Genomic DNA, 108,967 nt, shown 5'->3' with positions numbered 1-108,967 from the left:
AACCCCGTAAATTGCCAGAGAAGTGCTAACAGCAGCTTGTTGTGCCAAGGGGCCGTCCTTTGGAAGTGGAGCTTGCCAGATAATTGCACCTGTGGCAGTCTTCTGTGAAAGAGAACATACACTTGCAGACAAGCTAGGCAGGAAAAAAGCCTCAGTGCAGTGAATGTTCAAGCCTTGTGCCACAAGACAGCTCTTCCCATGGAGGGATGGCCACATGCAGACCTCTTCGCTCCATAGCAGAATGATGGTGTTCAGGCTCTTGGCTCTGTCTGGTGCCTGCCATCTTGTATGATTTAAATATGATTTTTAAAAAAAGTCAAACAAGACAAAGCCCATATTCTCTTAGCAGTCTGAAACTGTTCCAGATTTTATTTCAGAGCGTCACTAAGCCTAATGACAAAACCATCTCCTCTAAATGCTCTGTCAATAACAACATCAAATGTAATTCCCAGATGTTAGTTCTATGAATTATATCATCATCCTCACTAATGGCAAGCTGCTCACATGAGAGAGACAATTATGAGATGCAAAACCTTTGATTAGGGATTACATTGCAGTCAAATGGAAGATTTTCTGCACAACACAGAGAAGCATACCAACAGTACTACTACCTGCCAAATATTGATGCCATCAACTATAACTTCAGGCAAGATTTTAAAACATATGAGTCCACATTTATGGATAGTATTGCTGAGATTTTGTGAAACACTCTTCTTTTACGTTAGAACGTGGGCACTGTTTTTTATGCGTTTTCATTGTCGCTTACTCAAAGCTTGGAAACTGTAAAATAATATTTCTAAAAATAACACTGTAAATAACTAAAAATATGAGAACTTTTTGCCATGAATGAAAGATCTGAATGTCACAAAATTGTATCCAATCTGTTTTTCATAGGCCAGCCCCTCTCTATTAAATGGATTTTTGGCTGCTGTTCCATGGAGTATAAGCTTAATATCCAATACATCCTCTATGAGGGAACTGTAGCCTGCCTTTACAAGAGGATGGGCTCAATAATTTGTTAGTTCTTTTTTATCTCTAACTACGATGATCCTGCTTAAAAGCAGATGACTGAGTTTCCATTCTGTAGCTCCTAGTATGTGGGGGAAATCCACTGTAATTAAATCTTATAAAATCCTCTTATTCCCAATATAAATAATTCTCTGACATAGGCGATTCCCCTGAGTCTACATCATAGCCCAAGGAAAACAAAGAACAGGAGCCGTTGCTTACTTCCTCTTAAATATTTGATTATTTTGGACAAACTTCTGCCCTGATTAGAGTAGCTATAAGCCTCACTGAAATTAATTATTTTTGAGAAAGAATTTGGATTACCAATTTTTCTCACTTTTAACGTTACTTTGATTAATGACTAAACTAGCATGTATCTTAAGCTATGTAAACAGGAAGACAATAGTTGTCTGAATTGTTCTACAACATGTAGTGTTGTATTTCTCATTTTGTACTAGAAACAAAAGCACATAAATTCTGCTTGACAGGATTTGAGATTGAAAGCGTACCGGTAAAAGAAGAACTACATGCCTCATTAAGCAAATTTACCAAAACTGAAGGATCCTCTTAGCTTGCAAGTATGAATTATAGAAATATTATTAATAATTTGCAGCGATACAATACTAATTCCAAGCACACTGCAACTTTTTATCCCCATTTAGGGTTAGAGTTAATGGACTGCACAGACAAAAACTCTTGTCCAACAGTACATAATGAACCAGAGAGAGCTTTGGGTATATACCCAGGCCTTTGACCTACTTGCTGCATGATGCTGCTTTCCTTGTACATGAGAATTTTGAAGATACGCCACCAGAGAGCACTGTGTTATTTCTGCACAGTATTTCTTACCTTTCCCTGCATGTTTAAGGACCTATTTTATTTAGTCTTTTTTATTATGCTCCAGGCGAACTCAAATGATTGTTGTGATTATTTTGGAATTCCCAGACATTTCAGTATCATTGCCCTGTGTGTACCACAGCTCTTAGTTGCCCTGACCAGCCTCACCTGGGACCTTTACCCCACTTATGGCTCAGAAACCCCATTTAAGCTCAGTCCTGGGCCTGGGGTCCTTGTCTGAGGTATGTCGTAGGGGTGCTGGCCTGCACTCTTGTCTCCTGGGTGGACCTGAGACCTGTGCTGGAGCTAGCCTGTCTCCTAGATGGACTTTGGACCCACAGTGTAGCTTGTGTCCAGCCCTGTTTCCTTTTGCTCCTGACCAGGCTCCCTGGATAGCCCCTGTGCCTAATTCATCCCCTCACCATGTCTGGGATAATTGATGGACCCTGTCACCAGCACTCAGCTCTGCCTGCCATGCTCAGATGTGGTGGGCTTGTGTGCTGGTTGATGGGGGCACTGTCTGTGTTGGGCGTGCCTGGGGCTCACCCCTCTCGGAGCAGCCAGCTCTCTCTGCACCTTGACATGTCTAACTGGTCCATGATCTGGAACACCTGCTACTGAAAATAGACCATGACATCCAGGTACCAAACTGTCTTGTTTCTGATGCTCCTGACATATTTACCATGAAAGCATCACGTGTTTTACTTAAAAAATAATGTAATTCTGTATTGTGAGAGTCCAAAATCCATGTCAGAAAAGGGGAGGCAATAAATAGCATATTTGGTGGGAAAATATTTTGATTAGTGTCACCTAGTTTTCTCTGAAATTTCCTCTGTCTTGCTGAACTTCTGGCATTCTCTTTGTAGCCTGGGTTCTTGGAATATAGTTAGAATACTTTTCAAACTGGAAATCCATCCCCCTTAATTACAATGCAATTGAAAAAGCTAGATTGATTAAAAATGTTGGAAAACCTAAAGCAACCTTATCTCCAGACAGAGATCAAATACAGAATAAACTAATAGTATAGTAGAATGTGAGAATTTCCCATTTAAATGTCTTTCAATGGTGAAATTTGCATGTATTTATGTAGGCATTAAAAAAGGAAATCGATGGGGGAAATGTATTTTCAACTAATTCATGGATCCATTTTATCCAAAGAAACAAAACAAGTTTCTCTGAGGATTTGTTTTCAACTCAAACTTCAAATACCTTGTAGGAACATGTCAAAAACGACAACCTTTTTCATTTTTGTTGAAATGTTCTTCAGAAGATCAAAGCACCACCTTAATGTTTCTAAGTTTACTCACAGAACTGAGTTATGGATACTTCTTAATCATTTAATAGGGCATATAATAAATGTTCTTTAGCCATTTCAGCAGGAAGGTTAGGAAACTACTTATTCATTACTTCTGCAGCTTGTTATTATTAGCACAATTTTTAAGAGACCTCAGGGTAGCCCTGGCAGTAGCCTTTTGGAGGAGTGTAATAAAGCTAACCTCGTAACTATCCAAACAGAATAAAAATCAAATATATTGTTGCAGGGATTTCTAGCCAAGGAGGAAAAACTCAGTGGAAGCTGTCCCTGTAAATAAGCTGTTTAGCCCTGTTTATAAGAGGAAATGTTTATCTAAAGAAGGGACCAGGACAGATAATTCCAAACCAGTCTCCATGCAGGCTGAGCTAGGGTGTGGTAGTGAAACAGCACTCTTGTATGTTTTATATCAGAGTGCAAATGTTCATGAAACAAGGTATTTCATGTAGAAAAATAGAGTTCTTCATTGGTTTTTCCACAGTGTCTGCCTTTCTTCCTATATGTGTGGCATCAGTAAAACTGTTACAAGAAATGGAATAGACTTTGATGCTGTGCATTTGAGTAAGTAATACACTGTGGCGGGTGTCAAATTATTTCTGTTGTAATGAACAATTTTTCTTTCTTGCTCTGTAACTATGGGCAAGTCATCTCACTTGGGTGTACCTCTGTTCTTTCCTGACCTATTGCCTTCTTGGTCTCTCTGTGTGAAAAAACGCTTAAGCTATCACCTATTTTATACTCTGGAGAACTGGGGGATCTTGGGTGACAGTGAAATACTTTAATGTCTGTTACACTGACAGGATGACTTGTTATTTTATCTCTGATGCTGTTATGATTACCTGTATCATTTCCTCTCAAAGTAATCATTCTTCACCATCAGTTCTGCAGTATTTATCCTAGCCGCCTCGATGTATTACGCGCATCCCCATCAGTCCCCAATCTTTCTTACCATGCTAACAGTCTAGCTGTGAGATTTAAACTTTTGTTATTGCTAATCCCCAAATTGATTCAGCAGCATTTTTTAAAGAGAAAACACAATGGCTTTTTTTCCTCTTGGTGTTTTATTACTTGTTAATATATGACAAAACAGATTTATTATGGAGCAGACAGGCAGCATTTAGCATTGCTAAACAGAAAAACACTTCCTAGTTTTGCCCTTTTATGCCCTGGTGAATAAAAAGCTCCTTTCCCTCAAACTGTTTCTGATATGGATTAACACCACAGCAAAGATAAGTTTAGAACCTGCTAGGAACTTGTCTGGGCTACGGACAAAAGAAAGGAAGGGCTGAGAGAACTAGAGTTGCACTTTTCAGCTCCTCACTATCAACTTGCAAATAGAAAGGGCTGAGAGAAAAAGAAGGCCTCGACGGTGGGGATTTACAGCTCTTCTGTTTCACCACTCCTTGGCACATTGACCTCAATATGGTACTCAGAGGAGTCTCCTGAAGGCATCCAAGGTATTGGGGTTCTGTTGAAGGAGGGTCTGTTGCTGAAATTTTGATTATATATCATGAGAGATTCTGGAAGCAAAGGGCAAATATCAAACTGAGGCACTTTGAAGGTCATCCGTTTGGCTGCTTTCTCATAACCCCCATAAGGCATGGCAGTCCTGGCACAGGGGAATACATGGAGTTAGTGAACAGAGCATAGGTAAACAACGGGATTTAGAAAATAAATAACCAACATTATCGAGACTATAAATGTTACCACTGTTGCAGCTGACTGGCCAACAAACCCTTCCCAAGAACATATATGTATCCATTGCCTATGTACTAAGAAAGATTTAAAAACAAGCCCCCCACACTTCTCCTGTACACTTCCTTCATCCCTGTTGCATCAACCTCCATCAAACCATACACCTTTCACACCTGTTTGTACCCTCTACATGTAGGAGGCAGAGGCTGCATTATTGCAGTGATGAGTGGGATTTGGCTTTGTCCTGGGTACTGATGTCCTGAGGCTATGGAAGTGGGTGGCAAAATTGTATAGAGATGTTAACAGAAAATTGTTGCCGCCCTAGAAATATTTGTAAAACTTTCAGTTCTTTTCAGAAGCAACAGGAAGATCCTGATTCTTATCTGAAGTACTGTGAAGTATATGGCTTCTGATCATAAGTATTTTTCCTGAACTCTTGAACTTTAAATGGCTGCAGCAATAAACAGTGGCAAGCTAAATCTCCCTGGTCAAATGGGGTGAGAAAGAAAGGAAAATAGGATTAAAGTCCTCTTATCCAGCTGTGTAGGTTTTCTGTCCATAAGCTGAATTAAAATCTCTAGCTCTTAATGTAGGCCTCCAAATGTTTCATACCTGGGAGACTGTGTTAAGCAAAATGACATGCAAGTAAAACTTATTTACATTGCACAAGACAGGAGGACTATGGCCAGGATTATTGTGTTTTCTCATGCTAAATAAATGGAACTGAATATCCAAGAAGACTTACCGGTTAAAAGACTTGTAGTGGGGGAAATCAGCTTTGGGACTGTATGACAGTAAGTCAATGGTGAACTGACTTTTGTCCTCAGGGCTGATACCCATTGCTCGTTCCCATGGGGAGATGTAAGTTTTAAATACAGTGATTTTTTTGCCTCCTGACTTTCCATCTGTAAACAGAGGAAGGTAAAACACTCTAGTTAGAAGACACTTATCTACATTGTCTTTCTGTATTCTGACGTTGGAGTTAAGACACCAGCTTTGTTTCCAGATTCTGTAACTCCTAGATCAAGTCTGAGATTTTATGGTTGGATTTCTCTTTCAAAAGACTGAAAAGCAGGTGTACCACAATCTAAGAGCCACTCATCCAGGAATTTGGATTAGAGCATATATTTGAAAGCTAATTTTTCATTCTTCTCTCTGGTCACTCAAATAGAAATCTCTTACCCAAAGAACCAATGTCCTTACCCCATCATCTCTTTCACTACTTCCAGGGAAGATTTAGACAAGGCAAAATGCTATCTAATTTCATAATTTACTTCTCTTCTTTGTCTGATCATAGCAGACATAACCTCTTCACATAAACCTCACCATCATAATCAGATGCAATAAACAAAGCCCTGACTGTAAATTCCAAAATTAGGCTCAAACTTTGAAGTTGGCTCTGACTGACCAAAAACCTTTAACCATCGTATTTCAGGGTCTTGGCAACCCACAACCATCTTTACTAATATTTTCCTCAGTAGTCCATTCTTGAATGTTCTAAAATTGCCATCTCCCTTGTCTCAGTATTTTTATAAGTTGTCATTTTCTTTGTGATTACGTGAACAGATATTCATATTTTCCCCCTCCTGAACCAGAATTTTAGAGACAAGTCTGGCTCAAACACCTCAGGATGGCTAAAAGCAGTCTGAAAATATGATGGTGTATCTTTCTGGAAGTTAAAATCCTGTCAATGACAGAGCTGCACTTTGCTGTTAAGTCAGACATTCAATTGCCAGAAATTTTAGGTTAAATTCTGGCTGCTCCATTAGCAAACGGGCTTAGACAAGGGTTTTAATTGTCTGCCTCTTTTTTTTTTTTTTTTTTTTTTTTTTGCTTTTTTGCTTTTTTTCCTTCCAGTTGTGTATAATACTACCTTGCTAATAAGAGCATTGGTTGTGTATTGATATGTAGCACACTTAAGATTTTCATCCTTCATAAACCTTAAAACTCCTGAGCGATGACTTCTCCTTAGCTTGATTAGGGTAGAAGGGAATAATAGGTTAATGGAGTTAGACATTCTGGTGCTGTCATGGTGCTACAGTTTGTGTAGAAAACATAAATCCTTATGAAGTAAGTGGCAAAGAATGAACACTATTATTCTTATCTGAAACTTTCTTCTTTATCACACCTTCTTCCTTTGTCTTGCTTATTTTCTTCAAACCTTGCCAAATCCTGGGCTTTCCTGGTTTCAGCGAATTGCAGACATGTGCAAGAATCTCATTTTCATTAAAAAAATAAAAGCAACTACCCCCCTCTTTCTGTGTAAAGGCCTCAAACTAAGTAGTTTAGAGGTAAATTGATTGCTAGGTTGAAAATTAAAGGCAGTTGGAATCCATCTCTGCAGTAAAAGCTATGGGATGATATTAATCCTCCCTCTCCCTGCACACAGAACTAAGATAACAATTGAGAAAAATCTCCTATAAGAAGACAGAGAGTCTACACAGATTTCTTTTTCACAGGGATGCCCATAAATGTAAAAGCTGTTTTTGATATAAAATGCACATTCTTCCAGAATGTAAATGAAAAACTTTGGATTTTAAAAGTCACTCATGTGGCCACTTACAACAGCAGTTCCTGGTTCCCAAGCAAATTTGCTTTTTCTTGTAAAATCCCATAGCAACTGTTAAAATAATGACTTCACCTGCTGATTCTCATACAAGAGATTTGGTTCTAGAGGTTTCTGGCCAAACTAAAGAGAGGATAAAATTAAGTAAAGACTAAATTAAATGAAAAATGCTTTTACTTGTAAAGATATTGCTTCAGCAGACCAGTGGTGATTACCAGATAAGTTTTAGAAATATTGCTGTTCCTTCTGAAGATTATCCAAAAATTGCTGTTTATTTAGGTGGAAACTTTGAAATCAGGGCTGATATACTCAGGACTGATGTGTCAGGTCAGACTACTGAGCTAAAGAGCTAATACTACTATCTCCAGTAGTAGTTCAGTGTGAAACCCGTGAAAGGAGAGGGTATGCCATAGTGGCATACTGCTGTATCAACCTCAGGAGTTCAGTAGTCACGTTTCCCATCATTTCTTTGGTCCAGCCAAGGAAGGTATTTCTGCTCCTTGCCTATGATTGAGCAACACAGAAGCATGCAAACAAAACTATCAAGCTAAAGACAGTTCAGCTTTTCTAGAGTTTGCAATGGAACTTAGTTTGGAAGAATTCAGGTTTTAGTCAAATTAATTTACTTGTTTCTAAGAGTAAGGCTGGCACAAGCTCTGATAGCTTTAGCTATTTCTTGTTCTTGCAGAGAGATACTTGCCTTTTCCAGTACCATCACCTCCTTCTCCACCACTTCCAGCCAATTCTCCTGCACGCTCCCCTTCGCTGTCCCTAGGGCCTCCTTTGCTTCCAGGTCTAGGAGGAACAGCGGGATACTGCTGCTTACCGGAGCCATGCTGCCCAGCTGTCACGCCTCCTACCATCCGCCCGTGGGCATAGCCATGAGCATTTTCCCCGTAATGCCCGCCTGGTGGGATGAACTTCTGAAAGTGATCCTAGGGCAGGAGAAAAGAGAGTAGGAATCCTTGTTAGAGGACATGGTCCATTCACATTTGCAGAGTTGGGTCCCAGAACACGAACTCCCGAGTCTTCATGATGTGACCAGTTTTGTGTCTCAGTCACAAAACCAGTGGCAGAACTTTGTATGAGTTACTCTCTATATTCAGTATAGGAGCTGTTGTAGAACAGAAGCAAGGGCAATGGAAGCACACCTTTTAATGGACACCTCATAATCATTTTGTATGATCAGAGTGAGAAGGGAGGGATCTGTGTATTGTGGTCCCAACAGTGATAGGTATGAAATATAGGAGAAAGGGAAAAGAAATACAGCTTTTGCCAAAACAGGTAAAGGTCCAGACAGAGATACATTGGCTAACCTGTGGGAAAGCAAGCTGGACAAGAAATAGGAAGTGGTTTAATGTCAAGGTTAAGATAGCCCAGCAAAGTCAGATTGATTACAGTGTGGGAGCTAAGTGTTACAGGGGCACCAGAACAACAGGGTACCTGTGACAACATAAAAGCCTGGAAGATGACTGCCTATATGTCTGTTTTCCATATATATGAAGGTCTGCATGGGGAGGGGTATTTACATGTTGAGGAAGACTGAAGAGAGAGCAGCCTGGGAAAACATGAAAGACTTCCTGGACACCATGGAAGGAAAATGACAAAAAGGAAGTTTTGTTTGCAGCAATATGTGCATTAACAAACCAAATCTAACTAGCAACAAGGCAAGAAAGAAAGCTGTATCCATAAATAAAATCAAGTTGCTCTTATTTTGCAGGCCATCCACTCTACCCAGTCCAGGCTGGAAGGCACAATCCCTGCAGTACATAGTGAAAGAGCAATCAGTCCGTGCAGGATTTATAGACCCTGTAGTGCCAGCACAAGGTCCTGTCTTTGCACACAGCAATTTAATAAATACTTGTGTGGAACAGAAACTGATATAATATGTTCAGAAAAATGTTTTATGTATTGGTCATAAGTGAGATCAAAGCTTGGCTCCTATCAGATATAAAAAAGTATCTCTTTTGTATTACAGCCCACACAGCTGTATAATACAAGTAACCTGGGTTATACATCACATATGGTCTTTCCTGTCGGACTAGGGGACTGGCTACAGATGTGCAAAGATGTAACAGATACAGCTGAAGTGAATGAATCTGTGGTTCCTCCTGCTGCAATTCTGCTTGTGTAAAATCATCTCAGGCAGTCAATGGGAGACAGAAGTGCCAAACAACCTCAGGGCTGGCTCTCACAGGGTTAAGGGTTTCTCAGGGCTCTTACACCTAGTACAGTTTAGCAAAAAGAAGCTTTCCAGGCTGTAAACAGGCTTCCAAGGCCAGCTGTTCCATCAGCTAAAAATAGATGAGAAGTGAAAACCCCACAAGGCTCAAGGCAGAATTATCTAACCCTCTGCTCCCTGTGTCTCCAGCAACAGTGTCCAGGGTTTCACAGCAGGTCACCAGGCTTCAACGCAGGCAGGCAGCCAGCTGCAGGCTGAAGTGGCAGAGCTGGTGCCCCCAGGGCCTTTAGGGACTGCCTGTCCTTCTCCTAGCTGTAGGGAATTCCCTTTTTAGGAACAGAGGAGATAATGTTTCCCTGAATGTCGGGAAGCACTGAGAGCCGAGAGGATTGTGAGCATTAAGCTGTACACAGGAGCTAGCAGGGCAATCTGTTCAATTATGCATGGGAGCTATATAGCTGTAAAAAGGCAAACTGAAAAAAGGGTATTTTGAGGGCTAGGGGTCAGAATGAGGTTATTCTCAAAATGTGAATATATATGCAAGGTTAATGCTTCTACTGATTTGCTCAGTAATTTCAAAACAGGATTTGCATCTGGTTTCCTTCAAGTTTCACCTGTGCTATATGCCCTTCCTGAGAATTAAATGCTTATTTCTCTTTTCCTCTGGTTACTTACCTGCACTCTTCTGCAAAAAAAATAAAAGTCACAAAACATCAGTATAACATGAACTACAGTAAAAAGAGCTGATTTGATTTTGTGCATAGCAGTATTTGATATGACCAGGAAGGGGCATCATTGTCATCTGGTGTTATTTTAAATTGCAGTATTATCACTAAGCAAGAGTGAAGTTTCTCTGAAACACAAGGTCTGCCTCAGGAAAGCACACCTAAATCTTATTTAGCTGCAAATGGAATTAGTTTGATTGGTCTCAGGCTAGTTCATGATTCTTCATGGACCCACTGGGAAAGCATCCTATGTTCAGCAGACACCTCCATTCAGATAGGAAAGACTTATTTTCCATGCAATACCCCAGTCTACTCACCTGCTAGAATAAAAATGTAATTTTCTTTCATTTTGGCCACCACAATAGATCGTCTTAGCTCAAATTAACAGGAGGCAAAGGCAAATTGATCTTTTTGAAATCTTGAATCTTAGTGGATTCAAATTAGCTCATTCCAAGAGAGCAGAGTTCAGGAATGACAGCCTCAAGCATGAGTCTTGATGTAGTCAAAGCTGGGTAGGTGCAGCTTTGTCCCCAGTACTTACAGCATGCCTCTGGTCAGGGTGTCTGGAGTGAAATACGGCTTATGATTGAGGGGAATGCATGTCTTGGGCCATTGCTAACAGCACGTGGAGCTTTTATATACATGCATATTCACATCACAAAACCAGCCTCTCAGTTAGGGTTGATTGACCCTGTTGGTGGAAGTCCCAGGAGAGAAGCCCAGGAGTGTCAATTGAGAAGGACTATAAATAACCCTCTGTTCCCTCTGGGGGCAGATCACACAGCTTGTCTGTGGTAGCATCTGCACTGCCTGTGTGTTGCTGGAGGTGGTGGATGTTATCAGTCCCTGATCATCCCTAAATCCACTGTAACAAGAGAGCAACTGTGGCAAGTTCATGTGATGTGTAGTCCCCTGGGTTGGCTAAACAAATTTGGCTCATGTCTTTGAAGTCCTTAGTGCTAGCAAGAGCCTGATCCTTCAGGCTGGGTGCCTAGATGGATGAATTCTGAATTCTCTAGAGCTACTGCCTGGGTCTCATGAAAAATAGATAATGAAAGATGATCCAACTAATGGAGCTGAGATCTCTAAGTATCTCAAGGCCCTGACGTCACTGCAGGCAGTCCCCAGGAGGAGACACCGTGTGCTCCCCGTCAGCTCCTTGCTGTGCCCTAAAGAGAATGATTGAGGCCACCAAATGTGTTTCTATTTCCACCTCACTGATAAAGAGCTTCCCAAAGGTTTGATGCCTATGTGGTTACTAACACATCTGAAGTTACTGTGACTGCGTCCTCTCAGTGGCAGCCACTCAAATGCTCCTTAACGGTGGGATGGGAGATTTAAAATTCAGACGCTTGGAGAGTGACATTGACTGCCTGCTGTTTTTGTCAAAGTGTGTGCCTCGGTCCTTAATTTGGAGTTTCATAGCCTTAAACCTATGATTCACTTTAAAAAAAAAAAGATGAAAATAAAAAGTAACATCAGCTGTTAAAGTGTCTTAAGCTATGGTTTTTTAAACATGCTCCCCCAAGAGGAGGGGTTGAGCTTCTGCTTTCTATTTCCAGGTCTACTTCTGACTTGCTGTTTAATCTTAGGCAAATTATTTTTTGCCTCTATGCCTGAATTTAGCCATCTAAATAATGGGAATTTTTATCTCATACTACCCAAAATTATTTATATCTTATTTGTATATTTTATATCTTCCTTGCCGCATTTGCTTTGTGGATGAAAGAAATTGAGTTTCTGAATTTCCATCCAAAGTTTTCTCACAGTGCTCCAACAAACTGCTGTGGAAAATAAAAGGCTCTTCCTCTCTGTCATTCTGCTGTTTCCACACCAGTCACTTGTTGATTAAGAAGGCATCAGATTTCAAGTTCACTCTTACACAGCTTTGGATATAGTTGGGACCTCTAGGTCTTCTGCACCAGACCAACTCCAGCAGAGTAAGGCCCATTTTGTTAGAAAAGTTACATCTCAGCAGGCTCACTCCACTTACGTCGTAACCTGAGACTCTCTGGTATCTCAGCTTGCGGTTATCCTGTAATGTTTGTTCAAGAAGTTTAATATTCCCTGCAGAACAGACTTCCTAGAAAGAATGCTTTTCCTTACATTTTTTGTTTAACCTTACCTCCAATGATCTTGATTGGCATTCTTTTAAGATTGGCATTCTTCTAAGGGGTAAACAGAGCCATCAGTGCACACTTGTGCATTAAACCAAGCAGCTGCATGGTAACATCTCTGTTCCTCTGTCCTTATGCTTTCCTTCACACACTGTATCATGTCTGGCTATTTAACATGTAAGTTCTCTGAGGCAGGTTGGTTGTGTACTTCTGTCTGCTGTGAAGCACCACTTTTGGCACTGTAACATAACCACTTCCATTTTCTTCCTGCCATCTCTGCTTACTCCAAGTTCTTGTTCAGCAGCAAAAGGAATACAAGGTAACTCATGCCGTTATCCAGGAGAACAGTAATCCAATTCTTTAACCCTTTTTCACTTCTTATGTTTTGTTTCACAGTTACTGGCTTGGTTTATCGGAAGAGACCTCTTGACCTGAAGTCCAGCAGAAATTACTTGCCAACACATGTTCAGCTTGTTTTCATACAAGCATTGCCAAGATGTGGAAACTCCATTTATTTTAACTTGTGGGCAGGTCTAAGAAAGTATCAAGATTGGGTTTTTTTGTTTGTGGGCCTGGGGTTTTTTGATGTACTACTGCTGATAATGGTCTACTCAGATATTGGTTTTCCACCTTCTTGATGGTTTTAATTTAAGATCTTGTAGGTAAAGCAGAAAAAGGAAAAAAAAAAAAAAAAAGGCAAATCAAGTCTTTCTATAAACTGTCTCCTGCATGTAACTCAATTAAGGCCACAGGTTTTGACTAGCAGAAAGACTATTTTTAAGGATCCTCACTGGAAGAAAAACAGCACAACATCAACACCCAAAAACCATAACTATGATTTTGTTCTCAGTTTCCACTTGATGACAGCAAGAAGGTCTTACACAGAGGCTCCCAAAGCAGAGGTGGGATCTTGAGAGGAGTTAGGGCAATAATGAGTGGGGCTGTAAGGCTAAGAAATACAGTTTCACATGATCTTGATGGGTTTGAGGCCAAACAAATTTAGCATTATGAAGTGGAAAAAGTCTGTGAACAGCTGATCTATTAATTGCTGAACAGTGAATTGGAATTTAGGACATCCAGAGATAAGACTGAGACCCTCTCTATGATTTTGGGTGATTTGTTAACCTACCTCATGGTTCAGTTTCACCATTAAAAAATAAATGTAGTAATTTCCTTCATGCTATAGTTGGTCAGATGCTATAGTAATAGAGCACATTGCAAGATAGGGTTTCGTCATGTTCTTTAGTCAGTAGTAAACTGCATCTTGCAGCTTCACAGTGAGGTTGATAATATCCTCTGAGACGTGGAGAAAACCACAGTTCCTGCGACAGGATGGTACAGCCTGGTGTGAGAAGAACTCCTTCTGATTTACTAGACAGCTCAGCAGAGCTCAGCTTCTCCAGCACAGCACCAAATGAGGATGTCACATGAACTCTCCCTGTTTGGCAGGGTATCAGCGTGCCAGAAGTGTCAAACTCAGCCCTCCCTAAAAAAATCACCTTGTAATACATATTTGCAAGAGAAGAGGGTCACAATATTAAAAACAGCTATACAGTAGGTAGTGCACTTCATTTTGCTCATGCTGGGAATGGTCAGTCCTTTTGACTGCGGGTTTAGCTATTGTTTGCCTTTAACTGGATGGGTGGAGCCACAGCAGTTGAGAGTGGCAGGTTTTCACTTTTGCATGGAGCTGTCTGACGTTCCTGCACACACAATAGATAATGTTTTCTCCACTGAAAGTAGGGAGAGTGGTCTGATTGTCCAGTGTGGTTGTTTGGCTGTAGAAGAAGGAGAAGAGAAGTAGGAGGGTGGATCAATGACACGTGACTACTGAGATCTTCTCCCTTGTGTGGAAGGTTTATGGCTACAGCACACGCTATTCTGGGTCCCCTCATATAGTTTGGATTTATTTTTAGTAACCTTTCTCTTTGTGTGTTTTTATATTACATTACCCTTCTGTTAAACTTTTTTCTGGGGAAAGAAACAATCTGTACTCCATTCCAGACATTTCTTGCCGTGCTTTGCTAAGTGTGTCCTGAGAATATTCTAAGACAGTTAAGAAATCTATGATATAAAAGCAGAAAACACAGCACCAGCTTTAAATCCCTTCACTGTCCTACAGCCTTAAAGGCACAAGGACTTCTTTGGGATGGGGAGTAAAGGATGTGAAAATTAACTAGGAGGGGGAAGTAACTGGAAGTAACAGTAGGAATTCTTTACTCTGACATTATCTTCCTCCCACAGTTCCCTTTTGTTTAAGCCTTCTTTCCTGCATCTGCCTTTGAGCAGAGCCAGGAGCAAGAAAGGAAAGGAACAGAAGGCTAATCAAATATTGTAATCAAAAGGGCTTTTGATGAAAGTTATTTGGCTCTAAGGTCAGGCACTGTCCTGATAGTTTGGAAGATAACAGGGAGGCCACAGATCTGTTGCCTTTACCTGCCCAAGAGCAACCAGCTCTCCGAGAAGATGGCTCAGTTGCTGCAATCACTCAGCTTTTCTTCTCACTGCTCTGACTGCCAGCAAAGGTGCTAACTCATGCTGGCCGTGGTGATGAGAATAGTTATCTACAGAGGTAGTGGACGCAGCCCGGCAGAGCACACAGGGCAGCCGGCAAATGGTAACAATTATGTTTGCGATCCTGCTGAGCTGGCCCCAAGCGGGCGCTCTAGGGCACACCGAAGTCTTCCTGCACTGACCAATAGAGATTTGTTCTCTGTACCATGAATGTGGAGAAAAGAGCCCTGAAAGTGAATCATGGAGGATTTTAAAGCAGAGTACCAGCTGCTGTTTGGAGACCATGCCATTGTTCTCATATAGCAAAGCCATAAAGAAAATCCTTGGCTTGTTAGGTTCTTGTCTAACCCCGCAGTACATTTCTCCACAGCACAGTATCTTAGTCTTGCTCAAAGAGCTTGGTAGCAGGGGTGTTCTTACAGAATAGAGGGAGAGATTTACTACAGAAAGGGTATGGAGTGAAAGTCAGATGCAGATGAATAAACAAAGTAGGAAAAACATCTAACAAAAAGGAAATTATTGTCATCAGCCTTTGTAATGTCAGTCTTGAAGGGACCCTTAAGGCCTTAAGTGACACGCTTACATTTTTGAAAGGTTGGACTTCACACTTTTTATTCCCTCAGCTTATTATTTTCTCACTCCTCCTCACTGCAACAGATTCTGACATGGATCATGGACAACCTCATATGTTTTAGGAGCTCTGAGATTGCTGAGTATTTACAAAAACAGCTTGTGTTTCTCTAGGATTTTCATCTGAAGAGTCCAAAGTTCAACACACCATTCATTCTCACATCCTTTCTAGGAGATAGCTGACTGAAGAGATGAACTACTTAAAGCACAAAGAGATGAAGAAATGGCCCCAAGTCCAACAACACAACACAAACTAGATATGTTTGCTGTATCTCTGGTCTGTCATTCCTGATCTGTAATCTGACCTACTGTTGTAATTTTAATAACTTTTTTTTTTCAGGCATCTTTCCACATCCTGCTTCCCAAACTGTAATTTTTAGAAGTGAACTACAAAGATTTACTTATTGCTGCTTTTGAAAACATCAGAGGGCTAAAAATTAGCATGTTTTTGTTTGGCAGAACATTTTCTTCAGCTTGAGTTTTATTATTTTGCTTGAGTTTCCTTGGACTGGAAAATAAATTCCATAAAGGGATAAAATGACACCAAATAAATTTTAAAGAACTTCAGAAGACAAGATGCCACATCAAAATGCATATGAACCTGAAACATTTTCTATTTGTTTACTGAACTGCTGACAACCATGTGAAAGAAGAGTTTAATTTGTAAAAGTATATTCAGAAGACTTGACACCAGCAACTAACTGTAGAGAGAAGTACAAAGAATAAACAACAGTACGAACTCATGGGAAAGGGAAAAAAAAAGAATGTCTGAATTATACACCTTATCTGATAGGAAAATACTTTAGAAGAAAACAGATGTAGCTTCCAGCAAATAAACTGAAGATATTCCAGTGCCAGGTTAAAGGTTTCTCTCTGAATTTTTATTTATGGAATTTCTTGCAGAAATGAGCTGAGGACTCTGTCCAGCAGGAAGCATAAAAGTGTATCCTAGGTGGGAGCTGAAGTCAGACCTGGATGGATCATTTCCATCTTGCAAAGAAGAAACGGAATGAGTACAAAAACAATTAGTCCTGCCCTCTGCAGCTCTGAACACCTGCCAAATATGCAGTCCTCCCTCATGACTCAGTACTGAATTTTCTCATGCTTCTGCATGTGTGATACCAACTATTTGCCAAAGGAAACTAATGCTGCTGCCGAAAAGAAATAAAACTTGTGTGTTTATATAATTTTGGCTTTTCCCTGCACTTCTTTGCTTGTAGATCCTTCCCATCCCTTGGCCCCACTTGCCCATGCATATACAGAGAGAGGAGAGCTTGGGCACACTCCATTCCCATTTCCCCTGGGTGTATGGAACAGCTTTTTAGTTTTAATCTCCAACCTACCACAGAATTGTCGGTGAAGGCATCAGGGTTATTCTCATAAATGAACTTCTCCACCCTCAGCTGACGTAATTTGAACATCTTGGATCCTTTGTTAGTGAGGAGAGAAAGCTCTTCTAGCATCACATCTCTGGGGATGCTGATCTTCTTCCCCAGGTTCAGCTTCGACACCTCTTGTGGCATGACTGCAAAACATGAAATGGGATGCTTTAGGAAGTGCTCTGGTCCAAGTCTCTTTTCCATTTCTTCCCAGCATCAGTAGTGGCTTCAAAGCAGCCAAATTTACTCCTAAATTAAGTTTTTAGGAAATAACCTATGCACCAAATTTTTACATTTATGAAACTTTGGATATAGATGGGTGGACTTTACTCTGGATTGCAATCAAGGCAAATCTGCACAGAGATGAGTTGCATAAGGGTGGAGCTAGATGCACATGTCCCACATCTGAAGCATCTCAGTCAGTGCAGCACAATTCCTTAGTACTGCCTCAAAATGCACCACTGCCGTGTCTAGTTACTGCCCTACACTCACCTCCCCTTTGCTGGAATTAGATGAGGCAGTCAGCTCTTTGGATTGGGCTGACATGTAATAAATAAAGCACCCTGGCATGCTTTGGTTTAAACATTATCCTGAAACCATGACAAGATGCAATGTTATTATATCTTTTTATTTGTTTGTTTTAAATAAAATTTTTAAAGGGAAAAGTAGTTGTTCCCTTCAAGTCTTAATATGCTCGTTACTTGATAAGTCCTTTTCCATTTAATTTGGTGGCACCAATTCTCCATCAAGCAATGGATTCAAACATTTTCAGTGTAAAAATCTTGCAGAAATGAAGTAAAAGCTTTTCATTCAGAAACAAGCAACTTTTCCTAGGCTTTCTTTTTTCTGTATTAAGCAAGGTTAAGACCACTTATCCACCTCTACATGTCATTTACAACAGAGAATGAATCTCCATCCTTAAACTGGTATAAAATTGATATAAGCCCATTTTATTAGACATTCTCTGAAGAAATTACTATTTTTTTTATATATAGCACAGGAGAAAATGCCCTTTTAACTGAAAATTGGATTTTTACTTACTTACTTGAATAAAGGATTATGAACAAACAGAAATATATATACCTGTACCCTAGCAAAGAATTTTCTACAGCCCTTTTTGGGGGCTGAAGAAAGGGACAGCACTGAATTATTACTTTTCAAAACTTCTAAAAACCTTCCCCATGGTGTCAAAAGTAAAGAGAAGTATATCACAGTTAATTAAAAGTCACCCTACCTAATACACAGGTATTCTGTAGAAAGAAAAGTATCCCAAGTTATATTCTTCCTGGTGTATTACCCCCTCCAAGAGACTTTGACTTTTTCAACTAATGAGTGCTGGAATCAAAGGAAATCTCTCATATAGAGGAAAAACAAATTAGAGACAAAGGTTGTAAGAGAGAGAACAACACAGAATATAATTAGGCACTGCCATACTGATAGCTGTAAAAGATCATGTTCTCTTTCCATTCACACTGGTGTGCCTCCAAATTAATGCTGCAGGAGAATATGCGTTTATGAAGTGTAATCTAGGTCAACATTTGACCTAAGTGTGTGTGCAATGCTTTTGGACAGTAAATCAGAAAATGTGTGAAAGCTGAGCTTTAGTAACATTTGTGGCTCTGCCTCCTGATATGTTCACTGCATGTCTTGGTCTGGGAATTGAGTCAGACAGAGTGTGAAATTTTAAAGGCTTTGAAATCCAAACAATTCTCACATGTGCAGTTTTGCATATCTTACCTTCGTGTGTCAACTTCCCAATGAGTTTAGTGGACTTTTTCCTTTTAACAGGAGCGGGAGTCCCTGCAAGGGGCATTCCCACAAAGGGTTCTCTGCTTTGCTCTAAACACAAAGGAAATGGAGAATGAAACACTGGAAAGGTATTTCTTGCCACTCTTTTAGTTGTCATCTACAGTTAAGAGATACACAGCCTTCATTTCACACAAAGGTTCTTTTCTATCCCTTCCACATGAAGGAGCTAGCGAATGGTATCATCCCATACAGAATATCATCAGCAAGCCTTTGTGGTGTTCTCTGAAGACTTAGCATTATGACACAAAATATGTCAGCAAATCACAGCAGAAGCATTACCAAGGTGCCATATAGCATTATCATCCAAAACAGGCATTTTGATTGCAACAAGGCAGTCTCCCAGCACCCATGTGTGCCCCAGTGGTACTCTGTTATCATCTTGTGATGCAGTAACAGAATGAAAATTTGCTCTATCATACCATATTATAATACCATGAAGTTATCATTAGATGTTAATATATATTTTTGTATAAAGATTTTGGGTGTGTCCATGAGTTATTTGGGAGCATTTTGAATAATGTGCAAGTTTGGTTTGAATATTTAGACAGACCTATTAAAATTGGAATAGGTATTCAGAAAGCCACTAGACTAAAAGTTCTGAAAAAAAAAAGAAACAAACCAAAACCCTAAGTATTGTCTTTTATGACTGCTACTGTTTTGTTACAGAAGGGCTGGAGGAAGAAGGCACAGGCAAACTTGTTAAAGGAAAAGTTGTTCGCCCAATTTGTTTGAAGTCACTTGCACCTGTATCTTATGCATTGATCTTATTGCCTATTATTTTGGAGGGGGAAGGAGGAGAAGGGGGAGATTTCTTCTGGTACAGTGTTCCCCATCTCTGTCCTCAGATAGGATGAGAGATCTGTACTGAAAAGTCAGGGAAAATTAGGAGAAATCTCAGCAATTCCACTACAGGCAGCTTCTCAGAGCTCTTCTTGGGGGTTATCACACATAATGTAAGTAGGGCAAATGTCTTGCCTTCACTTCAACACTGTCCATGCCCACAAAACAGCATAAGGGGGACAGATCCTCACCTAATGCAGTACAATACAATGAGAAAAGACCCATTGGCTTCAGCAATAGCAATAACTAACCATCTCTGTTCTTGTGCTTCTTTGCACTTTAGTTGCTTAAAATTTCAGAACTGAAGGCATTGAATGTTATATTTTAAAACTAGCAAGCAAATAGCTGGCTCTAGGAGTTTGTACAGTACCCTTGTTGTGACCAAGACATTTTTATCTCCTATGTATTTTGCAGTTTCATTTCACCATTACTCCTTTTGCAACTTGAGTTTCATGCGGTGAGGTGGTAACTGCTAAAAGAAGCCCAGCCACAGCAAATCAGCTCCAATCACATTGGCAGATAGTCTCTTGGATTAGTTTTTCTTTCAGATTTCCAAGCTTTTCTTTTCACTGAGATGTTGCCTGTGTAGTTCACATGATAAAAGAGCCCATCGTGGTGTATTCCCAAAGCAAGCATGAGCAGGTGCAGCCATAAAGCACGCGCTGCACATTCTCCTGGAGCAGCCGGACATCTGCTTGGCTATATAAAAGAAGCAGGCCCGACTTGACAGGAAAGGGGCAATGCTGCCAGGAGGCGGGGGGGGGTGGGAGGTTATGGCCCATCCGATGGGTCACAGGACTGGCGAAACAGAGGGAAATCATCTGTATGCCCCAAACATAGACTCCCTGGGGCAAGGCAGAAAGGGCTGGCCCTGGTGGGGAACTGTGCTCCTCTAGCACACCCCATCCCAAGGAGCAGCGAGGGCAAGTCTGTCCCATTCTGTTGTCCTCTTTTACTAATCCAGCGGGGTTGGGGAGTGGAAAACCTGCTGCATGCAATTGGTCTATCGTAAGGAAAGAGGCAGCAGTCTTTCACTATGGACAAGGTCCAGATCTATGCTGGGGGTATTGCTCTTTCAGCCACCCCACCGCGGGAAGACTGCTGGAGCCTCAGTCCCCATCCTCCCCACTATCCCATACAAGCCAGGGCCACAATTATCCTTTTCTCCTGAGTTCTATCCCTTGGTTCAATTCCTCTGCCTTTTTCTGCATCAGTCTTTGCAGCAGTCATTTCCTTGGTTTTGCTGCAAACCAAACCAGTCTTTACCCTCACCAGCACCTGCTCTAAACTATTTTGCTGCCCGGTCAACTCACCTCAGGCTTGCAGTGCCGGGCTCAGACCAGCTCACGAGCCTGCCCCAGAGCTCGGCAGTGGGCTGCTTCCTCCCAGCCCGTCTTGGGTGCTGCTGGGGAGGCTTGTCCAGCAGCCCTGCTCACCCAGGGTGCCTGGGCGCATGCAAGCTCTGCCCAGCACAAAGTGCTGATGCGAAGTGCTGTGAATTTGACTCCTGAAGGCTGCTCGCACAGGCATCCTGCAGTTATTAATAGCCAATGGCCCAGAGGGCAGAGTCTCGGATAGCACTGCAGCCAGCCCCAAGGAGAGGGGAAAGGAAAAGGTTGCTTTTCAGGCCTCCTGCAGTCACTGCCTCAGTTCCCAGGATGACCAGGCACTCCATAGATGCCTCACTTCTCCCTCCTCTCTGTTCAAATCAACATGCCAATCCCCTTCCTCCTCCTATTGTATTTTAATGCAATTCATAAAACCTTTTCAATATCCTGTTTGCCAGTAGTGCCTCAAAAGCTCTCTTGGGTCTTGCTCTGTTTTACACCTTCCTTCAAATAATACATCAAAAAGCACAGAAGAAGAATTCTAGTCATGAAGCAAAAGGTGGTAGGAAAACCACAAAGTCTAGAAAGCTATTTACAGAGTTTTAGGAAGTAGCTGTGTAATGTGTATGGGGAAACCCAGCAGAATCAAATAGCAAGGAAACTAATTTCTTGATTCACAACAGAAATAGGGTTGATTGCCTGCATGTGGTGCAGCTTTGTAATTGCAAATGACTGCCCTTTTTTAGCTCCTCTTCATTATGAGGCAACTTTCCTTGGTTTTTCCCCCATACCCAGTTGGGTTCTGGTTCTAGGATGACAGGAACATATCTCATTTTACTGGATTACTCAAAGATGCACATACCTTTCACCTGCTATGTAAAGCAGAAATTGTACAGAAAACACTGTCTTCCTATTTCACATTGGATCGGAATCAAGTTGTTCACTGAATAAACCTAGAGTCTAGTGGGGGAAAAATAACCAAAACACAGCTGTGATTGTAGTAGAAAATCATCTGTGCAGAGAATTGCAAGCAAGGTTGAGGCTGATATAAAGGAACATCAGGAGACAGTCACTTTCCCTTTTTCTATAGATTTTTTAGTTGTTTTTGCTTGCACCAAATGTGTATAAAACTTCCCAGTGTGATAAGTGGGTTGACAGCACAATGCGTTAACCCCCAGTACTGTTTGGAAGACCCTGTATGAGTGCTGTAACATACTTATGGGCAATAGTCAGCCTTTATACCCTGCTTGGAATCAGGGCATGTATGGCAGTCTCCTGGCCTAAAGTTTCCCATCTTCCTCTTGCTTGCATCTATATAACCTCTATGTATACCTCACATTGTGCCTATAGGAGAGCTCTTATTCTCCCTCATTCATATCTACTGTAACACCATGTTGTAAGCTTTCCACTATCCAAAGAGTGTTGCATCCTTCACTGAGCCCAGCAGATACACCAGAATGATACACGGGGCCTCGACAGCCTGGATCCTGCCCTCACACTCCCATGCTGGTGATTTGGGAGTAACTCCCCGGAGCTGTGCCAGTGTAAAACAGGTGTAGGGGGTAGCACAGTTGAACTGTAAACACCCACTGTCTGCTCTGGGCATGGTCACAGAGCTTCACGCCTGGTGAAGGCATTTACATCTGCACAAAGCTGGAGGGTGTCAGATGCTACTATCACAACTGACCATCTGTCCACACCACCGCATGTGCAGGTGGCCACAGAGGAGCAGGTCTCTTGGTGTTGGCCAAGCCCTGCTCACTGCAGGTTGTACAAAGAGGAGTATTTTTTCACCACATTTGTTTCTCTTGGATTGGTTTAGCACCATGCTGGGCATTTGCCCAGAATGCCCAGTGCCTGCTGTGAAGTCCAGTTGTGTTTTTTGAGATACCGCTCTCCTATTCCATTCCCTGCATTCTAAACCCTATTTATCAAGGGAGCTATTGCCTGTCACAAGGTGATGGCATGTAGAGGGGGAGCATAGTGAGAACAGACACAATGTGCTGCTATATTGCTTAAAATCAGCAGTCCTTTGCCTCTCTTTTCCCAAAGGCATGAGGTACAGCTACCTCTTAATTTTAATAAGTTTCTAGCTCCATTTTGATAATCATCTAAGAAATGAATGTAATTTATATTATGGGGTGAGAAGCTAAGAAGTGCAGCTAACACTGTGTGGCACCTTCTTGCAGCCACTAGAGTGATGCTAAACTGCCTCCTCTCTACTTGCTTCCAGCAGCTGTTTGGAGACCAGTTTATAGCTGCTGTATTATTTCTCCAGTCATCTCCTTTGCTTTCCTGAGCACAGATTACACCTTAGGGGAACAGTTTGTGGCAGATGGATATCATGTGGAAACCTGCTAGATTTTGGGCCATGGTGTAACTCTGAAATATGATGTAGCAGGGAAGTATGTGGTTCTTCCCTGCCACGAGCATGAACTGCTGCTCATCTGCCTCCTACTACCCCAGGGGTTCGCAGCTGCTCCAGCAGGCAGCTGCAGGGAGAGAGCTGACTGGAAGGGAGAAGAGTACCCCATGGCTAGCTGGTAATTGGAGGTGAGCAGGAAACAGATGTGAGCCCTCTTAGAAAACTCAAGAGGGACTAGGGAAAAGCAATAGCAAGCAGATGAAGGAAAGGCATGTCTAGCATGGTGTATGAGGATCAGGATATGAGCAGGTGTATCCAGTGATTAGGACAAGCAACAAGGCACTGACAACAATTCAGGGTGAGCCAGTTCCAGGAGACAAGACTCCTCTGTGGATACCCAGTCCAAAGGACAAGAGACAAGCAGGGCTAGGGGCAAGGCCATGATCTTGAAGTCCGGCTTCAAGGACTGATAAGAACTATGGTCTCATGGGAACAAAGTATTTGTATGCCAAGTCAAGGTCTCATGTAAGAAGTAGGCAGAGCAGTGAGGAACTGGAAATGAGACAGGTTGAGCAGGCATATGAAGGAAAGTAAGCTAGGAGTAGAGAGTACAGGGTAGGATCTTTATCCAGGGCTCAGAAATAGTATCTGGAAGCTCAAATGATCAAATGGGGAGATTCCTTTATTCCCTAGATGCTGGTGGGTAGTATTTAGGTGCTGGTGGGTAGTATTTAGGTTCCTAGACCAATTACCGGACTCCTCAGAAACTCCAGTAGCAAAATCCAAGGTTTAGACGCACCTCTTGTCCAGGTTTTTCAGTGCTGTTGGCCTGTGGCTGTTGCCAGGCTTAAATTCTGAAGAGAGCTTGGCCACCTCCACTTTGAAAGACGATCCGTAGTCCTCATTCAGTGCTATGTGAAGTCCTGTCCTTGCAAACCTGATCCTCCAGAGGTTATTTTCATCTGCATGTGCATATATACATATAGTGAGTGAGACACAGGACCTGAGTGCAGCTGGAGTGTACTGCACAGAGCCTGAGCCTTGAACCCAGAAGGAATGTAAGAGAGGGTTTATCCTATTAGTATGGCACCAGGATTTATAGGATGATTTGGATAAAGCAGTCTTGAGTCTGACACTTATGCACCAAGGCACATCTTTAACTGAGATTCTCACCTCCTACTCTACCTTCAAATAAAATTATATGTCTCCATTTTCAGTTACCATGCTGCAAACTAAATCCTGCTCCTTTCTCCTCTCTATGCACAGTTTCTCCTGAGAGATAGAAATGTCTAGTTCACTCATCTAGACATGTCAATGGTGGGTCTAGCAGAGACTTCACATATGCCCAGACATAGTGTCAGGTTCAGCAGCTCAGTGGCTTTTTCCACCAGGAATATTGTACCAATCTGATATCTCTGCCATAAGTAATACAATGAGCTCAGCATAGACAAGAACTCATGTAGGGCTCTTACTGTTGTTACCCACTCATGCTACTCAGTGTTCAAGGTTTTAAATCATTACAGGCCTTGCTTGATAAGCTGTTTTAGTTTTGGTTTGGCGGGGGAATTTACCTGGAGTGTGGTGAGGTTTGGTGGCTAAATTCAATCTTTGCTTGAGTACATGGAGTTTCCACTTAGGTCAGTGGGGTAGTACATGTGCTGCCTTATAGGACATTTCAGCACTTCAGGGAGGAGTTTTTAATCATACATGGAACTGTCTGTATCTCCCTGTGACCACCTCCCTCTTTCCAAATATACCCTTTGCTTAAATGGCTTTAGGAGCAGCCTGCATAAAGCTTTGCTTTCTCATACTTGTATCTTCAAAATTAATTCATTTTTGCACTGCATTCTTGTGCACCTAATTTAAAATGGTCTAACTTCGAATTGTTGATGTCTGCAAAATCATTTCAAGAGCAGCAAATGAGATCTGCCTCATTACACAGTGCTAGATGAACATAAGCAGTAGCTAAGATAGGCACTGTCAGCAGAGCCATCTCCTGAGCACATTTTGATCGTGTGGAAGTCTGGCAAACAGCATCAGTCTGGCAAATAGCCTTCACCATTTTAATTTTCCAAAGACAGAGAATTAAACCTTGACCCTGCTTCCCTTTTTCCCTGCAGCCCAGGACTGACCTGTGCTGAAAGTATTCATAAGCAGTGGATTTCAGCATGATTCAATCTGTTCTGAAAAACTTGCAAAACTTTTGATTTGGTGCTTTTTTTTTCCTGGTTGTTTTTTACTTTTAAATACATCATATATAATATTTGTTTTTTTAAAATATTTCAGATATGCTTAATCTTGTCCACTTTTACACAGACATCAGGAAGACTTGTCAGTAGTTTGCAGCACCACAGTAAGAGAAACAGTTAATGCCAGGCTCCCTCTAAGTGGGCTTAATGCACGATGAAATGTGGGAACAGAAATATGTAGGATTTGATCTCAGAGCTGGAGTGTGTGTTGAAATAGCTGGTATGCCCATGGTGTGTTACTTGCTGGGCAGCATGTTTGTCATGCTACCACCCAGGAATCTCCTCCAAGCTGCAGCAAGCCTCTCACTGCCAAAAGTCCCTGGTATGAGGCTGGCCTTCTCTGGTATGTGGAACTGAGCAACACTGTATGTGAACGCCAAAAGAGGATAGATTAGGAAGAAAGGATTTCCTAAGATTTTAAACCCTCCAGACTTAACACCACATTAGGCGAATGCCAAAACCCCAGGTAACTCGGAGCACAGTGGCAACATCTAGTGGCTGTTGAAGCTATAGGTCTGTACTGCCTGGGAATACCCTTATTCAGGACACATACTTGCCCAGCTGTGCTCTTTGCTGGACACTTCTTTTTCCATCGGGTATGATTGTTTGGGATAGATATGCCCACTAGGCACCTTACTATTTTCTGGTTTTAAACTACTCTCTGAGTAGCAGACTGAAGCCCAAATTAATCCCTAGCCTACTGCATAGCTGTTCAGTAATCCTTCAGCTTTGCTTTGGGCCAGTAACCTCAGGGCTGGCTCCCGGTCCACCTTTGAAAGTCTGTTTGTCAGGCTCCTTCTGACATGATCTGCTGTGAGAAGAAATGACTCTCACTTGAGAAGGTTGTAGAGGTTAACAGGGATTTAATCAGAGCCCTGGACACAGCAACCATCCTGCAATGTGTCAAACCATCTGGAGTAGCTCATAATCCTACTGTGTCAGCTTTATTAAGCACAACAAGATGCAGTCCTAATCTGCAGCCTGTGCATCTGAAGACTTATTTCTTTGGGAGCTGTGCTTCTGGTTGGAGAGAAGCTCAAGTTTGGCATCAGCAAACATCGCTGCCCCTTTGTGAGTTTCCTGTCTGGAAATCAATCAGAAATATGCTGGATAGTCCCAAAACCAACCTCTAGATCACTGCATAAGGAACCCCTCCTTGTAATTAATCCGAAAACATCCACAAAATCATACCTGGACACGTGTCCAGAGTCTGCAGTGTAATCCTACAGCTGACCCCAGCATCTCTTGCAGTGCTCGGGAATTGCTGTCTGTGAGTGACATGCATCTTGGGAAAGGTGACCTGCTAACGCTTGTCCTAAACTGAGCACAATGAACCTCTCAGGACCCAGAAATTGAGTAGACTTTAACATGAATTGGGTTAGGGTTAGAGTTAGGATTAGGCTTAGTGCCTGAGAATACAATGGGATATATTTGATTTTCTGATCTCTTGGTTAATATCAGGAATAAGTTGAATCATTCAATGTGAGTTTATATTTGGATTTACCAGAGCTGACAAACTTCCACTGATAGCAGGTTTACAAGCAGAGGGTGGGGTTTAGGTTAGAGCAGGGTGAGGGGCAGGGCTGGGGCAGGCCAGCTGGGGCTGGCCCATAAATTTCTTCACCCTGTCAGTAAGTGAGTGCTTTGTAGCCTGTAGTACCAAAGTTTTGGATCTCACTTAAGTTTTTGCTTGCATATGGCTTTTTTAATGTATAGAGGGTTTAAGTCCAGCTTAGGTGTTTCTATTGGTGAGACATCCTATCCTTTTTTTGGACTCCTTATATTCTCCTGGACTTAGTAGTTTATTGGTAGTGCTAATTGCATGTGCTATACACATAGCAGTTTCTCCTGGGTGCCAAACAAAGAAGATGAGAAAATGCCACCTGTAAAGTGCATATCACAAGTTTATTCTTCTGCACAAACAAATAGAAAGTGACTATAAATTGGAGGAAAAAAAAAGACAAAACAGAAAAGGAAAAAAAAGTATTTCCATAAACAAAGATGCCAACTCTGTTCTTCTGGGGTCACATCTTCCACCGGACAGAGCACTGCTGCTGGGCTCCCATTTTCACAGCACTGACGTGTCTCTTCTAGGAAGAGGGTCTGGTAGGGGATGCTGGATGTTATAGCAGAAAGGGAGCATGTTCTTTCCGAGGGACAATCTTGGCTTGAACAGTGCTCATGTCTGGCAATCAATGACTCCTCCTCACTCCAGTCTCTTCTGAGATTCTTCCTCTCAGCTGCAGCAGGATGTTGAGGTTCTCTCTGGCAAGTGTTCCCATATATTCACAGGGAAAGGACCGATACTTCTGAAGCAAAGATAAATCCCCAGAGTTGCCATAGCTGCAATGTGTCACCTGCAGCGTACTAGAGAGGAGGGATGATAGGCAGTTTTAAATCAGAGCCCAGCAGACATCTTCGAATGCTTAACAAGGGGACACTGGGGTTTGGCCTACTACTGCAGCTTATAACTTAGCAGGTAGGAGCTAGAACTTGTCAAACAACTGTTTATGTTTGTGCTTGTTCAACAGCTGAGGAATTAGAAATTTGGAGAGGCTCAAGACAAGCTTATATGGTTCAAAAGTATTCCTCGTAACCTCACCTGTGACCTTTCTAACAGGCCAGCCACAATATTTTCATGAGCAGACACTAGCAGAGCTGCTTGAAGCCAACAGTAGTGCAGGTTTCTTCCTTATAGCTTAGCAGATGCATCTCAGTATTATTTCTCATCTCATGCTACTTGCAGCCACAGGCCTTATTTGGGATACACCACAAGCACTGTAGGCCTCATCTGCAACACCCTCTGCTTCTTCAGATCAAGTCCTGTCTCAGCATAGGATCCAGAAAAGATTGGGAGGGCTGAGATCCATCAAACTACTTTGGCTTTGCTTCTAAACATAGCTTTGAACCAAGGATGTTAGAAGTGAAATGCAGGAACCCCAGCCTCCTGGTTCTTTTCTTTGCTTGGTGTTTAATATTTGTTCTCCAATTGGACCTAACTTTTTTCATCTTCTGCCTACTACATCGTCAGAAGTGATGGGCCAAATGCAGTTATTCCACTCACTTGGGTCCTGACATCTAACATTCAGCAGTGTTTGGCCATCACTCCTTAGCTTGCATCAGCGTCTTACAGAAATCTGGAGCGGGACCACTCTAATCTCCCTTACGTGCTAAGGCCAGATCTCTCTTTTTCTCCAGTGGCAAAATGAATTTCCTGAGACACTCAGGCCCTGAGAGCACTTACCTTTAGGGGCCTGAGGGAAAGGGACACTGGAATAAGATTCAGACTTTCTGAGGTTATTTCTTCACTACAGAATTATCTTGAGCACCCTTTCTCTGGTCCACACAACCCCTCTCTTCACCTGAGTTCGGTAATGCTTTCAACCTGGGCTAGCTTGTCTGTCTAAGACTAGGGACTAAAACCACTAGCCAGTGACAGACAGCCCTCCACAAAAAGACTAGAACAAACTTTTGGAGCATTGCTAGTCCTTGAGTTCCTTTCCACAGCTTTCCTAGAAAAACAGAAGACTCGTCCTTCCATGTTTGCAAAAAATCACAGAGCTTCAGCTTGCTACAGCGCACAGAAATTTTTTCCAGAAACACTGGCAATGCAATGCAGTACAGGATGAATGAGAAAGCAATTGTCCAAATCAGGTTTGTAGCATAGCTGCTCCCCTTCACCAGAACTAAGTGGATTCTGGTGATCTGAATTAAGTCTGTGGTGACACCTTGTCCTAAGTCCTTCTCTCTGGGACTTTCCAGGAACACATACAATCACCTCAACAGTTCAGGTTGGCTGCTCTCTATGTCATACAGTCAGTGCAGCACCTATTCTGGCTCAGCCACCCCTTTGTTCGTTAACTAAAGGCATTTCCAAAGGTTTTCCCTCCATCTTCTCCTATGGCTGATAGTCTGCCAAGTGAGGTGTAAGTGCTGTCCTCTTCCTGCCACAGCATGCTTATCCTATGTTTCAGAGCCCCCAGGAATGTGCACTGCAAACACAGGCCTGCAGGACAAGCCCAGCCAGAGTGTGAAGGATTCAAAGGCAGGATTGTATATTACTTCTCCTTTTCTCTCATTCTCTCCCTCCCAAGCTTGTCCGGGACTAGAGCTGCTAGCTAGTTCTCCAGACCTCTTTTTCTTCATGGGAGAGCACATGTGCAAAATCTCCAGGTGCTCACAGAGAAGCACTTTAGACCCTCCAAGAAAAAGTAGAGTACCCAGGTTTTGTGAAAAGAACTACATATCGTAAGCTCCAGCTGTGCGGAGGAAGCTTGGCTTGGACTTGGCTTGGACACTAGCTGCACTGCTTGACATCAGCCCTATTTGTTCTCCTTTTTTTCTCCCCAGAAGCTATAGTTTTGTACATCCAAAGTTTATGCTCACTCCAGTCAGAGGATGGCTTCTGCCTGAAGGAGAGGAGCAAGTCTAATGAGATGGAGACGTATCTCAAGTGCAGCTATGAGACCTTCATCCTGCCTCCAGTACTCATTCCTGAGGATCTAGCAAAAGGCTGGGCAACCCCTGCCCAGGAAGAGGTGGCAAGCCCCTTCCCTGCAGCTGGGGCATCTGCTGTTTAGGAGCCAGTGCTTCAGGAGCAATGCCTTCTTGGTGTACTTGTGGGCTCACACTGTAAAAGTGGCTACTGCAAAAGGTGGAGCACAGGTGGAAAGCAAATGGCAGGGGTGTGTGCAAACCAGAGCACAGATGACATGCACACACACATGCACAGTCCCTACTAGTATAATGAATTCTTCCCTGGGAAAGGGAATGCTTTCTTCTTGTGTGCCTTTAGTGTAGGGATTAAGTCTGAGGCTAGTCTGGGACATTCGAGGAATAACCAGTCCTGTTTCTCCAGCATCACCAGCAAACTGAGCTCTGTACATGTGTGTGAATGCAGATCCTCTGGGACTCTCAGAGCACTTAAGTTCTTACCAAACAGACCCCAAGGATACTTAAGTCGTTTAGTATAAAGTTCTACTTGTGACTTTCTGTTTCCCTGCCCTCCACTTCCATATTGGAAGTATCTGTAAAAGGGCTCCATTTTCCAGCTCATCACAGAGTTTTCAGCAAGTTTTATGTCATGACCCATTTCCAATCTAGCCACACTTCTGTACTAAACAAAAAGATGATGTGCAAGTGTGTATTCAGTCCTGCCTCCTTTTAAAGCCAACTGTACCTTCTCCCACACAATCCTCCTTTGTACTTACAGTATCTGTATCCTGTTCCAGTGGAACTAATGCTGCAGGGTCTTCCTTGCACCAACCAGCCACTGCCTAAGTTTAGCTTTGACTTTGTGTATCCTCCAAAATTGATACTTCCTTCTGCAGTTGTCCAGCTTGTGATAGCCCCACCAAGTCCATTCAATGCCCTTCTTTGGCAAACTGCTCCCAGATCTGATAGCCATGTTTAGCACCAGCTAGGATGACTCTCCCTTTTACCCCCAGCCCTGGTGACTGGAGGAACAAGCACACATGTCCACCCTCCTGCACAGGGCACATGGCCCACACGTGCATGTGCAAACACCCTCCCTCACTCTGCTCTCTCGCCTCCTTCCCCATGCCCCTCCAGAGGGCAGCCTGGGAGAAGTGTCCAAGGCAAACCCCCACTTCTACTTTCACTTCCTGCTGAGTGTTGCTGTGTGCATGTGTGTGTGCACACACAGATGCGTGTGTACAGACTGACAGGCTCAGAGAAAAGCAGTCTAATGGGGAAGCTAGGGCTTCTGTACTGTAATCCCACCTCTAACCCTTTCTTCCTGGAAAGCTCTTGCCCCCCAGTCTCCATCCATTCAGGGGTGACTCCAAAGCTCTTGGGAAAGGAAAACCACTACCGCCTACATGTCCTCATGTGAGACAACCCCTGCCATTCACACCCTCCAGAGGTGGGTGTTGCTGATGTGTGCAAGTTCCCAGTCTCTGTGTACTACAACACACGCCCTCTCTCCACATTCTTCCTCCTGCTGTAGCCACAGCCAGCAAGCCCTGCCATGAAGCTGCCCATCTGAGACCAAGGGGAGGGTGGGGAAGAGGGTGGTGCAGAAGGGGAGTAATTTTTTTTTCTCTTTTCTTAATTTTCTGTTACTCATCCCAATGTACTGAGCTGACATGAAAGACAACACGAGCGCTATCTCTGCGGGGCCATGGACAAGATGGGAGGGGTGCCTTCCTCAGTGGTGGCCAAAGCTTGGCCTCCACACATTGGCCTGCATCCCTGTTCTCGCTGCTGAGAATTTGGGCCTGGCCACCTGAAACCGAGAGGCCGAGGCTGGGTTTGGGGAAGGCCCCTGGGCTGCCTGACCAGACTCTGGGGAGCTCTGGTATGGTTTAGGGGACTGACTGAGCTCCACCTGAAATGGCGCTGGTGTAGCAGGGGCAGAAGAGGCCATTTCTGTTCTCCACACTGGCTCATCCAACGTGGTAGCCGAGCGGGGCACAAGCACGGTGGGTGCCAGGCTGCTTGAAGCTGGCATGGGAGCCGGAGTGGAGAAGCGGCGAATCTCCTGGGTTTTGGCTGTTTTCACAGGCACCTGCTTGGCTGCCATGAAGGACGAGCTACCCTGCGGGGCTGGCTGACCAGGAGACTCCTGAATGCTGGGGTTTGGGGGATCCCCAAAACAGAACATGGCTGACTTTAATTGATAGGGCTGGTGGCGCATCACATCAATGACCTTGATCCCTGATTTCTGGCCAGGTGCCTTTTTCACTTTGCTCTCTGCTTTGCTAGCCTGAGATTTGCTGGCTGCCAGGGGATAGAAAGGGGAATGCATTGGGTTGTAAGCTATTGGAGGGGGAGCCCGGATGTTGGGTGAATATTTCCAGGATGAGGGTAGAGAAGGGGAAGGAGAGGGGGTCCTGGGCTTGGACTGTGGCTTCGGTGTTGTCTCCACCACAAATTTGTCCATGCGGCTCTGGCGTTTGGCAAAGAGCTCTGCCCCCTTGCCTTTAAGCTGAGGCATGTCCTGGGCCCCATTTACCAGTCCGGCATCTTGCTGCTGAGGCTTAGGAGCCACTGGAGGTGGGGTCTTGAATTTGCGGCCAGAGGACTGCATGAAGTTGCAGGCTTCAGCACCCAGGCTGAGGAAGTCCTCCTCAGGCCCAGACTCAAAGCCTGCCCCGGGGTGGTCACCTTTAGGCTTCTCGTCCAGGTTCTGCACCAGAGACAGGAGCTCAGGGTTGGGTGAATTCTTCTTCTTCTCCTCAATCTTACTGAACATGGGTTTCTTGTTGCCCCGTCGGCGAGCCTCCTGCAGGATGCCTGTGCGGGGAGCTGGCATGGCAATTCTCTGCTCCCTGGAGGTTAAGGGCTCAGAAGGAGGTCGTGGCATTGCTGGTGAGACAGCAGGAGAAGGCTGCTTTGGCACAGGGGAACTGCTTATTGTGTGCTGTGATGGTGCTGGACTAATATACAAAGAAGAAGAGGCTGTTCCAGGCACTCGTGGCTGGGATGCTGTGGAGGCCACCTCCCCTCCTGGCTTTGAGGGAGTTGACAGAAAGATAGAGGTGGTGGATGTCCGGGCAGTGTTGGCAGAAGGCTTAGTCTCTGGAGCACATCCTCCCCCTCTTGACTGTGACTCCAGTGGTGGTGTTGGCCTTCCTGGTGCAGGAATATACAGAGATGTGGAGGAGCTGACTGGACCGCGGTGTGTTGCCACTGGTGCATTGGCAGGTGTTCCTGGAGCCAGAGGTGAGAAAGGAGGAACCACTGTGCTTTGCACACCCAGACTTTCACTAGGTTTCTTGGGTGCAGATGGCCTGAAGATGACAGAGGACGTTGCTGGACGCTGGCCAGAAAAGCCAGGAGTAAAGGGCCGTGCAGACCTGTTGAACATGCTTGTTGAGCTTGCAGAGAATGGGTCGGGGGTGCTTGGGGGAGGTGGGAAGAAAGTGGGGCTAGGGGGTGCCAGGAGCTGAGTGGGAAGGGTGGCTGGCTGCTTGCTGGGCACTTGCACACCTTCCAGGTGGATGCTGAGGGGCACGCTGTCTGCCTTCTGTGGCACAGGCATATCTCCGTTCACTGTGCCCTGCTGCAGCTGGGCAGCTGGGGCAAGCTGGGGGCTCTTCTGTGCCGGAACTTTCTCGACTGTGTACTTCCCGGCCCGTTCCCTCTGCTGCTCAAATAATCGTGCTCCTTTACCTGAGGCTTCACTCAAACCTTTTTGCTTCCCTTCCTTCTGTTCAGAGTCAGACTTGGACTTTTCAATGTCCAGGTAAGTGTTGTCCCAGTCTGAGTGATTAGTTAGACTTCGGGCATCAGAGAAACCTTCCTCATCAAATTCCGACTCACTAGTTGGAAAAACTCCGTCTTCCTCCTCGTAGGAGCGGTCTTCGTCAACGCTCCCAAAGCTTACCAATGTATACTTCTTAGCCCTCTGCCTTCGCTTCTTGAACATCAGCACCCCCTTGGAATGGGGGTTGGGTGCGTCTGTCAGCAGGGATGCAATGGTTTTGCACTTGGTTTTGGCTTCTTTCACGTTCTTCTCTTGGATGCTCTCGTGGCGGTGGAGCTCTGCAAGAGACAAAAAGAGCCAAGGTCAGAGCTCATCAAAAAGCTGGTGGTCAAAGATGGACAGTGATATGGCTATAGGTATTCTAGTACCTATATGAGGAAACACACTGTCACCCCCTTCTCTTTTTTTTCTTTCCTACCTTTGCTGATAGTGTCTTTAGGAACTGCTGATAGAATCCCAAGTGCAGTTTTCTCTTTCCCTGCAAACACAATATAAGCCCATGCAGGTGTGGGGAGGGAACTCCCCCTACTCTGACGGCCAGCCTCTGTTTCCTGATCAGACCTGGGATTTCCTGTTTCTGCAGCATGTGGCCAAGAGTCCCAGGCTGTTTCTACACTGCATGCCCTGCTCCTGGGAATTTTTACCATTTACTTATCACCCTGAAGGTGGAGCCCTGCTTTTGGTAAACCTTCCTCCTACCATACAGAGGATTCCCAGGAGCAAGTAATCTCTCTTGCCCTGAGAGTTTGGGAAGCAGCCACTGCTACTGTTAGCACCCATGCATGTGTGCAATGGGAGATGTGCTCTGCAGGCACAGTCTGGCTGGTCCTGCACTGGACCCTGCAGTGCCAGCTGCAGAGTCAGAGTATCTTGCCAGCAGCATTGTGTGTAAGGCTGTTCGCTGCTCTCCACCGCAGCCCTGCAACAGCAGGAGGCATGTTTTCACCCTTGCTGTAGTCCCTTGTCTCTGCCCCATGCCCAGCAAGGAAGAAGAGCATTTGCTCCTGAGCAAGACTCCTAGACCCCCACAACTGATCAGCCAGGCCAGAAGGAATCCACTTAGACAGGCTTGCTTGGAAAAGCCAACACCTGTTGTGACACTGGCATGAAAGTGTGGGATAATTATTTTCCACCTGTTCTGCCAGCCCAGTGGTCAGTAAAGCCCCAGGGAGGAACATTGTGTTCTCTGCCTTGCATGCAGGGAAAGCAGGGGGTTAACAATATTCAGTAGTAAAGCCAAACTCGGCTGCCCTAAGGAAAGTGTAGACATACCTTGAATCAGTGTTCAAGTGACAGAAATAAACTCTAACCTTGCACAGAAAACCCCCCCCACATACCTAAACCATAGACTAATTCCTGATTTCTTTAATTTCATCCTTTTCATTACTACCATTGTCTTTTTCCCAGCATGGTAGTACAGATGAAACATCCATTCACTGCCTGCATCTAATAATTTGTCAAAAAAATGTGTAGCACCTTGCCCAGCCCTGACATTCTCAAGAAATAGGTACAAAAATATGCCTTGATGAAGGGGGAGAGGAGAGGAGAGGAGAGGAGAGGAGAGGAGAGGAGAGGAGAGGAGAGGAGAGGAGAGGAGAGGAGAGGAGAGGAGAGGAGAGGAGAGGAGAGGAGAGGAGAGGAGAGGAGAGGAGAGGAGAGGAGAGGAGAGGAGAGGAGAGGAGAGGAGAGGAGAGGAGAGGAGAGGAGAGGAGAGGAGAGCTGCAGGCAGTGCTGTGGGATGGTGTCAGCTCAAGAGGGGATGGGAGATGCTCAGTTCTATCAGGATCTCACTTCTGACCATTTTGTCACAGAGCATTCATTCATTGGGGACCTGCTAATGTGGCAAAGTTACCTGCAGTGGGGGACAGGGAGCTTAGCTAAGAAGGATACTAAGAAGGATTCCTGAGGACTGCAGATGTCCCCCAAAACCTGGCTAGGTTGCACAGTTGTGGCAGGTGTCATCATTCCACCGGTGTAACCACAGCAGGAAGAGCTTCCCTCTCTCACCCCATGCTGAAAATAAGGTGTTGATTAGCAGAGCAGTCATCCTTCCAGGAAGCTCAAGATAAGCACAGGGAAAGACTCTTCTCAAGGTTTGCAGCCATTCCATAGCACATGCTACTGCTTTGGGATTTCAGCAAGGGGACTTCTGTAGCTTGAGATCACCTCACAGGGATGCACAGTCCATTCCTCCCCTTTGCACCCAGAAAACTGGAAACAGCAAAATCAATGCTGAAAAAAATGGCTCACTATTTGTACTTGCACTTGCAAAGTGAAGGCTCTCTCAAAGCTTCCCTTACAGAATGACTCCGGCTTGCTGAACCAAGACTGAAGTAGTGTCCAGATTTTTGTGGAGACTTAGTGGTCTTCAGGGCAGTCGTAGACTTGCCCTCAAAGACCTGCTCTCCATGATGGAAACGAGCTATATTCCCTGAAGGTCTGTCTACTCCACTTACGAATCTGCATGCGTCTCTGGGGGTTGTTCACAGTGGAGGAAATAAGAGAAATTTCTTCCTTGCTACAAGCTACTACACCTCACCTGGATCGTATTTTGCTTCTAAATTTACAAGGAGGAAGAGCAGCACTACAGAATCTTAGTCAAGTGCAGAATATGTAAACTCTGGACCCTGAGTGACTCACAGGAGGATTTCTGGCATCAGGAGCTAACAGCTAGGGAGCTACGCTATCCAATGTGAATGTCTGTGCAGCCCCTTCTGACAACAGAGTACCATGAAACCGCTCAACTCTAGAGTTTGAGCTAGCAAATACTGCCAGAGAAAATGTAACAGTAGACAGTCTTGGCTATGCCTCCACCAACTCCTGGTACCTGGCTCAGCAACTTCCCTGGGAAGTTGCTCTGAACTGCCCTGTGCTCTGAAGCAGCTGGCACATAAGGCCTTCTGGGACCTGCTACTTTCCTCCCTCTTCTTCCTACTTTTCTCCTCATCAAAGGATAAAGCACATAACTATACCAATCCTCCCAACAGAAAAATGATAATGCTATTCAAGCTACAATGTCCCACAACAGTTTAAGAAAAAAGAGAGATAGAAATCTTTCTGAGATGACTTCTTGAAGGTAAAGAGCAAGAATGAAATCAGAAGAGGGAAAAGAATAGGGGAAGGAGAGGAGAAGAAAAAGGAGAGGAAAGGAAAAGGTGAAGAAAGAAAAAGAGAAGAAAAGAGAAGGGAAGAAAAAGGAGAGGAGAGGAAAAGGTGAAGAAAGAAAAAGAAAAGAGAAGAAAAGGGAAGAAAAGAAGAGAAAAGAAGAGAAAAGAAGAGAAAAGAAGAGAAAAGAAGAGAAAAGAAGAGAAAAGAAGAGAAAAGAAGAGAAGAAAAGAAAAGAAAAGAAAAGAAAAGAAAAGAAAAGAAAAGAAAAGAAAAGAAAAGAAAAGAAAAGAAAAGAAAAGAAAAGAAAAGAAAAGAAAAGAAAAGAAAAGAAAAGAAAAGAAAAGAAAAGAAAAGAAAAGAAAAGAAAAGAAAAGGAAAAGAAAAGAAAAGAAAAGAAAAGAAAAGAAAAGAAAAGAAAAGAAAAGAAAAGAAAAGGAAAGGAAAAGAGAAGAGATCTGTACCTGCATAAGGCTGATCCAAGCTTGAGAAGGCAGAGTCCAGACCTGGAGAGCTGGGCATGTCACAAAGCCCGTTTAATTCACAACTCCCCATAAACAGAGAGAGAGGCAAAGAGAGACAAGCAAAGCAGTTCCCTGCTGGAGCAGAACCAAAACTCTGAGGTGTCCAAGCCCTTTGCTATCAGCTCCACAAGCCTTTTAAAGCCTCTCTTTTGTCTCGTAGGCATTGCCGCTGAAAGCCATGAGGTCACTTTGTCTATTTTTGTCTTCTTAGCTTCATCACTAAGCAGTGTGATGGACATTGTCACCTGGCACTTAAACACCCTCCTTCTTTCCCTGACCCTCTACTTCCTGTGAGGAGAAACTCCTCTTTTTTATTTTAAAATAAGAAAATATATTCTACAGTCTGACTGCTTCTGTAGTGCAAGCTTCAGGTTAGTGTTTCCAGTGCCTCAATGTCCAGCATTTTTGTGCTAAAGAGCCCTTTATAGAGATGAGACTAACACAGTGCTCATGTCCAACATGGACAGGCAGAGAAACCCACCCAGGAGGAAGCGACTTTCTTTGTCTGAAACCCTCTGAGAGCACCCAGCTCCAGGTAAACATAGGGAATAAAAGAGAGAGGAGAGGCTTTCTTTTCCTGTGCATACCAATTTCCTTCCATGTCTGAGGAGAACCAGTCCATGATAAAGATTCTTTTGTGTGCTGGGACTGAGGAGCATTTAACAGAGGAGCATTAGGATCCTGGGTGCCTGTAGTGAAGTGGTTTAGTTGAATTAAAATGACAGAGGCTGTTACTTATACCACTGAAGAGTGTGGCTGTGCCCAGAGAGGGTGACAGAGCATTTGGAGGCCAAGGAGTGGTGTTTTGGCAGCACCATTCAGAGCTCCAGTGCTGGAGACTGAGTGGTGTTGAAAGATAAGATGCTGACAGTGAGGGCTGAGGTGGGCAAGGAGGAAGGGAACAGAGGGTGCTGGGAGTCTACAAATCTCCACAGTTGTGGCCTGCTCAGAATCTCCTCACACTTTGGCTAGATCTCTTTCTGTACACAAGCAATAGCTCCTGTGAGAGAATCCCAAAGCCATGGGCAAGGAACACTGCCCTGTGATTCTCCCTCCCAGCAGTCCGAGCCTTAGCAACACTGTAGCCCAGGATCCAAGCAGACCATCTCCAGTGTTAGTGAGTCTAGAAGAATGAAGGTCTGACCATGCCTCCTGAAATCCAGTAGCCATCACTGCATGCCAAGAAGACAACCTCCACAGGCAACGTTGCCTGTCGTGCCTCATACAGAGGCTCTTGCAGCAAAAGTAATGAAAGAGGTTCACTCTTCTTTGATGAATATTTACCCATATAGGGGTACAGTCTCTTTGGGAAAACCTTGTAGAATCTGATACATACATTATGCAATTGGAAATGAAAATACATGTCCACAGTACAGAAAAAATTCTCGATTAAGAACATTCAAATGGAATAGATAAAAGAGTCAATGGAAAGCTTATAAAACTCTCCTAAATTCTGTTGGTGTGGTGGATAATTTCTATAGAAAACTTCTTGTGAACTTTTAAAGCACTTAGTTCTTGTCCCCACTAAATTCTGTTGGAATAATCTACAAAAAGAAAAGATTTCTATTAAGCAAAGCCTACAAAGATTTTTCCATGAACTTAACTAAATTTTACTGAAGTTATGTTACTAATGGCAGTAAAGAGAAGTGTAAAAAGTATTGATCTTTTCAGGATCAGGCCATGTTAAAATAATGCATTTTAATTTATCCCGAGGAAAACTACTGAACGTGCAGGCTTACATGGTGTCAGATAACGTTCATGTTCACTAGGAGATGAAAAATGGTAAATTTTATTACCAAAGACAAAATTCTAGAAAAGTCATTACCATAGAAAATAAGAACACTGCTAATTTCAGAGATAAAGAGCTTGCTCCTCTGTGATGAAATACTACTAGTCTACTATTTTTTCGCATGGGATCAACTAGAATTTTGTTTTTCCAGCTATTTATGTTAGACAAGGTAATTTTTTCCATGGCTAACATTGCAAATATCTCAGTAAGTCATTGGAGGCTATAGACATCTCATGCTTTTCATACCTGGAGTCCTTTCAAAATAAGATTTGGATAGCTTATATTGGCCTTCTAAGTATTTCCCTGTTGAAAGCTTCAACCTTTCATGCTTTGACCAATGTTTGAATTGCAAACAGTAAAGCAGAGGAGTATATATTCTTTTACTTAAAAGAAGTAGTAAAACTCTTGGGACAGAAAACTTGTTTCTCAGTCTTGGATATTTGCACACTTCCATCACATAATCTGTGCATAATATAAAACATAGATATGGCTTCAGCTCCAATTTAGGATGCTACAGGCAAATGCTTCTGTCTTACTCAAGTCTGTAACACTTAAGCATGTATCTGAGGTTAAATATATAGTAAAGTACTTGTCAAACCAGTATTTCTTCTTAAATGGCTAGTGGTTTTAAGAGCTCCCAGTGAGACACTGCCCTACTTCAATCTCCTGGTTTTAGGAAAATAGAAATCAAGCTTCTTTGCAGGTGAATTGACAGCCCATGGGAAAAAACAATTCCAATCATTGTGTAGATTTTGGACCATTCTTAGCCATTCTGCGACTCCCACACTGCTATTGAAGAGTTCTGCTAGGCAAAGAGGGTGCGGAGACATTGCTGTGCGTGGCTGCAATGTATTAGTCTCATGGTATCCTGCTGGAGACTTGAATAGCTTGTTCACTCAAAAGAATCTCCCTCAGTTTAGTGAGATTTTGCCTTTCTTCCTGAGCTGGATAGAAATGTGTCCTCAGTGCAAAAGGCCAGCTTTCCTGTGCTGACAGCTCACACTCGGGCCCTGGATATTCCCAACATAGTTTTCTGTGACAAGACTGCCAAAGGAGAGCTTTCTTTTGCCAGGACAGCACCTGTTGAATGCACTAGTGAATCTGCTTTTGCAGTTTTCATAAGAAAGGTTTATGCCATCATCCTGCATGTCTTTCAATCTTATCTGTTTCATGCTAATATTAGAGCCCATTTTCTAATTTTAAGAGTCTGAAGTCACAAAGATACAACACTAGTAAAAGTTTACATGAAAATAGGGGGCTGGACAGAGGAAATAGACCGTAGGAAGCAGGAAGCCTGAGTGCAGTCTTAATTAGGCACCAAAAACTGAAGAACACACACAACAGAGAGATTATGAGTTCTCCTTTTGAGTGTGAGAGACATCAGACAGATTTCCATTTTACTGGACATGAAAGAATGAGATATCAAATATAAGACATAACTTAAAAGGACACCAGGATCTGTTAATTCTGCTGCACACAAAATTGCTTGATGTCTGACGCAGGATACCATTGATTCATCTTGTCTTTGTCCCTCAGTCTTCCCAGCATGCACTCTAGTAATACAGACAAGCGTATGCTCACCATCTGGGTCTGTGGACTTGCTTAATCCTGTAGCACTTGCCATATATTCTTGTTATACAATTGATTTTAGTCCTTTTCTGCAACCAGTCAAGCTCCTACTACATTTAAAAATCCAGCCTTTCATGAGACAACTGTATACCTTCCATGCCTTATGTTAGCTGCTGATTAATACACAGCAATCTCTGCTGAATCCCCAGGCCATCCATTAAAAATGGTATTATTGCTATTTCCTGTTACTGCTTGCTAGGTACAACACACTCAAGAGAAACAAAAAACACTTAAAAAGCTTCACTAGCAGGAATCTGTAATTGAAAAAGCAGATAGGAAGACAATAGTGGTGTACCTGGGAACACTTTTGAGCTCCTCAATCCAGGTAACCCACCTCCCTCCCTTGTGTCCCGCACACACCTGGGTTTCTGTGGGAAGAAAGACCAGAGAAAAGCTGCAAGGTGGTTCAGCCAGGTCCCAGTTCTGAATAGTAGCAGTTTCAGGGCTGTGGGGTGCCCCACAGCACATACTGCCTGTTCTGTCTAGATGCAGCCAGAGGACGAGATCCACTGACGGAAGAGAGGAGGGTTGGGATTTTTAATCATCTGTCTCCTCACCAGTCATATAACATTGAGGTGGAGAGGACATTTGATTGACATATGTTAGTGTTTAAAGCTCCATGGGTGAAAATATAGAGGTAGTCCTGTTAGATTCAGAAGCCCAGTGAAACACTACTACCAACTTAGCCAGTTAGCTAATCTGACATCATGAGCCATTAATAGTTATGTTTTCTGTTCTATTCTTAGCCAATTGTGCAGTCACCTTACAGTAGCCCTATCTCATCCATATTTCTCTCATTGGAAAAGTCATGTGGAACCATATCAGATATCTTACAGAAGCCAACAGACACTGTGTCCACCTTATTTCTTTAGCCACGAAGTCTTATCTTACTGAACAGGTCAAAGACTATTGCTTTGTCTAGTTTTTATTAGTCCATGTTGTTTTTACCGATCATTTTGTTTTCTACAAAGTGTGCTCAAAAGAACTACTTCATTCACCTAACTGAAGCTAAACATTTATTATTGTATTTTTCTTATCCCCAGAGCCTGTGTCTATAAGAAAGGTGCTATTCTTGATCTCTTTCCCTGAGACCCTTCCCATTATTACACAGTATTTATCAAGGACAGAGGGCCATTCTGATACAATTTTTACTAATTCCTTACATCTCACCTCTACAGAGAATATGATTCAGCCTTGTCCTTTCAGTGTAGTCTGTGTATCAAGATATGCTGAATCTACTTGTCCCCATTCCTGCCTCTATTTCTTTTATACAAGAGGGCTAGATTCTTGGTTAACATAAGCAGAAGATACACTGATAACAGTGAAGCTTTACAGGTTTCACAACAAACTGATCTCCCTTCCTACGATGGATTTAAATGAAACTGAAGAATGATTATTTGTCAGGTTGACAGTTTTATCCTTCCTAGCTATAATTTTCTCTCATTTTTGTTGAGCAATGACTCTGTTGTTTAATTACCCCTTGTCAAAGTCCTTTTATGCCTCACCCTTTTATTCCTCTCCCTCCCCCATCACTATCACTTTGTCTCATTTCAGTGTTGTCTCTGAGCAGACTTGTTCCAACCTTGTCAGCAAGTCCCATATCGCTTTCAGAACTGATGGTAACAACATCAGGTGGGGAGAGGGATTCCCATTGCCTGTTTGCATTATGATTTCTTTCAACTCAGCTCTCAAAATCCTGGAACCTAGAAACTCCTAGAAACTATCAGCTTGGCTAAGACAGTCTGTGGGGTTATATATATAGTTGTCTGAGTGTGATCATTGGTCTAATCACCTTAAAATCTGAATTATTGTCAAAATTTTGGCTTAATCCCATCGTTCCCCATCAGCCTTACACATCCTAAGTCACTCCAGAAGTGCATGTGCAAGGACAGACTATGTTAACTTAATGTGTGTGGCAGCATATTCTGAAAAATCACTAGCTGAGACTCTGAGCAAGGACCATGGAAGTGTGAGCTTGGAAGAGAACTGCTGACACTGTTTCACCAGCAGCAGGATGATGAATGACCTCTGACCATGTCTGAGGAACTGTGACCCAGAGTCAGAGTCCCTGTGCTGACAGTAATAACATAAAGAAGTAATGTCTGAATAACTGATAGTTTAAAAAAGATGCTCAAAAGGGTATATCATATAGCAGAAGTACTAGGACAAAAGAGTATGTAACTTTTCATTTCAGGGATCATATAGAGCTTTCCTCCAAACATCTTCAAATACTAAAGATCTTTCCCCTCTGAGAGAATATTATATGCAGCTAGATTTATCTTGAGCTAACACAAGTTAAGATAAATCCAGGTCTCTGTCAGACTCTGGGACAGCAGGATAGCAGTGAGGTACAGAGGTGAAGCAGAGCAGAATTCTATCAGTCAGCTTTACTTCCAGTGCTGCAACCCACAGCATCTGCACTGAAATGCTGGACAAGAGTGATGCCCAAGGGAACGATGCTGGAAGTCTCCAGTAAGAATACCTGAGGAAGATTGCCCATTACTTGTGACAATTTCTGAGATGGCTCAAGAAAAAAGGAAAAATTCATCCACACTAGCCAAGACAGATAGCACTATCTTATAATCTCTGTCTTCTGCCCAAATAGTTGATACATCAGCCTGAAAATACCACCTCTGTGCTTTCAATAGAAGAACATGAACTGCAGGCATAAGCTCAAATGACATACTCAAGCCTAAAACTGGAGGAAGAGGGTTCCAGGTGCACAGTGTTTATCTCACTGTGATCTTCTTTAATAAATGCCTTCCAAGCTGCAGGGAATTCAAAACCGAATGTTAGTTATTAGGTAGGATATTCTTAAGCAGAGGCACACAACTAGACTGCATACACCAGTGTATTATGTAAATTGATTTCCCTAGTGGAGGCAATTTGCAGTTTAATGCGTGCTGAGGTGAGATCAGACTCTGTGGTTCAACCATGGAGGCTGTTGTCCTTGTCCTTGTTTTCCTAGTGGTTGGCTGCTCACTGAGTAGCAAAGGCCAAGGGTTATTCAGCATTGCTTCATAGTGTTAGGAACAGACTTCCTGTAAGATCAATAGTTTAGGCAATTAATTTTAATCTCCTGGTCTGAGCAGAATGCTTTTCTATTCTACTTTAAAGCAGTTAGGATGGGGACAGTTGACTACTATCATAAACCTTTTCATCTTCTAGACTGCAGTAACTGGCAAAACCAGTAAGCTAGCCTAACAATCATGATCATTAGAGTCACAACCATCGAAGCTGAAAGCCAAGTAGAAAATGTGGTGCAGTGAGTTCAAACTGCCATTCAGGTACTTCATCTTGTTCATAGCTCCTGTGGCCTGTACCAACTGTAATAGGCTGATAGATGGTTTGCTGCATTCACCCTCTCTGCAGAGAAATATGACTGCAGTCACTCTTAGAAGAGGTAATCTGTATGACTCTCCGATGAATAGGCCACTTATTTATAAGCATCCTATCTCGTCAAGTGATGCTGCTCTACATCCGCTTTAAACAAGAAGGATTTCCTTTTCTGATATGGAATGTAGTAACTTTGATGACTCTGCACAGGCAGCCAGGCCCATATAAAGTAGAGGAGGAAATTTCCCCACCCATTTTTCCCTCCTTTCCCCTACCATACACGGAGAGGCTCTTGAGTCCTAGGAACTAAAAATAGTCCAGTGGATAAGTTTAAATTGAGATATTTTGAAGCACTTCTTGCACTGACACAAATTCCTATAGTGTGATAGCAAGTTAGGACTAGGCTGCTGTCCTGGTATGTCTGTCTTCTGCTAGCAATTGGTATTTCCAGTTGTGAGAAAGCCTAAGCCCATTGTGCCTGGGAGATGGTTTAGGATGGGTATGAAAATACAGGGCACCTTAGAGAGCACAGGTGGCTGAGGAGAAGCAGCCCTGGATACAGATGGATTCCAAGCCTCTGAGGGTGGGGTGAGCGGAGGAGGACAATGCAGGAGCTATGGGGGGCCAAAGAACCTCACTGCTGCTTACTTGTGACAACTATAGTCTGATTCTCCCTGTCACAAGCTCCCACTTTCTGCTGACCTCCTAAACTAATTCAGATCTTTTATTTGTATTTTCTGTCTTGTTGTCTCTTCCCTTCCTTCTGCACTGTCCAAGCAGCACAGAAATCATCTCAGGAAGGGATGTGGCTTGGCCCTTTACAGTGATGATGAACTGAGGCCCTAAAGATCCCCAGTTTCCCCAGGGATTAATCACCTCTTTAAAGAGAGCAAGTTACTGTTTTAGTGGGAATGGAACAAATTTGTACTTTTGTTTCTTCAGATTAGGCAAAACATTGGCTGTTCACAAGTATGTATGTTCTCCTGTAGTTCATTTAAAGTAGAGCAAAGAAACCCAGCCTGTTTGCTGGCTATTCTCTTGCCCCACTGAGCAAAACACCTGGGTGCATAGTAGCTACTGGGCAGCAATGAAGACTGAAGTCCTCCACTTCTAGATGGTGTGTGGCTCCCACACTGCTCACTAGTCTGCACCAGTGATGCTCTGGGTGGTTTTTGAGCAGGCATGTCCAAGTCATGCGTCCTGTGGAGGGCTGGGATAATGTATGTGTTTATCCCACAGGTTGGAAAAAATGAGCCAATACCAACGTGCAAATAGGGCAGGTACTTTGGAAAAAGACAGGCCCAAACCTCACTACAAGGGCTGTTGCCTCTCTAAGGAGCTCTAAGGCCTTGTGTCTTCGCTGGGGAAGGAGAGGCACAGCTCAGCAGCTGAAGGCATGCAAGGGTATTGTGAGGTGGCACCATCAGCTGCTGCCCCTCTTCCCTGTGCTTATCTTGCTCCACCCCACCCACTGTCAAATACTCCTCTTGGGCTGTTGGTACTTGTCACCACACTGTGTTCTGCTCCTGGAGTCAAATCCTTGCCTAGCGTAAATAAGTGAGCTCCATTTGCTGCTGTGTTACTGTGATGCAAAGCAGATGTTAGACAGCAGTGTTACCTCTAGCAACTGCCATGTGATCTGTGTCTTCTTAGAAAAGGCAGGGAAAGCAGCTGTAGTTGTCAGGAGTTGGTGGAGTTGATGCAAAAAAATACATATATTGGAGAAATGTCAATCATGAAAATGAAGAGAAAATGAATCAGTAACAATCAGAGCATAAAGACTGATCATCCATCATGGTGAGACTAAGAAAGGTGGTGGCGGAATATGGGAATCATTTTCTATTTTCATTAACGATCTTGAGGACAGTATACAGTCAGCCCAGATCAGATGTGCTAACCACATCAGAAACAAAGGGAAGTTATACAGAAATGGGGAGGCAGTGGGGCTGAGTCAACTTGCCTATGATCTGGAAAGCTCTGGAAAGCATGCAGTGAGAACAAAGGTCTACAAAACTCTAAAGACAGGAAATAAAGAGGAGAGCTACAGATTTTAAGTTTGAGAAAACCCAAGGGCTGACAGGCAATAGCAATCCTCCTGAGATACTTGCATGGCAATAGACTTGTGAAGAATGTCAGTTGCAACTCTCAGTGGTATGCAAAAGAATTACTATGTATCTCTGTTCTTGTACGGAGATTTCAATTATTCATCTAGAAATTTGATGTTTCTAGATACTCATCTAGAAATACTATACCTGCAATTCTCTTTGTCTGAGGTGCAGGAACAGGTGGGAAAGGGAGAAAGTCTCTGTAGCTTAAAACTGACAGTGGAAAGTTAGAAAGAATGAATACAAAGGACAAGAGAAATATCCCCAAAACTGGAGAAAACATCAGAGCAGGCATGAGAAGGGAATACATTCTAGAAAGAAAAGGTGAAGAACCATCTGGGTAACAGTCCAAACAAACCAAAAAGGAATTTTTCACATTCTTATGGTGCAGCAGTGGGAGCCATAAAGGAGAAGGCCATGGAAAGGCAAGGAGGGTATGCTGAGCAGGTGTACTGGGAATATATTTAGATAGGTAGTGCTCCAAAGGGCAGACATCTGATTAGGTAGTCAGAATGGTCCTTAAATGTCTACTGTGTGTATATCAAGCCCCAGGCTCCCATAACTGATCATCCAAGTCACCTACCGTAGTTAACTCAGATTTTAAAAACTTGCCTAGCTTCTAAACCATGAGCTTGATTTTGCATTCCTGTTTAGCAAAACCCAGGAGTCTCCATGTCCCAGAGTAGGCTACTGTGCCGTGAGTATTGCTAAGGAAAGGCAGAGAAACAAAACTTTAAACTCTGCTGGCTCTGTGGGAGCCTGGAGCAGCTGTAGGAGCTGAACCAATGCAAGCCCAAACATCCTTGATGAGGCTACATCTTTCTGGCAAGAGATGCTGTACCATGTGCCTCCCATGCTGATAGCTTCTCTGCAGGCAGCCTCCCCACAGAGCCAGTGCAGCTCAGCAGTCCCACATCCTCCTGTGTTTATTCCAGGTATAGGTGCTCCTTAGCTCTGTTCACCACATAATGAACACCTTCCATCCCTCTTCCTTCCTTGCTTCCTTCCTTCACAGAGTTACTGGCTGCTGATTGTGATTTTTGTTTTAATGGCTGCTGTGCTCCAGCATTGATCAGGACACAGAGTTTTGCCTTCACATTTACTGACAAGATTCCTAACCTAAGAAAAGGCCAAGCTGGCCATGCGAGTTGCCATCCATGGCAGAGTGACACTTACATAAGGACACCCATGGACAAACATAAATCAGAAGGGGGGTAAGTGGTGGAGGGGTAATAAGAGAATATTATCTCAGTCTGCAGGGCTTCTGGGAACCTTACCTCTAGCTGGCAATAGAGTTGCATCACCTTCTGCCATGGGATATTATTTTGCCACCAGAAATGCTCTGCATTAAATACATGGCTTTCCTGGGAGCCTTCTGTACTGACGCTGTCCATGGAAATAAGTCTTGATGTAAAGCAATTGCTCATCCACTGCTAGGACTATCAGGTGGCAGGGAGCAGCTGAACATGCCTTTCTCAACATTCACTTCATGCTTGTACATTATTCAAAGGGGGAAAAAATAACTCCGTCCTCAGGAAGGCTGAAATTGCTACTTTCTTTGCTGTCCTAAGGAAGGTGAGTGCTAAAGACTAGGAAGAAATAGTACAAGGCACCAGGTCAGTTGTAGTGCCTAGCAGGGCCAGACATAAGAGACCCAACTGAGTCTATCCTCTCAATACAGGGCAGAGCAGTAAGACAGTGCCCTGCCTGACAGAAGTAGCCTAGATTTGAAAGTTACCTCTATAGGATCCCTTAGGCAAAATAGATAAAGGAATGTTTAGCCCAAGGAAAAGAGAGACTTAACAACTGCCTTGCAATATTATCTGGCCTGGGGAAAAACATCTAGCATTTGGAGCAGAGAATCAGAAGTTAGAATCTGTGTGCTTTATTTCTGATTCAGTCTAGTAACTTTTTTGTGTCTCCATTTCCCATTCTGTCTCCCAGCTAAGTCACTTTTTAAAAACCTTCTTTATTTCTAGGCTCAGAGAAGTGTAAACTAGTCAGTCAAACTGCACGCTGAGGTACTCAGATGCAAACAAGCTTTTGATTACCTTGTTTTTAATATTATTGGATAGATCACAACTGTGAAATCAGGTAACATCTTGTTCTGCCTTCAAGTTTGGGTTTGAAATACTCCATGTGTAGCAGAGATCAGGAAAGATATTCACAATTAAGGTCACTTCAGGTCCATCACCCATGTACCACAATACATTTTTCAGTATTTTATTCTACCTGGAAAGGTCTTGATTAGTAGGGATCCCACTACAAGGAACTGTTCCAAGATCTGATTTACCAGCTCCTGCCTGTCTTTGATGGCAGTCCTCCACTGCCGATACCTAAAAAGCAATAAATTCTACCAGAGCTCACCAGCTGCTGCCAGACATGGGCACCCTTGCTGGAGTAAGTGCCTGCAGAGAAAATATCCTCTGGAAGTTGATATAGACAAGTCCCTCCCTGAGCTTGGCAGGGTGAAAGAAATAAATGAGCCACTGACAACACTCTTTTAGGGCTATGCTGACTGAAAATTATCTCTGCTTGGTCCTTAATCGTGTGTAATACTACATGCCTCTGTGCCCATGAAGAGCTGAGCTGAATAGGGGCTCCTCAGGAGGCCCTTGGAACGAGTGCCCTGTGCTTGGACACACAGATAGCTAAGGAGCAATCTGAGCTGCTGAGATCTCCAAAAGGCCAGGCCTGGGAAATTTAACCCCCAACTTCTTTTCTGACACCATCATTTTCCCTGAGTCTTCTTCAGCCCAAAGTACTGAAGAAACCAATGACCTCCACCCTGTTTCCAGCACATAGAGGTGCTAGAGCACAGCTGATTGTGTGGCTGCAGCTTCTACATGTGACTCCCAGATCCCAGACCCTTTCTCTTTTCTGTTCCTTGAGACATCTTGGGTGAGGTAGACCCCAGTGCTAAAGCTGCATTAGGAAGCCCCAGTCCCTGCAGGTCTGACCTGACTCTGCTTCTTTCCAAGCTAGAGGAGCTAACCCACTTGACATTTGCAGGAATGAGGCTTTTAGAAGGAGATCCAGCACAGGAAGAGGGAATGGGTGAGTGGCAGGGTGCAGAGGACTTACTGGCCTGCTTGGCTTTCTCCGCGTACGTGGTGGTTAGGTCTTCGTCAACTGGGTGCTCCACTGGCCCTACCATGGGGATGAGATGGCGTTCCGCTCGGATAGCCTTGGTGGCATGGGGCAGGAGCATTGCCTCTGGAGAAGGATCCCGTTCCTCTGTCGATGGTGGCCGCAACTGCCCCTCGCTCTCCGAGAATGGAGTGTCTGTGCGGCTGCCAGGTGGGCAGGCAATCTCTCTCTTGGCCACTCCACCGGAGCTGGCCACCTCAGCTTCCCCCTGCACAGCAGCCTCTGGCGTGCTCTCGTAGCCACTCTGTTCGGACAGGGACACCTCATCCGGAGGTGCATCCCCCTTGCTGTTGGTGCTGTCGGGAGGGGAGCGCGGGCTCTTCTTGCGAGCCCGGCGGTGCTTCTCCTGGGCCACATTGTCAGCATCGCTGTCTGTCTCACCGTAGTAGGCCTCACTGTCCGGCGGGGAGGTGATGCTCTCCAGGTGCCTCTGTGACCTCCGTGGCTGTGAGGGCTGTGCAGTGGCTGGGGCTCCTGCTGGTTCAGGGCTGAGTAGCTGTGCTGGAGTGCTGAGTGGGGACGGTGGAGAGAGCACTCGCTGCCCTGGAGAAGGGGAGCGCTGGAGCCGTGGGCCAGTCTGGTCCCCACCAACTATCCTGAGGGGAGAAGAAAAAGGTGAGCAAGGTCTGGTTGGTGGGGCCGAGCTGGAAGGACACCCCCACACATGAGAGAGGGGTAGGGATTGAGATGGTGTTTCAGGTGTCTTTCAGGTGGTACAGACACCTGAAGTGCAGACACCAAGGACATACTCATCTCTGACCTCAGCTACATGCTCTCAACCTGATTATCTGCTTCATGACTCTTTGAAAACCAGGTGTTAAACACTTGAAAATCAGAGTGCCCTGAGAGTATAAAAATCTGGGAGCCAGCTTAATCAGCTCCCTAGGCATTTCTCCTGGGGAGGTGAATTCCTGCACAGCAAACATTCCCCAGGACTGTGGGACGTACCCCTTACAGCCTGCTGCTTGCTGGGGGTGACGGGTGGTGCCTCAGCCACCACACTGCACTCCAGCTGCTCCTGCAGCTGGGACTGCACCATGGAGCTGTCAGCTCTGCCAATCCCAGCACCCCCAAACTGCTTTAGTTCAGAGTGGGCTCCAAACAAAGAAGTCTGTGCTGTTTGTTTGCTCTGACCTCTATGTGGGAGTAAATAGCAAATACTTAGGAGAAAAAGGCCCAAGTGTTTTCTGGGGGTAGAACTCTGCTATCCTGTGGTAGGAGTCCACCCTGATGTGTGGCCTGCTCGCTGTGGGACTGCTTCACAAAGCTAGCTACCAGTGTCTCGGTCTTGACCACTGTACTGCAGTCATGCCAGCCAGCCCAACCCATGGTGGCATTCACTTTTGGCTTAGACATAGCATCTTCTAACCTGTAAGTCAGCTGGAAGGATGACTAGGGTAGGGGAAGGGCAGACTGGGGCAGTCAGGCCTATTGCTGACTGCCAGAGAGAGGGAGAACTAGCTATGCTGACAGGAAAAGAGCCAGCTCTGTCCTCCCTCTCCTCAAGAGTCTGAATTTCAATGGCAGTTTGACTCCAGACCACACAGATGGGGCAGGGAACTTCTTCCTTCCCTTGCCAGAGTCACCAGAGCTTCTTAGAGTTACAGAGGAGCTCTAAGTATTTGCCTTCTGAGCATGCATACCAGGAAGCCAGGCAGAAGCATTGCCTCTGTAAAGCTGTGGAATTCATGACTTGGATCCCAATTCCAAACTGTGAAAAATTCATACTCGTGTCAAACGCAAACCTTTGTTGAATCTAAGGGTGGGACAATTTCTCTGACAGTTTATTTTTTTAATAATATTTGCTATTATGAACTTTCACTGGGGAGCAAACTCAAAGCTCCCCAAGCAAAACAGAGCAGTTCTTCCTCTTCTTTAAATACTTGACAAGATAACTGAAAAGCATTACTGCTTGTGAGCCAGTTCCTCTGGTTCTGCACTGTCAGGTCACAGTCTTTCTCCCTCCCTCTCTCTCCACACACATCCCTCACTGACAGAAATGCATATACGACCTTGCATACTCCAGAGTCATCCAGCTACCTCTCCTTTCTGAACAGGACTGATTGGTATTTTCTCTGGGAACATAAATATGAAGTGGGAATAGAGATGTTATCAGAAAGCAATATTTGATGAGTTTTCCACTACCTCAAAATGAAGCCAGCTGGTTATGTTATTTCCAAACCATCTGATGTTGGCTCCCAGAGAGGGCTGCGAGAAGCCTGCCTTTGTCACTTTGCTAATTCAAAGTGTGCTGGCCCATGGGAATTTGCCCAGGCACCTGTTGGCTGCAGATTGGCTCTGATGGAGTGAGATAAGGCCTTGGCAAGGGACCAAGAGCTATTCTGGATATCTTGTTCAGGGCTCACTCATCCCACTTAATCACAGTTAGGGTATAGGGTGAGCACATCAGAAGGCACCGGTGCTTTCCCTGAAGCCAAGGGGAAGATCCTACGTGGTCAGGCTTTCCTTCTCTGAGTACTGCCCACTTCTGCCACTGCTTTACAGATGCCAGCAGCCAGCATGGCTCTCCCTCTCCACTGCTCACAGTGCTCTGTGTTTTCAAGAAAATCACATCTCCCAGTCCCCTTCACCAGGGCCTTATTTCCTGAGGGTGACTTCTGTTATGGCAATAGTGTGGACTAGCTGGGACCTCACACAGCTTTGCTGCCTTCATCTTTATATGATTCATCTACAGCTTGGGCCTTATCCAGCATGCATGGAGGCAGCAGGTCAGCTTAGCACAGGAAGAACCAGGGATGTTACTGGGACCATTTTTGTGCTTAAATTTGAGCCTGGTCTCCAATATTCTGCTGGACGAGAGACTGGCACATGTATTTCTTCCTGTAAAAAGGGACTCAGCTACACACCTCTTACTGTTGTGGAAGTCAGTTCATACCCTGTTGGACTACAACAGCCTGCTGTAGTAAATATTCGGGTAATCTTGTCTTGGCTCAATTATCCAATGTGTAGTCAAATACATTTCCACAAAACAGCTATTTACCCAGAATGGAGTCTCTGTGAATTGCTGAGATGAACTGCCTTATGACATCTGCTTGCCTGTAGCCTAAACTGCTCATTCTTTGCAGCATAGCCCTCACTGCAAACATTTCCCTCCAGTCTGAGGGGCAGTGGCAGGAAGGTCTGAGGTCATTTCAGCCCCAGGGCCAGGCACTCTGGAGACCAGCACAGATACAGTGCAAAACCTTTGGATAGCCACATGTTAGCCATGGGGAAGTCCTCCTAGTACACCTTGCAGTATGGAGAAACCAAAGGCTTCCTGCCTACCTTCTTTCTGCTAGGCATGGATAGCTGCTGTGCTGGATGAAGCTGCCCTGCTGCCTGCACTGTCAGAGCACTGGCTCTTGGGAGCAGGTTACCTTTTCACACGAATGTTGAGCGTGCCATTGGAGGAATCGATGATCTGCATGGCGGTAGCGTGGGAGAGGCCAGCACATGACTTCCCATTGATAGATACTAGCACATCATTTTCCCACAAGCCTCCGCGGCATGCTTTGCTTCTCTTTCGGATCTGGAAGAGCAGGAGAGAGAGGATAGGGATGAAGGGAAGAACAGCAGCTATTTAGTTCAATTGCTTGTCTCCTGCTGGCCCTTCTATTGCTCTGTCCCTGACAGAATAAAATAAGGCCTAAGACTACTGTGCTGCCAGGATGGAGGACCAGTCCTCTTGGGTGAGCCCTGGCTGTCCCTTTTGGTCTCTGTATTCCTGTTAATTCCAAGAGTCACTCCTCTAAGCATAGGCCTGAGCTGATCACCAACCCAATTCAAGTCCTTCAGTGCAAATCAAAGACTCAGGAACATCTACATGCTCTTCTCCACTCATTCCCTATCTCCTAAGTTGCTTAGGGAGTCTGTGTTTCAGAGAGGGAACAGGAACTCTTACCATACTATCCGTGTACATGGCTGTGTGTCCTTCTGTACACCCCTACTGTGCTTCCTTGGTATGATCCCGGACGCTCATGCAGAGCCCCTGCAGTTACCATCCCAGGGGAAGCTGACATCGAGAAGTGATGGTGGCTCCAAGGCACTTCCTGCTGTCAAGCATTCCTGCTCTAATGGCTTTGGCCAATGTATTTCTGGGCATCTGCATCAGGCCACATGGTGTCCTGTTACACAAGTGTAAACTTGTAGTTAATCTTTAGCCTTAACAGGAGCTGTGCAGGATATGCATCGCTATATCTGAGAATGGAGTCTGGGTCTCAAGTTCCAGGCTAGTTCCTAGATCTGGCCTCTCATGGCCATCTTACACCAAGTGTTTCCTCTCCCTTTTGTTCCATTATCCATCAGTTAAACTTCTTACTGAACCCCCCTCAACCCAGCCTAGCCTTTCTGTTAGGACAAACAAGCAAACTACATGACCACTCAGCCCAAAATCACAGACCTGTCCCATATAGGCAAGCAATGGGATAGTCTTGTAGGACAGCTTGGCACCAATAATGCGCTCATTTTGCACATAAAATAGTATCTGGGAAAAAACACTGGATCAAGGCAAATGAGGCCGAAGGTAGTAATACGCTGGATTTGTAGATGCTTCTAGAATATTTCTTCAGATCTTGCAGTTAAATGAGAGACAAATCAGTGCAGAGCTGTTTAACAGAGGGTGCAGTGAATGAACTGTGGCAGAACCCTGCAAAGAGGTAATATACAGCAGGGCACCTGCTCCCATATCTCATAGCCTTGCTGCTCAAGCAACCAGACTCAGCTATAAAATCACACAAGCTTCTTTGCCCGCACTCCCATGGCAGCCCCAGGAAAGAGAAGTGGATGTGAAAGGATTGCTGCCCTGTCACTGTTCTTGCAAGGGCAAGAGGGCAGCAGGAAAGGGGAGAGCTGGAGCCCTGATGAGGTCCTGTGGCATGGCTGGCTGGTCTCAGGGCCCAGACCTTCTGCACCCATGGGGTGTGTGCATGCCCAGGGCTCAGCTCTGCTGGCTTGTGTTGAGCAGGCAAGAGCAGCACTCCTCCCAGGTCAGCCTGTCAGCAGGACAGAGACGTGTTGGGGAAGAAGATGGAAAGAGGAGGGCTATGCTCCAAGTTGTTTGTGTGTTCACTGGCACTTTATCACTCTGTAGCCTCTCCAGCTTGACCCCAAATTTTGCCTGCATGCTTAAAATAGGGACTGGCTCATCCCAGCTGCCACATCCATCAGCCTCTGTCATTTTAGTCCTTTATCTCCCTCCTTATAAGCCTGGAATGAGAATGTGTGGGTCTGTAATGAACTACTGATGAAGAACCACTTTTGTGCTGCTACAGTATAAACGCTGCTTCCTGATACTTCCTCAAGGTGCAGCTGTTAACTCAGAAGAGATAGCAGACACATTTTCCAGTGCTGCCTACCGACACAGCAGCTAATGCAGAGTTAGGAAGTTGAAGTGAGGTTAGAAGGAGGGCCTCCTTCTGGTATTCCCCAAAAGGCCAACTTGCTGCTCCATGGCCAAGTGCTTTATGCTCAGCACTGGATGGGAACACACTTGCTGAGTATCTCTCCCAATTATAGAGTGAGGGGACTGCGGGTTAAAGGCTGTCAGCAGGTGCTCAGAGCATTCCTCACATCCCATCATACTCCTCCGTGCTCACTGAAATCAATTGGATGTGGGCCGGTGACCACCCAAAGCAGAGCCAGTAAACTTTCTGCAATCCTCTGGTCCTACAATACTGCAGGACTTTGCAGCAAGTGTTTGGGATTCCCAGGCAGGGAGGGTCATGCTGCACTGCCTGCTGCTGCTTTAGGCACCTTCAGATCAGATTAGGCTGGTGGGCACAAGCTGCCCCATGAGGGCTAAGGAATGTGAGCAGGCAATGCACTTCTTTTATGGTTAGTAAAGATGCTGGCTCTGGCTTGGTCTGTGCTCAGATTTTACCTGGCTGGCAGAAGGCCCACGCACTAAAGCAACTATAGTTATTTCAGTGCTGTTGCAGGAGCCTGCAAACTAGCTCTATAATCCAGGACAGGACTTCTCCCTGTCTCCATTCCTCTTCGGGAAAACAGGACAAGGTCTCTTCCAGCTCAGGAAGAGACCTACAGAGTCTGAAAATAGCCCATAGATGTTCTTGGCTATCAGTCTCCCACGTGTTTATAAACCCCTCCCTGGAAGTTTATGAATCTACTTCCCAGGGGCAGAGGGAAACAAAGTATTCACAGCTTCATTTTAATGATAAACCCCTACCCCACTCCATTTGCCAGAGAGGAAAGCAAAGGGGTTAAAGGCAGAAGAGGATTGTGCAAGGAGAGAATGAAGAAAGCATGTCATACAGAAAGGACAGGACTTAACCCAGAACCATCACAGCAGGGTGCAGTGTGCTGGAGGCTGGAGAGCCTCTGGACAGAGATCAGCACAAGCCTGCCAGTTTTTATAGGACTGCCAGCACGGTGCTGTGGAGACCTTTGATGACAACCCATAGCCTGCACGTCTCGCTCACAGTGAGGGCAGCACTGAGCCTTGGAGGCCCCAGGCCAGGGCAGCTGCCCAGTCCAAAAGCCAGGCTCGCTGCCCATCCTGAAGGTCAGGCTGCCCTCACGCTCAGACACTTGCTCCCCATGTCCAAAAGATGCCCTCTCCTGGGCACCCAGGGAGCCACAGGAAGCGTCACTAACGGAGCTTCTGCTTAGGCTGCAGACAGGTTGGAAGGTGTCACCCAGCAGCTGTTCTGAAGAGATAGGAAAGGATGGGAAAGGTGGCATTTCAAAGAGAAATCCTTTCTGCTTCCTGTAGCAGATCCCTGGAGAGCTTTCTTGTGCAAGTGAGAGACAGCCCCGAGGGACTCTGACAAGTGGTCAGAGCTAGCCCTAGACCTAGCCCTAGGGGACTGCACTGTCAGACCTTCTAGCACATACTGTAAGAACTGACCTCTCCTTCTGGTGGGGGGGCGAACCCCACAAATTCCCTGAGCCTCTTGTAACTAACTGCCTGTTACACTTTGCATTTTGTGCCTCAGTGGACACACTGCCCCATGGCACACCTTGGCTCACATGGGAAGAATGTCCTGTTTAGATTTCATCTGCGTTTAGGGAATCCCAGCTTCAGGGCCTTACTCATTTATGGAAATACAAATCAGTGTGGAAAACTGGAACTATAAAGTAATGAAACACATTTACTCAGAAGATTGTCCATCTCGCTGCCCTCTCAGCAGGACTTAAGTTGTGACAACAGAGCTCTTGTCAAAGAGGTTTGGGTGTCTGCAGTACCTAGGTATATGCACATACATGTGTATGTTTTCTTTCATTACTTTGCTCTCTTCCTCTCATTGATCATATTGAATCAGGTGGGAGGGAAAGGACAGAAGCAGCTGAGGGTAAAAAAGGAAAAGGGTGAAGGCAACAAATGAGGAGGAAAGGAAAAAGAAAAGGTGTTGAAGGGAAGGCCAGTGCTAGGAGAGGCCGGGAAGGCCAGGGCTAGGATCAGGCCTTAGCAGTATAGTACAAGCTTCCTTGTACAGCCCTGGGGAGACAAAAGGATATGCTGATTATTGGACGTGTCTTGGGGCAATTCAGCCTAGCTTTCAGGAACAGAATGCAAAAGAGGAGGGGGTCAGATGCAACTCGGCAGCATCTGTCCTTCAGTAGGGACTATATTTAGATAGTGGTATGTGGGGGGTGAACACACGCTGGGATGCTAAGAATAGAGTAATCCTGATAGTAACTCAGTGGCTTCACATCTTGCCTGAGTACAGCCCAGGGAACCTGTCTTGAAACTTTGCAACCACCCTCCCTGCTGGCCAGCACCGCTTCTTCATAAGAAAGGAAATATGCTGTGGGTAATCAGAAGTGGTTTGCAGTGCCTTTCAGGAATAAGCATAATAGGTTCATGCCCTTGCCTCCTGAAAGCACCTACCACCTTCTCTCACTGGGAGAGCTCAGTCTATATGGTAGGAAGACAAATTACCTTATCAGTCTTCCCCTAATCTCCTAAAATCTTTCCATCAGCAACCTAGCAAACTCAGGCTAAGCCAGAGCTGTATATCAAGTACAATTTATCTTCCCATCCAGTGCTCCTTCCACTCTCCTGTTGCATCTCTCATCACACAGCTGCCCCCCTTCCCTCAGCAGCTACAATGCCATGAGGTCCAACACTCCATGGCAACCTGGCAGTGTTTAAATTTCATTCCCAGCCTTATGTGAAATGTAGTCCTGTCACAGGGTTCCTATGGAGAGGTAAGAACTGCTTTGTTGTAGTATAAAGCAGTATAAAGCATTACCAACAGGGAATGAACTCAGGCAGGAGCCAATCAGCATTTGGGTCTGCTCCTCCCAGAACTTCCTGCTCAGCCAAACCACAAATGCAGTTTCTAGATGCAATAGCAGAAACGAACACCATTCATCTCCTTCTTTCTGAACATCTGTGTTGACATAATTTTGGTTACTGGAACAGTTTTTTTCCTCCAAGGCCTGGGTGTAATCTTTACTTGTGCAAGGAAGGATACCTCTGTGGCTAAATCACTAGAGTGGGATTCAGGAGACCTGTATGATTTTTTGTGTGACCTTGGAGAAAACACTCCAACTATGAGCCATAAATGACAGGAGCCCGCAAATCAGGATGTTTTTCAACAGTCTTCTGCTCTGGCTCTTAAATTTTCTTTGTTTCAGCTGCCCACCTGGACACAGAGATCCAGTAAGATACTTTTTCTATGCCTTGTCTATTAAGTATGTGAATAACATCACATCTTCATGGCAATGCCATATTTTTATTGGAAGCTATTTTACAGGAGAATATTTACTCTAATCCCTTATAATTACACTAGCCATTACAATTACACTTCTCTATTTAGTTTCAATAACTTCCTGACCAAACACCATATTCCTGTTTAAGAGGTAACACTGGATGACTTGCCTCTTGGTAAAGCAGATTCAGTGTCTCTGCAGACCTACTTCACAGGTCATCCACAGTGAAGTTTAATTAGGGAGTCTTTATATAGAGAAAGAAGGGAGAGAACACACCTTTTCTGGGATGAACACAGCAAGGGAGGGTGATGAAAAAAGGTATCTTGAGTGGCAAGACAGACTTGGGTGGCTTCTGGGCAAGGAGTTTAGAGATGAAATTTGGTAGTGACAGAGGATACTGGTGCTGGCCAATCCATTAAGCACATACAACACTACTGTAATAGGTTACCGTCTAAAGTGTACTGGTGAGGGGGATATTGCTATCCCAGTATGGGAAAGGGACAACACCTTCTCTGGTGCACTAGACTTCATTCTGATTTGTACCAGGGGATACAAGCTGATAAAAAACAAATGCAAGCAATAAGGGGTTGTTAGCTTTCTCTCTCTGTTCAAACCAAATACCTTATAAAGAGCATTTTGTCATGATAATACAAGGGGGGGAAGAGAAAAACAAGTCCAAACAATCCACCTTTGCCTAAGCAGAAAGTTTAGCACAGGGCTCATTGCTGGGAACAAGTATCTAGTCAGAGTTGGCTGCAGGTAGATAAAAAGAGGCCCTATCTCCATGGCCTTTTGTTACTTGATGGGACATTAGCTGGAAAGTGAGTGAAGTGTAATACCAATGACAAGGAATTATGCCACACGTACTAGAATAGACACTAAAAGTACTTGATAAGCATTTTACTCTCAACAGAGTAAACAGCAGGATATCAAGGGGTTTCTATATGAAGCAAGGATTCAGAAGGAACAGATTTGTTTGTCAAAAAGCAAGAGCCCCAGTGCCCACATCTAGCTGCTGGGACAAAAGTTCGGAAGAAACATGCTTATACACGTCCCATGTAGGTCCTTTTCTAGAGGCTCAGCCTTGCTCCTTTTGACATAAAAGATTTTAGGAGTAACATCTAAGGAAATTATAGCTCGTAAGCAAATATAGCCACCAAAATGTCTCTTTACAGGGACAGGCACCAAACTGGGTCAGAAGGAGAGTGCCTTGAACAGAGGGCAGAGTCATCCAGAGACATGGCTTCAGTCCTCCAGAACAAGGTGTTCTCAGCCTTAGCACTGCATGCTGGTACTGTGCTCTAAAGAGCAGTGAGGATATGCAAGCTCTGAATAAAAACCTTACTCAAAGGACTCTTTTCAGCTGCTACCAATTGTTGAACAGCAGCAGCCCAAAGTATAACATGCCTCCACTGTATTTATGGTGAGACAGGGCAAACTAGAAGACATACCTTCTATTATTTTGATAGAATGAGGATACGGTCCAAGACAAAAAGAGACTTATGTTTGCAAAAAGTTATTGTACACAACATTCATCGTATTTACAAGTGTGGGTTACTGTACCAAGAAACAGCACTCACCAGCTCTAAGAGAGCCTCTCAGCAATTGTCTGAGGAGGATAAGCACCACTGTTCTGCAGCAGCAAGGATAGGATCAGCCACAGGTACAGATTAGACATGCACCCCATTCACCTGAAGGATTCCAGGGGAACTTTGGTACAGAGACCTTCCTGTGCCTTGCAGCATCTTTGTAGGTATCTTGTAGGTATGAACGTACAGGATAAAACAGGCTCAGCCTTCACCAACGTATTCAGTAGTTCTGGCAAGCAGCAAGTAGCAGGTTGAATAATGCCAGTGAATGAACCTGGGCTCTGGACTGCAATTGTCTGTAGCATCAAAGTGTTGAAATGATCCTTGGCACATCTTTGGCTCAGGCCAGCTAATGCTCTCCAGAACAATTTCCAGGCACAGGTTGGGAGCTAGAACAGACCATTCCCAGAGCCACTGCCTGTGGGCAGCTTGTCTGCGGTCATCTTATTTGGGAGAATAGAAGAGGTTAATTGCTGGGCTTCGTTCCACTCTGTAGCAGCTGGCATCAGTGCCAGAGAGTGGTCTCAGGCACATTTAATGCACCAGGTATAGATGTGGCTTGTATAGTTTCACCACAACTGCTGATAGTCATCTGTCATGAGATTCTTCTAGGAATCCTCCCTGCTAATGGGCAAATAGGATGTAAAGACAAAACTGCCTAGACTCTTCACCTCTGCAAGGAGGAGAAGGAAAGCTTTTCTAGCAGTGCCATTCAAACAGGAGTCTTAAACAACTTGTGGAAGCAAAGAGCATGGGGCAGCACATCTGTGGTCACACAGCAGAGGAGAAACCATTCAGGACAGTAACGTGTGAAAGACCTGGAGCCCACATCATACTTTGTCATAGGCATGATTGCCTCATGTCCTTTTAAGGGAAGGTAGGAGGCAAAAATGAATAAATGCAGAGTAAAGTGGCTTGGGCAGTGAGAAAGGAATAGTTTAACAAATGGTTAAAGATTATCTGAGAGTAAACATAGAGTACAAATCAAGATTCTAATAGTTAGAGGGAATGGCATAACCACCGACCCAGTCTGCTCTCTATACTTGTTTTGGGAGGGAGTTCCCATGTAAAGCTACTTCCCTTGCAGATAGCTCCAAGCCCTAGTGAGGCACAAAGAATTGTAAACCAGATCATTAGCTGATACAATCAGCAATGGTGATTTGCAACCACGATAATATGGTTTTCTGTTTAGGCCACCATCATTGTCTGTGAGGTCTTATTCCCCCATCTCTGCTGGGAAGGAAGAGCAGAGCTCCCCTTCCAAGCTCTGCACCTTGCTCACTGCTGTCCCTGCACTGTGCAGAGCTTGCAGCTCCTCTGCCAGACAGCAGCCCTGGAGCCCCCCACATTCTTGGGCACGTGGTGACTGCTGGGCCCAGCTGCTCCTTGGAAAGTTCCACCAGCGCCGCAGCCTGCGCTCCCTCGCTGGCAGCCAAGGGTGGCACCTGCCTAAGTCCCGACAGGCCATAAAACATGTCCAGGAGCACTCCCAAAGCTGCTTGAGGAACTCCTTCTGCAGCACTGGCAGACATATTCGGCCCTCCAAAACCAGCATTAGTGACTGCTATAGACTAGGCTGTCAGGAGTACTTTTTTAGGTGTGACAGTAAACACTTGTGAAAACAGATAAAGAACAGCCTGCCCACTGAAAAGGGGAGAGGAAGAGAAAGTGCTTGCAAATCTGGAAGCCATCAGACCTATTTGGGTTAGAGCTGGCACCTCCATCAGGAAAAATGTCACATGAGCAAAGGTGAACAGGACAGAGCAGCCAGGCCGTGGGTCACAGGGACTGGTGGCACGACATACAGGCAGCAAGGATATCTGCCACAGGAGACAGTAGAAACAGTGAATTGTCAGCAGGGAAACATACAGGAGAAAGTGGGGATATGTGAGAAAGAGGTAAAAAGGACGCTGTGATGAATCGCTCCTAAATGGCAAAACAATTCTTGGTTTTAAAAGCTATACAATCCTGTGTCACTGCTTCCCCTAATAATTCACTCCATTGCTGCAGAGTAGCTCTACAGAACAGGGAACCGAAAGGAGTGTTCTGAGTTATCACAGCCAATCCCTCATTATTTCAGATGCCATATTGTTTACTTCAGTTCATAAACTGATTGCAAAAGGTTTTGAGCTCTTTTTCTAGATTGGAAAGTTGTTGCTGAACCTCCCTGGTTAGTCGTTTTATGCACATTTGATCAGTGAAATACTGTCCTGTATTTGAACAGTGCTGCCGGTATTTGCCCAACGTCTATTTGTAGACAGCAATCATATCTTTCAACCTTTTGCTACGTGAAAGAAGCCTTCTCTCCTCCCCTCCTTTTCTATAGCTGTTCTACCTTACATTCATTTTTCTTGAAAGTGGCTGGCTCCATAGGTGTGATATTTCCAGTGAATTCCCACTTGTGCATTAGACAATAACATCAATGCCTTCCTATCTCAGTTAGATACAGCTACCTGAAGCTCATTTGTTTATGTTTGCCTTTTTTAATTCAGAGATGCATCTTTTGCTGTCTCATTATCCTCTTGTGATCCACTAATATGCCCAGGTTTTTCTCCTCTACTATGAGTACCAGCTGGAAAGCTTCCAGTTTCCACTTATTTCTTCAGTATTACTTGTGCATGAGACTATTCTGGAGGTAAAAGTGCCTTCCTTGCTTTGCATAATAAGTAACTGGGTTTCCTTCTCATGGAATAAACCTTGTTTTGCAGCAGGTTCCCTAAAGGCAGGTTTGCATGCACTTGCACTATCTTAAAGCTGCCCTGTTCATCGTCATAAAAATTCTTTCCCTAATATAGTTCTATGTTATGTTTCTACTTTGGTTCATTATAAGCTTATGTATCATTATGAGCTTATGTATCATTATGCTTATGTCCTATCTTATGACTTTTCTCAGACTAGCTATTTTACATTTTGTTTAGTTTCAAGTGTATTTGATACACGTATCCTTATTGCAAAGAAATCTTCCAGGAACCTGATGGTATTGTTTTCCCTTACTCTCTTTTCAGAATGGGTGAAGCTTCATTTATAGCTTCTCCTTGCAAGGAATGCTGTACCTGTCAGGACCATGTACTTTTCCCTCAGCCTTTCTAAAATAAAAATCTTGCTATATATGGATCCTTTTTGTTTCTTGCTTTTATGCTTGTTTTGTTCCTTTCCTGATGACTGTTTCTGGCCAAAGATTTGTTGTGTTGCCATGTGCACCACAGCTACTGAGCTGTACAAAATCAGCTTTATTTTGGTAAGGGGTAGTGTAAAATCCCACTATGCTTTATCTGCTTCACTAGGTAAGACTGAAAAGATTGATTAGGAATCACAATAAGCCAAATATGAATGCACAGTAGTTCAACTGATTCCACTTAAAAGGACATTGCCGTCGCTAAGAACAAAATAAGACATTTTCCTTTCCTTTTTGGGTTCTTTACTCTTTATTTTCCCCTTTATATGTTTCTCTAGTTCTCCATATTCCAATTTGTCCTAATTTCTGCAGAATTATTCATGTCCTCTGTTGATGTTTGGTCCTGCTGTGTATCTGCCTGCTGAACATATCAACATCTGCTGTTCTTTCACCTTTGAGTTGATATTTTAATACAACCCTAATTTAAAAATCATCTATTCTTTCTCACTGAGAGCTCCCCAGACACTAGTAAATTTTCTTTTGCTTCTTCTTTTGTCTCACCCTCCACTCTTACAGTATCTATGAGATACCACATTTTTTATGAGACTGAATTCTTATGGTACCCCTTTAATGTACACATCAGTATCCTATCATTCATATACACATCAGACATTTTTAGCACCTAGACAGAGCAAATGATCGTTTAGGTGGAACAAAATAGTCAGTATGTGCTCTTGTAGGCAAGTTTAAGACAAAAGGAATAGACATTTGCAGTTACAGATCTGGATGCATATAATCAGTTGACATTAATACTAGCATTTCAGTCTTGCTTGCTATTTAAATTTGAGGGTTTTTTCCTCAATATCCACTGGGCAGTGCTGGAAAAAGCAATGTGTGTTTCCCTGATCCTGAGGCAGGCAGAGCTGGTTTGGATCCACAAGGTTACTTGAACATGAAGCTAGTTATATATGGCCCAAGAGGCTGTCCACAAGGTATATCACTTCAGCATTTTGCTCTAGGTGTGTCCCTGAACACATAAACCACAGCGAGTCAGATGGCACAGAAGCTCTGTGGCAGCTGGATCCAGCGTTTGAAGATACAGCTGCTTTTCTACCCCTTTGTGTTGGCTGGTCTGAGGTTTAGAATTGATCCCTTGCTTGGTCAAATGGTTTAAACCACAGCTATGCATCCTTCCAGTCTGTAGAAAAATGGGTTCACACCCCACTTCCAACACTCTAATTTATTTAGTTATGTCCAGTTAAATACTTTGTGCTAGAAAGGACGGTTTAAAATGCATACGCTCACTGTACCTTTGGAGTTAGCTGTAACTTGAAAAAAGTCAGTAATTTAAGCCATCATTGTGAACAGTTTATGACAGAACAATCAAGTAGAGGCCCACCAATGTATTTGAAGAGGATAGAGAATAATGCTGCAAACATTCTAATGTCATTAAATACCATCTCATTAAAAAAAAAGCATACAGCAGACCTGAAGAATTTTCAGGAAAACAAACTACCCAGAACTGCAATGAATGATTGAATTTATCATAATCTCCATATAAAGAAACAATAAAAAGAGGATGAAGATGTAACCTTTAGAAAGAAGAAAGGCAAGAAGACCTGTGACTGTGTAAATTGATCATGTAAGATGATGAATTATGCAGGGATTTGTAATACAACAGGAACAACTCAAACAGGAAATCCCACTTTGTGCAATATTTAGTCTTTGGAATGCATGTCTGCTTGATGTTATCAAATCTTCATTAGGAAACCATATAAGATTTAGACACAAATTTAGCTGTTCACAGATAATTATCTGTTTATGTGTCGGGTAAACCACCAGGACTGTCAATTCCTATGTACTTTATAGGGCCTGCTGATAATCAGCTGGGGTGAAAGAATTTCCGTCCACATTGCATTACCAGAAAATCAGGTCCATTGGTGAAGTTTACAATTTCCTCTGAAACACTTGCAGGAAACACAAAAGAAACAGGAATCAGGAAATGGAGTGACCATTAACCTAGTCTGGTCTAGCAATTCCAGCATCTCCACATAACTATGATGTATACTGTTTATATATAACTTGTTATACTTGATTCATTGCCACTTACCAGGCCCAAATTAGCTTTTTATCACTCTTTTTCATCCAGAAAGGTACATAGAAACAATTTGACTTGGCGTCCAAGTGTAAGCATCTTTCCTTAGTGACTGTGATTCTTCTAGTCTAGAAGTTGAAATTGCCTAAAGTGACAGGAATCCCCTGAGACACCAACTTTATCCACTCAATTATCTCCTGGCACCTATCAGATATTCATGCCTGTATCTCCTATCACATTTTCTCCACATTCAGCCATGTTCCTGTTCTGTCCTTCTCCATTCTGTCCAAACAGGTTTTGCTGTAAGAACCAAAGCACTAATATTTCTGTTCTGCTAAGCTAAAGTTTTCCTGGTCTCATATGAACACTTCTCTTTCTCCCCAAGAGTCCTTTCGTTTACAGCAATCAGCTTACTAACAGACTCTCTCATTTATCTAATCTGTCTTTCCATACACGCACAACACATCCTTCACCGTACTAATGAACACTGTGTTGTTATTTGACCTTACCTCTGCTGGGCAGACTCAATCTCAGTGACACCTCCCTCTGACCACACTTCCCAGTGCTGCCCAATGGCACTGACCTCCTGGATGGAGGACGAAGAGAGTGAATTGCTCATCCAACAGGAGTCCCAGCTCTAACAAACCAATAGAGAAACAGACAATACTGCCCTGTTTCTCTATGCTGTATCATATGGCTACAATCTCTGGTCAGGCTTCTTAGCCATGGGACCATTCCCATCTTTGGCTCCTAAAACATCCAGACGGACAGCACTAATGATGTTAGAGGTTTGGAAGATGCTTTGCCGGCAGCATTTTGGTCCAGGCTTCATCCTGCTGATGTCAATAGCAGAATCCTAACTGCAGAAGAATGAAGAGTTGATCTTTCAACTCAAAGAGCTGAAAACTAAGATTTGAACTTCTACTCTCTGCATAGTAAGAGGAGGACAATTTGGTTATTTCATGACTCCTGGGGGTGTATTCTCTTCTAAGCAGTTTACATTCAGATATGATCTACTGGGTTCCTGGTAAGGTTTAAATGCCGTTGCATTTAAGACAGTATCTATGGTCACCTGGATGCCATGAAATTCTGGACAATAATAGCCCAAAATTATAAGTATAATTTCAAAGTCCTGCTTGAAGAATGACATATATTTTGAGCCTCAAATGCATTTGTATCAATTTTCCATAATTATTTTTTTTATGCAGTATCCAAGTATTGTAAAATATATATATATTTGTATTGCTAGACTTAAGGTATGACACCCAGTCCTGGGTGACAGCTACTTCTACTTAATACCTTTCTGGAAGTGTTACTAATCCTTGAGCAATATCTCATTCACCTTAAGGTAATGGCTAGGTCTTGCTGCTGTTCAATCCTAAGTAATCTCTGTGAGACATCCAGTACCTCCTCCCTCTTCAGTCCTAGTTTCTTGTCTACTTGGGGAAAAACAAGAGTCAAAACAATCCTAGACCCTACAGAGTTTATGTGGACGCTGAAAATCCCATTTTCCTAACAACCACTGATGCCAGATACCTGTTTCAAGGATATTGATTCTTCCTCTTCAGCACCTGAAGCTCTACAAGTACATGCAGAAGTTGTTTTCCTGGAGAAAAATCATCTTTCTCTATGTAAGAAACATCCACTTCAGGGCCAACTATGGGATTCCAAACCATTTGGCAGAAGTCACACAAAAACAGTCCTTGACCTGGGGTGAGCCAAGTGACACAGAACATTTCATTTTAAAATTCTCTGTCAGAGGCACAGTCTACTTAAGGAAACAGAGGGAGCTGGGCATAGCATTTTTTCATTCCTGCTGCTGGGTGCCTTCCAGTGAGACATCCCAAGATATCATTGTGTCAAGGCTAATGCAGCTGTTAAGAGCTTAATAAACAGAGGACTTTTTTTCCTAATTTTTAAGCTACTCAGTAGTCTTTATGAAAAGCGGACAGTAACAGCTGCTTATCAAGAGTACTGCAACTCAAGGTTTATTCCTTATTTCATCTCCCATCCAAACAACTGCTTTTCTTCAATTCTTGAAATGGAACCAATCAATATTTGCTGCTTAGATCATCAAAAATATTCACTTCAGACAGTATTGAGAAAGTTTCACCAATAGAAGAGACCCTAAGAAATGTGCATCTATTTTGAAAGCTGGAATATAGTAATGAAGTGTTAGGGACAGTTGAACTGAATTACAAATATGGCTTTTGTTGCTTTAAATAATTTTTTCTTTAGTTGGATGTCTTACAGAAGTACTTAAGTTTTCATATTTGAGCCCTTTTTCCTGCCCTGTCACTGTGGTTATATCTCTACTGACAACTGGAGAGAGTTGTACAGATTATAACATGTCTGAGCTGTACAGACCTGCACTGAAGCAGGTCTTCACCTGACACTTGTCTCTACCTCAATAGCATCTATTTCAGGACCCATATCCCATCCCACACTCTGCTTGACCATTCCACCCAAGTCTTCCTTTTAAGATCTGCTGCCACAGTAAGGAGTTCCTGCATTCCTTAACAGTAGTGAAAGATGCCCGGCTCAGTAGGGATATCTGAGTTCAGCAGTGTGGGAAAGAAACAAGTCAACAACTCTGCCCTCACAGTTCACATCTCGAGGTCCTACCTTTGACACTTGAAGGGGCCTTTTCTGCTCTGAGCCCCCTTGCAGCCTGAAGCCCCAAGGGGCACCTCCAGACAGAGTGATGAGCATTTCTTCTTCAGCTCCCATGATTTCTGTGCTTTGGATATTTTGTCTTCCCAACTTCAAAACAGACTCCAGTTCTTAACAGGCGGTATCTTCTACTCCCATCTTCACAGTTCACACCACGACTCTCCGGTCCCCCAAAAGGCCCTCTGCTCACTTTCTCCTTCAAGTTAACACACACACAAGAGGAGAGTTGAGACTGTCAAGCCCAGTCTTCCCTGCTCTTCTGGACTCTCAGCTGCTGCTCTGCCTATGATTAGACATTTGATTCTGCTCTTGGTAAGGGGCCAGAGTTGTCATACACACATGTCATGTCAATCTCACCCTCTGTGCCCCCCCATACACACCATGGATCTCTCATCGAAGCGTGGCTGAAAATAGCACACCTCCTGTCTCTCCAGAGCTTTGTCTGACACTCTTAAAGCTGGAAGCATTTCAGTAAAAATTTTATTTCCACTTCCCATTCGAAATGCAAATCCTAGAGTCACCAAGCACTCAGGATTCATTAGCATGAGTTTCACGCAAGGACATGACATAGGCACAAACTTCTACTAGCACCTGACCCTGAGAAACTGCACCAAGCTTGCAAGTGATGTGCTCTCCACTTGTGTGTTCCCTGTGCAGCTAGTGTTACTACACAGTAGCACTATCTGTCTGCCCTGAAAACTACAGGCAGACTATAGATGTAATGTGCTCCCTCTGCAGCTTGCTGCTCCCTGACATCTCCTACAGCCACTCCTAATATTAGACACTGGGACCAGAATAGCCAGGATTAGCTACACAGGTGGGATTCAAACAGTTCTGTGCAGGGCACTGTGTATATAGACTCCCCAATGGCCAAGAGAATGGCTTTGCACCCAGGCGCAAAGAGAATCTGAGAATAATTTGGGTTGGAAGGGACCTTTAAAGGTCATCTAGTCCACCCCCCCTGCAATGAACAGTGACATCTTCAACTAGATCAGGTTGCCCAGAACCCTGTCCAACCCGACCTTGAATGTTTCCAGGGATGAGGCATCTACAACCTCTCTGGGTAACCTGCTCCAGTGCTTCACCACCCACATTGTAAAAAACTTCTTCCTTATATCTCATCTAAATTTACCCTCTTTTAGTTTAAAGCCATTACCCCTTGTCCTATCACTACACCCCCTGATAAAGAGTCCCTCCCCACCTTTCCTGTAGGCCCCCTTTAAGTACTGAAAGGCTGCAATAAGGTCTCCCCAGAGCCTTCTCTAGGCTGAACAGTCCCAACTCTCTCAGCCTGTCCTCATAGGAAGGATGTTTCATCCCTCTCGTTTTCATGGTCCTCCTCTGGACCCACTCCAACAGGTCCATGTCTTTCCTGAACTGTGGAGTCCACAGCTGGATGCAGTACTCCAGGTGGGGTTTCACCAGTGTGGAGTCCTTCACTGTTTTCTCTTCAGGACCATGACACACAAGACCTCCTGGCTATCCCAAGCCACCTTAATCCCTTGCAGTTGTAAGAGAAATAAAATCTATGTTCCCCCTTTGCTACAGGGCTTAAAATATAATTTTCTGTTAAGATCCAGAGGACAAACATCTCTTCCTTATTCTGAATGTGCTTAGCTTTAACAAATACCTTACCCATCTCTGTGACACCCTTGCACCCTAACATTCAAAGGAAGCAGTTTTGCTGGGACCCCATTGCTCGGTTGACTACTCCATTGCCAGTATTACACCACCACCCATCCAGTGCCATTGCACGGCGCTGGTGGGCGCACACCAACCGAACGTTACCAGCTAGTGAACAACTCCTGCACCACCACTGCGCTTCGGGGCAGAGCTGGCCCTGGCTGCCCCCCTGTCGCGGTCTGTCCCGGGCAGGCCGCCGGCAGCCCACACGGCGAACAGCGCCATGCCCGGCGCGGGCAAAGGCTCAGCAGCGCCTGGCGGCGCACCCGGCCCGCCCTCAGCCGCTCTTGCAGCAAAACGCTCGCTCTCGGGCTGTGCAAGCTACCGAGAAAACGGCCCCAGCGGCCCCGTAAGAGCCCTCCCGCCCCGCTCGGGGCTGCCCTGGGCCCAAGGGACGCGCACATCGCCCGTCGGGCAAGCGCGGCTCCGGCCTGGGCGCCCCGGGCCGGGCCGGGCCGGGCCCATCAGCGCAGGCCGGCACTCCCGGACGGCCGCCGAGCGACGCCACGGCGCGCGAGCGCTGCCGTAACAGGCACACATGGCCGGGGAGCGCGGCCCCTGAGGAGCGCCCCCGCAGTGACGTCAGCGCCCACGAGCGGAGGCGGTGCGCGCGCGCGCTCCCCGCCTCACGGCGTCTGCGCCGCATCCGGGCTCTGCCGGGCGGGGCGCGGCGGCGGCCGGGGGTTGGCGGGGAGTGCGGACGTGGCAGGCGGCGGGAGGGGGAGCGGCGCTTCCGGGGGAGCGGCGGGCCCGGGAACCGGAAGCGGGCCCGGCAGCAGCGCCGGGAGCGGTGGGCAGCGGCGGTGAGTGAGGCCGTGGAGCGGCTTCGCGGCGAGGGGGGGGCTCCGGGCCTGCCAGCAGCGGCCGCACTGGTGACTGGGGCGGACGGGCGGGCGGCTGGCACCGCGCCCGGCGGCCCGGCTGGGGCCCGAGGCGCCGCTGCCGCTTCCTTCTCCGCCAAGGAGCTGCGGCCTGGCGGCGCCGAGCCGGGTGGCCCGTCGGGCCCGCCGTGCCTGCGCGCCACGCCCGGCCCCTTCAGGGGTCCGGGTCTTCCCCGGTAACCTGTCAGAGCGGGAGCGCCCCGTGCCGCCAGCGGCCCGGCCTGGCCCAGCGGGTGCCGGCATGCGGGGCCGGGGCCGGTTGTCGGCGGGGCATTCTCTAGGGCATAGGCTGCCCCGAGGGGAATCGTCGGCGTCCCGGTGTGGTGCGGCGAGTCCCCGGGGCTACGAATCGGGCCGTCGGTCCCTCCCGGAGAGCCGAGCGCTTTTTTTCGGCCCGGGTGTGCTGTGAGGCAGGTACCCCCTCTGCAACGTCCCTAATCCGCGCTTCCTTCCCCCAGTGTTTGTGTTGCGCTGTTCGAGGCTTATAAATGGTGGTCATCTAGTGTGGAGACCTAGCGACTGAGTTTTGTTGGATTTGGTAGTAAAACTCAGCGATTATCTGTCTCTGGCTTTGAAAAAGGAAGGAGGAAAGGAATAGAGACAGCATGACCAAAATACAAGTGTAGTCTTGAAAAAGCAGTTATATGAGATGGACTCTTGCTTTCCATGCAGATGGTGCTTTAAACATGTTTGTTTCGTATCATTGGAGTTTGCTTTCACTCTTTCTGAGCAATGCTCATTAGAGTAGAATGAAGGTTAGTTTCATTTCTTTTTATTCTTGAGATGTACTTGAGTATTTTACAGTATATGTGTGCGGTGTCTTAGCTCTGAAATCTTTGTCAGAGAGGCTTTGCAAAACCATCCAAACTGGGTCTCCTTGGTAACTGTCACACTGTAGTTGAAGTTCAGTTTAAATTTCCTGGTTGATAGAAGTGGTTGCCAAAACAGGTAAATTGTTTATACCCACACCAGAAGTTATCCACTAGAGTTAATACTCATATTGTCATGCTAAAATACAGATTTTTTTCAGTTTGATACTCAGTGTTGATTTTTAGCCATTAATGTGATAGTTCCATAAAAATATGTTTAGATCCTTTTCTGTTACTGGGTTCCTTAGCCAACTCTACCAGACGTGGGGGGGATGTTAGAGGGAGTGAAATCACCATCTGAGACATAACATACAATGCCTTTTTTTGTTGTTGTTGTTTACGAGCAGTGTAAAATCACACCATTAGAATGACTTGTTGCTGATTTTGTTCTGAAGTCTTTACTGTTTATTAATATGAAGTTGTTCTGAGTAGGTTTAGGCAACTCTGACTTTAACCTTTTGTTTCTTCTTTTTACCCCCATCTTGTAGAGTAGGTGTTTTGGTTATGGGGTGGATAGAAATATACATGGCCTAAAACTCCAGAGCCTTTCTCTTTAGAGGAGACTTACCTTTGGTCATGTATATACACTGTCTGTGGAAGCATAAGCATTTCTATCAGTTTTTGTGTGGAAAAGATTCTTGCCTCTACCCTTTTCTGCCTAAAGCTGTACCACTCAGGATTCTTCATTTCTGTAGGTAGGCTGTGAAGTGAGTATCGATATATGGAATATTTCTTAATATGCTGTGACATTCACTCCAGGTTCTGATTTCGTGGCTGAAAGCTGAGTTACAGCAGTAAACAGATGTCCAAGAGTTGTTTGATACTTGTACCTCTTTGAATGTTTTCTCGTGCTACTGTAGGGCTATATTTTCTTCCGGTAACACTTATTATCAGAAGGAGGGTCAAAAATCCAAGAAAGAATTGAGGGTTGGCTAAGGAAGGGCAAGGTACAAAGAGTGACTAAAAGTGATCAACAGCAAGGTCTCCACAGAAGAGAGAAGTTGGATGTGTCTTGTTCTTTAGATTTGAAAAGCTTTATTAGTGATGAATTGTGAAGATAGAACTTGTTCTTCTATGTTCAGCAATTTGTTCACTGTTGACATAGAAAGCACTTAAAGACAGTGTAAACTGGGCAGTATGTGTTAGGAAAAGCTTTTTTCTTTCTTGCAAGCAATGGGAATTGCGTAATGCATGTCTGTGTAGAGGAAGTCAGAGTACAGAAATTTTGGATGAAAGATGGTCAGTGTTACAACGTATGTGAAAAAAAACTTGTTTAGCAGTATAACGTGTTTCTTAGTCTTATTCTATATATTCCTATTCATTCATTCTTCATTCTGGCCTCTTCCCTAAACTTTAAACTCCTTTTGTAACTTTTCCTAATCAATTATACTTGTGCAAAGTTCACAGAAGTGAGTCAGATAACTTCACACGTTGTAACATGTATGCGGAGCTAGCAAAGGAAGAGAGAAATCTTTCACCGTGATTTTGCTGATGTTATATTTTCAGTGACTTTTGTCTTCACAGGGTTGCTCTCCAGAGGCAATCCCCATAACTGAGCACTTCTGAAATATTTTCTTAGAGCTTTATTACAGAGATAGAGATATAAGTCAGTCCCACAAGGAGACCTAAGTCAACAAAGAATGTAAAATGTTGTTGAAGTAGAAAATCTGGTGGTGGTGGCAGGGGTTGGAAATAGTGATAGGTTTAAGGTTAGGCCAAGACTAAGTGTTTTTTCTGTTGAGTTTTTAACCACTTTCACTCTCGTAGCTTGTATGTTGTATTGGACCTTGCCCAAGATAATGAATCAGCCTAACAAAACAGGGTTTAATGTGGCCCTTCTTTAGAAGAACATGGAAGTGATTACACCTTAGATGTGAACCATGATTTTTATGTCTTGAAGCCTGACAGTCCTCTTTGAATCAGCCCAGGAAAGACTGGGCTGCAAAAATCTGCTCCAGTGCCTGTTGTGTCAAGGAGTTCTAGCAGCTAATCTATTTTTTCTTCTCCTGAAAGTGTCTTCAAAACTATGGTGGCTTCTGGACTTTCACTGATATTCAATTGTAAAGTTTCATTTTGAAAACTGTGTCTTTTACCTCTCATCAACTGTTAAAACATGTTTCCAGCAGTAATTCAAAAGGCATAGATGAAGAAAATATTACCTATGGTGTGACAAGCTGAGAGTCTGCCCAGATGGAAAGACAGAACACCACAAAAATACAACCAAATAGGAGGGGCAGTTCCAATAGTGCCATTTGGATTGATCTGGACAAATGTATGGAAGGCATTTGTTATAATGGCCTGAGCGTTTCCAGATCAGTTGCCAGTCTCTGACTTCCAGGATATGAACTTCTCTTCTAGGATTTTCTGTAAAAAAACAAACCAGGAGTTTCTTTTATCTGAAAAGAGCCAAGTGTTCCATGAGTGCTTGTAGAGGACCTAGTCAAGCTGTTGGTGAAACAAAAGCAAGGACATCTGCCTTTCAGAATAGTGTTCTTAGTTCCAGAGTCTAAGCTTTTATAAGAATAGCATAACTTTGCTAATTCTTCAGAAAATTGCAGAATGGAAGCATTAAAAGCACTGTAGGTAATATCCTGAGTTGGTGTCTGAGGGTGCTCATTGTCCCCTTCTGTCCCATCTTTTGGATATGGTTTTGATTTCTGTGTTCAGAAATTAAGTAGACATATTTCCTTCAGTTACAGCATAACACAGGAGGCCATGCTGTTATTTTGGGTTTTTTTTTTAAGGATCAGTCTTCCCAAAAGTTGAAACAAACAAGCCTTTTATTTTACCAGGACTAGTAAAAAAAGCACTAGCATCTTTCTGAAGGAAAGTAATTTTGCTGTATGCATTTCCTTTAGAAGGCGATCAAGAACTGATGAGATCAAGCTTTTCGGTTTCAAAAGGGAATTAACAGTGAACGCAGACCATAAAAAATGATGAATAGGCAGTTTTCAGTCATCTGGGAGATTTGCTGATTGAAACAAGCTCATATGAATCACTAGGTTTTTAAAAAAAAAAAAAAAAAAACAGACCATAAAAACTGCACTGTAGTCTGCTTTGTTTGGATACTAAGGAATCTGGAAACTATTGTAAAAGTTAAAAGATCCCCACCCCCATATGACTGTGTATTTTTTTCCCATCAGTTTGTTGCTGATCATCACTGGTTGTCTGTCTTGTATAACAGCTTTCCAGTATGAATTTTAGCTGTGTAACTATTTTGACCGAAGCTTCCATTGTCAACTGCCATTATACAGAGGAATAGAAAACGATATAGAGTGACTGCTTCATGCTTTGCAAGAAAATTGTTTGTTATTTATAGTAATGACCATTTGTTGTTGTAATATTTTCCCAATAGCATGGGCCCTGCTTATTTGAGCTTTGTGTATCGTAACTGCTGAGTAGTGATATGATGTTTGACAGCATGTTTTACTATTATGTTTGGTTTAGTTTTGGTAATGTGTTACTACATGCAAAGGAATACCCTCAGTATTTTTATCAAGTGAAGCAGCCTCTTTTCTCCATTTCTCCCTATCTAGTGTATGTATTTAATTCTTTCTGTGACTTTTATTTTTCCCTCTTCATGTCGTAAGACAGCATAAAATTCTTCCTTTCCCATACCTCTTCAAGTGACCAGGTTCTAATCTGCATATATTTTTTTTGAGTGGAGACAGAATGAATGCTGTTTGATACAAATGACTTGTATTGAGGGAGAAGGAAAATGGACTCATTCTCTGCCTTCTCCTGGCCCTGCCCTTTTGGATATTCCGCATCAGTGATGAGCAAGCATGTCACGTCACTAGCCTTACGTTTAGAGCAAGTCGAGCAACTGAAATAACGAAGCAGCCTTTTCCCCAGCTTCAGCACTGGGCTTGTTCTTGAGATCTCCTCCTCCTTTCCAGCTCCCTTGTTGACCCTCTGCCAGTATAGAGCAAGCATCACTTGTGCTATGGTGGAGATTAGCCTGTGCTGGATGCCACATGGGCTAGCTAAAGGTCTGAGGTATATCTGCCTTTCAGTTGGGACACTTGAGTTAGAAACATCTAAAAAAATTTTAAAAAAACCTTCTCCTGCCCTGTAGTAATTCCTTGCTCAAACAGTAGATTTTTGTCGGTGTAACTTGTGAAGAGTGTCTTAATGATTATAGCTCAGGAGGTATCCTGCAGGATGCTACTGCTTTGCCTGCAGCTCTTCCTGGAGGAAAGACCTGTTTGTAGGAGCAGTGACTAGAAGCCAGGTGTCCTCATGCACAATCCAATAAGCAATAACCAGGGGCAGGAAGAAGAGAAAGCAGCCCTCCTGCCTTGCCATGAAGCCCTGCCTGGATGTTCCAAGATCTGTGGGTAGAGTAGTCATCTTACTGCGTTCTCCCTTCCCTTTACCTTTGCAGGAGGAACTCTTCTGCTTTACTGTTTGCACTGAACAGGAGGTGGTTGGGGGTAGGTCTGTGATTGAAATGTGGTAACGCCTGCCTGGGGAGGAAGAGGTTAACCTTCAGGGGAGCTTGGGAAGGGAGCAGGTCCCAAAGTCCAGATTTCCTGGCCCCATGTCTGGTCAGGTTAGACTGTTCTGCAGAACTAAGTCAAAGGTGTTGTGGGAAACCAAAATCTTTAGAAATTACTCTCTTGCTGTCATGTTTATCATGTGTAATAATGATTAGAAACACTGCAGTCTGATCAAAAATTCTGTCACGCTGTTGTAAGCTGTTGCAAATAACATTATATCTTACTTTCAAGAGCAAATTACCTTTAAATATTTAAGATAACTTTTTTTTCTAAACAAAAGCCCTATCATTACTTTTACACAGCTTGAAGAATAAAAATATAAAACTTCATCTATTTCCTTTCATATAGTTTAATATCTAATTTCAGAGTAAGCATTAGCATTCTTAGTATTGACATTTGTCATGTTTAAAAGCTGTAGGAGATTAAATGGAGTATGTGTATATTATGCTAGCTTTCTTCTGTAAATAATTAGATCGCTGTGTTGTGATATATGTATTTTCCCTTTTATATATGTGGATCTGAAAGAATTTCTATGTGGATGGTTCTTATAAAGCTGTGGTTATTTTAGTATCTTTGCTGTACAAATGTGGTGTCAGTTGTTGAAATAATTCTTTGACGCCATGTTTTTGGTAATGTGAAGAACCAACCTTAGCATTGATTGGCATGCTTTCATCAACGTGTAAGCAAAACAGCTCGGGTGTTTGTTATCTACTTGAGGTAAGCTGTAGATTCCTCGTTGGGATTTGCCTCAACTGGCTCGTGGCTGTGGCAGCTGTATGTCTCCTCTGTGTTAAGATCTACTATGTATCTTTAATGCACAAGTTCATCGTAGGGTTTGGAGCAAAATATGAGGGCAACATTAATTACTTGCTCTACCGTAACTTTGCATTTTTATATAAACTGGAGGTTTTTAGTAAAAAATTGTTCTAAACACACACTTCTTTACAGTGTTAGTGTAGATAGTCTTAGCTGAAGAGGGTAACAGTGACATACGGAGTGTCCAGAGGAGTACAGGGGATGCAAAATGTCCTTGAGAAATAGACCAGAAGAGAATCTCCTGCCCATGAAGTCATCTCCTTGGCTCTCCACAACTCAAGGGCTGTGAGGCTTAGCTGTCTACTTGGTACCCTGGTATTGTAAGAATTGCCTGCTTGGTTTGGGGTCTCCCAACAGCAATTCTGTTTTTCTCTTTACAGAGTTAGTCTATCTCTTTATACAGTTAGAGGAATTGGGAATCTGTCTGTTAAGCGAGATTTCTTGCATAACTTTGCTAAGAAACATCTCTCCTGTCTCTGATGCTCTGTTCCAGGTCTTACATTTTTGTATAACTCCTTTAGGGGACATCTTTGCCTGCAATGCTTTTCCATTTTAAAAGTATTTCTTAGGTGAATGTGCTGCTTTTGGTACATCTTCGTTTTCTGAAATTTATGTATGTAACAAGAACTTTAAATCGTCTGTTGTTTAAAAAGCTAAAAAACCCTATACTCGGTCCTGTTCTGGATTTGATCAAACACTTCAAGCAGCAGCCTTTGTGGATGGTGAAGTGTGTGAAAGCTGAACTTGTTCAGTGTTACTGAAGTGTTATGTTAAGGAATCTCTCGTCTAAATCATGAAATCTGTTTTCTGTTGCTCTGATGTTCTGTGAGGTGGAAGTAGTTCATAAGGTGTCTCGGGAAGCTTGATAAACATCTGCTATGGAATGGCAAATTATGTTTTGTTTTTTTTTTCTAAGATGATGATCGCAAGTCTAACCAGGATGAAGCAGTGAGTAAGTTGATTAGAAAACATAGTTTCTGAAAATACTGTTTTCTGACTAAATCTTGTAAAGCATTTATCTTACTTTAAAAAAATGCTGTGCAAGAGTAGATTACCATTCATTTTTTACCTTCCCTAGTATCTGAGAAGCTCTCATCTCTGTGAAAACAGTAGCGAAGTTGGCCAGTTTGGTTTTATGTCTGCTAAAAGCCATTTTTTCCCCCCCTTTTTGCAGGTGAGATTAGTTTGGGGATGTGAATACAATGAGTGTAAACCAGCAAGCTCACACAGGGCCTCCTTACGGGCAACCTCAGCCTGGATATCAGGGATACCAGCAGCCTGCCTACGGAGGACAGCCATTGCCAGGAGTTCCTCAATCGCAATATGGAGCTTACAATGGTCCGATGCCAGGATATCAACAACCAGTCCCTCCACAAGGTACTTCTCAGTCAAAACTTAATGATTGGTCATGTGTAAATTGTTGCGTGCATGGAATTTTTCTGTATACTTCCTATTACTAGTCTTTATTTTGTGGTAGCAATTATCTTTTCTTCTGTATGTAGCTTACATGATGTTAAAAATCATGTTATTCCTGTACATTCTGAGGTTATTGTTCTGTCATTTGTCCATTTTAGCAGGGCTTACTCTTCTTTTTTAGCTCATAAAATTAACATGTTGAGAAGCACAGACAGGTGGTTTTTTTTCAGTATGTCCCTGCCTGTGTGGTACTGAAGCACTTGACTAGGACAGTCTTCCTGATGAGGTTATGTTGAAGGGCAGCAGTTATGGACTGTAACAGATCTATAATTGAGACTGCCTTACATTACAATGCAGAAAGATCTGCACTCCATCCTGAAAGATTAAGACATAGAACTCTAGGATGAAACTCTAGTATTTGGAGCTATTCTCTCTAATGTCTCTGAAATCAATAGAAAGCTTGTGGACATGTGGCAAGCTAGTGTGTTCCAGAATTTCCCTGGTTCTGCAGGATCATATCACTTGTTGGTTTTGTTTGTTTAAAAAAAAAAGAAACAAAGTATTTCAACTTTTTTTTCCTGTTTTCAAAAGAAAGACTAACTTAAAATTACTGAAGAACTTTAGGAGCCTTTGTTTCTGAGTACCTGAATTGCTTTGGGAGATTAATAGTGACTTTAACATCTGAAATGTAGGGAAGAAAATACCACTGCTTTGAGTAGAAATATTTCTGCCTTTCAAAATCACACAGATGGAATTCAGTTCTGCTGGGATAAGCACAATGTGAACTTCCATTCTGAAATGTTCATTCAAATTTCATTTAGATATGCTAATCATGCTAATGGTCTCTGTATTATTCTCCCTTCCAAGTACATCTTGAATTTTTTGCAACTTCTCGAATTTAAACCAAACTCAACGGGAAGGATAGAACAATCAAAGAGCCTATAGTTGTCTTGAAACTAACAGAAGTGGGAGACTGAAATTTGGGAGCCGAATAATTGCCCTGTTGTTTTTTTTTGTCTGGAGTTAACACGGTAATGGAGTAGAAGAAGAGTTAGTGTGGTGTGCCAAAGAATGGGTTATTCAGTTGCTCCATCTTCCTTCTCTTTCCTTAATCCTCTTCCTCCTCTCAATAAATCTCTTCCAACAACACTTTTAATCTGCGAGTTTTGAACTAATTTCACAGAGGATTTTAAGTCCTATAAAAGTAATGAAAATCAGCACTGGGCAGAGGAAAGAAACCCTGCTTCCTGGGAAGACAGAGGCAGAGCTCAGCCATTGAGTGCTCTGTTTGACTGCTCAATGTAGCCATTCACTGACTAGTGTTTCCTGTCCCATGGAAGGAATGGGGACAAATTGGACTTGCTTCAGTGAGAGAGAGGAGATTCAAGAAGGACAAAGATTACTATAGATTTGTTGGAAAAGTTTCATCAGTACAGCTATTTATAGAAAACAAGTTTTGGCTGATAGTGTGAAGAATGTTTAGGATGTTCGTAAAAGAAACTGAGGAGCATCTTCCATCAGATACTTCAAGAACTTTTCAGACTTTACAAGTCTGAAAAGGATTTCTTTTTAAGGGAATTAACTTTTTCCCTTCTGAATTATTTCTGGTTTGTCTTTTTTAATTTTATAACAACAGATACGGGGTTCATGACAGCTCAGTAAGGACATACCTAGAAAGCTTGATAATGTGCATATAAATTTGTGCAGATTAAAAATGCAGATTTTGTTTGTGCAGTAATGATTGAAAGGTATGGTGACAGTGAGGGCAACAAGGTGGTCTCATTTGGACAACAAATATATATTGCACTACTATATTGCACTACTCTTAAGTAGTATCTCCTGTACTTTACTGATAAATCAGGCAAAAGCCACCCATGGTTGGTGGAGATTTCTCTTCCATCTTATCTTCTGAGACCATCCTTCCTAGACTTAGCAGACTGTATTAAGGAAATCTCCGTTATCAAGTTGTGCATTTTGGACCTGTTAATTTAAGTCCAGGATTCCTGTCTTTAGAGGGAAGGAATGTAAAACTCGGAGTGCTAGCACAACAGCTGGAAGTTGACCTGTTAGTAGCTGCTGAATATGACATCCAGGTGGAAGAGTGGCAAACAAACAATGCATTTATCGAAGACAGTGGACAGATGATAATGAAGATAGTGATAGTTATTCTTTCTACCCCCATCTCTAACAGATTATGTTTATTGCAGGTCTTTGTAGCAAGACCTTTTGTAGCTGCATAACGTAGAGGAGAGACAATTAATTTCAGAGGCACTAGAGTGACAGGAATTTAGTGGACAGTGAGGGGTAAAAGGACAGGAATTTAGTGGACAGTGAGGGGTAAAAGGACAGGAATTTAGTGGACAGTGAGGGGTAAAAGGACAGGAATTTAGTGGACAGTGAGGGGTAAAAGGACAGGAATTTAGTGGACAGTGAGGGGTAAAAGGACAGGAATTTAGTGGACAGTGAGGGGTAAAAGGACAGGAATTTAGTGGACAGTGAGGGGTAAAAGGAAAACTGCCAATGTTATTCTGTGATCTCAAAGTAGTTGTCTTAGTGATTTATTTAAAAAATAACAATAAAATTTCTTGGAGGACTGCGTGGAGAAGTGTTGGGAGCTGATACCATCCTCAGTCAAGGAGTCTTTCACATCTGATTTATGTGACAACCCTAACTCTAACTAATGGAAACATGAGAATACTTTGTCAGTGATGCTAGTCTTGCTTGGGACCAGAAGTAGAATACTGTGCTGCTAGCTGAAAATACCTCTTTCTTGCTATGAGAATATTGAAAGAACCGGGACAAGTCTTTCAGTCAGTCTATCAGTTTCCTTCTGATGATATTATGCAGTTGAAAGTGCAAACACAATTAATTATCTGAATGCCATTAACAATTAGGCTGCTGCTGGATTGTTTTACCTAGACTCAGTTTATGATACTACTAACACTTGTATTAACAGTAATATATGAACTACGTTGATAATATGTGTGGTAGAACAGGTGAGAGGGAGTGTAACTTAAGGAATAATGTGGTAAATGTGACATGGATTTTACATACATGATATTTTCTGCACTGCAGACTGTCCTCAGCATTGGAATCACTGTCTCTTGGTGCTTTCTCTCAGGCTTGATTTACTAGTGTATTCTGTCTTTTCAGGTTACTTTCCTTCCTTGGGGTTCCCTTCGAAGGGCTCTCCTGTATCTCTCAACTCTGACACTTCTTCTCTTGCACCTAATTTCATAGGTAAATGGTGTCCTTTCTGTGGGAGTGTTTGTGCTGTGCCGCTGCTTCTGTGCCAAGTTCCCATTTAATATGGGTATTTATCTCAAAGGTGTGGGTACCTGATTATTCAGGCAGAGGTGGGTGAGACACTTCCCAATCTATTTGTAGGCAGCACTGTAGAAACATTAATAGGATATGAAGAAATAATCCTAGTAGAAGTCCCTTATGCCTGCAGATTCATAGATAAAAACTGACTTGTGACTAATGTTTTCTGAAGACTGATTTCAAAACCTGAATTGTCTCATTCAGATTCTGTCAGGGAGAATCCTTAGTTGAAAAGAATGCAGTCTCCCACTTGAGAGAGAACTGAAACGCAAGGTTTGAAATTAGAGCATTGCAATGAAGAAATCAAAAGTCTCCCCAAGCACCAGGAGATTGTTTTTGGAAGTCATGAGATTTTTGTAACTCGTGCCTTCATTTAAGGGAGAAAATAAGTTTTTAGCTTCATTGACTATAGCATAGAAACCAAATAAATGTTTCCAAAAGCTGTGGCTTGAAGAAGGAAATACTTCTGCAAAGTTGGCAATCAAGATGTAAGAATTGGAAACACTGCAAGAAATCATGTTGTATTTTGCCTTCTTTCCAACTAGTGGTATTTTGGAAGAGCTGTTTCCAGCAGTGTCAATTTATTTAGAAGATTAGGGGAGTCAGAACTGGGCCAAGACCATATAGTCTCGGGGCTTTGAGTGAAATCACAAGCAGTTCCCATTTTGCTGTAATCTACCTCCATTTTGAGGTCTGTGATGAGTAAGATCAGTATCTCAAAGGTGTTGAAGAGGAACTTCAGGATTCCTCAAGAGTAATGAATCTTAAGCTAATAAGCCACTAGGTATTCATACCTGTTCAAGTGAAGTTTTTTCAGTGGCTATTTGAGCAGTCTGTGGTAGTAGTTACAGAAGTATATTTGTGACAAGACCTAGAAAAAGATGACTTCTGAAGCTTTTTCTGAAGTAAGCGTCTATTTGTCAAATTGTATGCCTGTTAAAGTTGAGGGGGGAATAAAGTTCACTTAATGTTTAAAAAAAAAAAAAAATTATGTAGGATCCCTCCAAGAATTGGATTAAATATGCTTTTGAAGACAAAAGATAATGCTGAACAGTTTACATGTACTATCAAAGGGAAGAGATTCCAGAATAGATGAAAGTATTTCGGATTAACTGAAAAGGTATCACAAAAGACATTCAGAAATAGAAATACCATACAACATATAAATAGAGACTGGGAAATACTTAGCCAGAGGAACAGTAAGTTGAAGGTGCTGTAACAGCACCTTAGAAAAGACAAGATTTCATGACATGAAGGTATGTAAAAATAATAAATGTCTCTGGAAGTAATTAAGTCCTAAGTCTGAAAATGAAGAATGGGAGGAGGTTTAAAAGAAAAAAGCTCCAAGAAATTACTGGTTATTCATACAAGGTCTAGTTAATTCCTTCCTTGAATTTGTATCCACAAGCTTACTAAGAATTACATGTAGCAGATAAGATAAAAATATATATGAGTTGACACCTCATGCTTTGGTGTATAAATTGTGCTGTAGAATTGATAAATGGCTTTTCTTATTTCCTATTTCATAATGGTTCCTCACAAGAAGGTTTCAGAGTCCCTTTTAAACTTGTCATGCCGGTCACTGTCAGAAAAACACAACATTGTGTGTGTGCTGCGCTGGTCTCATGGGGCAGTTTACTCCATTTAGTCATCTGTATTTAATGATATCCCATACATGAAATATGTTCCCTTGTCGTTAGCAGGGATGGTCATATGGTTGTGTTAATTATCAGCATTTTTAACATCCTATTATTAAAATAGGAGTTTACATTCTCTTTTTTGGAAATAGACACTCTAGTTGTTCTGCTGGTATTGCATCCAACATTATGTGGTCTGTGGAAAGTGTGAAGACTTGTTTCTGAGGCAAATATGTTTGGGCTGTGACTGAACTAGCTCAGTCTGAAAGATGAGAAAGTATTCATGTTAGCCTCCAACCTTGAGAGGCTGGGAAGAACAGTCTGTGGTGGCCCCCATTATGTTATATATAAAAGCAGTTAGTTGAATGTAATTTTTGAAAACTGGATCTACTCACATAACCTGTTTACCTTTCAAGTAGGGAAAACTGACCTGTAATGAATATTAGGTTCTGTGTGAATACTCTCCTTGGTCTGGATAAAAATAATTGGAGTTGGAGGGGGAAGAATTTAATACCTTACTGACAAGATAACTTTTTTTCTTCATCAAAAGGTGAAATTGTCTTTTGAAGACCCTCCACAGTACGTATTTTCTACTTGGTCTGTGTGGAGATGGTGACTAGTGACACTGGCTAAAAATACTTGTGCTTTCAGTTTTGCTACTTCTAATATAGTTGTATAAATTATTTGTTGCTCATGGAGTATTGATATATCAGTTTGGCCAACATTAAACTGTTTCTGCACTTTTTTGTGTTTCCTGGATTTTTCATGGTAGTTGGTTCAAGCCCTTATTTCTGTGAGTAATTTGTGACTTATTTTTTCAAAATTTTTTTTCCCCCTTATGTCTGTAGGTTCCTTAAGAGCCCCTCCAACATCTGGAGCTCCCCCTCCAGCCTCTGGAGCATCTCTTCCTTCTGGCCACCTGACATACAGTCAGTTTGGACATGGAGATGTGCAGAATGGAATTCCAGCCTCAGCAGCCCCAATGCAGAGGTATATACAAGAAAAGCAAATCATAACGAAGGCCTGCCTTGGTAGACCTATGCTAGGTCTAGACCTTTTGGGATCTAAACCAGACTAAATACTTTGTTTTTCCTGTGGTGGACACTGACTTTCTTTAGTGCTTCCTTATTGTTTTGGAACATTTTGCCATAGGACTATTTGTTAGACAGTAAGAATCCCTAGAGACAAAACACTTTTGGAAGGATATGAACAGATGTCAGTGACTGATTAAAACCACTTCTCTTCCAGAGACTTTCCTTGTGGCAGTCATTTTCCCATAAGGAATTTTCTGATTCCCATAAACTGTTTTGTTTTAAAACAATTGTATCCACACAGCTGTAGTATTTGATTCCTTGACAGTGTGAATTGATCTCTGTATGGAGCATGTTGCTGTCTGTCATAACTGAGTACTTCCTCAGTATTGGCTCTGGGTCCTTTTCCCCCTGTTACGGATCCCTGAGTTACCTTCATCTAAAGCTCCTAGGCATCTTCTCCAGAAAGATATTGCCATTACCTCAGTGGTGAAAGTAGCAACAGTCCTCACCGCTTCATTCTGATTACCGGTTATGGGGAAAGGTGGTTGTTTTTTGTTTCCTTCTGGTTAAGCTCAGCACTGTCAGCTGGAGAGTCCAAATCCGTTGAGCAACAGTGCATTCTTACCTAGCTGTGGAGGCCTTGCTGTTGCTCACCCTGTAGACTCTGTTGCAGTATTTCTGATTTGTTGAGATAACCAAAGTGGAATTAACAAAAAGATGCTATAAACATAGAATTTGTATTTTAAGAACTGATGGATTTTTTTGATGAAAGGGATTCAGATCCATGCAGTATATGTAATTATTTTTCAAAAACTGAGCTACAGTGCTTCATGTAAACAATTGAGACCTAGCTAGTGTTTATGTGGAAGAAAAATTTTAGAAGGCACAGAGAATTGTAACCGTTTGTATGATGGGGAATCCAGTGAAGTTTCTCATCTTCCTTCTCAGGCCACCTGCTTCTCAACCGTTTCTGCCAGGCTCAGCACCCACGCCTGTCAGCCAGACATCTACGTTCCAGCAATATGGTCCCACCCCAGCCAGTGTACAGCAGCTCAGCAATCACATGGCAGGGATGACAATTGGCAGTACTACAGCCCCTGCTCCTCCCCCAGCTGGACTGGGCTATGGTGAGGTTTCCTGGCTAAAGAAATATGCTATTGCTTTTCATTTATGCTAGTAATTTCATAAAAGGTTTGCTCTTGTCAATGATTCATTCCCATATGGTGATAGGAATTCTCCATGTGTTGACATCTGCCATAGTAAACGGTAGTTTCCTTGACTAATAAGGTCATCATTGGAGAATCCAGAACTGAGACTATTGTAGGGGACTGTGCAGGAAGTGCTAGGGGAGGTGAGTAACAAAAGAGAGTTACAGCGTTTCTCCTCAATTAGGTGAATATTGGTGTGAAACACAAAAACAGTCTATCCTTAAATAGTCTACATGCCTTGCCACTGCTGTGCAGCAGCCCAGCCAAAAAAAAAAAAAAAAAAAAAAAGGAAAAAGGGTTCAATAAATCAAAAAGGGCTGAAATTACTGTGAAAGACTCTGTGAAGGGTTTTGTGGGAAGTTGAAGACACTTACTTAAACAGTGTAAACTGAATTTAGGTAGTTTATTGTATTGTGTTAGATCTACAGTCCCACTGTTGTATATTACAGGACTTTGGTTTTTTTTTTTTACTTGAAGACTAGAGATTTGTCTTTAGTATGTGTAAGCTGGTATGACTACGATTTTGTTTTGTTGTTTTAATCTTTTGTTAAAGTATTTTTTGACAAGCTTCTCTCATACTCTTAATACAGACTTTATAGGAAAATTAGGAGTAGGGGCTGCAGATTTCTTCAGCCTTTTGGCATTGTGTTTGTCTAAAATTATCCTCAGAAATAGTGCAGTGGTAAATACAGAAGGTGCTAGTTCAATGCTATTAAAACCATGAAGCTCAAAGCCGTTCTTAAACTACAGGCTTCAACGTAGTGTGGAGTTTAAGATACAAAGTTATTTCAGTTCAACAAAGCGGTAGACAGACTCGTGGTGGTTCTTGTTTTGCATACTCCTGGCTTTGCCCCTTTTTTCTGGCCCTGAATCCTGAAGTGTATTTTGATTATGTAAAATACAAAGCTCAGACTTTGAGAGAGAAGACAATGAAGAACCTATCAAGTTTCAGATCCCTCGGAAGAGTTTCAGCTCTCTGATTAATTTAGGAGGGTGTTCACCTAAGGTTTGTCTCTGTTAGTACTGGCAAGTCCATCTGAAGATGAGAAAATGGTAGACCTATTTAGACAATCTAAAGCAAGTGGGTTTTGCTTGCATCTTAATTGTCTTGAGGATAGAAGAAAGTGATGTTGTGTCTTCTTTTCTTCTTATCAGGTCCCCCAACATCGGTTCCCCCAGTCTCAGGAAGCTTTAGTGCAACAGGATCTGGTCTCTACACACCTTACACTGCGAGCCAAGGACCCTCTCCTACCAGTGTGTCTCAGGGTCTTCCTTTGGCACAGCCTCCATTTCCTGGTCAACCAGTATCAACTCAGCGCCTCCCTACTCAAGTCCCTGGTTTTGCCCCATCTCCCTCTTCTACAGGGATTGGACCTTCCTCTTACCCTCCTTCCACAGGTGCCTCAAGGCCACCTACCATGCCAGGCCCACCACTGCCTGGGCAGACAGTTGCTGGACCATCAATGTCCCAGCCTAATCATGTATCCTCACCACCACCTCCATCAACTATGTCAGGGCCGCACCCTGGGCCTCCCATGAGTGGCCTCCATGGACCACCTCCTCCCACTCATCCTCCTCAGCCAGGATACCAAATGCAGCAGAACGGTTAGTATTCCTGGTAGAGGAGTTGTAAGTTACATGTGTTCTCTGTGTGCTGTAAACTGAGAAGTGGATTTCAGGTTTGTTACTTCTGGGCTTCTGGCTGCACTTCAAAGCTTCCCTCTTGTTTCCCTGTGCTCATGTCTGAAGGACAAATCCAAGATAAACAATAGGATTGTCATTTGAAGATATTTGTCATGCAGGTTTTAATCAGATTAGTGCAAGTAAAGGAATCCTAGTTTACTTGGCCAAAAAGTTGTTTAGAGATTAGTGCCATAATACTATAAGAATTTGTGATCAAAATTTTATTATGAACTTTATTTTGATGTCTGTTCAAAAGTAGAGATTTGAAGTTCTGAAAAGCTTTAACTTTTTTTAAATTTGTGGCCAGTGTGCATATACAGTGTGTATGAGAGGAGTTGTTAAACGTTGAAAAGGAGTTGCTACTTTAATTCACAAAACTGTATTTTTCTCCTTGTAGAACCTTTCACATTTTGTGTGTGCCTAGAAGTAATATCAGTTAAGCTTTCTGAATTATGAACAGTTTTGGCTGATTTTTAATCAATAACATTTAGATAGCTAGGGCAAAGTAAGCATGTGCAAGTGTCAGATTGAGAATCCCATCCCCATGCAGCTTTGCACAACTGGCCAGGTCAATTACTTAAATATCTGTCCAAATTGCTATGCACTGTAAAAACACTGATGGAGTAAATCATGCTGTTACTCCATAACTGACTGAAATTGTCTATAGTAGTATGAAATAACTTCAGGCAGTTACAAAACAAAAGAGATAATCACACATTCATCTTTTACTGTAATTTCACACAAGCTGAAACTGCCCGAGAGAACTCCTTGCATACCTTTAGTTTGAGGAATTATGGGTCATCCACTAGCTTATTTGACTGTTCTGTGTGTGCTTTCTATTAGGCAGTTCTGCAGTTTAACTTAAATGTTCACAGTGTGTGATCTTAATGCGTATTATAATCATATTACTCTAAAAATAGTTACGTTAGTCTAAAATCCTGTGTTTCCCGAAGTCTGGTTTTAAGGAGGACTGTATCCATCAGTTTATTAGATCGTTGGTGGAGATGTCCAGGTCTAAGCTGAAACACTCTGATAAATATGCCTAATCCTAATTAACTGAAAAGCATGTAACTTTCTTTTTCCTGTTTTTTGACATTGACAGGAAAGGTGGGAAGTGCCTAATGAGGAATACCTGGTATTAGCCACTGTTTGATTTTGCTGTCCCTTTCTTGTAAGGTTCCTTTGGGCAGGTGAGGGGTCCCCAACCAAACTATGGAGGAGCCTATCCAGGAACACCAAATTATGGAAGTCAACCAGGACCACCACCTCCACCAAAACGCTTGGATCCAGATTCCATTCCTAGCCCTGTAAGCTTACTTTGTTCTTACCAGCGTGAACTCTTCTGTAGTGTCTTTACGTAAAACAGAACTGACAAAGACCAAAGCTGAAAACAGGTTTCTTATTCCAAAGAACATCAGTCTGTTTTCCTGGTTACTTTTCTCTCGCATGTCCAGCTTCAGTCTTTTGTTATGAATAAGCCCAGAAGCAGTATTTTTCTTGGTGACTAAATAAGGGCACTGCATATGCAAATCAATGCTCTAATTCCTCAGGTCTTTTTCTGTACTGTGTTACATTTTGAGAATCCTTAAGGGCTTTGATTAAGCTTGTTTCTCCATATCTGGATTCTTGCTTAATGACTTTGCAAGGTAAACTAATTTCAGGTTTTGAGGTGACAGTCTATGAACTGTATGATTCACGTTTAAAGTATGGTTAATAGAAGATGATTGTAGTGCTTTTCCTTTCCCTTTTCCTATTATCTGTCAAAAAGCTGGTTAGTGTTTTTTTGGGTCATTAAGTCGTGACATCTGAGAAGGGACAAGCAGCGATGTGTAATGGTTAGCAATGATGAGTATTATTAAGCCTGGCAGTATTACTGCCACTGGTCTATTGTGCTGGTTCTTCCACTGCAGTTCTGTTGTTGTCTCAGAAGGCCATAGTCATCTGATAACAGGAAAACTTTCTAGGGCAATGCTTACAATCAGTTTACTTCAAAAAAACTTAGTATAAAAATAATTTAGTATTGAGTTACGTCTTAGATCTGGACTAGTGCTGTTCAGAAGTTATTGCTATTCAAAAAATTATCTGTTTAGACTCCAGGTTTATGTAATGTTTATGACTGTATTTTTTTCATAGAATGTAAGGAGTCTAATTGCTTGTCTGCTTCTCTTCCACTAAATGAGATCTCAAATGGCTTGTGTCAGTTGCCTTCATTTTAGCATGTTCTTAAAGCATAAATCCCCAATTTCTAACCAAAATGAGCACGTGAGCCACTACCGCTGTTAGCAATGTATTCAGAGCCCAAACCCAATATCCTGGGAAGGCTGTTTTTGGGATCGGTAAATGCTGCAGAAGCTGTTGTTTCCTGTTGCATGACCCAATGTCCAAATGTATCTAATTCTAGTGCTACAGGTTTGGGTAGAGAGAAGTAACGCTGTTACTTTTTGGTTTATTATTCTCTTTTTTCTTGTTTTCTTTTTTTTTTTTTGTGGCACTCTTACTTTTTATTTTTTTAAAAAAAGCAACTTAATGAGCTGCCACCCCAGCAGAAACCCAGGCACAGAATAGACCCAGATGCAATTCCTAGTCCAGTAAGTGCTGTATATATATGTCAATTGTAGTCTGTGTGTTGGTGACCATCTGTGCATGCCTGAAACCTGAACTTCACCTCACTAACCCTCCATCATTAATCCTTTACCCTTTCCTTGCTGTCTTCTGCTTGCCTTATCAAAATGAGTAACATTACACCACAAGAGGTTGTTAAAATCTTCTGTGATGAATGGTGAGGCAATAGAAAGCAGACTGTTTCAGAAACAGATCATGAAGAATGTCTCCCCTTCACTTTGTCTGATCTTTAGAATATCTCCTTCATCAGATTCCAACTGGCATTTTCAGTGTTAGCCATCAGTATAAATGTCCATACAATGTGTGTCTCATGTTAACATACGCACAACGCGAGCATTTGTAGCCATGTTTTCTACCAGTTTTGAGCAGAACTTGATTACTTTTCTTGTTGATATATCAGTACTGGGCTAATGCTTTGAAGTTCTAAAATTGCAGATGAACTGTTTTGTTTTGATGTTAATTCCTGATATAAATCTTCTAGTAGGTTAATATGAGGCATGGGGAGCTATAAACATTCTCTCATTATCTGTGCTCATACATAACCATTAAATTTTGAATTTGAAAATTTAATGTTTATGTGTAGAGAATTTTACCTAAAGAAAGAAAAAAGCAGCTACCTTTTGGATTGGAAGAAAAAAAAAAAAACGCATTTGACTTTGTTACCCTTGTATCACTTCTTCCTTGTTTAGCCAAAGTTGGTCATATAACAGGTGCCAGTGGTGACATGGCCAATGTTCGTCAGTTTGTAGACTTTTGAAATGGGACTAAATTTATCCTAGAGTAGTCACTGTCTGATGCTATGCAGGGAGGTTTTCTGCTGGCAACTTGGAATCTTTAGTGAGAGGGTAGAAGTTCTGCCATGCAAACTTCTGCATTTCACAATTTAAGAAAGGCATGTGTATATGGTGGCAAAATAAGATCAGAAGAATGATTGCTAGCTATAATGCTTTCATTCATGTCCCAGTATGGAAATGTAGTTAAAACTGTATATAACTACAATTTTCTGTTCTTATGCAAAGGTCAGTGGATATTTTAGTCAAGTAAAAACGTTTAATGCGTTTCCACTACCTTAAGCATGTTTGCATTAATGAAGAATTTTAAATACTAAGAAATTTAAGATTTTTTCAGGCTTTAAAGGTTAAGGTTGATTCATTCATAAGTCTATTGAAACTTCACTTTCCACATCCCTAGAATTCAAATCACAAACTCTTGAGCACCATGGAGTAATGAAGACTTCCACCTGAGCTTGCAAGCATCTGTCTTTAGGTCAGACTTACAGTGGTTAGAAATAAACACATACTATGAAAACAGTGGAAATGTAACAGAAAGGAAAAGCCAGGTTATCTATAGAACTTCAGCCTGATGCTTACAGAAGCTTCTAATTTTAATTTGGCTAGGACCAGTATACAGGGGAATACTACCAAAAATTCCTTTCTTGATCTGTGTTTGGCTTTTATGAGTTCAGATCAGGCCTTAAAACACAAAATATGCTGCTAATCAAAATACTTGGGGAAAAATACTACTTGCAACTTGTAATTTATTGTTATTCATTAAGTACTATTTGAAATCAAACTGAGAGGTGACTGCTTGACAAAACTTATTTGCTTTAGACTTCTTATTTTTAGAGATAGTAATGTTTGCTTCAGGTCCCCTTTTCACTTCATGACAGATATAAATTTTTGTACTTTAGAGTACTTTGAAACCAAGCCTCCAAATATTAATGTGGTCTTTTCCATTGTAGATTCAAGTGATTGAAGATGACAGAAGTAACCGTGGGTCAGAACCATTTGTCACTGGAGTGAGAGGGCAGGTCCCACCTCTTGTTACTACAAATTTCTTAGTCAAGGATCAAGGTAAAATATTTTTCTTTTCCTAAACAAACAAAATGAAACATAAACCCCAAGGAGTCAGTGACAAAACTGTTAGTCTTTAAAGGAAAAGTTTGAGCAATGATTTCAGTGACTGGGGTTGTGTGTTTTACCAACAGAAGCTTAGTTTCAAGTCCTGTGTTAATTTGATCTCAATTTAGATTCTCCTGATTGTTTGGTAGCTAGTAACCAATTCGCAAGTAGCATTAGCAGGGATATCAGAAAACAGCAGATGAAGCCTCTTGTGTAGAGCTATATCAATCACAGTTAAGAACTGAAATTTACTAGCGATGTCATCTGAATTGGACTGAGAACTGTATTTTTTTTAGATTGAGTGGGATGTCAATTGGTCCATGTGCTTCATAAAGAAAGGATATTTCATCTTTTAATTTCCCATGCTTTTTTTGAGATGTAAAGCTCCCTTAAAGCTTCAAAATTCAATTCTGCAATCAAATACTTTACTGTTCAGCCAAAATTACAAAATTGAACAGTAGAAATGTTTGAGTTTTTCTGCCTATAATACATTTTAGTCTGCAAAAAGAGTGAAACAGGAATGCCTTTTTAGAGGTTTGAGTTGATGTGGGGTCAAGTTAATTTGTTTTGATTTAAGGCCTTTTATCATAGTTAATCATGGAGGTATTTTGTTTGGAATTTGAGTTTTGCATAGATTGAAATTAGTTGATTGTTTAGATAAGTGCTTAGTTCCTGTGGCTTAACAACACAGCTGAAAGTATCTTTGTTTCTATTCTTGAATAGAAACTTAACTTGTACTGAAATTTGTGGGGATATTTTTCTTTGTTTCCCAGGTAATGCAAGTCCCCGCTACATAAGATGCACATCTTACAATATTCCCTGCACCTCAGATATGGCCAAACAGTCCCAAGTTCCCCTAGCTGCTGTCATAAAACCACTGGCTACTCTACCCCTAGAGGAGGTGAGAACTGTATGCAGTTACACATGCACTTTATGTACTCTAAACTTGACAGGAGAATGCTATTAGATGTCAGCATTTAACAGATATGTTGAGAAGGAGTGTTTAGATAATGAAGACTAGGTAAACATCGATTCTTCCCCAAGTGTGTGATAGAGATCTGTAAGGCAAAAGAATGTTGTGTTGAAAACATGTAATATTTTGATCGCCATGATAATTTCCACTTTTTTGCAGTAACTGTCAAGGTCTGTGACCAAATGACCAAAATACTAGGATGGTCACAAATGCGTACACTTTCAGTTGATCTCAATTTCTTTCTTGGCCTCAAGTATTGAAATGGTTACTAATCACTGATGTTAAGTCTTTTCTAGGATGTCAAGTTGTGGAATTGGATGAGAATGTATCAAGCAGCACTGGTTAAGTGGTCTAATGTGCATGTACATGCACAGCACTGTGTGGGATGGCAACACAAGACTGAGTATTGGGCACTGCTGAGCTGCATTTGTATTTCTGCCCTCACTCTGTGCAGCACTTCTATCCTTCTAGGTGTAATGTGTGGCTAGCTAGCCTTTTACCCACTCTGGTTGCTGAGAACATGAAAGCTTCAGGAATATTACAGGGCTAGAAATTTTGTAAAATGTTCTAAATACTCTGGCTACTGTGTAGTGTTACCCTGCTTGGAGCAGTGACATAAAGACAAATATGCTTGTTAAATTTGAATACGTATGTTTGCAGCATTCTGTGCCCTGTTAACTTTAATCCGCTGAGGAAAGGAATATCCTCTGGGTTTTTCAGGGTGGTTTCTTACTGTTGCGTTTCATTAATGTTCCTAAACCATGGTTTGGGTTTTGAAAACTGGTTTGTGATAAAACTGAGTTGTGAAGTTAATTCCTGTATTGCTGTATTGTGGCTGGAGTTTAAAAGGAGCACAACAGGAGAATGTGGTCTTATTTGAGAAACCCCAAGGCTTGTGGAGCTACATATTTTTGGAGAAGCTTTACAAACATCTAGTTGTTATGTCTCCTGCTGTGTTTATGCTTTGAACAAACACTTGTGATATCCAGAAAAAACATGCCTAGGATTGGAAAATTTCTCTGGAGACGGGTCAGCTTCTAGCATTGGGAAGTTCTTTATGGCAAGGGTAAACTCCCTGTGGAGGGGCCCTTCCAACAGATGAAAGCTCAGCTGTTCAGAGCAGTAGGACTGTAAACAGAGCTAAAGCTTAACATATTGGTAATGAGAGGATAAATGTCTCTTGAAAATACAGCATTCAGATAAATCTAAAATACATAAAAATCTGGCCCCTGGTTGGCAGATACAGAACCTTTACCCTACGTTAATGCACGGTTCAGAAAGCGAAGCTTGAGGCTTCAGAAAGAAGTATCTCTGTGCCTTCTGGGAGTAAGTGGTTAGTGACAAGTTATGCATAGCACTGGATGTTTACAGCACCCTTATATTTTGTTTACACATATGTTATTGAGGGAGAGGCTGATGAGAAAAGCTTGTTGTGTAGAAGTACAATACCAACTGCCTGGCAGTCAGAAAACTTGAAAATCTGTTCCCTCTGAGGAGGTCAGCCTGGGTGATAGGAGCTTAGAAACACTGGCTGCCAAACCATTGTATTGACAATAAATAATTAGTGGGGTTGAATGAGAGATGTGACGCATCTGTGGCATGAAGAGGAAGAAAGCGACTGGAGCATTTGCTCAACTCCTGCTTAATGAGTATGTTGTCTCTTAAACATGATCAGAGATTGAGGGTGACTGAGAGTACTGACTGGACACCTTTAGTGTCAGAAAATTTAAAAGTAGTTAAACTTTCTTTTGAGCTAGATTCTTAGTTATGAAAGGTGCTTTAAACAATGAATGCAGCTTGTAGCTTGCATGAGTTCTGTCTTAATCATTTTAAAGTGCTTCCTGCTTGTCCTGGGGTTGCGAAGCTGCGAAAGTTGCCAAGCATCTTAATCTGGTTTGGCTGCAAAAAGAAAATATTATCAGTAATAGTTTAAAAATGGTATCACTACATAACAGTTTTGAAGACTTGCTATACAGTGGGGTCAAGACAAACAGAACTTATGGGTATACTGTATTTCATGGTGGACTTCAGAAATAAGTCTTATCAACTGAAAATTTTTACGGTAGTGTGGATGCTCTGTGTTCTTGAATATATGGAATGCAATGACTGACTTGTAAAAAGCAAGCTTTTTGACAATACAAGGGAAGAATGTAAGAGGTGGAGAGTTGCTTTTAAAGCACCCAACCTGTAGTGAAATGTAAATTGTGTGCTCACTCCCGTGAGGTTATCACAGCCATTCTTTGCATGGCTTCAGTCTTTGTGTTCACTTGGGATACACCTGTGCTGTGCCGTGTGGTACTCCTGCTAGAGCTTGTGCTCCTCAAGCAGGCTACTATATAAGGTGGTGCAGCACCATGCAGAAGTACTTGTTTGTGTCTAAGTGGGATAGCCCATTAATGACTGCAGACCACAAAGAACTGCTGTGCTAGAGCTTGAGTTGAAAAGCATTTACAAAATACTTGTTCATGCTTCCCCCACTCCCTGCACTCTCTTCCACAGCTGCCAAAATGCTAAATCCTACGCAATGTACAGGGAGATAGTTTTAAACTCTGCGATATGTGTGGTCACTTCTTTCTCATCATCATGTGAGCTTTTCATTTTTTTCCCCTGCTTCCACAGACCCTTCCTTATTTGGTAGACCATGGAGAATCCGGTCCTGTCCGATGTAATAGGTGCAAGGCTTACATGTGCCCTTTTATGCAATTCATTGAGGGTGGAAGGAGGTTCCAGTGTTGTTTCTGCAGCTGTGTCACTGAGGGTAAGGTTTCTTCTGGAAATCAATCTCTCGGCTCTATTGGAGTGATATTTGAACAAGATGCAAGCAAATAAATCTTTATGATTTTATGATCATTTATAATGTATACTGTGCTTTAATGTGTGTTTAGTCTTGTAAAAAGAATCATAAAACATTCAGTGCTCAGTTCTGAAATGATGTTCAAATTAAATAGGTGCTTATGCATTGCAGTAGTACTGTACCAAATTTTTAACATGAGGTACTTGTAGCATAATGTATTGTGGTTTGAAAAATTGTTTATGCTAGTTTCTTAGGGTATTTCAAACATATTTTTCTATGACAGACTGAGATATCATTTTAAACTGTTTAAACACTGCTTGGAGATGAGATTGCAGCTAAATCTGCTACAGCTGAATCGGCATGTTCAATATAAACCAGTTAATCTTAGTTGCTCTTCTAAATTAATATAAAACAGGCTTCCTTTTCAGTAGAAGTCACTATATGCTGCTGATAGCATGACATCCATGGATTTGTTTTGAAGGCACAGTGGAATGTAAGGTACAACAAACCTTATGGTGATGTTTTGAGTGTTTCATTTGGTAGCACTGATGTCTTTAATGGTTTGTTCTTACCACCTCAGTTATGCTGTATAACTGTTTGTGCAAACCAACAAATGGCCAACTTTAAAAAACTTTTCTGTCTGGTGATTTTCAGTCTGCATGCATTCCCTGTCCCTGCTCACTCAGCAGCTGTATGAATGGCTGTACCTGTAACAACTGAGCAGGGGCAGAAACGGGGGGAATGCTCAGAGACTGCTGATGAAAGCAATGCTGTGAAAATACAATGTAGTTGTACCTAATACTTGAGAACAATTTCTGTTTTCTCTGCAAAAACAATCAGGTAATTAGCTCATGCTGGATGTGTACTTGGAGAGAAGAGTGATAGGTGCTTATTGTATAGTCTTAGTGATGTCACTTTGTTTTCTTTTGAACTGTTGAAACTTTGAATGTTTAGAATAACCTAAAGGTGGTGAATACTATCATTACAGATAATCTCATTTTATTCTTCCTTGGAGCTATATAGGCAGCTATAGCTGGAATATATTTTGTCACTCTAGTAATTGTGCAGGAGGGACTCTGTCATGGTAGTTCTTGGGGCACGAGGGAATTCTTTGTTTCTGCAGTTGACTTTTGTAGGCAAAAACTTAGATTAACTCCCGTTTTACTTTCTTATGCCTGGTACCAGCACAGAAGTACTGGGTGCTGAGCATGTGGTTACTAGCTCCTTCTTAATGCTTTACAATCCATTGTAAGAAGTACCCTGTCTATTCTGACAAAAGGATTATGGCAGTCTCTGCACCCAAGAGTGCCTAGAAAGCTTTACTCTTGTGCAGCATGGGAAGGGAAGGAAAAAGCTAACTCATATAGCAAAATAAGGAGCTCAATCTTTTCATAAGCCTGAATTGAGTCAGTAATGTTGTAGCCTGTAGTTTGCCTCAAATTCTGTTGTAAGTCATTTGTTACTACTTATACAAGATTGTTCTATTTTTCCTTTGGACTAAATCCTTCAGAAGAATCCTAAGAGCATGTTGTAGTGACACTTCTGTATGAAACATAAAATGAGAACGTAAAGGCTGTTCAAGAAAAGTACAATAGTCACTATACAGTGTGCCACCTGGTGCATAAGACAAGCTGGAAGCAGTTTGTCTGTATTTTTTGGCTTTAATGGTGCTTTTAAATGGCATTAATATTTTTAGTAATACTTGCATGCTAGCACAGAGTCCTAGCCAGCTTTCCTAGAGTTTTATTTGAAACAGCTGTTGTCATGTTAGTGCTCTAGTCACATTGTTTATCATAAGTGTGTCACTGAACTTAATGATTTTTCCTTTCCCAGTGCCACCTCACTACTTCCAGCATTTGGATCATACTGGAAAGCGAGTAGACTTCTATGACCGACCTGAGTTATCGCTGGGGTCTTATGAGTTTCTAGCTACAGTTGACTATTGCAAGGTACAGTAGTATGTGTTTATTACTGTATTTTGTTTTGCTTTCAAATAAAAAGCCTATTTTCCTAAAAGTAAGAATGATATGCTCCTTTCTACCTGGCAGAGATAATTAACAGCATTAATCCAACCCGCTTCATTGTGTAAAATAATGTACTTGTCTGCTTACTTCCCAAAGTAGAGGAAGTCTTGATCACACATGACATAATATAATTTTATTATAGCTGCCTCTGTCGTTTTCTTCTGGAGCTATATAAGCAGCTATAGCTGCTGTTACCCTAGCAATTCTGCAGGAGGGACTCTTGCAGTAGTCCTTGGGGCAGAAGGAGAATCTAGGAGAGATTCAAGAAAAGTACAGTTGTAACTATGCAGTGTGCCACCTGTTGCCTAAGACAGACTTTACCTAATGAACTTAAATTTCAAATAGAGCCATAGTGGTTAAAAACACAAGAATCGTGTAGGAATATATATTGTCAGAGCTGGTTCAATTTTAAATTAAAAATTTAAATAATAATGACCTTCTAAGAATAGGAAAAATATGTGCAAGGTGTTTATTAAAGCAACTTATATCTCTGCTGAAATAAATGCTGGGAAAATAGATGTCTAAATCTTGCAACTATATACTGGCTACCTTCTGATGCCTCAGCTTTACTTCCGAGTTAGGGGAGGAAACAATTATCTTGCTTCTAACAGTGTAAGAAGCATTTTTAATACAAATTAGATGTGATCTTCCCAGCTTTTTTGAAAGTTCTTCTGTTTTGCTTTTGTTCTGTGTGCTCCTTCCAGTATGACCCATAGACTTCAGAGAACTGTTGACTGAAACAAGTTTTTCTTTCCCAACGCAAACCTGGTATTTAAGTAGAAGGGAAAAGTTGCAGTTCTGAAGAGAGGAAAATCTTTTGCTTCATATTGATGAAATCACCTATAACAAGTCTGATCAGATTCCAAAGTCATGAGAACTGGCAGGAAACTTCCCTGCCTACTTTCCCTATCTGGTCTAGTCATGTAAATGGATGATTTAGCTATAATTAGCCTGTTGTTCACTGAGCAATGGCAAAATCAGTCTAGGGCACGTAATACCAGTCCATTTCAAGCACAGTGCGCTTACATGTCTGTTAGTTGGGCAGGAAGAATCATCTGAAGAAACAGCTACTGCTCATGAGTAGAAAAGTACATGAAAGCTGTTAGTTTTGACGAGCATTTATCTGTCCGTGTTACAGAGCTGTTGTGGGCTGCATTACATGGCTGTAATGTGACTTCTTCCCTCTCTTCCACAGAATAACAAGTTTCCCAGTCCACCTGCTTTCATTTTCATGATTGATGTGTCTTACAATGCTGTGAAAAGTGGCTTAGTGAGGCTAATATGTGAAGAATTAAAGTCACTCCTAGATTACCTGCCCAGGTAGGTATATTGTGTACTACAGTAGCCAATCAAAATGAGGTAGACTCACTTTTTCCCTTTAAAAAAAGTTAGAAATTAAAAAATTATAATCCTAACAAGCTTTTCTTCAGAAAAAAAGGCCAAGCAGAACATCTTTCTGGATACCTTTCTAGGTGAAAAGAAATTTTCCTTCCTTTCATTTTTCCCTTATCCCTTACTGTGTTGAATTCTGTGTCATGATTTCACTGTCTACTTAGATGTGAAGGCAAGTATGTCTCTTACAGGGAAGGCAACATGAAGGAATCAGCCATTCGAGTAGGCTTTGTCACCTACAACAAAGTGTTACACTTCTATAACGTGAAGAGCTCACTGGCACAGCCACAAATGATGGTCGTCTCAGATGTGGCAGATATGTTTGTGCCGCTCCTTGATGGTTTTCTGGTGAATGTGAATGAGTCCAGGACAGTTATTGCCAGGTAATAGAAACTGATACACAATGTGTATAGTAAACTTATTGTTTGGTAGATTCAAGTGTTGCATGCTTATTTGTCATGTTATTAATCTAGAAGTCACTCCATGTATATTAAGTTCCAATACTCCTTGAGATTAAGCTGGCAAAGTAGGATGGGAAAATTCATGGAGTAAGGTTGTATTTGGCTCGTAGTCCAGCTTGGTAGAAGGTATATATAAGGGGATTTACTGCAGAAGAGCATTTCTGAGAAAAAAACAAAACACAACTATAGAATGATGCAGAGTGAAAGTTGTAAGAATACTGAATCCCTGTCATTAAGGCAATTGCCTTAAATAACTGTAAACTGAGACAACAGTGGTGTCTAATTTTGGTTCTGTGGAGAAAATTGAATGAGTGGGATAGAGAAGATAAAATCTAGAAGGAAAGAAAAAGAAATTAGCAAAGTTTTGGCAAACTATTTAACATGGTAATTGAACTGTATTTAAACTATAGTCTGTAGCTAGCTAAATCTTGGGAACTAGACCTGGCACTGTATGCTTTTAAAGAAAATCTCTAGCTTGTTTTGTAGTGCATTAACAAGCATAAATACAGAACTGTGGATTAAACCTGTTAATCTTTGAATAATACACAGGGTGCTTGGCAAACAGAGGCCAAATGTCACTAGTCTTTCCTAAGAGTTTACTTATCAATATATATTAGAATATATTAAAAGAGCATCAGCTGAGGCTATACAGCAAGCACTGAGGATATGGATGAGAGAAGCCAATGAAGAATGACAAAGCATCATTTATTTCACAGATAAATGAGATTCCAAATACTATAAAAAATATGCAAATTTATAGACACATTGGGGACTTCTGTTTACACCACCTCAGTCTCACAGATCATCAACTGCAATTCTGTGGCTTTTCCAATTAAATGGAATCTTGAATTCCTCCTTTTTCTTGTTCTTTGCTAGTTTGCTGGATCAGATTCCAGAAATGTTTGCAGACACAAGAGAAACAGAAACTGTTTTTGCACCTGTGATTCAAGCAGGACTGGAGGCGCTGAAGGTTAGTAAATGCATTGTCATGGCAAATTGTTTTCAGTCTGAGTACTCTGATGTTTATATTGTGCTAACACACACTAAGACAATTCTAAAGCTTTTCGTAAGTCCCCTTGGGGTAGATGTGCTATATGTAGGGAGTGCTTGGCTCATTCCTCAAGTGCATGTACCTCTGGTTCTGTGTAGCTAGCTAACTGTTCCCTACCTGATTTTTTTTTTTTAATAATTTTTGCTCAAAGTACAAGAATGTGGCTTACTCTGTTACCTGGCTGGGTTTTGCTTTGAACAGTTTATAGAACCTACAAAAAAAAAAAGACCGTCCAACATTAAAACCAAGTGCTGAAGTCTGTCATGTCTCATTGAGGAGTTCTGTAACATGGTGTCTTTCTAATCCTGTGCTTGAAGCACTGGTATAATCTTAAATAAAAGGAGAGAATGCAGTCTCTTGAAGTTGCCCGCAACAATGTGTTAACCAAGTAAACCTTTCCTAAAGTTCTACCATTCCAGTACTTCATCCGGATCATTACGTGCACGATCTAACTCAGACTTGTATGTACTGGTTGAATTGATTGTCTGAATGATTCCATCCAAAACTGTTCCTATAGCTTTATTTGTCTGTCATGTAAGTCCTTAGAAGTCTCTCTTAAACTCAGTTTTCACGGCAATTGTCCAATCAAGAAGTAATATAAATTACTAATTGATTGTTTACATACTGCATGTGTCAGAGAAAATAACCTACTAAACATTGGCTAGTGTTGACATAGGTTATTGATTTAAAATTAATGATCTGTTGAAGCTCAGATTACAAAATCCTTTGCCATTTCTGTGACACTTTTCCACAAACTCAGTAGCTGCAAATCAGAGAAGAAAGTAGTCTAACACTTTAGCACAAAACCTTTTGTAGCAGAGTCCTGCTTACTGTCTCCTTGGAGCTAGTCCTTTTCTCCCTGCCGTGGAACTAGCACAGGTCCAGTAGAACTGAAACATGCTGTTCTGTAACTGATCAGTAAGCTGTGCTCCCCGAGTTGGATACCACTAAAGTAACCAAGTGATCACCGAGCCTGTGTGTCTGATAGAGAGCCTTCCTGACATGAAGAAGTGAAGTAATGCGGATGCTTGAATGCTTGTTCTTGAATAATGGTTTCCCTTACAATTTTTATAAATGTTTTTAACCTGCTCTATTGCACTCCCTTTCCTGCAGGCAGCTGAGTGTGCTGGCAAGCTCTTCATTTTCCACACCTCTCTGCCCATCGCAGAGGCTCCAGGGAAGTTAAAGAACAGGGATGATAAGAAACTGATCAACACAGATAAGGAGAAGGTAATGACTTGTGTGATGCATACATAACAGGTCTATATTATACTCTTTATGGGATAAAGTAACTCAAGCAACAGCAAAGAAATTACAAGGGTAGCACATAATGTAACCATCCCAACTAATGTCTTTTAACATTGCACCTTTATCTTCTGTTCTCAAGCAGAGCTGTGTAGACTTGGCATCATAAGGACAGCTCTGGTATGAGAATAGGAAGAGATAGATCTGTATTCTTATACAGGATAAAATACCATAGTTGGGTTAAAGTAAGTGTGCTGAACTTACAATTAATGCAAGATGTGTAATAATTTTCATAATATTCAACAGTTCTTCAAAGGCAGCATCAGGAAGAATTAATATGATCCTAATCTCCCTGAACAGAGACTTAAAATATAAAAGTGTAGTGACTGGGATTGTAAACTGGATCTGTTTCCTTTTCTTACTGCAAACTTCTGATCTCATTTCTGACTTCCTTTCTTAGACTTTGTTTCAACCACAGACAAGCTTTTACAACAACTTGGCCAAGGACTGTGTGGCCCAGGGCTGCTGTGTGGATCTGTTCCTGTTTCCAAACCAGTATTTGGATGTGGCGACACTAGGTGTAGTAACTTACCAGACAGGAGGCTCCATTTATAAGTACGCATATTTCCAGGTAAGAGTGATGCTGACTCAGACTGGTATTTGATCTAAATAAGAACTATTGTTTAGTTAAGAGTTCTTTTTCATAGCGTGAACCATAGTGAACAAGTACTTCTTTGGAAGTAAATTGCTACTTAAATTTAAAGATTTTTCACCAAAATTATTTTGTTAGCTTTATGTCTTTATACAAAATGTCTCTATTAATAATAAAAACAACAACAAGAAAAGTGATGCTTGTTACCTTTTAGCACAATATTTTATTAGCAGGGTACTGAGCACTGTATGATGGCTGATTTTTAGAGTAAGACTGCAGGAGGTAGTGTCTGTTTTTAAATTACTTTATAATATATGGAGCAACTCTGATTTATGGGAGTATGAAACTGGAACTATTGCTTGTGTTCTAGCTGGAGACAGACCAGGAGAGGTTCCTGAATGACTTGAGAAGAGATGTTCAGAAAGAAGTGGGATTTGATGCTGTAATGAGAGTGCGCACAAGCACAGGTGGGTGTTAGCATGAATGAGTCTTAATAAATTGACCACTTCAAGTATGTCATATGGGAAGTAACAGATTTTTCCCTAATTTAAAACATCTTGAGACTAGGCTATGCAAAAAGCTCTGCCAAAGCTTTGAGATTCTAGGACTTTTGTTGAGACTGAGCAAAGATCCCTGCTGAAGTCTGTCAAGGTAATTTAGGATTTGCAGGACTCCAAAGGCTGTCTTGTTATTCTGTTGGAAATGGTTCATGTTGGGTTTTTTTTCTTTTTTAGGCATCCGAGCCACTGACTTTTTTGGAGCTTTCTACATGAGCAACACAACTGATGTAGAGATGGCAGGTTTGGATTGTAATAAAACAATCACAGTGGAATTCAAGCACGATGACAAACTGAGTGAAGACAGTGGTGCCCTCCTTCAGGTGAGGGGGGGAAGCTTTCTAGGAGAAAGAAGTGAGTTGACAATTTAGAACTGTCAACAACACTGTGTCAAGGCGGAACCAAATCTCAAGTGGGGAGAGTGCCCGTTGCAGAAGAGGATGAGATTGCTCTGAACCGAGTTGTTAGATATTCCTTCAAGGAACTGTTCATTCATTCTTTCTTCCTGCCCCTTCTGTACCCTTAACTAGTTTTCAGGGTGACCTAGACTGCTTCAATCTATTTTCCAAGACCAGTTCCCTTAATAGAAACTGCTAACGCTGCTTGTTACCTTTCATTGACCCTGATTCCTAGCATATGCTTTTACCTTATTATGCAAGACTTTTACAGAATTATCTTCTTTATTTAGGCATCTGAGTCCTAGTTTTCAATGAAGTATATTCAGACCCTGCATTTCTTATTGTAGCAGGACCTCGTTTTTCTATATTCTGACACTTTTGTCTCCTACAGTGTGCTCTGCTATATACAAGTTGCGCAGGACAGCGACGACTCCGCATTCACAACCTCTCCTTAAACTGTTGCACGCAGCTTGCTGACCTCTATCGAAACTGTGAGACAGACACGCTCATCAATTACTTGGCTAAATATGGTAAGGGTGAATATGGTAACAATAATTGCAACCTTTAACTGCTATTAAAATGCCCGTTGTCATCCAGTGACTCCTGTTTATTCTCTTTGCATCGAATGTCAGGTGGCAATCCTGATATTTCAGTCACTTATGGGAAAGAGCATAAAGCTCTGATGATGGTATTGTTGTTTAGGACGAGAGGTACAGATACGAGGGTATAGGCTTATCCTTCATACAAATTCTTGTCTAATTTTTTTTAATAGAGGTTTGTATTGACAACTGTCTGAATTCATCCTTGTATTTATTTTTGTACTGTTTTAGTTTGTTCTTTAACTGTTCCAGAATTTTGCTCTGGGAATAGGAAATGGTGGCCCTTGCTCATAGATCTGAGATAAATATCATACTTTTATACATTGTACCCTATTTACCCTTTCTAGTTTGCAGCAAAAGCCTACGGATCCAGCAGAGATTTAGAGTTGTGTATGTTTGATAGCCTGAAAATGAGCTGTTTTTCTTACATTTTAATGGCAATAGAGAAAGATGGACAGGCATAAAAGGAGTTTTTATAGTACCCCATGCTTTCAGGTATGACTAAGTGTACTTTAAAGTACATGGGAGATAGACAGTTGAAGAATGTGTAATAAAACGGAGTAAATGAGCTTTTTCAGATCTTCAGTAGGAATGTATCATTTATTTCCCACAAGTTTGAAGGGGAAGGGGGAAAAAAGAGTTTGTAAACAATAGTTGTTTAGCTTTACTTTGTGGAAGTAGTGTTGGGTTTTTTACTGTTCATGAGCCATCACTTGATAGCCATTCATCCATTTCCTCTTTCTGTGCAGCATATCGAGGAGTTCTGAGTAGTCCAGTAAAGACTGTACGAGATGCACTGATCAACCAGTGTGCCCAGATCCTAGCTTGCTATCGAAAGAACTGTGCTAGTCCCTCTTCTGCTGGCCAGGTAAACTCCGATGCTTTCACTTGAATCACAGGCTTGGGTATTAAAAGGTGATGAGAACTTCTTCGTACTTAACCTACTCAAAAGTCAATTGCTCTGCTCAGCAGAAATTTGCAGAGAAGACTCGAGGAAGTAGAGAGACTGCAAATAAAACTGTAGTTGAGAATGGCTTGTTGGACACCTGTCTGGAGCCTGGGAAGCACTGCCTGCTCCAGGGAAAAGTTTTATGTTACTTTTGCAAGTATGATGATATAATTAGACTATCAGCTTTGACTTCTCACAGCTGTACCACACTTTATTGGTTCATGCAAGACTTGTTTTGTCAAACATAAGTTTATTCAGCAAGACAGCTGACCAGCTTCTGTCTGCTTGTGACTTGTAGCTCATCCTCCCTGAATGCATGAAGCTGCTTCCTGTGTACTTGAATTGTGTGTTGAAGAGCGACGTCCTTCAGCCTGGTCCGGAGGTCACAACGGATGATCGTGCCTACATTCGTCAGTTAGTCACATCCATGGATGTGGCAGAAACAAATGTTTTCTTCTATCCCAGGCTTTTGCCCCTCGTGAGTAATTCAGGATGTTCTTACTACTTGAGACTTGCTGTTGTCTTGACTCGTCATAAGGACTGGCATTTATGTTTTAGCAAGGGAAAGTGATTTGAGAAGGATTTGGGATCTGCTATCTGTTGGGACACTTAATTCCACTCAGTGATAGATGCATTACTGGTCATCTTCTGAATTTGCTGGGGGATTTTTTTCCTGAGCTGTGAGCATATGACTAGTAGCAGAGAAGACACTTTTGACACTTTCATAGTCTTTTAAAAGTTCTAAAGCTTCATGTAACTTTATGTAGTAATTTTCATCATTGCAGGGCAACTCCACATACTATTCTGACTTTTCAGTACCATAGTTGCTGGAATAATACTAACAGCTAATTACATTCCTACTCCAGGAGGCAATATTGGAACTACAGAGTAATTTGACAGAAGCTTTATGTTCTCTTTTGCTGACCAAGAGTCTCTGACCTGCTTCTGGGTCATGTTCAGTAAGAAGACTAAGCTAAGGAAGATGATACTTCAGTCACAGTTATTGCAGTCTTACAAGTCCTAGAAATGCAAAAGCCGTTGGGGTCTTAGTGGCAGAAATTTTCAGGACTTCATAAGATGTTCTTGTTTTATAACCTTGACTTTTTTTTTTTATTTCACTCTAAAACAGACCAAAGCAGATGTTGACAGTGACTCCTTGCCAGCAGCAATCCGGAACTCAGAGGAACGTCTCTCCAAGGGCGATATATACCTGCTGGAAAATGGACTGAACATCTTTGTGTGGGTGGGAGTCAATGTGCAGCAAGGCCTGATCCAGAACCTCTTTGGAGTATCATCCTTCAGTCAGATTAGCAACGCTTTGGTGAGCTGGATGGCAGTGTGGGAGCTAGTGTCTGTGATAGTCACCCAAAACTTTAAACAATGAGAAAGCAAGTTTAGAATATAGTGCTAAATTTTTCATACTAGGAACAAGAGAAGCACAGGTGTATGAAACTAGTGGAAATGTCCCTAGTCTGGGCATGTCAGGCATGCTTTTGCACAGCTTTATTTGACAAGTCACATCTCTACTGACAGTGTGGAGAACAGTTGATATGTAAATAAAACAAATAATTGACCTTTAATTCTGATACCATGTTATATTCTCCTTTAACTAGTTGAGGTCAAAGGGATTGTACATTAGTAGAGGTAGAGATATCTCTACCCTTATGTAATATGACAGAACTGCTGAGTTTTGTTTAACGTTGCTCTACTTTGTGTGACTAATGGATATCTTTCATTCCAGAGTACCCTGCCTGTCTTGGAAAACCCCTTTTCAAAGAAAGTACGATCTATTGTTGACATGCTTCAAGTGCAGAGATCCCGCTACATGAAGGTAAAAATGTTGTCCCCCATTCACAGCCTTAAATCCCCTTCCCTTCTAGCAGAGCAGGTGATGCCTGGTAATGCTGCAATGCTGAACTTAATCTTCCTGATCTCATAAATGTGATTCAAACATAAAGTTTTCAAGGATCTGAAAAAAAATTTGTTACTAGTTTTGGAGTTCTGTGCTTATCATAGTTCTAAAACTAATTTTTTTCAGACCTGTTATAATACACTACTGCACAAACCACGTACGTGGTATTTTCCTTCTATTTAGAAAGGATTGAGACTTAATCCAGCTTAGTTAGAGAAGTCAATGCACATAAGCTATATATGCTGTGTTTCTGGTTACCTATCTTTGGAGTTTTGAGCTATTTAGCTTTTTGTTCTTTCTTCCAAGAACATTAATTCTGCTAACTACTCACTGTTGGTTTTGTTCTTATTTTGTTTTTTGTAGTTAATAATTGTGAAGCAAGAAGATAAGCTGGAAATGCTGTTCAAACACTTTCTAGTGGAAGACAAGAGCCTGAGTGGGGGGGCTTCATATGTGGACTTCCTGTGTCACATGCACAAGGAGATTCGGCAGCTACTGAGCTAGAGGAGGGAGTGGTGCTGGAACTCAGCAGTGACATTTCAGTCTCCACTAATGACCTGATCAGAAGGCCCAGCGCCCTCAAAAAGGACAACATAGAAATCTGTACAATTCCATAATTTTTAATACACATTGCATAAGCAGAAATCCTTTCAACCTCTCCCAGACCTGTATGAGAGATGAAAAATTTTCCTGGTGAGGGCTAAAAAAAAAAGGCCTTTGATACCAGGTCTTTTACTTGCATCTAAATTGTTTCCTGTGCTTGGCAGGAGTTCACCCCCCCACCCCATGCTCGCTAATCCTGTCGTAATGAATGTAGTTTTTTTCAGTTCACTGTACATGATTCAACATTGGGTGAAAAAGCGATAACTCTTCAAAACTTCTGGTAGTTGCTGTGTGTTTGTATGGGCGCGTGTGCATGCTCCAAGTGTGAAGAGGATGCGCGGGTGGGGAGGACAAGAGGCAGGTCAGGTGATGGGAGCTGGAGCAGCCAAACATTTTGTGTCTCCTCTTAAGAGTGAAACATGACATTGCAGAGCACAGATGTATCATGTGGCTGTCTGAACCAGAAATCCATGAAAAAAGAAAATGAGTAGTAAGCCAGGAGGCAGCAGGGCAAATTTATTTCCACAATCTTCCCTGTACTATAAGTTGCTGTGCAGATCTGTAATGGCGTAAGTAATAGTTCAGTGAGCAACAGCAGCTTCTGAACAGCGTAGGGGTAGAGACAGTGCTTCCTGTTGGCGTGTGTGGTGACTCCTTATCATTGCATGGCTCTGCAATGTCCTGCTCGATCCATGTTCCATGGCCTCTCCTCCAGAGCTTACCTGTCTATCCAGATGGTGGTGGGAACAAAAGCCTCTTAACCTTAAGCAGAAAATACTTTTAACAAGGTGATGTGAGGCTGTGTAGGAACTGGATGATAAGGAAATGGCCATTTTCAACCATATTATTGTGAATCATAGCAAACCAGTGGGAATTTGATTTATACTGATGCAACTTTGAGACTGCTTTGTACCCTGGAATAAAAGGAAGGGGATAAAAAACTAAGATTTAGACTGTACTGTAGTAGGTATTGCAAGTACCTGATTTCAGTTATTGAAAACATCTGGGCCATAGTGAAGAGTTTCATTACTGGATGTTTATACCCTCCCCCATTCTACCTACTGATCAGCTTGCACAAAACCTTTTTATAAGCCTGTTTGTTAAACTAAAATACCTCAGACAGATTAATCCATCCACTTTGGCCACTCTGCTGCTCCATTCTGCAAGGGTGCATGAGGAGACTCCTGCAAAGAGGGAGTGAGTGTAAATCAAATTCAGAATTCTAAGGGCTTTGTTTATTCACTTTTGAAAGGGGGCTTGTATATTTTAGCTTGAACACTTAACAAAGTGTTCTTACAATACCCAGGAGTTTAAGCTACCAGTAGCACTAAAAGTGGAAGAATGTGGGTGGATTAGAGAACATATTATCTGGGCTTGGTATTTCAGAGGAAAGTCCTTGTTAAGATCAGAAAAATATCTGGCTGTGGTTTTAGTTCCATATCCTGTAGCATGTATATAAATCCATTTTTCTTCTAATGCTGCTAGTTTGTCTTCCCTCCCATCACTACACAGAAAGGGGAGTATGAAAATTGTAATGGAGAAACTCTTTCAAGATGTAGTTGACAGAACCTTCAGCGTTTTTGTATGAATGTGGCCGACTTTTTACTCCACATACTGCCTCCAACCAAAAACCTAGAGGATTTTTAACCAGAGGGGAAAAAGAACTTCCCAGGAATATAAGGCACAGCAACCCCAGACTTCCACAAATACTAATTTCTAGTATTAATATTGGGGGGTGTGGGGGTGGAAATGAAATCGTAAATGAACCTTTCATTTTCTTCACTTGTTTTTCCAATGCATCTTTTAATTTGTAAAGAAATAAAAATATATTAAGATGTATTTTATGTCATTGTTAGTAAATAAACACTGCTTATTTTTCCAAACCCTGTATTTTGCGGGAGGGAGGAAATGGGAACGGCTGAAGTCTAGCTGATTGATCCTTTATGGTCTAATCTTCTGCTGACCAAGTTCAGTCTTTTCTTTTTCTTATTTACACTGAACCATAATAAGAAATTCAACAGGAATCAACAGACAAAAGGTGCTATTTAATCTCAGTGTTACTTTAACTTTCTGCCCCTTCTGAACTTTCATTTTGTAAAGAGATTTCCTTTTTTCCCAACACAGCTTGAATAAGATTGGGGGTTTTTTGGTCTGCTTTGGAAAGTATTACCCTTACCTTGTGACAATGTTAACTTAAAGACTTCGGTAG

At 42.5% G+C, this 108,967-nt stretch overlaps 3 protein-coding genes across 9 annotated transcripts; 1 reads left to right on the top strand and 2 right to left on the bottom strand.

The window, feature by feature from the left end:
• Positions 1–4,199: 4,199 nt before the first annotated feature.
• Positions 4,200–21,084, bottom strand: MYOZ1 (myozenin 1). 2 transcript variants are annotated; one of them, XM_074830673.1, is made up of 6 exons: positions 20,928–21,084; positions 18,703–18,804; positions 16,930–17,111; positions 8,119–8,353; positions 5,598–5,757; positions 4,200–4,766 (listed from the first exon to the last, which is right to left on the bottom strand). In XM_074830673.1, the coding sequence occupies exons 2-6, from the start codon at positions 18,776–18,778 to the stop codon at positions 4,535–4,537; spliced, it is 885 nt and encodes a 294-aa protein (XP_074686774.1). In that variant the 5' UTR covers positions 18,779–18,804; positions 20,928–21,084; the 3' UTR covers positions 4,200–4,534. The 2 variants fall into 2 exon arrangements, with proteins under 2 accessions (XP_074686774.1, XP_074686776.1); XM_074830675.1 differs by lacking the exon at positions 18,703–18,804 and having other exon boundaries at positions 20,928–21,080.
• A 6,358-nt stretch (positions 21,085–27,442) lies between these two features.
• On the bottom strand, positions 27,443–69,260 carry SYNPO2L (synaptopodin 2 like). 2 transcript variants are annotated; one of them, XM_074830660.1, is made up of 5 exons: positions 69,208–69,260; positions 67,525–67,768; positions 52,802–52,953; positions 49,359–50,020; positions 27,443–34,064 (listed from the first exon to the last, which is right to left on the bottom strand). In XM_074830660.1, exons 2-5 carry the CDS (start codon positions 67,627–67,629, stop codon positions 31,726–31,728), a joined length of 3,258 nt encoding a protein of 1,085 aa, XP_074686761.1. In that variant the 5' UTR covers positions 67,630–67,768; positions 69,208–69,260; the 3' UTR covers positions 27,443–31,725. The 2 variants fall into 2 exon arrangements, with proteins under 2 accessions (XP_074686761.1, XP_074686762.1); XM_074830661.1 differs by lacking the exons at positions 67,525–67,768; positions 69,208–69,260 and adding an exon at positions 66,436–66,450.
• A 726-nt stretch (positions 69,261–69,986) lies between these two features.
• On the top strand, positions 69,987–108,597 carry SEC24C (SEC24 homolog C, COPII coat complex component). 5 transcript variants are annotated; one of them, XM_074830655.1, is made up of 25 exons: positions 69,987–70,058; positions 77,498–77,700; positions 80,893–80,979; positions 83,549–83,690; positions 84,683–84,861; positions 86,098–86,547; positions 87,802–87,932; positions 89,145–89,213; positions 90,989–91,100; positions 91,922–92,049; positions 94,741–94,879; positions 96,749–96,864; positions 98,135–98,259; positions 98,523–98,714; positions 99,669–99,762; positions 100,957–101,073; positions 101,549–101,719; positions 102,111–102,207; positions 102,475–102,620; positions 103,087–103,225; positions 104,044–104,162; positions 104,542–104,721; positions 105,373–105,564; positions 105,985–106,074; positions 106,519–108,597. In XM_074830655.1, exons 2-25 carry the CDS (start codon positions 77,526–77,528, stop codon positions 106,657–106,659), a joined length of 3,531 nt encoding a protein of 1,176 aa, XP_074686756.1. In that variant the 5' UTR covers positions 69,987–70,058; positions 77,498–77,525; the 3' UTR covers positions 106,660–108,597. The 5 variants fall into 5 exon arrangements, with proteins under 5 accessions (XP_074686756.1, XP_074686759.1, XP_074686758.1 ...); XM_074830656.1 differs by lacking the exon at positions 69,987–70,058 and adding an exon at positions 70,534–70,550; XM_074830658.1 differs by lacking the exon at positions 80,893–80,979.
• Positions 108,598–108,967: the final 370 nt, after the last annotated feature.

The sequence above is a fragment of the Strix aluco genome, chromosome 7, assembly GCF_031877795.1.
Source record: "Strix aluco isolate bStrAlu1 chromosome 7, bStrAlu1.hap1, whole genome shotgun sequence".
Taxonomy (NCBI): domain Eukaryota; kingdom Metazoa; phylum Chordata; class Aves; order Strigiformes; family Strigidae; genus Strix; species Strix aluco.
Note: the sequence above shows the minus strand (reverse complement) of the source record. Positions and strands in the feature narration are given on the sequence as shown.

Coding starts and splice junctions, on each gene's coding strand:
- MYOZ1 (XM_074830673.1), bottom strand. CDS start 18,778: ATGCCCCTTGCAGGGACTCCCGCTCCTGTTAAAAGGAAAAAGTCCACT. Junction 8,354..16,929: donor CCTTCACCGACAATTCTGTG/GTAGGTTGGAGA, acceptor CTCCTGCCCTAG/GATCACTTTCAGAAGTTCAT. Junction 4,767..5,597: donor CACTACAAGTCTTTTAACCG/GTAAGTCTTCTT, acceptor CCCCTGTGCCAG/GACTGCCATGCCTTATGGGG.
- SYNPO2L (XM_074830660.1), bottom strand. CDS start 67,629: ATGGGAGCTGAAGAAGAAATGCTCATCACTCTGTCTGGAGGTGCCCCT. Junction 52,954..67,524: donor GGCCCCTTCAAGTGTCAAAG/GTAGGACCTCGA, acceptor CTGCTCTTCCAG/ATCCGAAAGAGAAGCAAAGC. Junction 34,065..49,358: donor GGAGAAAGCCAAGCAGGCCA/GTAAGTCCTCTG, acceptor TGTCTCTTGCAG/AGCTCCACCGCCACGAGAGC.
- SEC24C (XM_074830655.1), top strand. CDS start 77,526: ATGAGTGTAAACCAGCAAGCTCACACAGGGCCTCCTTACGGGCAACCT. Junction 98,260..98,522: donor CTCCTAGATTACCTGCCCAG/GTAGGTATATTG, acceptor TGTCTCTTACAG/GGAAGGCAACATGAAGGAAT. Junction 103,226..104,043: donor CAATTACTTGGCTAAATATG/GTAAGGGTGAAT, acceptor CTTTCTGTGCAG/CATATCGAGGAGTTCTGAGT.